Source organism: Ambystoma mexicanum, chromosome 3q (genome assembly GCF_040938575.1).
Source record: "Ambystoma mexicanum isolate Mex_15411 chromosome 3q, UKY_AmexF1_1, whole genome shotgun sequence".
Classification (NCBI taxonomy): domain Eukaryota; kingdom Metazoa; phylum Chordata; class Amphibia; order Caudata; family Ambystomatidae; genus Ambystoma; species Ambystoma mexicanum.
The window spans coordinates 121,717,764-121,861,942 of NC_090926.1; positions in this window are offsets into that span (position 1 = coordinate 121,717,764).

Below are 144,179 nucleotides of genomic sequence, written 5' to 3' on the forward strand. Positions count from 1 at the left end.
TTTTCAGAGATTGTTTGAAAAGTTTGAACATTTTGAACATTATGAAAATTGCCCCTGAAGAAGTGAACCAATTCACGAAACGCATTGGGCTCCTAAATAAATCATTGGATTTAAACTAATATACGTTTTTGTCATTGTGTATATTTGTGCATATGCAATTGAACAATTATTATTGATCATTGTACTGTTAATCTCAATCGAATATATTACCCAATCTTCTATTTAATAAAAAAAAATAATAATAGGACTCATCATTGAGCCACCCATAGAGTGCAGAGGACGTGAGTTCCCAGATTAGGGAACTTGACTTTTTGTTTTAGAGAATTGGGTTATCGCAGCTCATAGAGGTTCCTCAAAACAGTTCCTAAAATAATTAACCATTGCAATTGTTACAGCAGTTTGCTCTCCTCTATGCAGGTGTCTCCACCAGTCTCCAGCTGATATGGTTCTAATGTTTTCCAAGAAATGACCAAAGTACTGAGTTCTCATCAGGGTGAGGGCTGGACATGTGATAAATAGATGAAAAAGCGTTTCTTTTGAGTACTCTGCATTGCAAAATCTACATGATTTATCACTGACTTCATCTTTGTCTCTCGCCGATAAGATTTCTTTTGTCCTGTAAAGTTTGCATCAGATACTCATGAATGCAGTTCATATCTTTGGGCCTGGGCATTTCTTTAGATATAGTTGCATCTGACCCTGCTTTCTCATTTCGGATGCTACGTTTTGGTGCAGTTTTAGGTTATTTACTTCTTCCATGGTGACTATCGAATCCATTTCTCGCAATTTATTCTACACCTTTCCGGGGCATGTTACAACATTATCTATTGAGCTCTCAATTTCCGTGAGGAGTTTTCTGCACTCTGCCCCCCACATATTCAGAACTTTAGTATCTACATTTAGTAGTTTGAATGTGATCCCATTAATCATGGGGGTTTGGGGGAGTTTAGCGCTCATACATTTCCCAAACAGACTCAGTGTTTGCCAGTGGACTACTATTTTCATAGATCCTAGCCCTCTTCTTTTCTAACAACCTGTATTGGGATTGAGCGAGGGAGTCCAAGGGTCTTCTTACAAAAGAAGCCTTCCAAGAGTGGTCAGATCTTAATTGGTGAATCAAATAGGATGTCAGAACCATAGGTACGCGTGGGAACTACCTTGGCTTTGTAGAAATCAATTTTTGGGAGGACAGAGTATCTACAATATTCCCATATCAGAATTGACGCTTGGCTAGCAAGAGTGGTGGCTTTCTTTCTTAAAGACTCAGAAGTGTGAATCTCCGTTGTGCTCTTCGAAATCTATATCCCTAAGTGTTTAAACAATGTTAATTTAATAATTTCTGAGCTATTGAGATACCATTTAAATTTCCTTTTCCTCTTCCTTGGTCCTTGACCCTTGTTAAGGGTGAGGATCTTTGTTTTTTCTGTATTTATTTCTAAGTTGTTCTCTGCGGCATATTCATTTGATCTGTCCAATTGTCTTTGTAGTCCTACTTCTGTGTAATCAAGTAGGACTAGATCATCTGCGTATAATAGATGGGTAATCTTCATTTTGCCACGTTTTGAGGGAAAGCTTCTGATTTGTTCCATATAATTTCCCAGATCCACAATATACAGATTATAGAGGGTGGGGGCCAAGGAACAGCCTTGCTTGACCCCCTTCCTGTTTTTATTTCCTCACTTGATAGCCCGGTAGTATTCAGATGCATTCTTATTGTCGTGTTAGTATAAAGCTCTCAAAGTTCCAGCAGTTGGGCAGGGCACTCTTTATCAGCTAACTTTTGACACAGACAGTTTCGGCAGTGTGATCAGAAGAGCAGGGGATGAGAACCCCAGCCCTTTTACAAAACCTGCTTGCCACTTGTTGTTTAGTCAGTTTCTCTGTGCCCATTCCATCAGTCATTTTAGGAGAAGTATGGCATACATTTTCCCATTACATCCAGTAGGGCTATTGGCAGGTAGGTATTGGGGTCTGTTTGGGTGCCATTTTTAATACTGGGGTTACATGTGCTGTTTTCCAAGAAGGAGGGATGGATTTTGAGGCTAAAACAATTTCTAGCACCAGATCTAGCATGTTCGCCCACTGCTCCGGATTTTCCTTCAGAACTTAATTCAACATCCCATCCAGTCCAGGGGCTCTAGATGGGCTTAGGGCTTTGAGCATGATGGTTAAATCATCATGATCATAGGGAAGGAGCCAGGTGTTTGCTGTATCTAACAAGAGATCCTGCAAGGGAGGGAGTTCTTTGAATAAAGATCCTAAAAAGGCAATCCAATTTTCCTCAGTCACCCCATTCAATTGTTGGAATTGTTGGGTCTGGTTTACTGACCTGATCAGGGACCTGATCTCGGCCATCAGTTTCTTACCCAAAGCCCTTAGCATAGATTCTGCATCTTGTTGGACTAAAACACTTCTATGGTTAATGAGCCATGGTTTGTATTTAGCCTTGATTTGCTTGGTTTCATACTTTGAAGTAACATTCAGTCATTTCTTGAGATCCCAAGGTGTGTGTCTCATCTCTTTGCGTTTTTGAACCAATTGTTGGTTGAAAATGTGCTAGTGTATTTTTCTGTAGCTGGAGCTAAGATCGGGGTCCTTGATGTTTGTCCTTTTTTAATTTATGCTTAGAATGTTTTAACCATTTGTTCCATTGCCCTTGTGCTCATCCTCAGCTTACCTCCATTGTACGTCACTTCAACTTGGGCATATTCTTTCTGTGTAGGTCTTATTATCACCTTGTGTCATATTATTTTTAACCTGTTATGGTTACATCTAGTGGTGGTTATTACTTCAAAGGAGATTATGTCTTTGGGTAAAAATGTAGTCTATAACAGATGCTTGGGTTCCTCTTTTCCATGTTGCATGACAGATGGAATTCTCTTCAAAGTGGCCATTAATTATGTGTAAATCGCTGCTGTTCATCAGTTCTAGCCATAATTCTCCTTTCTCCTTGTAGTGTTAGTCTTACTTCCTTCCTTTCCCCCGAAATCCATATCTCCTTCATTGGATGTATAGAGCGCATTCAAATCACCACAAAGAATTACGGATGGGTTGTCCCAGTTGTACGCCTCATTAATTGCTTCTGCCATCAATTCCAGCATCTCGTTTGTGTCCTATTCCGTAGCACTCCAATAAATGTTAATAAGGGACAAGTGACTCTGGGTAGAATTCAAGTGTTTGGTGCAGCTTATATTTTTTTGTAGGGTGGTATGTTGAAGGAATGAGCCTTTATTGCTATATTTGTTTACTTCATAGTTAGCTTTTGTGTTGATCAATGTTAGGAGATATGATATGATATGGCATTCATAACGCGCCTATACACAAGTGTTTCAAGGTGCGATGAGGCAAGGGAGGGGGAACAGAGGGAAGACACAGACAATGATCTTACTAGGCCAGGTGACATTGAGATCGCACAAGTGCAGGGGAGGGGACGAAAGTGAAAGTGCGAGGCGAACGGGGGGCAGTGGAATACATAGGATCAACAGTAAATAAATAAAATAAATCAAAATAAAAATAATAGATGAAAAGTGTGGCCTGCGAGTGGCGAGTGCAGGGGTAAATGCAGACATCAAGTGTCATGAGCTTGCGGGGACTATAGGGATACAGAAACAGCCCCTCAAGTATAGGGGTTGCCCAGGAGGCAGTGCAGGCGTGCAGCTGGCAGGAGAGGATATCTGGGCCTGAGATCAGAGCATAGCCAGGTGACCAGTGCAGTTTCAGTCAGGAGTTCAGCAGGGGAGAGGAGGAGAGAAAGCAGAAGCAAAAGAGAAGGTCTTGAGGAGCTTCCGGAACCAGAGATGGTTCTCCTAAAGTTTCAGGGAGGCAAGGACGTTGTTCCAGAGGGAGGCCCCAGCCAGAGAAAGAGATCTACCACCATCTCCTTGCTTGGAGAAGCAAATGACCCTGAGAGGGAGTTGGAGGCAGATGTGCGAAGAGCTCGAGAAGCAAGATATTTAGGAAGGGAGAGTTAAAGGTATTGAGCCAGTGCAGAGATTGCAGTCCTTGAGAGATACGATCCCTGGGTTTGAGGTCAAGAACAAGTCTTGCAGTCCTGTTCTGGATGAGATGCAGAGGGCAGAGAGTAGAAGCAGGAAGATTTAGAAAGAGGCTGTTGAAGTAGTCCAGCCTAGAGAGAACCAGAGCTCTGGAGACAGTGAGCCTCTGGGGGAAGCGGAGGAAAGTAAGAATACCTCTGAGGAGGTGCAGCTTGAAGTGTGACTTCTTAGAGATATCAGAGATGTGAGGAGAGAAGGAGAGAGTGGAGTCAAAGATGACCCTGAGGTTTTTTGCCTCACAGGTGGGAGAAGGAAGAGGGCCAAGAGAGGCTGGCCAGAGAGTGACAGTAAAGGAGGGAACAGGTGGGCCAATGAGGAGAATCTCAGTCTTACTGGCATTAAGGCAGAGATCATTGGCAGCACACCACTCCTGGGTAGCAGACAGACAGTCAGAGATGGCAGAAGGAGAAGAGGTGGTGGAAGGGAGCATGAAAATGAGCTGGGTTTCGTCTGCGTAGCACTGAAAGTTGGGGAAGAGAGCAGCAATGCGGTGGGCAAGAAGTGCCAGGTATTGGTTGAACAGCCAGGGAAAGAGGTTGGACCCCTGGAGAACACCACAGGTAGAGATAGAGATAGAGGAGAGGAAGGACCCAAGTTGGACCTGGGACGGTCGATCGGAGAGGAAAGAGGTCAGCCAAACCAGGACCTGATTGGTGATACCCAGGTATCACAGAAACGGTTGAACAGGATGGCATGGTTGACCATGTCAAAGGCAGAAGAGAGATCAAGTAAGATGAGGATAGTGGGTGTATTGGAGTCAAGGTTCGAGAGCAGGTTTTCATGGATGTTCAGGAGAGCAGTTTCCGTGCTTCTAGCAGCTCTGAAGCCAGACTGATGGTCATGGAGACAACCAACTGATTCAGTGTGAAGATTAAGCTGGGAGATTGCCAGCATTTCCAGGAGTTTGCCCAGGAAAGGGGTGATGGGGATTGGGCGGTAGTTAGCAGGGCAGGAGGTGTCGGCTGAAGGTTTATTAAGAAGAGGGTGAAACACTTATGTATAGGCACGTTATAAATGCCATATCATATCACAAGGGAGTGCTTCAGGGGGTTGGGAAGACTACAGTGGTGAAGGAGTGGTTGCAGACATCGGCCAAGGCAGCAGCCAGGGTGTCATTGCGGTCCTTGATGGTTTTAGAGTAACAGGGGAGAACCTGTTTTGACAAGATTTTCATAGATAAGACTTGTCCAGAAACCTCGTCTGGGGAGAACAGGGGAAAGGCAGAGAAGGAGGGAGAAGAGGTGGCCACAGAAGGGCCAGAAGAAGAGCAGGGATTATAGGTAGGACAAGGAGAGGAAGATAGAGAGAGGACAGGATGTCCTGAGTTTTAGAGATGAAATGAGAAGCCAGGGGCTGTGCAGAAGGCCTGGGAGGGGACAGCAGAGGTAGAGACTGCAGCAGGACTGGCCGGCTCCTTGCAGACTTTAAAGAGTTCGACCGAGTTGTTGGATGCCACAGAGATGCAGGCTTGGATGTAGGTTCTCTTCTTGGTGCAGACAGCAAGCCGGCATTGCCTTTGGAGTAGGCAGCAGGCCAGTTTGTCAGAGGATGTACAGGAAGCACGTCATTTCCACTCAGCCACCCTGCACTCGCGTTTAAGGGTGACAAGGTCTGAGTCATACTAGGAGTTGCACTTGGCTTTGGGCTTCAAGCACATCCCCATGACAGGGGCAAGAACATCAAGAGTATCAGATATGGCAGAGTGGAGCATAGAAAGGGCTGTGTCAGGGTGTGAGTCAGCCGAAGGGGGAGGTGGGGAGAAAGTGGTGGCAAAAGTCTCAACTGACACATGCTTCATGGGTAGGATAACCGAGAAGGTAGTTGGCAGTGCTGGAGTTGGCGTGGCCTGAGGGGTGAAAAGAGTGAGCTGGGAGGAAAGGAGAAAGTGATCACTCCAGGAGAGAGGAGTGGTGAGAGGGATAGAGATCCGGCATAGGTCTACCAGCCTCCTCCCTAATAGCCGGATTGAATAGAGATGTAAATCCATACAGGGAAGGCTCCACCCTGAACCAAGTCTCTTGAAGATATATGAAGTCCAGGTCATCCCAGTATATCTCTCCCAACAGGTGAGAGAAGCCTCTCGTATTCCATGATACTAGTGTTAAGTCGTTTTGTTCTTTCTCTGGATGCTACTATTTTTGTTTTGACACCAGAGCTGTTGGGAGCCAATCCCAGAAGATTTCTCCAGGCATACCCTGGGTAGGTTGAGTATTATATATATTTTTACTGATTTGATATTTTCCTGGTTCACAATTAAAAGTCAATATTCAATTTAATTTCTGCTGTTTTAGGGATCTCTCTTCCTTTGCTACTGAATCAGAATTCTTACCCGGTAAGCCACTGTCTCTTTCTTCTTGTTGATGGATTCTAGTGTTCCTGGCATAATATGTTGGTTTCCTGGGGTCACCTAAGCTCTTTAGAACTTCTGTAGTGGGTGTTTCTCTTCAGTTCCCGGATTAGAATCTGTTAGATTAAAACCCAACATAAGAAAACGCGCCACTGCTCTCAAGAGTAGGTTTTTGACCACGATGGATTTTAGATGTAGATGGACCAGATCTTTTCGGTTCTCTCTTCTGAACCCTACTATGGCAAAATATTCATTATTAATTTGCCTTAGATGGGGAATACAGTAGCGTAATCTGACCACATTATGGGCCTCATTGCGAGGAAGGAGGTAACCATGCCGCTATTTGCGCCATGGCTACCCCCATTCCGGGTACCGGGTCCGGTTCTTGGAATGGGGAAATACCGGGCCATTCCAACCTTGGAGGGCCCGGTATGTCCCCATTCCAGGAACCCAGACCCTTTACATCCCCATTCCCATTGAGCCCCTATAGGGCTCAATGGGAATGGGGAGGATGCAAACAACGGGCCCGTTAATAACGTTTTGCATCCTGGTCTGCTCGCGGGACCCGCTAAGGATTCCTGGTTTTACCAGGCGTCCTTACCGGGTCCATGCGAGCAAATCTCGTAATGCAGCGGTAGGGGGTTAACGGGGCCGGCAGCTCTATCAGCCCCGTTAATCCCCTACCACCTTCCTCATAATGAGGCCCTATGTCTGTTTAGGATGAATTTGTCTCCCTCATCAACCACTCTTTCTAATCTGAGGCATCTTGAATAGTCTTTTTGAAGTGTGACTGTCTCCCTATTGATTTCTCTTCCTTTGCCTCATATTCGAATTTGGATGCCATACTTCTTTCTTACTTACATCTCGGATCTCAAGGGCTCGGCTTCTATATCTCATTCGATGAGAGGATGTTGGAGAGGAGTTCACTCTTGATCTTATAACCTTCCCCTCACTGATTACAATATTGCTGTGATTCTTGTATGTGGGATCAGGGTTTATTTGCATCTGTATACAATCAAAAGATTGAGGGGAAAATAATTGTTGAATTATTTGCATCTGACAGCTTCTTTCTCTGAACCAGGGTAGTTCAGTACTAGGATCAGGCCCTACATCCTGTTCTTTAAATTGATCAATTAGCTGATCTCATTTTTCAGCCATCGTGAGGAAGGGTGAGATTTCATCTGGCTCGCCGTTTGTTTCTAATGCTAAGCCTTGGGTAGGATCTACGAGCGAAGCTGTGGTTCCCCGCCAAGGGCTGGTGTGTCCTTTTCATTCTCTTCACCTCCAGGTGCTGGTATGTCCTTTGTGTCATCTTCTAACGAGTAGACAGATAAATCAAGAAGTGGGTTTGAGTCTTCTTGAATCATTAAGTCCTTGTCTTCCTTTTGGTAGATCTTCTCCTTCTTTTTAGTGCATCATTTCTTCAGTTGGAAAGCTTTACCTTTCCCATGTTGTTTATTTTCCTTAGCTGATAATGATAATGTTCTAAAGACGTTTCTTGCTTCGTTTCTTCTTGGGCGGTGGGAGGATCTTTGTTGAGTCACTGCCGTAGCCATCTCCATTCTTTTTTTTCCATTACTTCCAAAGAGAGGGTGTGTTTTTTCACCAGCATCCTTGTCACTATTATTGGGTTTTGGTGCCTGCTTTGGGGATACTGTGGTTGTTTCCTGGGCCTGAGTCTTCAACAAACGTTTTTCCTGGCTGGTCAGTCGGTCTCCATCCTTAGTCTTCACCAACCTGTCACAGCCCTCCGCCAAGGCAATATCTCTTTCTGTAGACTTCTCTCGGTTTCTGTTTCTTTCTAATTGTTCTTCATTGTCTTGGTTTCTCACAATTGAACGTTGTTCCTTTGTTGATCTTTTGTTGTTTTTTATGAATTTTCCAGGGGGGGTTACAGGTCTATCCTCCCCCTCACAATGGGTTTTTTAACCAATTTTTAGCAATGTAACCTTTAACAAATATATTTTTTGAGTGTACCATTGCTAACAGGGTGGTATGATTGGCCAAGGTATCATTAATAGCTTCATATAGCTTCATGAATGGCGCCATTGCAATGGTAATCATTGAAATTTGGGTCAGGGAGTCTTGTTTTGAAGCCCTGGAGTGTTTGAGGTCTGATAATCCTACTGATGATCGCCTTTCCTTATTATTTTCATTTACCCCCGCAGTGGAGGCATTATATAGGGAGCTTAAATGGTCTAGTTGCGAGTGAGAGGCAATGACCATATGAGCTTGATAGGGAGCTGATAGCACTATTTTTTCTCTAAGCTTCATATTGCTTTGTCCTGCTGTTTCTGTATTTAAGGTGAATTCCTTATGCAATTCAGTAGGGGGTTCTGCACTCCCTTTAATTAATCGGTCATTTTGACTCCACTTTTCTCTTTCCATATTTCCAGTCACAGATTCCAATAACTTGGAGTCTAGCGCTTCCATCATTGCTCGTAGAGCCTCGATATCTCATTGTATGGCTGACAATGAGCCACCAGAAGCATCTTATTTTCATGTCTTCAGTAACACAGTGCTTTGGATCCTTTTGTTACATTCATTATTTTCTTTTCCCCCAGAGTCTCCGTTGCTATCAATGATATCTCGGTCTTGGACTTCCACTTGTGAAGCGTTCGATGGTAGTTTGGGCCTTTTTTGAGGCGGACGGCTTCTCTCTGTTAGCCCCTGATAGTAGGAATCTGGGGTATATTGCACAGGTGGTTGGAGTAGGTCTGGTTATTGATCATCTTCTCCCACTATATCCTTCAACAGTTTGCAGTCTGTTAATTCACTCGAGATTGCTCTTAAGGCTCTTAATATACTTTGTTGGTGGATTGTAAATGCTTCTTGGATTCACATCGGGACCTTTAATTGGTAGTGGTTGTGTTCTTTTGCGTGTTTAGCTGGGCCTGCCCATTTCCATTTCAGGAGTGGGGAGACCATCTGCACATTTCCAAAATCTGACATTGAATTATCTAAGAAGTTAGGCTCTAGGTCCAAGGGAGAAGGAGGCCACTGCCATTGGTTGGCAGATCTTTCGGGTTTCTTTAGACCTGCATCGTTCCATTTCATCCTGATCGAGTTTGTTAGGCACACCATTGCTCATTTCATCTTATGTATCTTTATTGCGGGCTGTCGAGGTTTCGACTCTCGCAGATTCTTCAGGCACTATGTCTCCATTTTCGTCAGTATTATGTGGAGCATTGATGTCACTAAAGGCATTTATTGCCGTGCCAGAATGTACACTCTAAGTTAGATCAATGGTGACCGTCTCCACAAATACTGTTGAGATAGCAGTTACTTCTGAAATGAAATGTTGTCCCACAGGCCCTTTATTTTTCTTTGATCCTGCCAGACAGGGTTCTAGCATTGGAATTGTTGGCTCGTCCCTCCCCTCTTCGTTCATGCTGCGTCTCATTGGCGTGGTTCTTGTTTCCATGGTCGTGTCAGGCACAAGAGGGGATTGGGGGGTGATCTGAGGAGGAGGCGGAGGATTGTATTCCCGCTACAAGCAGGGACAGTAACTGGGGCTAACATTAACATCAGCATGAGGAATAGTACAAAGGTTATGTGACGCCCCCATCTCAGGCGGCACTGAGGTATAGACCCCGGATCTCCTAATGGCTTACCTGCCATTCTGCGCAGTGAAGTATAGACTGCGATGTTCATGGTATCCAATACAACATTTGTAGAGCCTTCTTCAGGCAAAGATTGTGTACTTCCACTCCTTAGGCTCTGCATGTTCAAAGCTTGATCCGGATGCCCTTTGGATTCTAGCTGGTCACCTCGTCCCAGTTTCCTGGTCATTGTTATATCACTGACGGTCCAACCACTCGGTTGACTGGTGAGTGTCTGGACTTGTCTCAGGACCCGACACAGGCAGTCCATGCCAGTTACAGGCAGATATACGCTCTCTTTCTCCTAAAGTGGCCACAGCAGTCCAAGCAAACACACCTTCTGACTAGAGAATACATGGGATGTCTTTCCAGCAGCCTTTTCACGAGTGACTGGACTCGCCTCAGGACTCCAATGAAGGCACTCCGTGAGAGTGCCAGGCAGATATACTTTCTCTTAAAGTGACAGCAGCAATCCAAGCAAACACACCTTTCCAGTAGAGAAACTAAGACTAATAGGAATTAGGCGTCTTTTGTGAGGTGCTGTACCAATCTCCACTATAATGTGTGAATCAAAGCCAATAGACTGTGGGGTTGCCAAACTGGGAACCTTCACTTTCAAGGACAATTTTGTAAGCAACATGGGCCCCAAGCTTCTATCAGCTGGTCTACATCCCACCCTAACACCATATGTGACAAACCAGAAGAAGGAGTCAGACTTGAGGACTTCACTTCAGTGAATTTATTTTTTTTAAATGGGAAAATGCCCATCTGTGCCTATCGTTAAGAGAACTTGTCCCTGACTGCAAACTAAATTAAAGGTGCTCATCATATGTCAAAACAAGATGGGTCCTCGGTCAAAAAACGTATTTAATATCTGGCCCTATCTCTTTAGAAAAACAACATAAAAGTAAGCCAGACAAATTGCCTCTAAGCTCAAGCTTCATCCAACCAAATGTTCCTGGGGCCTGTCTCGGGTATTGGTCACAGTTCAAAACAATGTTCTTCACAGATCAACAAAAAAAGTGTTAGCTCTCACTTTAGGAACTCAAGAAAAGTTGTAAATCTTTATACAAATTAAATGTCTCCAGTTGTTTGAGGGGAGGAATGACTCCCTTAGTCTTCTCCACCCACTACCCCATGTCATACCCACTACTTTTATGTCTTGGACAGACTGATTGAACCCTGCAGGTTCCCTTCTTTTCACAGGTTGAAACATGTCACTTAATTCTCTAGGGCTCTACAGACCTCTACAGCTCTCTGGCTTATTTAAGTTTTGTGGTTGTGTCTTTGTTCTGCCGTTCATAAGGGCTCTTGTAACTCTCCTTATCATTTCCTCTCTTCTCACTTTGTTCCACTTGCCTCCCTCCAGCCTGGGCAACCCTGGTACCTTTGCTGTCGCCCAGTATGATCCAGTGGAGTGGTATCTCAGTGGGGACAGGGCTGTTAAGCCCGCTCTGTGGTGTTGCCGTTTCGTAACGATTTACTTCCTGCATCCTGCTTGTTGCGACACTCAGCGGTCCTTACCCTGAGAGCGGAGGTTTTGTTCCTCTGTTGTTTGCCGGTCTCTCCGCCTGTTTGCAGGCTTCAGGCCTACCACGGATGCAGCGTTGTCACGCCACCAGGTAAGATGGTCTTCCTCCCTTCTCCATCTCGGCAGTATCGCCCTTTCCAATGCCGGCCTCCCATCTTCTCTCTTTCTCGTCTTTTCGTTCCTCCACACCACTGTTAGCTCTGCGGTGTAGCAGAGCTCTGCCCCTCTGGGATGTTCTCACATCAGAGGCTCACCTCTGTGTAGGCTTCTCCTCTCTGCATTCAAGGTTCCTCGTCTCTTTATTCTTGCCGCCGTGCATAAAATGGGTGTGTCGTTCTCCATCGGCTACTGAGTTTGTGAAGATCCCAGCATTACCTTCAGCCAACTTTAGGGAAGTGATGCTGGTGTGCTTTGAATTTGGATCAACAGAAACAAAATCAGTTATTTCCTTTCCCATGTAGGCAGGCAGGTTAATCTTTATAGGGAGTTCCGGATAGGAATGGGAGCCCCCACTTTCCCAAACCCTTAGGGAGGACTTTTTGCTGAGCAGGCTCACCTCCCTAGCCTCAATGGGTGGCTGCCCCTGGGAAGAAGGGAAGAACGGACACATATCCCAGATACATCCCACCACCTTATGCACCCTTCTTTCCATCCCCTGAGTTGTTACCAAAATGGATGTTTCTGGGTTGATGGCCCCGTTCGAACCAGAGACGGGACTTCAAATTACAAGGATCCAACCTTAAATGAAACAAAATCTACACGTTGTGCAAACTTCCCAGGGGAGTTTCCTTCAAACTATGTGTCTGGCACCACATGGAGTTGGTTGTGAAGAGGGAGAGCGAGGAATGGAAGACACCCACAGGGTTCAAGCCCATTCTAAAAAAAAAAGCAAAACAAGAAAATGAAACCCAAGGTTTTGGCTTACTTGCTAACCTATGAAATGCTAAATATGTAATTTTAAGAAAATTATCAGTCAACTCAATATGATGTTTAATGCTGTTTGTTTTCTTGTAGGACACAGCCACCTTTCCCTAAAGCCTGCACTACATTCAACACTCTCTTCCTAAACACTTTCCTTCTTGAGCCAAACACTCTGCTGCCTCCAACTCTCTGAGGGTCAGACGCTTCTCCAGGCGAGAGTAGGGGCTAAATCACTTTCCTGTGCAGATGCCTCCCTCTGGAACGGCCTACCTGCCCCGCTCAAACTTGAGACGGACCACATGAGGTTTCGAAAGCAGCTCAAAACCTTCCTTTTCTCCTCTGCTTTCTCTCCCTCCTTCCCCTGCTCACCTACCTGTCTGCTGCGCTGACTGGTTGCTTGGTTACTCACAGAGTCTCACTGGGTACCTGGCTCCTCTTGGAGGTCTCCCTCCACTGCCTCCTGGCCTGTCGTGTACCAGGGGCTGTAACTGTAACCTTGACAGTCCCCTGCCTCCTTGCAGTTACCCAGAGCCACGCCGTCCTAGCTGCACTCACTCAGAGCAATGCTGCCCTGATTGCACTTTCCCAATCCCCTTCCCCTTCTCTTTGCCTTATCGCACTTGCAGGATCTGAAAGACACAAGGCCTAGTAAGATTGTTGTCTTGTCCTCTATCCAAACCCTCTCTTGTCTTGTCGCGCCTAGAAACACATGTGTACAGGCGCGTTATAAATGACTCATCATATATCAGAAAGCGTTTATGGAAATGTCTCCTCTGCAATGATTTGGATTTCAAGAATTTCCAATGAGGCAATAAGAATTACAACTCAATATCATTTTTGCCAATTTCCTTAAATCACATCCATCCCCACCACCCCCTGCAGCTATTTAGCCCTGTTGCCCTTTTTTTAATTTCACACACTTGAAATAAAAAACACCACTGAGCATCATTTTTGGACCACGTCTCTTTCATTTAGAAAAATTGTTATTGAAACTATGCAATTAAAGTTAATCATTTGCAAAATTAACCAGATAGCTCATCACAGCTGGTATCCGTCACTACAGCCCCAACATCAGCATTGGACAGCGTCTCTTTGAGGTGAACACCCTCTAAGCCCATGACAAAGGTTCCACTCAATCGATAGGGTTACAAAATAAATTAATATACCAAATGAGAAAACCCATCAGCATTTCCATCATTTTTAGGGGTCATATACAGACTAAATGTTTTCCTTAATGGGCCATTGGCAGTAACGTTTGGAAACCACTCTGCTAGGGTGCTCGGTGGAGCTCCTCATTATTGCTGCACCCTTGCATCCTATATCACTGCGGCTCTCAAAATGTGATGGTAGATGTGGCCCTCTAGCCAGAGGTGGATTTAGCACTCAGATAATGGACAAAAGGCGACTGGGCCCTGCCGTTTCCTGGTCCGATACCTTCTCATCCCATCACATCAGCCACAATACACACACCCTTATCCCTCCTTGCTGGCAGTCAGGAACATTGGGATAACAAAGAGCCTCTTTAGCGCTCACTCACAGGGGACGGCTAAACATTTGCCATTGCTCCTGGGAGCCCATTTCAATATGATTTCCCCCAGCCCACCCCACTTGCCTACAGTTAGGTTGGTTGGACACAATTGGTGACACCCCGTGGTTGCTTAAATAAGAATGGATACAAAGGAATGCCCCTTAATCTCACAGGGCAGGCAGCCAGACGCGAGCTGAAATACTAAACTGCCACTGAAAAGTTAGTAATTGCTCTGTCAGAAAGGTGCTAACGCAGATGACACCAGAGTAAAAGGCAAAGAGGTGTACACACTGCTGGCTGCTATCAATGGCAATCTGTAACCTGCTGCCACGTACACATTTAAAGTCTTCAGTTAAGGCAGTGGTCTTCCAACTAGGGGGCCCAAAGGATGTCCAGGGGGGCCCATAATCTTTAAAATAAGATTAAGATGAATGTTTTTTATTTAAAAAAAGGATTAAGGTGACTCATTTTAATAGAACATATAAGTAGTTGAAAATCTGCTTATATTGTAAAGAGAATGCCCCCTTTTTGACATCATGTGGGCCCCCTAGGGGACCAACACCTAGGTAGGGAGGCTCAGAAACATTTTCTTTATTAGCCGGGGAGGCTCGGTATGAAAAAGTTTGAATGCCACTGAGTGAAGGTGACAGCAGCCAGAAAAGGGCAGCCTGAAACATGCACACAAGGCGAAGTGCACATGTAATGACATGAAACAAATAAGCTGCTGTGGTCCCCTCACCCTGAGGGTCTTCAACACATAAAAAGGACAAAAGATTTATAACACTCTGTGACTGTTAGGAATACAATGCACTGATATGTTCTAATTTGTCTTCCTGATCGTTCCTGCAAAAGATATGCAGGACCCTAATTTGCACAATAAAGATTGACCTGATCAGCAGCGACATCACAGTAAATAACATTACATGCAGTGACATCAGTCTTCAATACTCTAGGATACCTGTGGTAAATACATTACAAGAAGTTTCGACGTGTAAGCCAAGAGAATAATATGGTGTGCAATATGTAAATATTCACAATTACAAACAAACAATAGCTCAATAGTTTAGTAAACAGTGAGGGTTTTTCTTCATAGCAAACTAAATCACTTCTTTCTAGTGACACCCAATGTCAGCAGATCAAGCGCAGTGAGAGTAAATGATTTGGCCAGGATCACACATTTCATTAAAGTGGTGAAATCTATATTTGGGCCCAGGCTGTGATTTAAGCACTTGACTACATATCTTCCCAAGTGATAGGTAACATCGTTTTTTTTTAAGGTTTGGGTTTCCAAAAACACAATAATTTGTTGTTCTGTCAATGCCTTGAAAAGTAGCCAAATCACATAAGAAACCAACCAGTCATTACATATATTATTATAGAAATAGGTGAAGCAAAAAGACACGTGTTGCTTTATTTTCACCACCTTCAATGCACAATTGTAGTAGCAGCCTGCAAAGGAATGTGGACCTAAAAACAATATCATTTGGTTTTTAGAAAAGGTATTCACAGTGAAGGAGAATTCAATGTAAGGTAATCTGCTTGAGCCATTATTTTACACAGCACACAGTGTTGTACTCCTCTCCCATTTATTATCACCCACCAGTCACACCGTTTAAGGGACAACAGTCCTTACCGAGGCGCCCCTGTGTCTGGATCATCAACCTCTAATCGGTTTATTGAAATGAGGTTGACACAAAGCTGAAACTGGGGGTTCTGGTGGAGCATACATCCTTATGTAAGTGTCTGCATTTTAATTGTTTACCTGTTCATGTATTGATTGCAGCTGTGAATATCTATAGGTGGCCATATAGGACAAGCACCTGCCCACCTCGCATCTCAAATATGCTCCCCTTTTACTCCTTTCCCTCCTGTTTCCATTTTCTCCCATACAGCAGTCTTTTTGCCATCTTTTTTTCCTTTTTAGTAGCTTTTTGCCATCTTTTATTCCTTTTTGGTAGCAATTTCCTCTCTACTATCTTTCCTGCTCTTTTCAAGCACTGTATCATCTTCTGCTCTTGCCTCATTCCCTTAATCCTCCTCTCACCTTTTCTTTCTCCATTTCTGCCAAAGGTTTGTTATAAAGACACCGCTCTCATCCTTTTTTTGCTGTTATTCACATACTCACCTGCCTTCCTTCAGACAATTTTTCCCTCCCTCATTTACCCGTGTCACAGTTGCCTATACATTGCTCCCCCTGCACTGCCCATTCCTCACTCACTTGCTTCCCTTCTGACCGTTTCTCCTGCCCGCCCTCACTCTTCGTGTCCCTCTGACTCTGTAGACCTCTGTTATTTCCCATTCTCCTTACACTCCTGAACCCCCTGCTCTCTATTTACCCGCCCGTTAGTCTGCTTCACACACCATTTCGCTTACTCTTGTGCCTTGTTAACTTTTGCCCCATTCTCCTGCCCTCGTTCATTCTCTGTATCCATTCTGCCTTACCCCCACCTGGCTCTGTTCAAGCACTTCATCTCGTGCCTTCTCTCACTCTCAATCTCTCACTCACGCTTCTGCTCTCCTTCATTCGCTACTCTCCTGTCCCATCAGAGTTCATTTTACCTGCCTTTCTCTATCTTTCTCCCTCACTATCCTGCCCTTATTCCCTCTCTGTTTACATTCACTGCCCTGCAGCAGGGCCTTGTCGAGCTGGAGGAGATATGGAGGTGGTGGGCTGGAGTCATGAGTTCTTTCATATGCCACAAGCAGCACCCATAAAAAAGGTAACCCCTGGAATGTTTTGAGATTAAAAGGTGAACTCCTTTAAGTCTGTGATGTTCATTGACATTTCAAGTGTGTGGGGTAAGAACACCGGGGACATGCACAAAATGGTTCTGCACGCTGTAGGAATTATCCTGTGATATCACCTCATGTAATGTCCCCCCCACATTGCCCATTGCTTGAACCCTATAATTTCCTACACTAGCTTCAGGCTTGATCTTTCAATATTACCATCATTGACAGCAAAACTAGGTGAGGAGGCCCAGCTGTCTCTAGCTAGAGTCAGACCCCAACACAGAAAACTGTAAAGAACACATCTGTAAAAAGTAGCATTTGTCGCTAAAGTTCATCACTGTGCAAGCCTGCTCACTCTAGGCTCTGCCTCCATGACCCGCCCACCTGTGCCCGTCTGTCATTTGTGCCCACTTGGCCCTTTGCCTTAAATCTGCCACTGCCTCTAGCACCATCATGCTGCAAAATGGTTATGCACTTCTCTGATAGCGCCACTTGCTTCCAGCGACTATTTTAAGGTGCTTTGCAGCTAGCCATGATAAAAGGGCAGGTATCTCATAGCTCAGGAGAGTGGCACAAATCACAGGCGCTATATATGCGCGCAGATCAGCTCAGTGTTAAGCGCAGTTTGCGCATGTGCGAAAGGCTCACGATTCGTCAAGTTCAAACGATCAAACGGGGAAAGATGTACTCGATTGACTGACTGCACAAGCGCTCATCTGCAAATGCATGCTGATGGTGTCAAAGAGGTGGGCCGATCACAGAAAACGCCCTATTGTGTTTGCAATGTGGGAGTGGTTAAAAGAGTGGCCCTGGACAGGCGAAGCATTAGCAGGCTTTGCCCACGCTTACAATAACAGCCTACCGGAAGGGTGCTAATTCACAACACAGGAGTTAACAACGAAGGTTGCCCCTCCTTCAAGCAGATAAGTCATCAGGGTCGACTGCAGGACTGGGCATCAAAAGTTTTGTGGCGACCTTTAATTTGCATGTTTAGTGACATCAGTGACATCTCAGAAATTGACATCACCGAATGAGTCTTTGATACTCGAGTAGGTTATTGGAAAGTTACATTACAGGTTTATGGAAAGTTACATTGCATGAAGTTGCCAGGATTAAAGCCATACACTTTGAGATGCCAGTATATGAAGGTTAACTGCTATTATTAAACATGAGCAGTATCATGAGTGAGGCTTTTTTAGAGCAACAGACAGTGTGAGTTCAGTCACTTGTAGAGACTTCTAATTTTGACAGATAAAGCCTTGTGAGATAAAATGATGTGCCCTGGGTCACACATTTTGGTAAAGTGGCAGAGCCAGGATTTGAGACCAATCTGCAAACAGGGCACGTGAACACAACTTCTCAGCCATAGTTGGTAGAAATATTATTTGCAGTAGGTCCTTTTGCAACTGCAACTTTGTTTTGAACATACCACCTAACTTTGCAAAGAAATGATGATTGTATTTTGCTAATGGAAGTAGACGGATGTTTTCACAGTGGTTTCCTGATTACTTTTATTTTCCAGGTGCACATATTTAGCCATTTCGTCCACTTGAGCAAGATGCTTGGAATTCAGAAGCCAGTGATGAGGGTTATTTTGAGTGGAATGCTTTGTTCTGCCCTCCATTGTTTTTCTGGGTATTCAGTGTTGCTTGGATGGGCACAAAACAATCTGCCATTTTCTCAAGTCACTTGGGCATGAGCACAACAGCACCTGCACATTATGGTCAAAAGCATCTTTCCTGTGTGATTCACATACATTTTCAAATCACACACACAGGCACACGCATGTGAATTGGCGGGGTATCAGATGCCTCCATGTTACACTTCACACCACCCCCACATCCTGGTATTGCATATCTCCACTATTAGTATTTTGGAACTTGTAATCTTAGGTCACTTCAGTTGAATAAAGTAGGGTTCAGCGATACTACAATAAATGCAAATGGCAGAACTGGGAAAATGTGTCCCCGGTGACATGGAGTCCTCCAGTAGCCTTAGAATTCGCTCTAATGCCCTAATGTATATGTATACACACAAGAGCAAGCGCATACTGAGGCGGTGCCACTGTGGCAGTGCAATATCTGGTTTGCGAATCGGGAGGGATGCCTGCATGTGTGCAGTGCTGGAAATGGAATACATTTACTGGGGAACTCTCTCATCCTTGGAGGGGCAGAGCCACGGGGAAGAGGGGGCATGGCTGAGGGGCGTGGCCCCAGGCCAGGTCATACAATACAATATCCCTTCATATAACCCAATCTTGGCGATTTGCATAAAAACAAATAGCATTATGGAATCATAAGAATGTCTGCAATGTTAAACATGTCGTATAATGATTCCGTAAGAAACCCTTTTGAGCGAATAATGGAAGTTGTGCTCTGCAGTTTTGACTGGTCACACTGCTCACCATAAAAAACAAAGAGGTGATGGCTGGAAGGTTTAGACTGAATCTTGACCACTGGCGTTGCTCTGGGCAACCTTCCAGACCATCGTTCTTTGCCTGCCAAGCCATTACAGAAGGGGAAAAACCATATGCAAATCAGGCTTGGTCCCACCCCAAAAGGGGCAGTCCAGCCCGAACTGCTAGGGTCTGGAGGGTTGCCCCGAGCAATGCCAGTGGTTAAGATTCAGTCTAAACCTTCCAGCCATCACCTCTTTGTTTTTGCTTTGTCACCCCTAGTGGGACGGGTATGCCCAGACGTGGGTCCCGTGCCTGCTGGGCCTAGAGACCCAAGCTACTCCTCACTGATGAGCCCCAACAGGGTGAAACATGTTTGGGGATGCTTGTGGTCTCGTGCAGAAGGGATGTGACCTAGCAGTTCGGGCTGGACTTCCTATTTTGGGGTGTGGCCAAGCCTGATTTGCATATGGTCTTTCCCCTTCTGTAATGGCTTGGCAGGCAAAGAACGATGGTCTGGAGGGTTGCCCCGAGCAATGCCATTGGTTAAGATTCAGTCTAAACCTTCCAGCCATCACCTCTTTGTTTTTGCTTTGTCACCCGGAGTGGGACGGATATGCCCAGACGTGGGTCCCGTGCCTGCTGGGCCTAGAGACCCAAGCTACTCCTCACTGATGAGCCCCAACAGGGTGAAACATGTTTGGGGATGCTTGTGGTCTCGTGCAGAAGGGATGTGACCTAGCAGTTCGGGCTGGACTTCCTATTTTGGGGTGTGGCCAAGCCTGATTTGCATATGGTCTTTCCCCTTCTGTAATGGCTTGGCAGGCAAAGAACGATGGTCTGGAGGGTTGCCCCGAGCAATGCCAGTGGTTAAGATTCAGTCTAAACCTTCCAGCCATCACCTCTTTGTTTTTGCTTTGTCACCCCGAGTGGGACCGGTATGCCCAGACGTGGGTCCTGTGCCTGCTGGGCCTAGAGACCCAAGCTACTCCTCACTGATGAGCCCCAACAGGGTGAAACATGTTTGGGGAGACTTGTGGTCTCGTGCAGAAGGGATGTGACCTAGCAGTTCGGGCTGGACTTCCTATTTTGGGGTGTGGCCAAGCCTGATTTGCATATGGTCTTTCCCCTTCTGTAATGGCTTGGCAGGCAAAGAACGATGGTCTGGAGGGTTGCCCCGAGCAATGCCAGTGGTTAAGATTCAGTCTAAACCTTCCAGCCATCACCTCTTTGTTTTTGCTTTGTCACCCCGAGTGGGACGGGTATGCCCAGACGTGGGTCCCGTGCCTGCTGGGCCTAGAGACCCAAGCTACTCCTCACTGATGAGCCCCAACAGGGTGAAACATGTTTGGGGATGCTTGTGGTCTCGTGCAGAAGGGATGTGACCTAGCAGTTTGGGTTGGACTTCCTATTTTGGGGTGTGGCCAAGCCTGATTTGCATATGGTCTTTCCCTTCTGTAATGGCTTGGCAGGCAAAGAACGATGGTCTGGAGGGTTGCCCCGAGCAATGCCAGTGGTTAAGATTCAGTCTAAACCTTCCAGCCATCACCCCTTTGTTTTTGCTTTGTCACCCCAAGTGGGACGGGTATGCCCAGACGTGGGTCCCGTGCCTGCTGGGCCTAGAGACCCAAGCTACTCCTCACTGATGAGCCCCAACAGGGTGAAACATGTTTGGGGATGCTTGTGGTCTCGTGCAGAAGGGATGTGACCTAGCAGTTCGGGCTGGACTTCCTATTTTGGGGTGTGGCCAAGCCTGATTTGCATATGGTCTTTCCCCTTCTGTAATGGCTTGGCAGGCAAAGAACGATGGTCTGGAGGGTTGCCCCGAGCAATGCCAGTGGTTAAGATTCAGTCTAAACCTTCCAGCCATCACCTCTTTGTTTTTGCTTTGCACACTGCTCACCATAACAATAGCAGGGCATGTATACGAGTTTGGACAGCAGCAACAAAGTATGCGAGGCTTTGGCTGATTCTGTATACAGTTTCCCATGCTGAGTCTACTGCAAGCGTCTGCTTGTTCAAACGTGGGTTGCTCCTGCATGGGATAACTCGGCTTAAGGACAGATCTCGCTAGGGGTATCCTGTTCTGAAGCCAAGTTATCACACGCACAAGCAACCTGGGGCAGCACAGCGCTCCGGCAAGATAAGGAGCGCTGTTCAGTCCCATTGCCTGAGGTGTGCGAGTCACTTCTACTGCCTCTGCTGCTCCTATAGTGCCGTCGCCTCCAGGTGGGTGGGAATGTGTAAGTAGCTCGGAAGCAGCTGCACAGAAAGTTCCAGTTCTGCGTGGGCTGGGCTGTCCAAGCTGCTACCCCTTGTGTACTTGTCTTCGGTGAGTGAAGCCTACACGACTACTGCTGGTGCTGCCCCTTTTCTGTGTTTGAATAATGATTCCGCCTCGTGCACTCGTTGTGTGTGGGGGCGGGGAAGGGGGGACAGCTGGAACTGCTGGTGCACATGCTGAGCCAGTTCTCTGTTGGAAGGGAGCTTGCACTGTTGGTTGATATGCTCCTGCTCAGTGTGTGAGGGAAGCTGCACTGCTGCTGCTGCTGCTGCTTAGACAGCACATACTCTGTGAGAAAGGAAGTGCTGGACGACTGCTGCAGCCTGTGCTGCACGGGCTATGGTGTGGAGAGGGGAGGTGGCATGGTGCTGCCCGCCCCGCACCCGATCTTTAAGTGAAGCAGGGTTATTGTAAGCCTCTGTGTAAGGGGCGCATGGACTGCTGGTGCCCATGCTGCCCCTGTACTCTGAACCTCAGCCGCAGGCCTCTGGGTCGCAGGGGATGTGAGGGGGAGGACCCCCTCAAGGACCTGGTGCCCAGGTCTCATCCTTCCGGGACTAACGCACAACATGGGCGTACTCAGGGCCATCGGAAGCACTTTTGGGTCCCGGGGCACGGACGCCTGTGGGCCACCCCATTCACCCAACGAATTAAGGGGTCTGAATATCTGGTCACACCCTCCTAAGCACCCATCGCGATCATCACTCACAGCTTAATATGCTGCCTCGCAAAATAAGCATAGGTACTACCTTTCTGTCCCATTACCCTCTTTATTCTTGCTGTAATCAGAATGATAAAGAAGTAGCATGTCAAGGACATATTAGCAGCCCACGATAAGAGAAGAGTACTTGTGTTCTAGCATAGGTACAGGATACTTTTCATCACTAGCAGCCAGAAGGAAGGTATACTGGCCATAGTATGAGTGCAGGACACAGATCATATGAAAAGGGTGCACATAATCCAGAATAGACAACTCAGATTAGCCGCCTCACATAATGCAAAAGTGCTTAAGCACGGATACAGGAGAACAATTCAAAGCAAGACGAAAGCTACACGTATCATAGCATAGATAGTGAATGAAGATTAGAAGCTTCTAGGAAGGTATCTGAGACTGAGAATAAAAGGACAGATTTTTCAAGTAGTGTTACCATTGGAGAGCAAAGAAACAAGTGGTTGTGGTGTACAATAAATAAATGCTCACTATTATAGGGGAAGTAACACTTGAAAGCAAGTGTGAGGCTTTTTTGAAGACCATACCCTGAGAACGAAATCACTCTGAAGGGTGACATTTTTAAAAGGTTATGGGACTGGTAATTTTAACAGATTAGGCAATATGAGATTAAATGGGGTGAGGATCACACATTGGTTAGGCGGTGATGCTGGGATTCGGGCCCATTCTGTAAATTCTGCCATTTTCTTTTCCAATTCTTACCATGAACTAAGACAATGCAATTTTATAGACGTGACATGAAAGTACACAAATCGCATAACCCAACATGACCATTTTTAAATACAAAGTTTTATAGAAGCGTATTATGCAAAATGACGAGGATTCCAGCTTCATTGTCTCCATTATCAGTATAAAAGTACAAGCAGTCTAATTGATGTGATCTTAAAAGGTTTTATCTGGGTTTCTCTTTTGTATTTGAAAGCTTTAAATACGCTAAAAATACAGGCTTGTGAAATTGTTATTTATAAACGTGCAGATAAACCTTTGAATTGTACAAAAAAGCAAACAGTTTTTTGTGTCAAATGAGCAGACCTTAAAATGTGCTTGCCAGAGGTCTGCAATATCTGGTTGCTTTTTCTGTGAAGAACCTATCCCACTCAAATGGCCTATTTAAAAGGAAAGATCAGTTAATGGGATAAACAATGCCACCAGCATGTGAGAAGGCAAACCTTTTTTCACAGAAGACAGCACAGTACTGTCAGTGATATAAAATGATTTGTCCAGGATCACTATCATCTGCTAACAAAGCCAGGACACGAGAATGAATGCCTTGGTTTCACAGTCTTGAATATGGTTACCTAATCACCTCTCCAGATTAACCCTTATGCTCATCATTAGTGGTGGCTGCCTAGGTTTTACAACCACCCGTCTGAAGAAACCGATTTCTGATTTCTAGACCGTCACCATACTGATGCTTTTTGTTTTATAGCAACTGCTGTCTGGGGCAGTTACATTGCTGATAATAGCACCTGCTGTGCTACAAAACAAAGTACATATACATGCAGGTTTATTGACTTCGGACATAGAAAAGGCTGAGTCGGCATTGCTGGAATTGGTTTTGTAATCTTGCACATGAACATAGACATCTCTGCAATGAGTGCTTAACACACTAAGCTATCTTCTGGACCATTGCAGCTCTCAAATATATCAACATGCATTTCAACTTTGGCTCTTGCACATGATCAAGAGGGTCCCCACAGAAAGGTGCGAATGCTACAGGAGGTGTGCTATAGTGAATGCACAAGCTGTATATACTACAGTGAACACAGAAAGCATTAGAGGATGAATTCATCAGAGCAGAAATTCTCGTCAACAAAAGACAAGCAAAGGTTTCCTTCACCTCAGATACTTTCCGTCAAGCTCCCCATCTCTCCTAATCAAACTGCCACCTTACATCTCATTTACAGACCGCCTGGCCCAACAACCTCCTTTGGGGAAGATATCACTTCCCTTCTATTAGAGAATTTAAAAACCAAATCTCAAATTATCTTACTGGGGGACTTTAACTTGGGGTTCCAAGATCTAAACAACCTTATTGCAGCTGATCTTATGAACACGTTAACTGACCTGGGGTTCTCTCACCACATTTTTGAACCTACCCACATCAAAGGGCGGACACTCGACTGGTTAGTAGACTCCAATTGCAACATCAGCCTTCAGACCAATGCACAATGCGATTGGTCAGACCATCATACGGTTACCTTCAACATAGACGCCAATCAACGCCCCAATCAACCTATTGCTCCGGCCATGCCCACGAGAAACAAAAGGGATATACCAAGTGACAAACTTCTCCCACTCATTCTTCCCTGCCTGAGCAAAGCGGCCTCCTCATGCTCTGACCCTTCGATTCTAGCAGAAGCATATAATCATGTTATGCTTACAGCACTTAACTCAATCGCCCCAATCAAACCTAGGCAATCTAAACCCCGTGCACATCTCAACACTTGGTTCACACCACTACTGAGAGTGCTATGAAAAGAAAAACGTAATGATGAATCCCGCTGGAAAGGTCATCCTTTGGATGTCCATAAAGAGGGTCTTATCATAGCTTCCATTAACTACAAAGAGGCCATCTTCCAGGCCAAAAAAGACATCTTCAACAAACGTATAACACAAGCAGATTAAATAATTATTTAAGATTCTAAAGGAACTTTAATCGCCTGCTACTCCCCCTGATTCCTGCATTAAAGACAGCAAATTGTGCTCTAACATACAGAAAGCACTTTTGGACAAAATTGCCAACCTCCAAACTAAAATCAAAGCGAAGCAGAATTGCCTACAGACGGAAAAGCAACTCAACAGCCCTACATCTGTAACTCCACATGCCACTCCCAACATCAAACCGTTCAGCTTCTCCCCACTCTGTATCGCTAAAGTTGAATGTATCATTAATAAAATCAAACCTTCCAATTGTCAAGGCGATTCGTGCCCAGGGCCCAATTTCAAGGAGGCCTCACATGAGCTAGCCCCATTCATTGCTGCCTTTATAAATTAATCATTTAAAACAGGTATAGTACCGGACAACCATAAGGATGCTTGGGTTACCCCTTTGCTTAAAAAACCCTCCCTTGATCCTAGCCTACCCACCAACTATAAGCCTATTACCACCATCCCATTTATGCTCAAAATATTGGACTGTGCCGCTTATCTCCAGATACAGGACTACCTGGAAGTTAACAATCTTCTTGGTCTAAGGCAATCTGGCTTCCGGCCTAGGCATGGGACGGAAACCGCCCTTATCGACCTAAAAACGCAGATTTAGGTACTGAAAGACAACGGGAAAATAGCCTTGCTATTATTACTTGATCTCTCAGCGGCCTTTGATTTGGTTAATCACCACATCCTTTGCCAGCACCTCATATCAGCCACTCACTTTTGACATTGCCACCGCCTGGATAAGATCCTTATTAAGCAACAGATCTATGCAGGTTTTCTCTGTGTTAGCATCCGTTGAACCTGCCCCCATTAACTCTGGCGTTCCTCAAGGGTCCTGTGTGTCACCAACACTTTATAATGTGTTTACTAAACCTTTGTTTGATGCTCTTGACTATCTCGGTGTCTCGTACACCAAATATGCTGATGAGAGCCAGATACTCATCCCCATCATTGGTGATCTCGCAGTCAACACTTAAGCCCTGAATTACATCTACTTGGTTATTCAAGCTTGGATGGCGCCACATGAGCTTTGCCTCAATGATGACAAGAGAGAACTACTTATTCTGGGTTCACACCAACGCCTCAATAAACTTGATCCTTCCTTCAAGTCCTTCATTATTGATGGCAACGTCATCAAGGTCTCTAAGGACACCAAAACCTTAGGAATCTACCTCAATTCTACACTCTCACTCTGCAGACAAACTAACACTGTTAGTTCAGCATCTGCATATACATGTAAACTTATCGCTGCATGTAGACCATTTTTGACTACTTCAAACTGCATTACTTTGGCTAGAACACTTGTCATGTCTAAGATTGACTATTGCAGCACTCTCTACCTAGGGACTAGTCAATCCAACCTTAAGAAACTGCAAGTCATTCAGAACAATGCCATTAGAGCAGCATTACACATACCCAGAAACGACCATATCTTTAACCAGAGGTGCGATCTACACTGGCTCCCTGTTAAGCATAGAATATCCCTGAAAACACTTCCCCTGACTCACAGTGCCTCGCCAACCAGGCACCCATCTACTTAGCCAACCGACTCACACCACACACATCTACCCGGCCCTTGAGAGCTGCCCAAGCTCACAGTTTACACCTTCCCAGGTTTAAACTACAAAAAGCGGTGGCACCAGCTTCCCGGTCCTTGCCTCTAAGCTTTGGAATACCCTGCCTAATGCCATTAGAGCTGAGCCTTCCTTCCAAGTCTTCAAAAACAAAACGAAAGGATGGCTCTCATCACAAAACATCTGAGACATTTGATGCCACATCACGGCTTCGGCCACTCTTGTCTTTCACCTTAGAACGCTGCTGTATATAGATAACGTGTGTATTCCTCCTTTTGCTTCCTTTCGTTGCATGTACATAATTTAACTTCTTGCGCATAGTTCCCTGTTGGAACGTTCTGTATTCCTATGCCCTTTTGACTAGAGGAACTGTTTGCATAACCTTCCTGCCTGCACATGCTGCATACTATTCTATACTGTACATATCTGTGTCCTACCGGAGCCCTACCGGCAAGTCTATTGTAAGCCGGTAGAGTCTCCTACTCCTGTGTATGATATGATATGATATGGTATTTGTAACGCGCCTATACACATGTGTTTCAAGGCGCGACGAGGCAGGGAGGGGAGGGACAAGGGGAGACAGACAACGATCCTACTACTAGGCCAGGTGTCATTCAGATCGCGCAAGTGCAGGGGTGGGGGAGGGGGAAAAGTGCAAGGGGAAGGGGAGGGGGGGAAGTGCAGTACAAGGTAAGTGGCGTAAAGTAATAAATAAATAAATAGGGCCAGCTGGTGGCAAGTGCGAGGTAAGTGCAGAGCAAGTGCTGGGGAAGGGGGGGGGCTGTAGGGATACAGAGACAGTCCCGCAGTGCAAAGGGGTTCCAGGGCATCAGTGCAAGTGGAGAGTGGCTGGGCCCAGGACCGAGGCCGTTAAGAGTGGTCCAGTTGCAGGATCAGTGCAGTTTCAGTGAACAATTAATTAGCTGTTCAGCAGGGGAGAGGGAGAGAGAAAGCAGAAGCAAAGAGGAAGGTTTTGAGGTACTTCCGGAACCGGAGATGGTTCTCCTCAAGTTTCAGGGAGGCAGGAAGGCTGTTCCAGAGGGAGGCCCCTGCCGCGGAGAGAGATCTACCCCCAGCTTGATGCTTCGAGAAGCGGCTAACCCTGAGGGAATTGGAGGCGGATGAGCGAAGGGCTCGGGAAGGGAGATATTTGGGAAGAGAGAGTTGAAGGTATTTAGGACCCAGGCCCCAGAAGGCCTTGTGGACAATGCAGAGGGTTTTGAACTTTATCCTCGCAGCCACTGGGAGCCAGTGTAGAGATTTCAGTCCTGGAGAGATACGGTCCCTGGGCTTGAGGCCAAGGACAAGTCTCGCAGTTCTGTTCTGGATGAGTTGCAGAGGGCGGAGAGTGGAGGAAGGCAGGTTAAGATAGAGGCTGTTACAGTAGTCCAGCTTCGAGAGAACCAGGGCTCGGGAGACAGTGAGCTTCTGGGGGAAGGAGAGGAAGGGAAGAATACCTCTGAGGAGGTGCAGCTGGTAGTGTGACCTCTTGGCGACGTCAGAAATATGAGGAGAGAAGGAGAGTGTGGAGTCGGGGAACATATCATCATTGCCACCAGCTGGCCCTATTTATTTATTTATTACTTTACGCCACTTACCTTGTACTGCACTTCCCCCCCTCCCCTTCCCCTTGCACTTTTCCCCCTCCCCCACCCCTGCACTTGCGCGATCTGAATGACACCTGGCCTAGTAGGATCGTTGTCTGTCTCCCCTTGTCCCTCCCCTCCCTGCCTCGTCGCGCCTTGAAACACCTGTGTATAGGCGCGTTACAAATACCATTTCATATCATATCATATCATACACAGGAGTAGGAGACTCTACCGGCTTACAATAGACTTGCCGGTAGGGCTCCGGTAGGACACAGATATGTACAGTATAGAATAGTATGCAGCATGTGCAGGCAGGAAGGTTATGCAAACAGTTCCTCTAGTCAAAAGGGCATAGGAATACAGAACGTTCCAACAGGGAACTATGCACAAGAAGTTAAATTATGTACATGCATAATGTGTAATCAGAACTTTGCATCCTATGATATGTGCCCTGATGCCCTCGGGCCTGGCACGCTATATAAATAAACAAAATACAAAATACAAATACAATAGGTTTAACCACAGCAACATGCCATTAAATATCCCAACGTGTGACATTTGTGTTTGGTCAACAATGGTAACTGACTTCAAAAGATCATGCAGCCTTGTGAGGCCCCCTCCAAGGTGGGTGCCCGGGGCAAGTGCCCCTTTTGCCCTCCCATAAAGGCGTCTCTGGGCAGACTTATGGAATGGCATCATCATCTCCACCAGGGCTGTGGTACTAATACTTATAGGGTTGCCACCCATCGTCAAGGCACTTGTGTGCCTACGTTTCAAAAACATTAAATTACATCCCCTTGCTGGTGAATATGAGCAAACATCCAAGCTCGACCCCTTCCGAGGTGGAAATGGTGCATTTTAGAGCACATTTTACAGAAGAAATTCGAAAATACCTAAAGGATTGAAAGGTTGAACTCAACATATTATATTTCAGCAACTGTCACTTTACCTGCTGTGCTAACTTGCAGCTTTCTTGTTTCGGGACTGTCACTCAACTTTGAAGCCATGTACATGAACTGTACTGTTAAATGCAATGACTTATCATAGATCCACCTGCAATGCCCGCGAAGAGACCATCAAGAGATGGAGGGGAGTTATGGAGTGAAGTGCCTCTCAGAGGCAGGGTCGGACTGAAGCATACAATTGTCCCGGGCACTAATGAAAAAATGGCGCACAGTTACAAATGGCAATTCATTCATACCAATTGAGTGGTATCCAAGGCGGAGGTTTTTGATAAAATGTGATGCAAATTGTGCATTTTAAAGAATATTCATTCATTAACACCGGTCAAACTACTAGCCGCATGGTAAAATAACTTGTTAAACTGGAACACATGGGCCAGAAAAGTGGGCCACTTTGACCCAAAAAACTGGCCCACACTAGCATTTTCCATTTTTGGTTCGGGCATTGCCCAATTGCCCTGTCGGCCAGTCTGAGTCTTCTCAGAGGAGGAGAAAAGGATTGGGCAATTCCTGCAGAGAGTCTCACACTAGGCGAGATCTGCTTCCCCAGACTGCCTTGCTCCATGGGAAATCCATCATGGACCCCTGAAAAAAGAGGTGAGATGGGGGTGTTGTACCACCTGGTGATTTTTGGCCCAAAATAATTGTACATTCCACTGCACAGGCCCAGTAGACCATCAGGTGTGTTGGATCTGAAAGATGGTGTGGGCAATAGGATCCTCCGGACCACTAGGAAATTCATACAAGTAACAAAGAATAAACATAATCACCTGAACTTGATACAAAGAGCACTGATACCTTTCAGGGTTGTCCAATTCCAGGCCTTGAGGGCTGGATCCATGTCGGATTTTCAGGATACCCCTCATGAATGTTCATGAGATACGTTTGCATACAATGATTCGATGTCCGGTGATTATACCTAATAAAAAATAGAGAATTCCTTTAAAAAAAAGATATGTGGGGGTGGGGTAAGTGGTTAAATCTGGTGGGGATGGGGTTGGAGTGGGGTACTAAACATGGGGAAACAGGGGGTTTGGGGACTCTCCCCCCTCCCAAAAAAACGATATTTTTTTCTGTATTTTTGGTTCGTTAAAATTTATTTCTCTATTTTTGGGTTTGATAAAATCACATAGATCCAATGATTCTAAATGTGTGCAAATGTTTGCTCATCAATATTAATGAGGGACATTCTGAATCCCTGTCAGGTTTCTGGCCCTTGAGTCCTGGAGTTGGACAACCTAGATGAAGGTATAACATTTCATGGTGAAGAAGAACTTTTTGGTGCAAATATGAATTCAACCTTTTGTACAATTATAAGCAAACTTGAACCTATCCATGTGGACTCGTTTGAGCTTCAGATTAAAACTGAAGTGGTATCTAGCATACGTGTGTTTCACACATCTGTGCTTCTTCAAGTCTAAAATACGTTAAAATACAAAGCACACTTCTATTTTATGTTACGTTATGTTATCTTGCATTTGGATGGCGCCTCATGCCACAGGTTATGGCGTTGAAGCACTTTGCTTGTCAGAGAGCCAAAGGAGGAGTATGATAAAACATGTGGTAGGGAGGAGCAAAGTTAGGCAGGTAGTTGGGATGAGGGCAGAGGATAAATAAGATGCCCAGGAGGGCAGGAGAAGGAAAAGGTGGAAGAGCTATGTGTACAATTGCACCACATTTATCGTGGGACTGAACTATATTCTATGGGGCACAAGGCAAACACATGTCCAATATGACAAATAGGACAGAAAACGTACAAAACTGAAAATTTGTGTTCAGGTGGATTTCTAAACTATGTTCTGATGGGCAGATGTTTAGGAGGCCACCCGAGTTTAGTGGAACAGGGGAAACTTCTGGACAAGCGAGACCAATCAAGCTACCTTTGCGGTGGTCAAGACTAAGTATCGAGGTGTGAGAGTGATTGGAAGTCCACAATGAGCATACACAATAACAAGCCACAAATGACTCTTAGACAGGTGTATATCAAAAATACATATACATTTATTATAGGCCTTCTAATCAAACATGAATAACACAGTAATATGAAACAATTACCACACAAGCATATCACTAAGTTATTTATATTGCTTTTAGCCTAAAGCAAGATGGGAGAAACACATCCACAACCTGTATGAAAGGGGTGTTTACACAAGTATTGCAATGGGCGATCTTCAGAATCCAAACCTTAACTTAAGCAGTGCAACCCTGCGAATTGGGGAGCCTTGCGCTCAAAGGTACAGCAGTGCGTTTACAAACTGCAGTCATGATCAAGAGCGAATATGCTACCTATTCAGGGGGCTATAGCATTTCAGAAAGGGGCTTGAGCTGATGAAGAATAAGGTCCCTTTATACGAGGAGGGTCTACCCTTGCTGGTAGAGTGACTTTCAACATTCGGAAATTGCTAGGAAGCGCAGGCTAGTCCAGCCAAGTGAGGATCTTTAAAGGGATTCTCGTGCGTAAAAATGTATCGGCTGGGCCAGGGGCCACCGGTAAGTGAAGCAAGTACTCACTACTCCTTGGCACAAGTCAGACCAAACCTTTCCAGTTTAGTCAAGGGTGCTTGTAGGTTCAATCTGCAGTTTCTCTGCAATCCAGCTTTCAGCAGCTGCGGCACAGGACAATCATCTGTGACTGGACACTAGCCTTTTTTTTCAGCTCACGAAGAAGAGAGAAAGCAAATTCCAATGCAGCAAGCTTCAGGAAACAGGAGGGCAGCTAGGCAAACCACCTACAATGACCGTCACCACAACATAGTGACGTAGGATTCACAAAGGCTTGCGGCATGACGCAGTCTTTCAGGCATACCAGACATCCTGGCACCATTCGTGTGGAATGGGACCAGACAGTCCCAGTCCTCTTTCTGAGCACTAGCAAACGTGACATGCAGGAACCCACGAAAGATGCAGTTTTAACAGGAGGCTGCATGCCCAAATAAGGAAGTCCCGGGTCAGCTCGACGTGGGTGAAGGCTACGGACAAGATGGCTAAAGGACAGAACAAAAGAGATCGTGGCACAGCCATTTTCGAGACTGCCCACCGTCAGGGACCAAACATTTGCTGTGCCTTGAAACACTTGTGTATAGGCACGTTATAAATGCCATATCATATCATATCATGTTAAACGCGGTATGGTACAATAAAAAGAAATAGAAATACCAGTAAAGTAAACTGCTACGACCAGTTATTCCTAGGCATATTTGTTTCACCACCAAAAATCTTTAGGGAGTGTCTAGGGCCATAAAATGAAAAGACCCCTGTGCGTGGTACAGTCAGGTACTTGGCGCACGGATAAAAAGTTATGAAGAAATGTCAACATAGTCAAAGTCTAAGGGAAGCATAGTTTCCCTGTAGTGACAGTATGAAGGACATGTCTAATTGCCCATAACAAATGAGCAAAATCCCAGAGGAGTACAGCTGAAGGCTGTGCTCCACTGGAAAAAGTCAGGTTAGGCCAGTCAAACAAAACCAAAAGTTTGGAGGGTCCATAATATGGAGGGAAAATTACACTTCAAGAAATCTTTCCTCACAATGAGTAATACTGTTCTCTAAGCTATTTCAGTCATTGACTCCAAAAGTAATCAAGGTAACACAAAGCACAATAATGTTATCACTAACCTCTTAGTTACCATCAGACGCTTGTTAGATATTCACTAAATTAATGGATGCAGTGTGTAGTGGGTTTGTCCGCCACAAAGACACTGGACCCAGGCTTCACTAAGGTACGTTGATTGTCCATTGGTAGACTTTAGGTAGGTGAAATACAGGTAAGTTGCATAGACAAGAGACTGGCACATCCACACCTGCCAGCTCCATGGTCTAACTACCACTCTCTGAATCAGCCTAACAGTCACATACTCAGCATTCCTCTATGTCCTCCCAGCATTCGACCCCATTCCAATGAGCTTTGCAATGCAACACCAACAGAGTGTTGTGAATGTTTCATGTGAGTTGTCAATACTGACGTGTAAACAACGAAACTCCCACTCTGTCGAATTGTTCCAGTGTGATAAGGATGTCCTTTCTAGCCCATGTATAATGAGGCCTTGACCAGTTATCATTATTTCATTGCAAAGAGGTTTCCATAATATTAAAGAACGACCTGAAAATAGTTCTGACAGCGGGCCTGATTCATGGAATTGTTTGCACGGTTGAAAGTGACTTTGCACTGAATGCCTGAATGGATGGGTTCAGAGGCGGGGCTGTCTGTGCAGCTCATACCCAGTGCTGTAGCATCAGGGAGAGTATGGGGGCTAGATCTAGTTAGCTGGGATTGGGTAAGAGCAGCCTGCAGCACTGAGTGACAGCACCGCATGAACAAAAATCTCATCAGTGTTTCTCGTTGTCAGCTTTGCTCATCCAGTGAGCCACTGGGCGTGTGATGAGAGGGGTGTGCCCAAATGGCCCAGATCTGCCAGGCCTGCATCACAAGCACACTGTAGATAGATGCAAGGTGAGATAATGAATGTACATGAAGTTGCCCTGCGCCTTCGAAGTAAACCATCTGTTGCTTCCTCAAGCAAACAAAATATATGTTTGGAAGGATAGCTCAGGGGCAAGGCACTTGGTTTGGGAACAAGATGATGCCATGCAACATGGGGTCAGTTCATGTTCCAGTGATTAGAAGTTGGAGGGGTCTGTCAATACACAAGATATAAAGTACCAAAGAAAATGATAAAATTGCCCTTTTCTAGGGGTAATGTCATGGTGCTTCGTCTGCTGTTTACATTTTAACATTTTTTAAAAAAAACTGCAATTACTCTGACCTGCAACACATCCTTCCCCTCTATTTCCTATTTAACAAAAAAAACTGTGGGTCCTTACCAAATAAGCAAAACAGAAAGGTGATGGCTGGAAGGTTTCAAATCATTCATAACCAAGTGCACAGCTCTTGGCAACCCTCCAGACCATTGTTTTTCGGCCACTAAAGGAGTGGATAGACCACCCCAAATGGCCAGTCTAGCACACCCAAACTGCTAGGTCACATCCCTTCTGCAGGAGACCACAAGGATCCCCAGACATGTTTCAGTCTCATTGAGCATCATCAGTGAGGAGCAGCCTAGGTCTGTAGAAGGGGTGAAGTGAGGGGACTTATCAACAAAGGCAATGGGATGTGACGTCGGGAGAAATTAGCATATCAAAGTGAAATATGCACATTTCATTAAATTGGCTTTGCATAACCATCCAAATAGCACAGGACGAATGACATTTGCCTTTCACAAAATCAACACACACACAAAACCAAGCGAGGATATTTTCTTCTAATAGTGTATTTGAAAACGTTAAACGTTGTACATGTTTTAAATTCCAAAAACCAATACAAACGCTTTCCTTGGAACAGGCATTCCCGATTGGGATTTTTCACCTTTAGTTGTTTGTTATTTTTCATCAGGCTATATACTGCAGTGGTGAAATGTCCGGCCTGCAAACCTGATGACTGCAGTGTGATCCCCAAGGTCGGCTTTAATTCATAAATTCAAGGAAGACTTCGATGTTTCTCATTTAATCTGGGGGGACTGAGTCCACCCTCTGAAAAAAGTGGGGGAACTTCGTCCACCCATGTGTTCCCTCGACTTTTTTCCTGGTCTTTTCTAGGGGTGATGTTGTGGAGCTGCTGCTGTTGTTTACATTTTAAAATAAAAAAATCCTGCAATTACTGTGACCTGCAACACAACCTTCACCTTTATCTCCCATTTAACAAAAAAACTGTGGGTTAGTTACCAAATAGGCAAAATAAAAAACGTGTTGGCTGGAAGGTTTCAAATCATTCATAACTAATGGCACAGCTCTGGGCAACACTCCAGACCATCATTTTTGGCACTAGCGAATGGGTGTCATTGAAACAATACTGGAAGAAGTTCCTTATTTAATTTAGAGCATCATCCAGTACCCAGACCTGATTCAGAAGTGGCATGACAGGCATAGGAGGGCGGGCGGTGTTACTACAATGAGCAGTTTTGTAGGCACAAAGAAAAGGACCCCGGTATGAGGTGGGCAAAGATACGTAATGACTCTTGGCTGGAATGAGTGAGAGGGCAGCCTACCAGCGCTTTTCAGCCAACCCCATGGGCAGAGACATAACTTCACTAAAATCCTGCGGGTAGCGGAAATGGCGTCACACATCCAATGGCATCAAGGGAAGGGAAATCACATGTTCTTTGACCAGATTACATCACAGGAAGTGATGTTGCATGGCATTTGGTCCAGGTGGCATCAGAGGAAGTGACAGCGCAAACCTATTTTGATAAACTACAATAAGTGAAAGATTAATACATAAATACATGTCACTGAAGCAGACGGTGGGCTATTTCAGCTGCCAATCACATATTAGCTAGTTTGCTGCACCAGTATGCCTTGAGTGCATTCGTGATATGACAAGGTTACACCCTGCAGCGTCATCATAGTCCAAGGGGGCTGCCTTAACATGCCAGGTATAGACAGAACATGCTAAATGCAGCCTCATATGCCCAGGCGCTGCCACATACAACCTCATACATGCCCGTTTTGCCATTCTATGCCAGGTATACCCAGAATATGCAAAGTACCTCAATCGACCATATTACGCCAAGCTAACCCTGATATGTCAGCTACAGCCCTCATATGTAAGATACAGCCTCACATTCCCAGGTGCTGATATCATATTCCAAGTGTTGCCTCATTCACCCAGGCACCTCCTGATGCCAAAGGGCATGTAGTGACCCAACAGTAGTGGACGATTTATGACAAAGGGTCCCATTGGCAGGGATGTCAGAAAGTCATGGGTGTGGCCATGGGAAAGTTGATAAGGATGGGTTAGGGATAATCAGGTGTTGGGTGCTCTTGGGTGTGGCAATGGTGCATTTAGTGTGAAATGGAAGAGCTCACCTGTTTTGAGATTGTAGACTAAACAGAATCTCTTCTAGGCAGTCTCATTTTAAGCAGTTAAGAAAAAGAAGGGCCTTTCAGGTAAAGTGATTTTCCCAGGATCACACAATTAGGTAAAGCGGATAAGCTAACATTTCTGTGCAGATATCATGGTTTCAGTCCCTCCAATTTCGTTAGTAGGCCACGTTCACACTCATAATATATTTTGCTTCACAACAAACTTCAACTGCTTCTGTGTTGTCTTTTGTCAAGACCAGAAACAGGTGTCTCCATCGAATACATATCATTTTCAAAACACCAAACGATGCGTTATATGAACCTGAAAACATGACACGTCACATAGAGGTGTATATGGTGAAACACGCCTGATTCATAGTGTAGAATTCTGAAATGACAGCCCTTAGAGTGCTACCATGCAAACGCCATGAATGCGCCACTATTGGAAGGATGCAAGTCTGAGTGAGTCCCGCTGGAACTGAGCACGGTGACAAGCAGCAGGAGGAGCAGCCACTGGCAGCAAGGCCTTGCCTAGCAGAGCCATCTGCATCTCTGGCTGCAAACGCTTCACACGAGCAATTTATCAAAAGTGTCGGGGGGGGGGGAATTCTCCCGGGGTCGGCTGGGCCGTCTGCGGACCTCCGGGCAGGGAGGCCCCAACTCCTCCCGTATATCCCAAAAGAGATAGAGTATGAGACACACGCAAGAAGCAAGGTGATTCTGCTGTTTATTAAACAAAAAGGCAGGGATGGGTCAAGGATCATACGCGTCCGTCCTGACACTCTCTCAACATCGTGGGGCTCGCAGGCCCTTTTTACCTTAGTATAACGCGCTACTTGCGTCACCTGAGAAAGTTAGCAAAAAACCTATCGCCACTCTGGATTGGTTCCCTGAGTGGTAGGGTTAGTATAGCATACGTATAGAGAACGTTGTTATTGGTTAAGGGTCAGTCAGGTGGTATACTTGGGTTGTCCCTTCAGTTTGATACATAAAAATTGTTACATGAAGACCCCTGAGGATTGGTTAATGTTAATGGCGTCAGTGATAAGGGCCCCATGTTCTGATTGGTTCTCCCGCGAGCCCCCCAGTCTGGGACCATCGCTGTTCCCAGCTCGCGGTGCACCTGTCATTTGCAACAATGTTTCACTATGGGTATGTGCAGACAATGTGAGGATTTATTCATAAGCAGGAAGGCCGACTACTCCCATCACTGCAGATGTCCATTGAGTCGCTTAATTGTATCTGCCTTTGTCTTGAGACGGGGGATCCAGGCGCCTTCTTCCTCCTGGGCTTGGCATCCTATCAGGTTTGGCTTGGTCACGTGAGGTGGGACCGTGTTTGAGGCAGAATTCTGCACAATTAATATTGCATTTCTCACTGTGTGCCTGGCTTATCTTGCAGGTGCGACCTTGGCGTCGGCTTGCGCTTCGAGAGCTTGCAACGTTGTGCCCTTGACTGTCTGCTTTCGCCGGGCTCATTCTGCAGGGTCAGCAACCGAGCTCTTGCTCATTCAATGTTCATGGAAGCTTTTGCTTGCGGCCTACTTGGGCCTGGTGCATAGGTGGAACCGTTTGATACAGAGCGCTTTAGGTTATGGTATCATATTGCTCTATCCCCAGTATCGTGTCTTCGTTATATTTCTCATTATGGTACAAGGGTTTAGAAGAAGCGTGAGCAAGCCTTTTTAGATGAGTTCATTATGCGTCTTGCGTTTCTGCATTTTGAGAAGCCTATGTGGAAAATAATAAAGATGCACGTCCGTGGGTATGTCCGTCGCCTAGGTCATAGCACTGAGTATGTTCTTCGTGTAGATTGGTGTGGGAGTGTCTGGTGTGTATGTTTGCACGGGTGTGCTGACCGTTGGCTAGGTCGTCATGGCATCTCTAACGATGTGTTGATTTGGTGCTGGATGGTTTAGTCGAGTTCATCCATGCCGCAGGTGTCGGCATGTGCGGGGCAGGCTGGTGGGCAGGCGGGTGGCACGCGAGTGGGCACATCCGTATGTTCTTGTACCAGGGTATTTGGTCGTCTGGGAGATGGGCGAACTCCTCTCGTGGCGGGTGTCTGGGCCGTGATCCTCTAGGCCAGGGTTGAGAGGGGATTGGTGGGAGCCTTTTGCTCACTTTTCCCACTTCAGTCCCCCCTCTGGTCGACTTGTCGACCACAAACATATCCTTTTCCTTATCTCCTCTCACTCTCCATATTTTAGTTACTCCTCCCAGATGTCCATAGTGATTAACATGGTCTTCAAATGACCAGTACATATATACACAGGTTCCTCCAGGTGTGCAGTATACCCATTTCCCTATGTAGCTCCTTGGGTTTCTTGGGTTTTCGAGCTTCACAGATGGTGGGTCCAGGTGGTTAGTGATGATCTGGTTGCGCAACCTCTCTCTCTCTTTTATTATTGTGCCTGTGTGTTGGCCGTCATCTGCTGGCATCAAGGGGTGCATACCGACCATTTCGATCATCTCGTCTGTGGTGCGTGCCTTGCGGGCCTTCCAAAATCTTATTATGATAAGTGCAGCTCCAGCCAGAATAATGCATCCAACTATGATCTTCAGTCCATCTGACAGCCAAGATGGCATCCATGACCATAGCGTCGAAAACCAGCTCTCATCCTTTTTTACACCTTTACTTTCATCCATCATTTTGGAGTGCATCTGGGCCAATCGTGATACTGCTTCTGTCAGTGTACCATTGTCAGCATTGTTAGCAGGAATGAATGTGCAGCATGATTGTCCTATCTTTGCGCAAACTCCTCCTTCCATTGCTGTGAGGAGGTCCAGTACATATCTGTTCTGTAGTGCTACCATCCTCACTGCTCGCAGTTCCTCTTTTATTGCGTTGAATCCATTTACTGTAGAGTTAATTGTCATCATTAGTTCCCATCTAGTTATCTGGAGCCATTTTGCGTTTGCGTAGGCCTGTAGTCCAGGATGTATTATTGAGGAGAAGAACATTGCTGCTCTGCTGAATAGTCTGTGTTCTGGCGGAATTGAAGTGAGTGCTGTTTCCGACCTTCCCCACAGGTAATTTCCTGTCAGAGGTTCTCCTTGTCTTTTCTTTCTATTCAGGACAGTGTTGTTGCCGTTGTTTCGGTTCTCTGGCCCCTTCTGAAGCTGTGCAGATCTCTTCTTCCTTCATCCATTTTTGGGAAGTTCGCCTCGTTCACATGTTTCTGGGGCACCACTAGTGATGGTACATTAACGTGTACTATTGTGCATACACCATTCCACAGAGGGGGCAGTGTGTGGTATGCCTTGTCTCCACAGGCCCAGTAATGGTCCATTACTACTGCTGTTCCTGCTCCCCCCTCAGGTAGCTCTGTCACGCTTGCACAGTTGGTGTTGTATCCTACGTCCACTTCTCCTTTGTGTTGGTAGCATACCTTAGGTGCAGTCATCGGCAGTATTGTTATTGGGTCTTCATCCTTCTCTATCCACGTTAGCATGGGTACGTACTTGACCCAAGTCATCCAACATCTGTTGTTGTGTTCAGCAATAGTTGTAGTATCTTCTCTCATTACCATGTTGCTGCCAACCACTCCTGTGTCCCATTTGTCACCCAGGTACACCTTTCCTGTTATTATTATCAACGGTCTTTCCCAACATCCTTGTTTACCAGGAACTTCAGTGGCGTACCAATCACATGGTAGGTACTGTAGTGTAACTTTCTTTGTTTCTCCTTTTTCAGGGCCACTTGTTATGTATTTGAATGCTTCAGCATGTAAACTGGCCTTGTGGTAACTCAAATAACTCTTAAGGAAGTTATTTTCGTACGGGTATGTGTCTCGTGTTTTCCATACCAGGTGCACCGTGTTCCCTTGAAATCTCCCTTTCGTTTGGAACAGTGCCAGGTATATTATACACCGTGCTGTTTTTTCATCTATTTCCGTGGCAACGAAAGTTCGGGAGGCACTCATGGCGTATGGGATCAATGAGCAGACGTAGCAGCTGTCTTCTGTTGTTTGTTTACCTATTTGAGTCATGTGCTGGTACCACATGTTGTTTGAGACGTGTGCTGAATTTTGTATGTAGTTGTCAATATCTTTATTGTCTGAGTATGTGCTGCGTTTAACTCTATTTCCCTTGTGTGCAATTTTGCTAGTACCACCTGACGTAACACCTGTTGCAGCTGGGGGTGGGGGTATGTTAAGTTTGGGTACAGCAAAAATATTTATAGCATAACTGTTCCGCCATACAGAGGCAGCCACAAACCCGGTGATCATCAAAATCCCTATCATCTTTATTACAGAGGCTAGTCTCACCGGCATTTTGCTCTTACCTTGCTGCAGTCCGGCAGCTAGTTCTTGCGACGTTAAAGTTGCCCGCCTGAAAATTCTCAATATGCTTGTTATTAGTGTTAGTTGTTGTTTTCAAGCTCTCCCTATCAAGTAGTCGTTCAGTGCCCAGGCGAAGAGCTGTTCCCACGCCAATCTAAGCGATCTATCTCTTAGGACAGGCAAGTATGGGTGGAGGTGGGGCATTGATTGTTCTATGGCCAAGAGAAGTGCTGTGTAGTAGACACATACCCTCCTCCTTTTCAGGTACTTTGGCCTTTTTATGCAATAGACAAATTGGTGCGATAATTCTTCGGGGTAGTTATTGTCTGAGGGTATCATCTACTCCTGGGCAGTGAACTTTGTTAGTTATCTGTTTTCTTAGCAGTACAATAATATGCCGTACCTGCATGTGCGAGAGAAAAAAAAAGGGAACATTCAAGTGTTTACATGTGTATGTGCAAAACAATGTCCTTCAGTTGCGTTATTACTGCAGTGGGTAGGGGGTCGATGGGCAGAGGGTTGGGGCTCAACTGGTAGAGGTTTCTTTACTCTTTGATCGTGTGACCATGGGGTGGGCGGTATGGTAATTACCCCTTTCTATTTCAGTAGTTGTCTCTGGGGAATCAGGGGGGTGGCAGGGTATGGGGACACTTTGGCCGTTAGTTGCGGTAGAAGTCCCTTCCTCCGTTGGCGACGCTGTTGCTGTTCTTCCAGTGGCCCTGTCGGTGACGCTAGGGCGGGTCTGGAGTTTGCAGATCTTTACGTCGTGTAGGTGGATCCAGGCGCGTTTGTCCTGTAGCTTTACTGCTCTCATTGATACTTCCTCTACCAAGTGGGGGCCAGTGAAGCGTGGGCTGTTCCACTTTCTGTTGAAATTGCGGAGTAGTACGTGGTCACCTTTGGCAATTTTGCACAGTTTTCCCTTTTCCAATTCTTCATCCGCGTCTTCTTGTTGATCACTCTTAGACCCGCCCCGCGTGCGCTCGAGCTGTTGAGACACAAACACTACACTAGTAATCAAAGAAGACACATATTGGTACATTTCATCACCAAGGACATTTGCAGTACTCTCATGGTCGGTGAATGCTCTTGATGTTGGCGTCAGAGGAAGGCGCATTTGGCGTCCGGTCACCACCTCATGAGGGGTGAGGTGGTGGTCGGAGCCTGGTCTATTCCTTAGCTCAAATAGGGCTAGCGGAAGGCAATACAGCCAACTCTTCTTTGTTGTTTGCTGTATTTTTGTAATTGCCTCTTTTAATAGGCCATTCAGGCATTCGCATATACCGTTGGCCTGCGGGTGATATGCACATGCAAATTTATGCTTGATGTTCAGTAAGGATGTGATATGCTGGAACATTTCATTGGCGAAATGCGGCCCATTGTCTGACCGCAGTATTTCGCACACCCCCCACCTGGGGAAGACCTCCCTCACTAGGAATTTAGCTGCTCGGAATGCCTCTGGGTGTGAGCAGGGCCCTGCCTCAATCCACCTCAAGAATGGGCACACAACTACAATCATATACCTATTTCCTTGACATACGTTGATCATATCAACATAGTCAATATGGATGTGTCGGAAAGGTCCTTCTGGCCGGGGTATAGTACCTTTTATCAACTTCAGCGTGTGACCGGCCGTGAACTGCTGACATGTGAGACAATTGCTGATAAAATTTGACACATGGGAATTTAACTCGGGGCAGAACCAATCTTCCCTAATTCGTGCTGCGATGACTTCCTTGCCTGTGTGGGCTGGGTGGTGTAGCTGGCTCAGGGCGGTGTTCAATAGTGCCATTGGCATTACCATCTTTCCAGTGCTACCCTGGCGCCATAGTGCGTCAGTTGGCGACATTGTACATCCTCTTTTTACCCATATTTCTTTTTCTGCCATTGGTGCAGCCACTTATAGCTCCATTATCTGTGTGGCTGGGAGATGGGTGTACCCTTCTCTTATTAACATCTCCTTAGCTATTCCCCTCCCTCTCCCTCTCTCTGACTCTGGGGGGTTATATATCTCACCAAAATATGCAGCATACTTCGCGTGTGCGTCTGCTGCTGCATTCCCTTTTGAAATATGGTCTTCACCATTAGTGTGTGCGGTGCATTTGATCAAGGCTAATTCTTGGGGGTCATTTATTACTTCAATTAGTTCAGCCAATAGGAGGGCATGTTGTACTGGGGTGCCGTCAGCTCTCCTAAACCCTCTTCTCCTCCACTTGGACAACCCTGAGTGGACAGTAGATGTGACATATGCACTGTCGGAATAAATGGTCACTCGTTTGTCAAAGCTTTCCTTCAACGCCAAGATCAGTGCGACCAATTCCGTTGCTTGGGCAGAGTAATGCTGTGGTAATTGTACGCATTTCATCGCCACACACACCGGTACCTCCGTCATTTTTACCACTGCTGCCCCAGTTCTCCTAATCCCGTCACTTTGGTCAATTGTTGATGACCCATCAATGAACAAGAGCTCACCTCCGTCTAGTGCATTCTCTTCAACCCTTCTACTGCATGAATATATTTCAGTAATCTTTGTACAATCGTGTGCATAGTCTCCTTCCTCAATTGCTTCTGCTATAAACCTTGCAGGGTAGACCGTGCTGCATCTAACAATTGATAGTTCAGCTCTAGATAATATTATCTCATAACCTGACGCCCTCTGCGTTGTTAGCGTGGACTTAGGCTTGTTCAATATTGCAAATAGTGCATGTTCCACAAATAGTGTGGTCGGGCACCCCATGGTGATTGCTGATGCTTTCTCTACCGCAAAGGCAGCTGCGGCGAGACCTTGTTCGCAAGGGAAATGACCTAGCATCACAGGATCCAAGTGGCCGCTGTAAAATGCTACTGGTTTGTAGCCCATGCTTGTTTTTTGAACCAACACTGCTTTCATTACTGTTGAGTCGCAGTGTGAAAATATAAAAAATGGTCGTTCATAATCTGGGGTGGCCAATACCGGAGCTGTTGATATTGCATCTTTCAGTTCATCAAAAGCCTCTTTCATTTCCATTGTCCACCCCAACTTTTTCTCCCCTTTGTTAGCTTCCTTTAACCCCTCAAGTAGGGGTCCTATGTATGAGCTGTAATCAAATACCCATGCTCTGCAGTAGTTGCACAGGCCCAGGAACTGCTGTAATTCTCTCACTGTTTGTGGCAATGGCGTTTTTGAAATGGCCTGTGCTCTTTGTGGTGCAATCTGTCTTCCATATTGGGATATGAGCTGTCCAATATAAAGTACTTGTTCCTGACAGTATTGTAACTTCTCCTTGTCTACCTTGTAACCTTTTTCAGCCAATATTGTCAGCATCTTTAATGAATCCTCTCTGCATCTTTTTTCGTTTGTGCTGCAAATGATTATGTCATCAACATACTGTAACACTGTGCTTTCTACTTCAATGTTACCCAAATCCATCTGTATTACTCTGTTGAATATTGAGGGTGACTCGCAGTACCCTTGTGGCAGTCTGGTGTGTTTCCACTTTGTGTTTCTGTAAGTGAAGCTTGTTAGACCTTGTGAGTCTGGGTGCAGTGGTATTGAGAAAAAGGCATTTTTAAGGTCGATCACTGTAAACCGTGAGGCTTCTGCTGGAATGCCGCACAATATTGTAGCCGGGTTTGCTGCTATGGGGTATTCTGCTTCCACTATGTTGTTCAAAGGGGTGAGGTCCTGTATGAAGCGCCAAGATCCCCCTTTAGCCTTGCGCACTGGGTATACAGCTGTGTTGCATGGAGATTCTGATGGGACCAATATGCCATTATTTATAAGGGCCGTTATTGTTTCATATATGCCCTCGTCTGCCTCTTTTGATAGTGGGTACTGTTTCACTCTGGGGAGTATTGCACCCTTTTTCAACTTTATTCTTACTCCCCCTATGCTTTTTATGCACCCCACGTCATAGGGGCTAGTAGTCCATAATGATGTGGGTACTTTTGCCATATCCTCCTCAAAAAAGGGAACTGGGGTGGACGTGGGTGCCTCAAGTGCCATTGCAATTTTCTGTGCCACTTGTTTGTACGTCACCCTTAGCCATATTTCCACACTCATCATAAATACCATTTCACCTTCTTCCTTTTCTCCTGAGAAGAGCTCCTCATCTGACACCTGGGTGAGTCTACATCCCTCTGCCAGTGCTATTACTGCCCTCCATGCTCTTCCTTCTCTGTCTTGGGCATGCACTGCAATGTAATCAGCGGTTGCTATAATGCTCTCTATGTCCACTGAAATCACCTTTCCTTCTGGTTCGTTGGCTGGTGTTTCTGGTCTAAACAAGTAGGCTGCTGGCCTCCTCCAGATCTTGCCCTCTATCCCTGGCATCCATGCAAATGCCATGTCCGTCCCGTACTGGAACAGTTCACCATCTACTGGCTCAGCCCTAATCACTGTCTGTCCACAGTATGCCTGCATAATCTGTCGTGCAGTGAGCATGTTAATTCCTGGAGTGGAGCAAATTATGCCGTCCTCCGTAAAGGAGATCGTCATATTCAACCTGCTCATTATGTCTCTCCCCATTATATTTACTGGTGAGGCCCTAGAATATAAAAGTGGGACTGACATGTCATAATCCCCTATTGATAAGGGAATGTTATCAGTAAAGGGAACCAACCCCCTAGCCCCAGAGAATCCTTGGGTGTTCATGGCTTCACCTGACATCTTAAATTTACCTTCCCTTATGCAAGACCGGGTCGCCCCGGTGTCAACAAGGAATGATAATTTTTTGTCACCTATCGTTACCTCTATGCGTGGTTCCTCCGCACTATTAGGTGTTACGGACAGGATGGGACACACCAAGGTCGTCTGTGGGCTGTCCTATTGGGGGTATAATGATTGACCACTTCCCGTGTAGGGGTTGTGTCCCAGGACTGTCACTGTACCCAGTTGTGTTTGCTGTAGTTGGGTATTGGTTGAGGTTATGTTATGGTCTTGGACTTGTGCAAGTGGCTGTACTTGCTGTGCTTGGGGTTGTTGTGTAATCGCTACCTGTTGTTGAGGCGGTGGATATGTCCGTGGCTGTTGTGGTGTTACTATTTGTTGCTGTCCATTTCCCTGTTGCAATGTCTGCTGTTGCAGGAGGCCCTGCTGTTCCTGTGTGAGCTCTTGTTGTCCCTGTTCACTCCACAACGGTGTGCCTGGTCTCACTCTACACGTACGTGACATGTGTCCTACCAATCCACAAATCCAACACACCAGTGGTTCCCTGTTCTGCCATGGAAAGCTTCCTGTGTTGTCCTGGTATACTGGGTGCCCGGTGGGGTAGGAATTTCTAAGTCCCCCCACCTGTTGTTGTGTGTTATATCCGTATCCTCTCCCCCTCATTATTCCTCCCCTTCCCCGGTTGTAATTATAATACCCAGCTCCTGGCGTTGAGTATCCTCCTCCCATGTTAGTCGTGTATGGTTGGAGTGGCGGCATCTGTTGTGTTACAGTCTGCGATGATTGTATTTGGGAGGGGTCTTGTGCAGCCACTACTTGTGTGGGGCTTTGATTTATGGTGGCAGGTGTAGTTATTAGTGCGCCTTCCAACGTGTATTTAGTGAGTTTCTTCTGTACTAGTTTAGCCTCTTCCGTTTTCCTATCCTCTTCCTTTTTTTTCATTTTTTCTTGCCATGTCCTGCAATGATGTACTATAGTCAGTTGTATTTCTGGCCATGCTTTTGCTTCCATCCCCACTACCTTCTTTAGTTGTTTCTGGACTGCTTCTGGGAGCCCCTGTACTATTATATGATAGAATATTGCTGGTGTTTTGTCCCATTGTTCTCTAGTTTCCATACGCCACTTCTCTTGAATTTCCTGGATATAATCAACAGGATCTTCGTTCTCACGCATCTTGCGCGAGGTAATTGCTCCTATGTCTGATGTGTCTGGATACTGTACCCTCAGTGCCTGCCATAACGCATGTCTGCAGTTTGCGAATGGTGCCCCATCGTGCAATGTGTTTGTTATTGTGACCCTGGGGAAGCCCGCTCTCTTCCAGATGTCATCCGCAGCATCCCCTAATATTGATATTAGAAGGCCCTTTACATCTCCCACTGCCAACTTCTGTCCTGCGGTGTGTTTTTCCATTTCATATATCCATTTACCCGCACCTCCGCTTAATGATGGGAGTCTGCACTTTATATTTTCCTTGTCTGTATGCTTCCAAGGCACGTATTGTGGTCTAACCCCTCCCCTCTCTAGAAGAGGCATTAAGTTGTGTCCCGTTTTACCCCCTGTGTTCCACAAAATCGAGTCCTCACACCCCTCCTCTTCTTCCGTCTCTTCTACATCGTCAGTTTCGTCCATATTTCTCCTGCTCTTCACCCTTTCACCTCCACCACTTCCCCTTCTTTCATCGTTTCCTTTATTTATGGTGGGCGTGTGTATTAGTTGTCCCTGCCTGCGTCCAGGGAGGTCTCTAAGCCTTCCTGCATAGGGTGTCAGTTCGCTTGTGAAGGGCGCTAGTTTAGATGGGCATGTTGCACGTAATGAGCGTGAGGTGGTGGAGCATGTAGGACGGGACGGTGACGGCGTAGCTTCACGTGTCTGCCTTTCCGCTATTCCATGCTCCTCCTCCTCACTTCTCTGCAGTTCTTCCTTTCTCCTGCAGATCCATGGTGAGTCTCTATTTGTCCGGGTGGTGTATAGTTTATCTAGGCTTTCCCTTTCACTATTTCTTCCTTCCTTCTCCATTCCTTCTTCTTCCTCACTACAAAAGTCATTCATAAATGGTAACCCCCAAACTGTCTTTTTCCCCCCAATCGTTACTGTTCTTAAGTCTATTAGGTCCGTTCCTCCCTTTTCTTCTTTACTACTCGCTCCCCTTTGTGCCGATGTTGTTGCTACTTCTGTATCTCTATATACATGCCTCCTTACTTCACTCTCCCCCCTCCTATCTTCTCTTCCCCCTTCATTTCTCTCCGCTATTTCTCTACCAATTTCCTCTCTTTTCTTTTTTAATTCTTCCATTACTTCACAACTCATTTTTTCCAATATCTTTTCATCTTCTTTCTTCCTTTCCCATCTCTCCCTCTCCCTTCCTAATATATTCTCTATCATCCTCCCTTCTTCGTATTTCCTTGTCGTTTCTGACAGCAATCTCTTCTTCCATATTGCCATTTCTTTTTCTTTCTCCTCTTCCTCTTTTTTCCTGTCGCGCAGTACTGCTCTTGATACCCTTTCTGCTGCTGCCTTTAACCTTTCGGCTTCCCTCCTTTGCTCCTCAGTTCGTTCTCTCATTTTTTCCAACTCATTCTTACCTTCTTTCCTTTCCCGTGCTCTCTCTCTTTCCCCCTTCTCGAGCTGCTTTATCAGTGCATTCTGCTCATCCCTCAATTCTGCTAATCGTTCCTCCAAAGTCTCTTCCTTTTGTCTTAACAGCTCTTCCCCCTTTCCTTCCCCCTCTATTTCACTCCCCCTGGTATTATCCTCGTCCATTTTCCTTACCACCTCCTTCTCTTCTCCTGTTAATGAACCTCGTAATTTTAATAGTATCTGCGCAGCTACCCACTCATCATTTCCTACGTCCGTAGTCTGCTCTTCTTCAGCCCTCCCCACCCCTGCTAGCATCTTCCTATGAGCTGGTCCCGTTGTACTAGTCCGCTCCCCTCCCGTGTGGCCACCTGTAGCTGTATATGGAGGCGGGCTGTATGCCGGGTTCGAGTACCCCTCAGCCGCTCTTAATTGTTCTCTTGCTATTTCTCCTAGTTCTCTTAAAGGATACAACCCCCCTCCCTCTGTTTTCACTACCTTCGCTAGAGGTATATCGTCGCTCTGTTCCTTTTTTATTTCATTTTCGGTTGAGTTGTCACTCTTTTCTCCTCCCTTTTGTCCTTTCCCCGTGTTCCGTGTCCCTTCACTCTCCTTTTCCCCATTCTCTCCCTCCTCCTTAATCTCCTTATCTCCCGTTTTTTCTCCTACAATGAACATTCCGTTTGGTCCTGGTCGGGACCCTTGGAACATCCTCCATAAGTTGAACACCTCCACGTGGTGTGCCAACTTCTTCCCCTTGTATGTATTATGCAGATGGTTTAATAGTGAGTGTTGGGTATATGGATCAAAGCTACCATTAGGCGGCCATGGTGTCGTCATTTTGTTGTCCGTCCCCTGTGTCCATTCTATGCTGTACTTGATCAATTTCTCCCTATGGGGTGATAGTGTTTTACATATGTGTTGCAGCGGGGTAGTGAGGGTGTTCCCCCACCCCACCGATCCAGTCCCGTATGACATAGTAGCGCTCCACTTGTTACCCTTCCCCTATTTGGTAGCGGTTATCTCACCAGCAGTTTACAATATACAGCCTTATATCTTTACCTGGCCCCGTAAGTTTGGGGACTTGCGATAGTCCGATAAGGAAAAATTAGTAAAATATAGTATTTACATCTGTATATTCTTTTCTTTCGTTTCTTCCTTTATACAACACCCTTATGGCCCCCTGCGGCCGGGGCGCACGTAGCCCCCTGCGGCTGCGTGCCCCTTGTGACGTTCTTATACTGCCGTCCTACTTTCACTTGCCCCTCCTCCCTCTTCTACACTTGCCGTGGCCGGCGTTCTCCGTGCGCAGCCACGTCCCCCTTTTCGCCTTCCCCGATCAACTCATTACCGTGTACCTCCGTTTCCACGCCCTTAACACAGCTCTCCTCCCCGCCACTCAAAAATAAAGATGCCTGGTTCTCGAGATGTCCTATGAAAGCCCTACTGGTGACGTCACCGATCTCTTCGAACTACTGGTAAGTTCTTCATATATTCTTTAAGTCCAAAATACACTTGCAATCTACCCCCATTAACCCCACAGCTGTCTTCCTGTTACTCCTGGAACAAGGTAGTCAATAATATAATCGGACTGCGCATGCTGCGTCGCCTCGAGTGTGATACGCCCCTCGACAGGAGGGCTTAACCAACCAATTATCTTCCGTATTGGGCAACTAGCTAGCTACCGCCTACAGGGAAACGTCATCTATCTATCGAGTTTCCTGCTCGAACAATAGGGATCCTCATCTACTCATTGATCAATAAATGCCAAATCGTAGGAAACCACGCACACACACACCCCTACACATGGTCGCGACCTAGGCCAATCAGTGTCTACGAGCGGCCGCACGTGATGTTTTCGTGCTCCACCCCCTTCTCTCCCGTAACGTAGCGGACTGCTCTCGCACTCGTCCGGCTACCATTCATTTCATTGCCAACACTAAATTATCAAACCTTCGCTGCGCACCTGTGCAATACCTCCCGCATTCAATTCCTCCCCCCTCCTTCACAATTTCACATTGCTTGTTGGGCGTGGCACACTCACCAAGTTCTCTTGATGCGGGGTCGCTCGACTGCGTGCACCCCTCCAAGCGGCTCGCCACCTCCCCTCGTCTGGACTACGTCTGGACACTCGAAAAACCGCGGGCGCGATGCTTCTCAACCGGCTCCTGAGGGCCAATATCCGGATTGCGCTGTCCGGTCTTCTCGCAGTTCCGCGACGGTCCTGTAGTCCTCAAAAGGGGGCAGCGGCAGAGGAGGCCGCGCCGCCGGGCCTCCTCGCAACGGGAGTACTTGGAAAAATAAAAATAAAAGCGGACCTTAAACAGATCTCAGCAGTGCCTCCAACTTGTCGGGGGGAATTCTCCCGGGGTCGGCTGGGCCGTCCGCGGACCTCCGGGCAGGGAGGCCCCTACTCCTCCCGTATATCCCAAAAGAGATAGAGTATGAGACACACGCAAGAAGCAAGGTGATTCTGCTGTTTATTAAACAAAACGGCAGGGATGGGTCAAGGATCGTACGCGTCCGTCCTGACACTCTCTCAACATCGTGGGGCTCGCAGGCCCTTTTTACCTTAGTATGACGCGCTACTTGCGTCACCTGAGAAAGTTAGCAAAAAACCTATCGCCACTCTGGATTGGTTCCCTGAGTGGTAGGGTTAGTATAGCATACGTATAGAGAACGTTGTTATTGGTTAAGGGTCAGTCAGGTGCTACACTTGTGTTGTCCCTTCAGTTTGATACATAAAAATGGTTACATGAAGACCCCTGAGGATTGGTTAATGTTAATGGCGTCAGTGATAGGGGCCCCATGTTCTGATTGGTTCTCCCGCGAGCCCCCCAGTCTGGGACCATCGCTGTTCCCAGCTCGCGGTGCACCTGTCATTTGCAACAATGTTTTACTATGGGTATGTGCAGACAATGTGAGGATTTATTCATAAGCAGGAAGGCCGACTACTCCCACCGCTGCAGATGTCCATTGAGTCGCTTAATTGTATCTGCCTGTGTCTTGAGACGGGGGATCCAGGCGCCTTCTTCCTCCTGGGCTTGGCATCCTATCAGGTTTGGCTTGGTCACGTGAGGTGGGACCGTGTTTGAGGCAGAATTCTGCACAATTAATATTGCATTTCTCACTGTGTGCCTGGCTTATCTTGCAGGTGCGACCTTGGCGTCGGCTTGCGCTTAGAGAGTTTGCAACGTTGTGCCCTTGACTGTCTGCTTTCGCCGTGCTCATTCTGCAGGGTCAGCAACCGAGCTCTTGCTCATTCAATGTTCATGGAAGCTTTTGCTTGCGGCCTACTTGGGCCTGGTGCATAGGTGGAACCGTTTGATACAGAGCGCTTTAGGTTATGGTATCATATTGCTCTATCCCCAGTATCGTGTCTTCGTTATATTTCTCATTATGGTACAAGGGTTTAGAAGAAGCGTGAGCAAGCCTTTTTAGATGAGTTCATTATGCGTCTTGCGTTTCTGCATTTTGAGAAGCCTATGTGGAAAATAATGAAGATGCACGTCCGTGGGTATGTCCGTCGCCTACGTCATAGCACTGAGTATGTTCTTCGTGTGGATTGTTGTGGGAGTGTCCGGTGTGTATGTTTGCACGGGTGTGCTGACCGTTGGCTAGGTCGTCATGGCATCTCTAACGATGTGTTGATTTGGTGCTGGATGGTTTAGTCGAGTTCATCCATGCCGCAGGTGTCGGCATGTGCGGGGCAGGCTGGTGGGCAGGCGGGTGGGCACGCGAGTGGGCACATCCGTATGTTCTTGTACCAGGGTATTTGGTCGTCTGGGAGATGGGCGAACTCCTCTCGTGGCGGGTGTCTGGGCCGTGATCCTCTAGGCCAGGGTTGAGAGGGGATTGGTGGGAGCCTTTTGTTCACTTTTCCCACTTCAAAAGTATAAATGAAAAACAAGGTTCAATCTTGTGTCAGATGTAAATGAAAAGACACACTTACGCAAACTGAAAAAACATAAACTGCAAAAATACTAATACTAGGAGAGTGCAGACTGACACAGATCCCCCCTAGAATATAACATAATCTGATGAGGCAATGGCAGGTGTGTAAAATGTGATGTGTTTTTTTTATGTGGTGCCTCCCACCTTGTACAAGGAAGCCATTTTGAAAAGAAAAATTGGGAAAAAGGGATTTATGTCAGACCAATGTGCATTTTACAGAGAAGTACATGTTGTGGGCTGACAAAAAACCATGTCTGATCATAATAAATATAGTGTTTGGGCGATTAGCCACTGTCTCTGCCTGTGTGACCAGGTGTCGCACACACAGTGCCAGGGCTAGCAATGGGAGGGCCAGGGGGGACAGCTTCTACCTTTGGTGACCCCTCAATTGACGTTCATGTCCGTGGTCAGTGTGGCAAGGAGGAGAGCAGGTAACGACATTAAATGGACCGCCAGCTTAACCACTAGTCCGAGAACAAGGCGTGAGAGTACTGAGCAGGGCAGCGTTTTGCACCTGTGACACCCATGATAAAACCTGAGGACCTGCCTGGAGCACTGGGGCGCTATCCAAACAAGTCCGGGGTACACTCAAAGATTTGTGAATCTTTTTAAATTAAAGGGCCCAGGAAAGTCTCAGAACTTAACATCAGGAAGGGAGCTACTGATGGTTTTATAAGAAAAGATAAGTTGGGCAGACTGGCGAGAAATGTTTAGACCCTCCCTTTAGGAATAGGAAGGTGCCACCACTTTGCCTGGCCCCAAAAAGGAAGCTCGAGGATACAGACCTATCATTTTCCAGTGAATTTAGCGAAGAACCGTATGGAGAGGGAGAAATGTCCGGTATCTCAGACCTCTTTTGATGCAGAACTGGGCGTGGTAAGAGATAATGGAAGTGGCCGGGCCTTATTGATATGAAGTCCGCATTGAGACTGCTATCAGTTCACCCAGAGAGCCGCTGCAGTGCTTCGCGTGTGACGCAAGGAGTACCTGTGTGTCAATGCGTTGCACAACCTCGTGTGCCATGTCGGAGAGTGTTAGTGACTTATTGGAATGCTGCAGTGAACAGGGGAATGACCTCGGCGCGTTCTCACGTTATATGCATGACTTCCTGTTTGTGGGGTGATTGGGGAGGAGGGGCACAAGATCCAGGCCATTGGGTCGTTTTTGAACAATTGCCGGGAGGATTTGATTAAATACTAGAAAAGTGGGACTACACTCACTATTTCAACAATAATAATATTCAGAATAAACTCAGTTAGTTATACTTGTTTAATCCATTAAGGAGGTGCTGGTAGATAAATGTGACGGACACTAAACGCACAAGAAAAGTCTGGGGCAAAGCTGCCCAGAACACTACCTGCAAACTCTCTTCAGGTGTGGCCCAATCGACCTAGTTATATTTGATGAATATCACACAAACCACTGTAGATATGTCACACAGTCACACATATTAAAAATATTTTAATCAAAACATTCCCTTTCAACAAACCATATCAATGCATTGTTTAGTTCATAATACCTAAGAAGACTGCAGTCAATTAATTACATAATTCACCAAATTGTGTTCAGATATCAGGAGTCACAATCTATTTCATTCACTGTCAAAGAAAACACCCTCAACAGAACACAACAAAAAACCAAAGACAAAACACATCAATAACTTGTTGTCCGTGACCTAAATCTGTTATCACCTCTTTGTACTACATAATTAATTCGTATTTTGACTACGGGAAGATTTGATTGCCAAGGTTGCAATGATAAATGCGAAAGACCTGCCACCTGCCTTTCTGTCTTGGGAAAGGAGCTGGGCACAGTGGCACAGGAGTCACGTGACCGGGTGGCCAGGGTAGGTAATGAACGTTTGCCTAGAGAGCAAAACATTGACTCGAATACATTTGAAGTCCCCTCTGGGCAGCTCAGCTTTACTGCCATGGCCACACTGTCGGCCATGTTTCTGACATGTGGGCAAGGCCACTGATAGTTTAAAGCATATTAAGGAAAGGGGGAAGGGTGACCTGAGAGTTAGCAATGATCTCCTGGTCAATTTCCGTGGGGCCCCCTGTGGAAGTGTACCAGACCTGAAGGTGTGCAGCTGGAACTTTTTGCTGGTGGGCCTGGGAGTATTAGAATCGGCGCCATCCTGGGGTAACAATGGTTTGCCCTGAGATATGGGGTGGTAGTGAGCTGGCTGCTTTTCCTCACACTACTAGTGGTCACCAATTAAGGGGGCCAGATGGCCGACAAACACATAGTGCTTCGTTTTCCAGTCCCACAGAACATTAAAAAGATGCAAAAGACAGGAGTAAGGGTGTTACTCCTCCCGCCTTAACAACCTTGTTTACGCCCAGGTGGATAGTGAAGGTTTTTGACGGTGTATTTGGGGCACAGAATGGATGCTCCATTTCTACTAGTAGGCAGATGCCATAGGAATCCATTGTGAATGCCTCCTGCCGGAACAACTTGCAGAAGCCATTTACTCTTTTTGCACTATGAAGTGCAAAAGAAAGTGTAAAGGGCAATTAGCCTGTTTTTACACTTTTTTTTTTATTACTGTGTGGTACACATGCAAAAGAATGAACAAAGGGTAGCATTTTCCATGAAACGGCCAGTGTGGTGTATCCCCTCCATGCAAGTAACTCCTTTTTTCAAAATGAGGCCCACCCTGTTCTGGTCAGACCTTTGCCCTAATGTACAGGCGCTTAATAAGCAGTTGGCAAGGTGCCCACATCGACTGCAGATGCCAACATATACTGCACGTGTCAAATGCATCTTTTTTACACTGTCTAAAGGAAAACATCAACTTGGCGGCAGCATTTTTTGAGGGGTGCAAGAATGATCTTGCTGTTGGTTTTTCTTGTTTTCAATGGGAACAGATTCAGAGTTAGAGGTCAGAGGTGGAAGAGGAGATGACATATTTTCCAGCCAAACGACAGAGTTGTAGGCCCCACGACCACATGTCATGGCTTGAATTCGCTGTACAAAGCCAAAAAGCTACATAAAGGGCATGGAGTCCACGACTTCAGGCGATGGCACGAGTTTACGTATCTGGATACATTGCCCCGACTAGAGGAAGAGACAGTGGCAGATGTCTTTCTAGCCCCATGGGGCAAGGGAGATGTAGGCAATAGGCAGTAGTAAGGGTGGCAGCAATTATCGTCATAGCAAAGACTTGGGGCAATGAGTTTCTTCCTAACGATTTGCAGGTTAAGAAGGCAAAGGCTGGTTAGTCTGAGATGGGAGAGAGAAAGCAGGATGAGTGGGGTGGGGGATATATATCATATGCTACCTTGGAGGGGTCTTCCTCAGCTTGCACGAAGTGTGAATGCTTTTGAGGTAGTCTTATTCCTAGGTTTAGGTCTACTTGGTCGAAAATATTTGACATTTTCCAATTTTACCAGATTTTTTGTGTGTATTATTTTGGTCGAAAATGCGGGGGCAGACCCCCGAAACCTCCCCTCCTGCCCCACTTCCCCCATAACCTATTCCCTTACCCCTCCCCATATATTTATTTTATTTAATTTGACCGAAAAAATGATCAAAAATATTCAGTCAAATCGAAAAGGTCAAATGTTTTTCGATCAAGTATGCTAATACCTTATTCCTATACCGCTTTATATTTGCATTTCTTGGGGCTGCTAGTCAGCCACCTGGCAGTGCCCAGGAGAGATGCTGAAAGTAGCAGGATGGTACAATTGGAGGATTTTTAGTTAGGGGGGGTTGTATGGGATTCAAGATCGCAGTGTCAAAAAAAGGCCAGTGCACTCTGGGAGCCTGGGTCTGCTGAAACCCAGTGTAGAAGGTGGCACTGGCCTGTGGCAGAGACAAGAGATTATTTGCAAGTGCGGCCAACAAGCAGATGAGGATGGATGTTATGCATGGTTGCCACACAGCTTTTTGTCTATCAGTTCAGCACAATTCTTGGCCAGAAGTAATCTACAACTCAGATCGGGTCCCATTGAGGACATCGCAGGGTATGAACTTCCGCTAGGCAAACTCGCCATGAATGAGAAAACCACAATTTATATTGTTGTAATATATAGAAAACCCAGCTCGAATAGTCACCCCGAAATAGACATCCCACTACTCCTTGCATCATTCATCAAACCTAACACGAAATGCATCATCCTTGGAAACCTGAATCTAGGATTCAACGACGACCAAGATCACAAAGCTTCACTCCTACACCCAGCACTCAAAGACCTGAACTTCACCCAACTGGTGAATGCTCCCACACATATCAAGGGTAGAATCCTTGATTGGATCCTTTCATTTAATACCAGACTTACCATTGACTCAATTTCCCCCTTAGGCTGGACGGACCACTTCTGCATAAAGTTCACCCTCATGAGTGATGAACCATGTCCACCCAAGACCAAAACAATGGACACTTTCGAAGTTAGAAACCCCCGAAAGCTCACGATAGATAACTTTGCACCTATCCTCAACAAAACTCTAGAAACCAATCTAGTCATCAGCAACGACCCTAGTATCATTGCTGAGTACTACCATAAATGCCTCACCATTACTATCGATACATTAGCGCCTATCACTACCAAAACAAGGCGTACTGACAAAAAGACCCACTTTTAGTTCGATAAAGAATTAGTTTCCTTAAGAAGAACCAAACGCTCCCTCGAACATGCTTATAACAAACACCCTACCAATGAGTCCGCCCAAGCCTTCAAGGAAGCGAACAGAATCTACAAATCAGCCATCATCTCCCATAAAGCCAACGCATACAATATTTGCATCAGCAATGCCTCATCAGACTCCAAAGAACTCTTCTCTATCCTCAGAGAACTAGAGAATCCCACCCCAATCACGGCCCCCTCCAATTCCAGCAAAGAATGGTGCACCACCATACAAGATGCACTCTCTTCCAAAATTGCTCTACTACAAAACAAAATAACCTCCAAAAGACGGCTTTTAGCAGACAAAAATGCCTCAATCACTAACCTTGCTCCCATCCCCAATGTTAACCCCAATTCCCTATTCCACTTTGCTCCGGTCCCTCACGAACTAGTGTTTGACACAATTTCTAAGTTAAAAACCTCCAACTGTAAACGGGACAATATCCCTGATAAACTAGTCAAAGCTTGCGCTTCCATCCTCACCCCTACCATCACCAACTTCATCAATGCCTCCTTCAACACCAACACAGTCCCAGCCAGTATCAAAGAAGCTTGGGTCAGCCCACTTCTAAAAAAAAACACCCTGGACCCCACAGTACCTACAAATCATCGGCCCAAAACAACGGTCCCTTTTCTACTTAAACTCATAGTTAAAATAGCATGCACACAAATCCAAACTCACCTCGAACAGAAGCATCTCCTCAGAATGAGACAATCAGGCTTTAGGCCCAATCACAGCATGGAAACCGCCCTCCTGGACCACAAAATCCAGATGGACACTATCAGAGATTCAGGGAAACTTTGCATACTCCTGCCGTTAGACTTGTCTGCTGCATTTGACTTTGTGGACCATGACAAACTGTGCACCTCTCTAGCCAGCAATTTCAGCTTCTCCAATGATGCCACTACTTGGGTGAAATCCTTTCTTGCCGAATGAACTTCTAGAGTTTCCATTGGCAGGGAAGCTGCCGATCCCATCCCAGTACCCATAGGAGTACCCCAAGGCCACTCCCCAGCACTCTACAACGCCTCTGCTTTAGACGATATGGGTGTCATCTATACTAACTTTGCAGATGACACCCAGATCCTCATTCCCATCTCAGGGAACTATGACCAGGACACTAGGAACATTAATAAAATATACGGCATCATCCAAAACTGGATAGCCCTCAATAGTCTTTGCCTCAAGGATGAGAAGACAGAACTTCTCATCATGGGATCCCCAACTAAAATAGCTGCCCTCCATTCAGATTACTCCTCAATATAGACAGCACTCAGATCCCAGTGCTCAAGCAAGTTAAAACTCTAAGTGTATATTTAGACGGGAATCTTACTATGGGCCTGATCACGGCTTTGGCGGTAACACCGGCGGTATTACCGCCGGTGGTATTGGCCCTACCGCTGAACTCCCCGGTGCTAATAGTGCCGGATCATGAGTTCGGCAGTAATGTAATTCCCCATTCCCCATTGAGCCCATTCGGGAATGCCTCATTCAACATTGGGCTCAATGGGGAAAATTTGCACTCTTACCGCTGGCAGATTTCCCGCCAGCGGTAATAGCGCAAATTTTCGGCAGATTTCCCCCCAGCTAAGAGCTGGGGCGAAATCCGCCGAAGTCCTGATGTGGCGGACCCTTAAATCCGGCAGTATTAGCGTTACCGCCGGATTTAAGGGTTAGCTCCAAAGTTGTGATCAGGCCCTATGTTTAAACATATCAGCACCCTCTCATCCTCCACGGCTTATACTTCCAAACGTATCACTTTAAGTCGACAATTTCTATCCCCTTCCAACTGCCTCACTTTGGCGAGGGCATTGGTATTATCCAAATTGGATTATTGCAATGTGCTACTGCTGAGGATCTCTAATGCCAGCCTCAGTAAGTTGCAAGTTATGCAGAATAGAGTTTTAAGAACAGCACTAGGGATAGGAAGGATGCCCACTGGCTACCCATCAAAGCCAGAATTGTCTTTAAAACACTCTGCATCGCTCACAAATGTCTTGCCAAAAAAGCCCCAATCTAACTTAACAAATCACTACAGAAAAAAGAATCCACCAGAACACTAAGATCCAATGACAATCAGCTGTTAGTTTCTCCCCGCTATAACAACAATGGAGCGGGGGGGCAGCGCTTCTACGTCCTAGCCCCCAAATACTGGAACACCCTCCCCACTAACATCAAAAAAGAGAACTCCTTCCTCAACTTTAAAAAACAGCTGAAAACCTTGTTATTTAACCAATACTAGCATATCACCCCCTCAGCCATTACCAATACTCACACAATACTCACCCTTCTGCTGTATTTGTTATAAAATGAACATGATCAAACTGTAAATAATGACCATGATTGTATCGTATCTTTGCATTTACATTTTTCTAATTTTTGCACAATGTATAAATGTATTACTAATTGCCACAGATGTCTGCAACCTCGCTGTGATACCCTAGGGTCTGGGCTTGTACCAAATGTAATAAATAAAAATAAAAAATAAATAAAATGCTTAAAAAAGAGTTATGTCACATTGGCTTGGACTCCTCTAGTTAGGGAATACACTTGTTCAGGATTGGGTCAATCAGGCCGGTGGGGGTGAAGAAATGAAAAAAGTAGGACGCTGGCATTCTGACTGCTGTTGGAGCTACATTTGAACCCATCCCGCCACCCCGAACCCCGCCGCCCCGGCCAGACCACTTCAGGGAATTCCTCGATCAGCATCCAGGTAGCTCAACTGTCTTTTTAGAGAAGCTGGTCACCAACAATGTGGTCCAGGGAAATACCCGTGGCGCTGCGTGTGTGTCAGGGGGTTTTAGTTGAGGGATATTTCCCCGGCTGGTCACCAACAATGTGGTCCAGGGGAATACCCGTGGCGCTGCGTGTGTGTCAGGGGGTTTTAGTTTTTTAGTTGAGGGATATTTCCCCGGCAAGGAAAAATATGAAGGGGTGTTGATGGTAGCTGAGATGATTGGTGAGCTGTAAGGTTCAACAAAGTTTTAAAAACAAGATTTACCCCACTCCCCAAACCCTAAGGAGATTTTTGAAAAACGAACAACCTTGTGAAGAAAGGCCGGGAGTGAAGGAATGTTGTCGCACTGTGTGCCTGAGATCATCGTTCCATACGATAATTCTGCATTCAAATCCAGAATGATCACTTTTTTCCAGGGGCATTTCACACTGCTAGACCCTTAGAAATCTAGTACCCCTGCGGGCTCCAACACCCACGCTCTCCTGTGCTGGCAGGATTAATTAGAATTCAGGGTGACTCACCTGCAAACACCCCTTTGCTCATCCGCCACCCTTCCATGCCCAAACGATTCTCTCTACCCCACCAGACTAACACAAACACCTATCAAAATGCAAAGACACTCACAGACTGCTCCACCGTCCCCCAAAAACATGTCCCCTCCCACCCTAGACACACAAAAACCAACAAACAGATACACATTCGCACACAAAACACATTTGCCGTGGAGGCAGGCGACTTCCCGCTTTCAGCCCGGCCGTGCCTGTCAGCACCTTCGTGCACACATGTGCGTCCAGGGGCGTGACAGTTCGCTTTAGAAGACCACTCTGGGCTGTGCCTGTCAGCACCTGCGTGCGCTCGTGTGCGTCCACGGGCGTGACAGTTCATTTTGGAAGACCACTTTAAGCGTTTTAAGGCGATTATTTTGATGTTCGAAAATAATAAAAAGAGATTTTCACCCAATTATGCAGAAACTAAAATCCATCAAACCAACTTACAATGTTACAAATCTGACATAAAAGTTAAACAAACGAGCAAACCATAACAACATCAATACTAACCAACCATAGTCTGTAAATATTAAAATAATAATATTTCATAAAAACAAGGGCCTATCTACATACAATCTTATGGAAGCCTTTGTACACGCAGCGCCTAGGTCAGATATCAAAAGGACATAAGGTGCTCGCATTCTTACACTCAGAATGCAGTCTGCAGGCCCATAACGCAAATCTCGCCGCTCCAGGGACTACATTAAAAGATGTCATCAGTTTGCAAAGGAGTGCAAGGACCTGAACCAAAGTCTCCTTACTCTTGCACGAAGAGGACAAATAGCGAGGCAGTGTCTTCAATGTGCCGTAATAGATGCCAATGGCTGGGCACTGAGTCTCATGTTAATCTACAGTGTTCCAGTAATAGGGGGCTCTAGGTTACCCAAATACAATTCGTAATCAGCCCTCGCCTTAAACTCCAGGCGTCAACTCAAGAACCTATCCGGAAATAAGGTCCCTCAAAAACTCACCTTAAAACCTCTGCTTGAACATACCTCTATTTTATTTCCAAATGTGCTTGGCCGTGACCCAGAGTTCCTGCAAATCCAGATGCCTAACAATTTCCTTATCACATTGAAAACAGGCAAGCGAACGAACACTTGGAATCATGGGCGTAGTACATGGGGGCGATGGGGGGGACAAATCCCCCCCACATTCTTAAGTGGGGGGATACAATGGCACTTATCCCCCCCCCCAGTTTGCTTCCCACAATTTGTGTGTCCTGGACTCTGCTCTGCAGCAGCATGTGCCATGTGCACTGATGCATGCAAACTTCAGACTCTGAAGTGACTCTGAAGTTTGCACGCAGCAGGCGCAGGGATCGGCCGGGTGGATTCTATCCGAATCCGATTCCATTCACAACAACAGTTGGGGGGGGGTTGATGCAGGACCACGAGCAACAGTTGTTGACAAGAACTCTTGTTTGTGTGTTCCCCTCCTGCCCCACCCCGGGGGAATACGGCACTTGCCAGCCCTGCCTGGTTGGGCGCATAGCACTGCTGCGCACCTTGCCAGCCTCCTCCTCCTCACCTTCCAGAAGCGTGCTGCTACGCTTCTGAGAGTGTGTGAGCCTGAGGTGAGACAATTAGACTGCTGCGGACCCTTCCTCCTGCTGTGGATTACGGAAACGCATTGAGACCTGGCGCATGCCAGGTTGAGGGACCAGGCATGTGCCATGACCAAAAGAGGAAAGGAGACACATTTGGAATTGGTGGTCAGAAAGGGTATGTGCTGCAGTATTCGACAAGCATGCATAACAACCTGGAGATCACTTTGTGAGAGTGGTCAGTATGGAGGTGAAGCTGGCAATGTTGATCTACAGCATGGACTCTTTGTAGCTGGTAATCTATGTGCAGACATAGGTGCAATTCATCGCCAATGAAATGAGACCTGGCATGGATTCAAGAAGTAGAACGATCTTTGTTGTAGATAGCAGTAAGATGCAGCCACTTTACTTTGTGCTGTGCTATTACTGGCAAATGTGGAGCTCTGCCTGCTGCCCAGTGCTTCATGTTATAAATTCGACTTCGCACATGGCAGAAGGTGGAGAGCTTAATAAAGCTGTTTCAGTTGTCCCAGAGGTCAATGTTAAGTTGTGACTGCTGCTGAAATGTTTTTTAGCCAGGAATTGAGATTAGGCCTCCACGCTTTTGCTGTGTCTTACAGTGGTTACGGCGGTAAACTGATTGTTAGCACTTACACCATTTGGTTCAACATGGTTATTGGCTCTGGGAGATTAAGGCTTGAAGGTGTGCTTGTTAGATGAAGTATTTGAAGAAATTCCTTTAACAGGAGGGGCACCATTTTTAGGTAGTAGCTACAGGTGAATAAGATTACCTGGTGGCGCCCAGGGTATACGTCAATGGGTACACCTGCGCCAGTTCTGTGTGTTTTATTAATTCTTTTATTGCATTCTGGGAGTTGTCATTTTGCCTTATTTTGACTTAGAAAGACTAGTGTAAAAACCAAATCCAGGACAGGATAGTGTGCTTTGTGACATAGGCTTGTTTGTTGTGACTAGGCCACGTCACTAAGCAAGCCCAGTGTTAACCTTACTTGCCAGACAGGACAGCAACTCGCCACCATTCATGCAGCGTGTATCACACGAGTGTACGCCCGCAAGCATTTAATGTGCAAATATGATACGACATGTCACACGCCCTCCACCAGTCTATCCGGCGAGCACAGTTGACAATAATCGGGCAAATAGAACATGTTTGACAATAATTAAACAGGAAGACTAGAATGTTGTGTGTCCTTGTTAGCAAATGGGGTTGAGGCACCCACGTGCATACATATATGTAACCATTTTGACAATATTGTGTGTTTGTACGTTTTTAGTTAGGGCAATAAAATGTTGTACTCTGACTGAACAGTTTTCTTTTTTCTTTTTTCTTGTTTTATACAGTGATGATATATGTGATTTAATATGTACTGCTATTTTAATTTTGCGAAAAGTTGAGTTCTTTGACTAAAAAACAATAAATAAATGAAAAAAGAAAAGTCCCAAGGTGTCCCCTGTCCCCCTCAGATTTTATGGGTCTCCTACGCCCCTGCTCGGAATCCCTACATGGTCTTCTGGAGCCGTCCTGTGGTGACAGCCATGGTCTTCTAGAGCCGCGCTGTGGTGACAGCCATGGTCTTCTGAAGCCATCCTCTGCTGGCAGCAAGGAGCCATCCTGTGGTGGCAGCCATGGTCTTCTAGATCTTCCTGTGGTGACAGCCATGGTCTTCTGGAGCCGTCCTGTGGTGACAGCCATGGTCTTCTAGAGCCGTCTTGTGGTGACAGCCATGGTCTTCTAAGCCGCCCTGTGGTGACAGCCATGGTCTTCTAGAGCCGTTCTGTGGTGACAGACAGCCATGGTGAGCTCTGCATCTTTGTCCAATAGAGCAGAATCTTTAGTTTAGTCTGGTGGGCTACAACTCTGCATCCTGGCTGTAGGTGGATAGCACATGTCGGGACATGATTAGGTAACTGATGGTGTCTCTTAATAAATGTGCTTTTGTGACCTTCCAGTGTGCAGATGTCAGTTGTGCCGCAGATCTCAGCCCATATAGGGTCACTTAGGCAGCATTGGGCCCTGTACATTCTTTAGCCCGGCCGGTTGCCTTGCCTTCGATCCAATGTAGGCTATCGAATCCCCAGTCTTGGCCAATTTTAATGCACTCCTGTTTTTTTGTTCATGACATTTTAGGTTTTTGTCCCACACCAGATAATCATAGTTATTACCAAATTCAAACTTTTCCCGACACAGGGATGAATGTGATGCCTGAGGTACGTGTGTATATTGGTGTATATGTGTTATGATTCCTAATGTACAGGCGAGTATAGTGAGAATTACCCTGGTGGTCGGCGTTGTGCTGCCCAGCTCGGCAGGGTACATTGGCATGGCTGATGTGTTGATATCAGTTGAGGCCCCTGTTGACACCAGCTTCTCCAGAATCAGTAGGCTCTTAATTAGTCACCTATGCAGGGTCTGCCTGTTGAACAGAACAGATCCAAGATGCAACAGTACGCTAATATTGTTTCACAAATGGAAACCGTTGAGCAAACCAAACTCATTTATAAGTAACAAAAGCTGAACCTGATTTAGGCCCTGTGGGAAGGATACCAGATGCAGGAAGTAATGGTGCATGGCCCTAGAAATGTGCTAAGCTATGGCCGAAAACAACTGATGGCTGAAGGTTTAGAATTCACCTTAAACCTCTGGCAATTGCTCTGGACAACCCTCCAAACCATCGTTCTCCGCCTGCCAAGCCATTATAGAAAGGGGAAAGACCATTTGCAAATCAGGCTTTGTCCCACCCCCAAAGATGCAGTCCAGCCCAAACTACTATGTCACATCCCTTCTGCACGAGACCACAAGCATCCCCAGACATGTTTCGGTCTCATTGGGCATCATCAGTGAGGAGTAGTTTTGATCTGTAGACCCAACAGGCACGGGACCCACATCTGGGCATACCCGTCCCACTCGGAGTGACAAAGTTAAAACGTCAGTTTAGATGGCAATCATTTTGGCACAGGTGGGAGCAGGTGCATTCATCGAAGAGGGTCTTTTCCTCCTATGTATTTGATTCACTATCATTTATAATAACATGCTGGTTCCAGCCTATTTTAAACTCAGGCCAACTTGTGTCTTTCTTTGCCTAATTATTTTTCTCTCCAAATGTCTGTGTGCACACATGTTGTTTTGTGTGGTTAGGCACTAAGGGAGGAGGTACTGCCTGACCTTGTGACCTCCCTGACTTCTCCCAAATGACATGCCTCTAAGCTGGGTCTAGAATGGTGGAGAGGAGGATGCAGCAAACAATTCCCCCCGCCCCCCCTCCCGGAATGACCATCATATGACATAGGTGGCCCTACATAATGGCATCACCACAACATGCTACGGTACTAGGAGTGTTGCCGCACACCACCCATGTCTGTTGGTGGCCAGCAGCAAGGACTTTGTTTTCCTACCATTTCCCTTATAAAGGTCTTGCTGTGAGTTCACTTGTGTTAACCAGAACGGGGAGGGAGTGATATCAGTTTAAGTTCCCAGTGACACCAACTTCTCCTGAGCCGGTATGCTCTTATTTAGGTTGCCACCAGCCTAGGCACGTTGAGATACCGGAACTGAGAGGTCAAGCAATGATAGTATCTGGCCTTGTTAACTCTTACTGTGCAACCTATCATGGCCTGCTCGTCGAGCAGAACAGAACCAAGATAAGTCATTCAGCTCTCATGGTGTTACATATGGGCCCTTTGAGTGAACAAAGCCAATTCATAAGAAACGAAAACGGAAAGAAGCACCAGGGGTTCTGTGAGGAATTGCCATCTGGCAAGGGGGCAAAGCACTGGCTATTTTTTATTTTTATCAACCAATAGAGTGGTGGGGGTAATTCATCTAAAAAAGGGGTAATCTGCCAACCAGATTCCCTCTTTCCCATGTCAAAAGCCTAGTGCACTCGTGCCCTGCTGCATCAATAGCCTGATCTGCGACACTTGCTCTACCCATGGCACAGATCATTTTCGGAGGTCATGAGGTGCCCTCTTGACAGCAGCAGAGACAGCGAAGTCCCTACAGCACAGAGGTGGCATTTAGGATATGCCCAACTGTCCCCAAAACTAAGATGATCATGAGTCACCCATGCTGGTGGCAGGGTAAACTCTTAATAAAAGCTATGCCTACATTGAGGATTAGTGTTTGTTGCTACTTCTGATCACAACCGCCACATTCCAATTGATATTGCATGTGTTAGCCCCTGTGAACCATCTCCATTAAGGAAGGTGGTGTGTATTCTGGTCAGCCGGGTGTAGCCTGCCAAATGTCAGGACGAGAACCTGGAAGGGGGGCCTCACTGGACTTCCTTAGGGAGAGTTGCACTCTCCAAAACCCTCAGCCTGAGGTGAAGAAGAAATCATCCAAGATAGAAGGAATATATGCCCCCTACCACTCCCAGGGCACATTAGGTGTAACCTCAGCTGTGAATCAGGAACTTCCAATCTGTAACAGACTCTCAAAGCTGGGAGAGCAGACCATGAACAGGAATCATCCTATCCTCGAGTCCCCCTGCAAGGGCCTTACAGCATCTGAAGGACCAGACTAGCTGAAGCTCCCTGTTCACCACACTGCACTGTTTGCTCTGTGTACACTGCAGCTGAAACAAGAGGGAAGTCACCAGCACTGGTTGTTGTGCTCATCCACCAATCGAACATTTGCTAGCAACTTCTACCAGCTCGATACAGCATTGTGTCCCAGACAAATCTTGTCACCTAGTAGGCCTGAAGCGACTGCTGAACACCGGGACCCAAACCAAATCACTGGAGAGTCACTCGCTAACTGGGGGTTTACAACCAGGACTCGGCCCAGCTAGCCCTTGAACTGCCGCCTCACAGATCACATATCGACACACTCAAGATCACCACTTTGATGACCGCCACCCACCGACTGGAACTGCTAGAGCATCACCCGTCCACCCCTCCAAGCGGCTAAAACCTGACTTGGCCTGGCCAACTGCGAAGCGTTCCTGAGACTTTTCTTTAAGATAGCTTGGAGCTTTCCCGTAGAGGCATTTATGCACTATTGTCAGTGCCTTGAATAGATAGTGCCTTGAATTGGATGCGCGCTTCCACTGGGAGCCAGTGAAGATCCCTCCTGTGAGAGGAAATAGGGTGATGTCTGGGTATGCTCTTAACGATACGTACTGCATCTTTTTTTATGACCCGAAGTCGTCTGAAGCTGTTTTTGCTAGTCCCTAACATAAGGGCATTGCAATAGTCTAGCCGAGGTGTCACAAGTGCACATACCAAATTGGCACAATTTGCTTCTGACACATATGCTTTAACTAGCCTTAGAAGTCGTAAGATATACTGTGCCTTGTTTGCTATGCTTTCCGTATTTGCATTTGTATTGAGTGATGACTCAAAAATCACCCCCAGGGTCCTGACTTTGTCCACAGTTTCAATAATGTGGCCTTCAATGCAAAAAGTGGCATATGAAGGGTCCAACTTAGATCTTGCTTGTGGTGACCCAAAAAGCATCATCTCAGTTTTATTTGGTTTCAGACACATTCCATTATTAGCCATCCACTGTTGAATGGCTACGTACACTTTATTAATTCGATCAGAGTCCCCTGTGTACTTACCGCTTAGTTCAAAGACGAGCTGGGTGTCATCAGCATAATTAGTGAAATGAACAGCCAGCTCATCCAGGAGATCACAAAGCGAGTGGCAGTATACATTTATTTATTCAAATTTGTAGAGTGCGCAACAGACCGGGGGCATCGTGGTGCTTGTTACAGACAGAATACTTAGTTACAGACAAGGTGAACAGTAGCAATTTTTAATACAGGCATTAACAGGAGAAAACATACAATGGGTTAGATGAAGAGGGAAGTTTTGAGTTTTTTTGGAAGGCAAGGAGAGAGTTTTCAGCTCTGATCTCTGAGAGTAGAGCGTTCCATAGCTTGGCAGCTATGTAGGGGAAGCCTAACGCACCAGCTTTAGCCCTGTTGATGTGTGGAATGTGTAGTTGGTTAGTGTAGCGAGTCCTGGTTGGTCGTGTGGAGCTAGATTTGGTTATGGTCTCTGATAGATATGATGGTGCAGTGAGGTGAGGCATTTGTGGTTGAGGGTGAGGATTTTAATGTGATGCGCTCTTTAACCGGGAGCCCGTAAACTTCCTGCCTGGCAAGGAAGATGTGTTCCCTTTTGGGAAGGCTTAGTGGGGCTCTGAGCACATTGTTTTGCATGCCTTGGAGTCGGTTTAGGTATTTTGTAGATGTACCTGCTAGGAGGGCATTACACATTACAATAGTCAAGTTTTGCACCAATAGTGGCTCTGGCTATTGATAGACAGTTAGGTTTGGATAGATATGGTTTTATTGCATTTGAGTTTGGTGGTATGTGCTGAGGCGGAGGTGATGGTGCTGACCTGCCTAGTCATGGAATCTATGTAAACCTCTAGGGTCTTAACAGATGTGGAGACAGGAATGAACGTATTATCAATGGTGAAGTTGGAGTACAGTTTGTCAAGTTTGGCTAATGTATTTTGTGACCTAGTATGATGATTTATGTCTTTTCTGTATTGAGGCAGATGCCATTGGCTGCCATCCAGGTCTGAATGGTGGTGTATATAGTATGGAGTGCTTCAGTGTCTCTATTGTAGGAGCCGGTGCGAGGTAGGAGTACCTGAGGTTCGTCAGCGTAGTCAGTATATCCGATACCTAGGGCGTCAAACTTGTCGAAGAGGGGCTTTGAGCACAAGTTGTACAAAGTGGGTGCTGTGCAGGAGCCCTGTGGGACTCCACAATGGATGGTGGTGGGGGATGCATTGGCTATGTTGGAGAATACCTTAATTGCCCTGCCTTCCGAGAAGGCGGTGACCCAGAGCGCTGCTTCTTTGGAGACGTTTGCTGTTTGGGTGAGGTGTGAGGTGAGTGACTTATGATCCACTAGATCAAAAGCTGCCGACCGATCTAGGAGTAGCAAGAGGGCTGGCTTGCCTTTATCCATGATTTAGGTGATCTGAATGTTTAGGGGCACCAGAGCTGGGTCAGTACCGTGTCCTTTGCGGAACCCAGATTGCCTAGTCCCAAGAATAGAGTGGGTTTCAAGGAAATTTGGGATTTGGCAATGGGCAGCTTTGTCCAGGATCTTGAGGAAGAAAGGCACAGTGGTTATAGGTCGATAGTTATTATTCTATGCGGGGTCTAGAGTGGGCTTTTTTAGAAGGGGGCGTACCCATGCTTCTTTGAGGCTTTTTGGGTTAATACCAGTTCTGAAGGAGGCATTAATGAATGCTGTCCGTAGCAGGGCAAGGAGGTCAGCGCAGTCGTCCTTAATGAGCTTAGGTGGACAGATGTCCCCTTTGCACATGTAAGGTTTAAGGTTTTTGAGGAGGTTGATGACTTCTGGTTCAGTGATGTCTCTAAGAGCGAAGAGAGGTTTATTAGTGTTAGGTGGATGGGGAGCGGGGGGTTTGGTAGTTTGGGCCCAGTATTGTGAGCTGGGGCTTTATAGTGATCCTGCATTTCTTTTTTAAGGAGATCAATTTTGTTTAGCATGGCAGATTGAATACTAGCACAAGGCTTCATCTTTGATGATCTCGTCTGGGGTATTAGGAGGTGAGATGAGTTAATTAAAGATAGCGAAGATTTCCTTTGATTGTGAGTTGGCATTAGAGATTCGGACTTTGAAGGAGTTGGCTTTAGCTTTGGTGGTAGCATATTTGCACTGGCGGGAGATTAGGTTAAAACAGTTCTTAGTATTGCCGCTAGGGTTGGTTTGCCAATTTTTCAGTGCCTGCCTTTTGCGGGAGCATATTGACTGTAATTCTTTAGTAAACCATGAGTTGGTATGTAGCGACTTTTTTTCCTTTTTGCATTCAAGTGGTGCTATGGAGTTGATGGCTTTAGAGAGGGTATCTTTGCAGATGTCCGCAGGAGTGTTGGAATAGTAGAGAAAGGGGCGGCTAGTGCTGGGATATTAAGGTAGGGGCGAAGATTGTCCTGGGTGTGTTTTTTGGAGCTTCTCACTTGGGCAGCGGGGGCAGGTGTGAGGATTTTAGGGGTGGAGGTGATGGGTAAGGTGAATTCGGTACAGTTGTGATCTGTCCACGGCAGGGCTGTGTTAGATGTGATAGATGTGAAACAATTATGATCTGAAACCCAATCAAGGGTGCGGCCTTTGATGTGTGTGGGGCTTGAGACTTTTTGTTTGAATCCTAGATCATTAAACTCTTTAGTGAGGGTGGCGGCAGCTTTGTTTTCGGAGTCGTTGAACCCTAGGTTTAGGTCTCCAAGAAGTAGGGTCTTAGTAGAGCCTTTAATGTTATCGCTGAGTGGTCTCCTTGGAACTCTGATGGGAGGCCAGGGGGATGATATAGTATGTGTATGTTGATGGTGCTATAAGGGGACAGTGCAAGCTTAACAGATAGAATGTCTGAGTTGCTGGCCCATGGGTGACTGATAAGTCTGATGGAGAGGGCTTCTTTGAAGATGAGGGCTACTCCTCCTCCTATGCAAGCTGGTCTGTTTTGTCTGAAGATAGTATATTCTGGTGGGAGTGCAAGAGCGACGGGAGGGCCAGAAGCATCATGTAACCAAGTTTCTGTGATGGGCAATAGGTCAAGGTTGTGGTTTGTTAGGAGATTGTGTATTTCTAGGGCATGTGTGGGCGTGAGCGAACGTTCAGGAGGGCACATTTAATATGTGGTATGGGCATATTTTTAGTCTCAATGATGGTAGGGATACTGACTGTGTCTAGCGTAGTGTGCGGCATCAGCAGAGGCGTGGGTGTATGTTTTTGTACGAGAGTGCGTTCGATGTGTGGGGTGCACCTGTGGAAGGAGCAGGAGCCTAGGCGTAGATTTCGATGGGCTATGAGAACAGGAAGGCAGCTGAGATTAGGTGGTTGAGTTCGAGCTCTAAGTCTAGTGCATCTGCAGGATAGTAGACATGTAGTATCTGTGTGTGAGTATAGAGGCTGTTGAGTGGTGGTGTAATTGGGCATGGTGGCGTGTAAAAGGGGTGCAGGAGTGTTATGGTGCAGTGGTGTTTGAATGTAGGCGGAATTAGTGAGTGTTGTGGTATGGTGGTGTGTTGATAGAGTGAGTAGGAGGGCAAGTACTGTGGTGATAGTTGTAGGGCGACAGCTGAGGATCTTACAGAGGAACTTATTTGTGACTTTGGGCAGCATGGTGTGCATTAAAACAGTAGAAAAACAGCAAACAGTAGGCATACAGTGTTAGGGTGTGCGGGTATAAATGAGCAACAATGGTTCAGAAGTTACACAACGAGGCAGCAATTAGCACGGTAAACAATGTAAACATAGGTAACACGTACATCTATCTAGGACACAGGTACAGTGAGAGGCTATGACGTTTATCATTTAACTCAAAACATAACAGCGAATGGCTAGTCATGCAGGCAGTTATAATGTGGGTAGAAATATTTCGACTCAGCAGACTAATAGGCTAGTGCTAAGGTGTGGCTATAGCATTTAACTGTGAGCGCTAGGCAATTGCATCCGCAGGGTAGCGTACAGGTTGTGGGCTAGGGGCAGCATTAGTACATTGTATATGATTTGCAGCTAGATCTACTGGCAGGTAGGGAATAGGCATACCAAGTCTGATGGTCGGTGTGTGGTGCTGGAGTTGGGTTCCACAGATGAGGCATTCACTCGGGTTTGTAGGGATTGCAAGCGGGAGACATGCACGCACCCTGAGGGAAACCCCATTTCAGGCATTTCTCTGATAACCGTGCATTAGCCCATGCTATTTTAGATATACAGTCTGTCAGAAATGACCTGACCCAGGCCAAGGCATTGCCTGATAGCCCTCTATGTTCCTCAACCTGTCTATTAGTTTGTCGTGATCAACAAGGTCAAAGGCTGCTGATAAATTCAACAACATCAGCAGCCATGCCTTGCTTTGGTCCATGATCTGGAGCATCTCTGACTTCATGTTCAGCAACGCCCTCTCAGTGCTGTAATTGGCCCAAAAACCTGATTTCCCGCAATGGAGAGCTCCAGAGGTTTCTAAAAATTCTTGGAGTTGTAGTGTTGCCACTTTATCCAAAACCTTCAAGAACAACGGGATATTAGTAAGAGGTCTAAAATTGGAATAGTCCTTTTGGTCAAGGACAGATTTTCTTTAATAATGGGGTCACGGATACCTTATTCAAGGTTCCCGGGACACAACCACCCCCAAAGCTGGCGTCAATGAGGTGGATTATGAACGGGCGGAATAAAGATTTGTTTTTCAAAATGACTTTAGATCAGAGAATTTCTCCTGCACAGGTGGTGGGCTTCATGGTGCTCCAAATGTTAGTTAACGCTTCCTCCGTTATACTCTTAAATTCAAACCCAGGGGAATTGAGTTGCTTCAGGTTGTCAGCAGATGTGGAGTGATTAGTACCGTCCATCCCACCCAGACTGATCTTAATTTCCGTTTGTGCTGCTAATATTTTGTCTGCAAATGCTGCCTGCATATTTTCACAGTCAGCATTGGTAGGAATGATCTGTTGTAGCATGGATGCTGGCCACCATTCTACTGCACAGAGCACCCGCATTGGCCCCTACTTGAGGCCCGCTTGCTGGCGGGCCCTCCACGATCCTACATGCCCGAACTGAGCCTGATCAGCTCGCAGCAACGTTCGACCCCAGGTCTGACTGCGTCAGCCCACCAAGAACTGAATCCAGGTACTGTTGACTCTGAACTGCCCCTTGGTCCACTTGGACATTAGGGACTGGTTAGGTCATGATCGCTCCTGTTTTCGACAAGATATCCTTTTTATAGTAGTACCTTACCTACCACCATTGAATTACACTCAGAGTGCTAGTTTCTCCAGTATGTCGCACCTTCTCTGTTCCTGCTTTGGGCTTTTGTACAGTGTTGCTATTCATTCTGCGTGAAGATGGTGTGTTTTAATTAAAGTGTTTATAGTTTTATAGAACCTTGATTGGACATTCCCTTTCTTTTTGGACTGTGATACTGTTGTTTGGGTCAGTACTGGATCACCTTCACACCTCTCTTAAGAGCAAAGCCTTCCCACAGCCCATTAACTGTCCTTGTTTTACCTTTATGATTGCCTTGTCTTTTTGTTTGTAGAAGTGTGAAGGCTGAGTGGGTCATCTTACCCCGACTCATCCTTGTACTCCTGCGAGGAAGAATCCAATTTGTCACAGGTTCACCACAGAAATGTGATACTCCCCGGCTTACGTTAAGGTGATCACAATCTTGGTGTCAGGTGGAAGCAACTCCCCCCCTATTAATTTGACCCTCTAGTGTTCATAATAACAGACTGGTTGCAGTCTATTTTAAATATAAGCCAAGTTGTAGTGTCTTTCTTTGCCTATGAGTCTAATTATTTCTGTGTCCAACTTCCTGAGTATGCACGTGATATTGTGTGTGATTGGACAATGGGTTGAGGGCTAGCTTAACCTTGGGGCACCACGACTCATCGTTCAGTCAAGCTTGCACTAATGACTACCCAGTGCTGCCCCTTTTAAAAGTCTGGCTGGGCATGAGGTAGGTTATTGGAGTGTGTCAGATTATGGATTTGCACAGCTGAAGCCCTGCAAACGCTCACCAACAGAATCAAAACAATCATAGGCAATTGCAACAGTTTGGGCTTTTGAGTAGGCATGGGAAAATCAGTTGCCAGGTACAGCCGTAGTGGTATTAACTGGCCATTGATGGTAGAAGGTGCAAAATGGTGCAGGTACCTGGGCATCTGATAGCAGTTCCTGGCAAATGCCTAATACTTAGACACAAACCAAAACTGTTGGCTTTGTCAATGCTTGTTTTTAAAAAAGGACTTCAGTGAAGGACACAAATAGAGCTTATAAATGGAATGGCAAAAGGCAGACATTTTTATTACACCAGTATCAGGAGCTCCAATTAAGTCATTAACTCTCAGAAGACTGCTTTGAAAACACTGGCAGGCACTTCAAATGCAAGGTTTGATGGTAAGTCTTGAGAAATCTATCTCTGTTTTGGGCTGGGAGGGGCAGGAACTGGGTGGGATTGGCCATAGGAATGAAATGGCCAAGGGTAGTCAATGGGTGGGCAAATAACCAAACACCTACGGCTTTGTGTCCCTCCTCATATGCCATTCCTTCCTATCTGTACTCCAATGCAATAGTTTAGGCTTAGAGGTGGCGCAAGTGACAACTAATAACCAAAACTAAAAAGGAACAACAGGCTATGGTTGGGAGGATGACAGACAGGAGCCATGTCCACGACAGAAAGAAGAAAAAAAAAGCGGAAGTTGATGTAGATTTAGGAATATTGCCCATCGACGTACGAGGCAGCGCCTCTCATTCCTGCTTTTGATATTAATCCACAAGGTCAAAACCATTCCGGTGTTATTAAAAACATAAATGTTGCAAAAAAAGACAGAGGAGAGCGATGAAGGGGATGAGCGAGGTGGTAATTGTACCTTTTTTTGTCAAGCTTGGCAGAGCTTTGAATGCCGGCACTGTCAAGGCGTGCACACTACATTGCATTTTAATTTAAGACGTTAAGGTCACTGGCAGCAAATGGGGCAATGTTTAAATTAAAAAAGGGAAAAGAAGGAAGAATGCGGCGATAAAAGAGAAAAAATTAAAACAAGCGACGGGAGGCAAAAATAAATGCAGCGAAAATAGGTTTTCTCAAGGTTTTATTACTCGCGAGTCCTCTTTTTCAGAAGAAAGATTGCTGGGCTGTGCGCTCGATTAAGAAGCATCAAGGGTGCTTATGTTCATGGTGACATGGTGTGGGGGGGGGGGGGGGCTTGCTATGCTTCTGACTAGCTCTATAAATACCCAACACCCACAAATTGCCCGACCGCCATCTTAACGAACAGCAATTACCCCATTTACATGAAATGGGCAACAATAGCGAAAAAGGCAACAATAGTTTAATGAAAATGTTGCCTAATTTACTGGAGTGTGAATCCAACGCAGGAGGTGGTGTGGGGGATGGGGACTGTGAACTCGAAAACCAGGAAGTAGCGCAGGTGGTGCCGTATAAACGGTCAATAACTACATCATTACAGAACTTAGAAGCAGCAGGCAAAAAGGTTGGCAAATGCAGCTCGGTGATTTTGAACGGAAATGACAACCCTACCACTCCCAAACGATCTCAGGACACTTCCCAGGCTTTCCGTTTGACCCGAACCCCCAAACATTTGCAGCAGATCACTTCTGGGTGCTGAAGGAGATGTTGATCAGGTCTGGCACCTTTTCTATCAGTGGTGTGGCAATGGTGTCGCCGGTGCACCACTTTTTCAGCCACTTGTGTTCTTCTAGCAAACATTGGTTTGAGGTGCTTAGGGGGGTGGTCACATCAACTCTTTTAGATTTTGACTCATGGATGTTGCTTCGTGTCTACTAAGAACCAATGGTCTGGAGAATGGTAGATGGCAAATGTGTATGTTATGTTAAAGATTTGAAAAGCGCAGAACATCCACACAAAGGGCATCTTGGCACTACAATCCTACAGAAGTTATCCATAGACAAAGAACTATTTAAAACAAATTAGATTGCAACAATTTTACGGAAAAGAGAGTGGTTCACCGTAGCGGCTACGTTAAGGGCATTCCATACCGTAGCCGCTGCTACTGAGAAGGCTTGACCACCCATGCCGGAAAGCCGAGGAACCTGGATACACAGAGATTCCACAGAGCAGAGAGAGAGACCAGGGACAGGCGGGCGGAAGTTCGATTGTAAGTGTCCCCACCCCCATTCTCAATAAAAGCCATATGGACCAAACCTAGGGATTTAAACTGAGTGAGCTCTGAGTTGGGAAGACATGTCCATGATGGTGCCTCCTTTTGTATGTTCCTTGCATTGTGATTTGCTGACAGGTGGACAATGTTTGCATGCCCAGGGCATCCTAAAAGAAGCAGGGAAAGCATTTCACTCAATTGGTCTTTCCCATTTGAAGAACGTGCGCGGGGCAAATACGCATTTGCCTCTCACAAGATTAATTGGGAACTCCCGAGAAATAACCCGGGCTGCTCTCTTATAATGTGGCCGCCAAAGTATAAAAGGTGTGCACCTTTAGGTCAAAAAGCTGCCAAAATCCTAACGAGATATTTCACAGCTTTTGTGAACGGACCTCGAGCCAGTGGTCAAAGTTTACGAAAAGAAGTAGTGGAACTATGTTCCCTGCTGGCCTGCACCCACTCCCCACAACCCCCATTACCATGGCACTCCCACACAATACAAACCCCCAAACACATGCACCTGCTGTGTAAGGGAATGTTCAGCGCAGTGTGCACGGAAAGTGCAAGTTTCAACTTCTTCCTACACTTTTGTTTTTACATAAAACCATTCCGGATTTTTTTTCGCTTTCTTTTTAAAATAAAAGTATAGGAGCAGTAAACCTTAATACAAAAAAGTAGAGGAGCACTGCTCCCAACCGCTCCCGCTCACTTGAACCACTTCCTCCAGGTGGTCCTGGGAGTAAGTGTTGAGCCCCTAAGCTTGACAATCGTGTATCGAATACCGGCTTCAGCACGCGTGAAGCAGCCCGAACACACGACACGAATTGAAGAGAGGAACCTTTTCTTTTTGATACCTCACACACAGAGGGGGTGATGGCGTCAGATCTCTGAAAAAAGTGGGTGCACGCCGTCCACTAACTAGCCTGTTCCCTTCGCTTGAGCCCTATGCCTGCTGTACTTGCAATTGGCTTCTTCTTCCGTGAAGTCTAATTAGGGACACTAGATTTTCAAAATAAAAAAAAACGGGACAGGCCATAAACATAAAGGTAGGACTATGCCTGCCACTGCCAAGTCCCGCCCCCCATCCCATCATTATCCCATGTTAAATAATGTACACTTACAGCACGACTTCTGGATTTAAAAAGCTCAACTTTAGTTCTGAATAAGAAAGTTAAAAAGAACATTTGCTCTGATTTATCTTACTGTGAATCCGTTTTCGTGAAGTCTCTGTGGCACAATCCATGAACTCCTGAGGCCAGTAAGTGAAAGGTTAGAGGTTCAAGTGCACCCTCAGATGAAAGAAGTAATGATATGGAGTTAGCAAATATGACGTTAATTTGGTTTATAACTCATATAATAAATAGAAACGTGAAACTTTGCAGTGGCCACCCTCGCAACTGGGACAGGGTTTTCAAATTTAAAAATCTCTTAGGATTGGGGGACAGAGGGCCCAATTCGCCGTGACAGACCCGGCAAAACCAGGACGTCTGGGCACCCTAAGTCTAATGGAAAGAGCCCAAATGTCTACACCTGGGTGGAGGAGGGTATCGAGTGCCTGTTTTTCTGTTAAATACTTTCAGGATTGTTATCAATTGTAATGGTGTGAACTTTATTGCTGCCCTTTAGTCATGGACGGAAGTATATGGGTCTCATTACGTGTTCTGAGGTGCAGTAAAAAAGTGGCAGTAATTCCATTTTTACCACAGCGCCGAATTCCGGAATTGGAGCTAAAGTGGGGATTCACTTCCAGCAAAACGCTGCAGGTGAATTCTTCACTTTATCTCCGAAAATCGGCAGTATAATATATGTTGTGAACGGTTTTAATAGTAAGCCCTTTATTAGAAAAACAAAAGCAATCAATAAATAACAAACGCAATGATGAAGTATGCCCTATGTATGGTGATGACACCAGGCCTATGATGACTTAGTGGGATCTTTTAGAGTGAACCTGATGTGTGTTTGCAGCACCTGGAGAGGTTGTGCTATATCTGGAAAATGGGGAGTATGCCAAGCATGTGATGGCATTATCTGAACATTTGAGCCTACATTTGGCATACCTTAATATGATATGATATGATATGATATGGCATTTATAATGCGCCTATACATAATTTGTTCAAGGCGCAAAACACTCACCTTACTTATGATGACTTATCAGGCAAATTCAGATGGCATTATTGTGGCATTCAAGGATGCACTTTGTATGTGTGTGGTTATGCCATGCCTAGACCAGGCATACAATGGCTTTACTGGGGTATTTGAGGCTGCAATGTACATATGCCAATCAAAACATATTATGCTGTTCCAATGCTTGTTTTAAAAGCAATGTATTTGTGCCCCCATGAAGCCTCCCAATTACTATTTGTTTTCCACCAATGTTAAGGCAATTAGCTTTCATTGTTTGGAAAACACATGCAAAATAAGTTTGATAGCAAGGTGAGGGATATGCTCATCTCACCTAGCTCTCATATTTTATGAGGGATATGCTCATCTCACCTAGCTCTCATATTTGATGAGGGATATGCTCATCTCACCCAGCTCTCATATTTGGTGAGGGATATGCTCATCTCACCTAGCTCTCATATTTGATGAGGGATATGCTCATCTCACCTAGCTCTCATATTTCAACTAGAGGTAGGTGAGCCAGTAAAGGCTCGGGCCTGACAGGCCGGCTCATAAGCAAAACGGAAGGTGATGACTGGAATGTTTTGTTTTAATCATAACCACTGGCATTTCTGGGGGTAACTCCTCCGGACCATTACTTTTCAGCCTGCACACCATTATAGAATGGGAAAGAGCATGTGGAAATCAGAGCTGGTCTGACACCAAACGGGGCAGTCCTGTCGGAACTGTTAGGTCACATCCCTTCTGCAGGAGACCCCAAGTTACCCCTGAAATGTTTCAGCTAAGTAGCTGGCTCAAGGTTGACTCAAGTTTCAGGCAGCTGGACATAACAAACACGATATAAAATGGCTATGTCACGATAGCAATGTCTTCCTGACTTCTTGATCTTCCCAGTAGACAGCCCCACGCCTGGGGGCCTTCCCAGTATCATCAAGAAAAGGAATGCCTTCACAAAATAGGGTTCCTCCTGGCAGGCCTTCGCACATTATTTGTTAACACATCACACTGTGGCTAGCTGAACATTGGAAGCACTTTGTGGATGGTGGGTAAGGTTAGGCTGAACGTGAAAATGCTTTGAAAAACTATACCAGTGCTGGTCAATAAGCTGGCTCTTGCCGGGTCTGAGATGTCTCCCCAGATCTTGGACCCGGCCTGCTGCATCCCTGACAAGGCTTTACTGCGGCGAACCCCCAGCTTCGCCGAGGGAAGATGGGGGCTCGGTCATCTAATCTGCTCTGTGCTCCTTTGTGCAGCCGTCATTCGTATGTTTGCAGGTCATATTTGCTCGGCCTGTTTTCTTTCTTCTGGCCTGAAAGGGACACCACGGGAATCAAGGGGCCATGACTATCATTGGGGTGGGGCCATCACTGTTAAGAGCAGGCTTTCTACATGATGGGCACACTATTTATTTCCAAATGTGCATCTTGCACTTTCATTTAAAAATATAAGTAATTTCCAAACTCAAAAATGCTGCTTAAACTTGCATTCACTAGTTTTCTTTTATTGTCGGACTGCCACACAAATACCCTCTAATTTCTGTGGCTTTCTTTTTTCTTCTTTTTTTAAAAACTTTTAACACACAACACCCCTATAGGCTTCAATGTGCACAAATCACAGGTCATATTTATAAAGATGTTACATGCTTGTCAAACTGCTTAATCACAAATACATGCTTCTGTTGTGCTGACAGCAGTGATTAGGAAATTAAACTGGGTTCATGGGTGCCAGTTTTTGATTTTCTCTACAGGGGCAGAAATACCCCCACTTCCACCCTGAATATAGGCAACCGATGAGCCCAGCCCATGCCCTGGCCAAACACATTTTATAGCACTTGCTTTTTAGAAGGAATTGCAAAAAAGTCATTCGATTAACAACTGGTTTGTAATATGTAACATCTCAGCAATGGTCTGTCAGCCTGCTGAGCTACCTTGGTAGCCTTCTACTGTAGAGCGTGTCTATGGATCCCTTAATGTACTAAATATCACTGCATTACCAACAGTATTTCGGGTGCACCGCTGCTATGGAAGTGATTTAAAGTGTAATTGATGTACAGAGTCGAGTTTGGAAAGAAGCAGCATGAAAGAAATTGCATTTTAAAACTATCATTTTGAACATTCCCGTTGAGCAGAGTTCAACTGCCAGCTCCTCCCATTGAGAACTCCGCCCCCTCCTCCAAACTCTGCCGCCACAACCAGCCCTTGTGGGATCCCCCTTTTGCCATTTCCACCAATGAATTGTATGGCTAGTTTACTTCCATGATAGCTGCTGGTTTGACATACACATAAAAGGGGGCTCCTTTTTGTGGAACTTCACATTTTCTTCACATCAAACATACTAACACCCCTCATGCTTGCATCAAAAACTCGTTACAAGGAGGTGGCCTTGTCACACAGTTTTGCTTTTTGTTATTGCATCAGTTCAAGTCTGGAATTTACAGTTGCCAACCGTAGAGGATATTATTTTAGGCTGACATTACTTTGCATCCAGCTTCTTTGGTACCTGTTGTCTTTCTTTCAGGATGATGAAATCAGACTCTTAATTGCTTAACAATTTGCAGTCCTAGCTGAAATCTCAGTTTCATCTCTTAACTGTGGTGTGTGATCCAGGACAAATCATTTTTATGCTAGTGTTGTGTCTGCCAAAATTAAAACAGCAGAGTTTTGAGTTGTGGGGTGTGCGGAGGCTGGATGCCAGGAATTGATTGTTTGCTCTGCTCCTTCGCCGTCTTTGCTCCACACAACTGGACGCCCTACTCCCCTTCCCTGAAACTAGAGCTCACTCTGGTTCTAGAATGGTGACTAAGAAGCACCTTTCTTCTCTTGGAGATGCAGCTGAGATGCGCCACTGAATGAACCCCTGTGATTACTAAGCTCTTCCTATATTTGCATAATGGTAAATTGCTATGTGTGCGTGCATCTGTGTCACTGGACTGTCTGTGCTGTCCCCTTTTCAATTCCAATTCTCCTCCTCCACCCACAAGGCTCATATTGCAACCATATGTCGTTGCTCTACTGCTGGGAAGGACCCACACACAAGGACCAATTGCCACTTGGTGTGCCTCATATACAATGTTTCTTTTGAACCCGCTGTTATCGCATGTGAAGAAATACAAATAGACATTCATTTGAAGAGTCTCCATCGTAGCTGAACAGGCTAAACCCAGACTTGAGATTCACCAGAAGTTGCTGCCATTCACAGATACACTTTGGATGCCCCCTTAATCATTCAAAGGGCAAGACATTGCACACACATTTATTAAAAAATCATTGGACCTGAGCTCATTGTTGAGGTTCTAGGGTAGGCACCTAAGGGCAAGTTTCAAAATATAGAAGTAGTTGTAAAAGCATTGATGACTACGGGGAAAAAAACATGGGTGATTTCTCAGGAGAGATGAAACAGAAAACATTTAGCAAAATAAAAACCACATTTTCCCATTACTGCCTCTTACAAGCCATGACTAAAAAGAAGGACAAAACGCCCACATATGCCTCAACACTTATTTATGTGAGGGGTCAGAAATGCGAGACGGACACAAAGGTAAAGTTTCTTCAAAGTATTCCATTTATTCAAAGTAAATAAAAAAAGGTTTGAATAAACTCAGAACCTTCCTTAACCTAACAGAGAGGTTCCTACCTAACAAATTAAAACTAAAGTAAAATGATGTAGTGTCCACAATACCTCTGGCCTTTCACACTTATATATACAATCAAAGTAAACAATGAAAATATGGCTGACTTTTGGTTCAGCAAATCAGTTTTATAATTCAAACACACATGTTCTTGGAAGTATCACTTGCAGCCAGGGTTGTGTTCCCTTCCCCTGGATCACTTCAGGACTACGCAAAGTGTAGTTCTGGTTCAACAAAGTTATGTTCAAAAGAATTAGAAAAGTCTTTTTCAACCACAAAGTCTTTCTTAGAGAAACAACAAATGTTCTTTTCACCATGGATGGCTGACAGTCCAAACCACTCAATATCTTCCACAATATCTCTCTTGCAAGGGAAGATTAACTTTCTCCCCCAAAACACAGGTTCCAAAACCAAATGCAATTGTTCTGTTATTACATGAAAACTTCTTTGTGTCAAGATATCACAATACTTTTTCAATACTTCTTCATGAAATAAAACACTTGTATCCGGATAGCAAAAAGCGACTTGTCTTCGTTGTTTCAACTGCGTGTTAATAAATGATAAAGTACATAAATTCTCTTCATTTAACAAAAGTTCTTTCCACATATATTTCAGCCACAATTATAATAAACCATCATCTTCTTTTCTGGTCCACTCGCCTGCCAGGACTAACTGCTATAAACCCTTTCCTGCTATACCAGCCTGCCAGGAAGAACTCTTCTACAACTAACTTCAGTCTTCTGATACTTTCTTGGCTCCTGACTCTTTGTGTGCTTGTTTTCCCTGAACTGGAAACAACAGGTGCAAGAATTATTCTTGAAAGATTTTTCAACAGCTTTTCGAAAGCCCTGTGGATTGACAGAAGTTTGGGTCACAAGATTATTCCATTTAAATCCCAAAAAGGAAGAGTTGCTCCCGTGTCGCCTTGGTCTAATTTCACAATCGCTTCGCTGGGTGAGATATAGGTTTTTCCAAAAGTACATCTCTCATGAGAGGTCTTATGATTCAATTACTTTCTTAAGGGTTTTCACAACTTCTTTGCTGATGGAAATGCTGAACGTTTCCCAGTGTTTGTGTTAATCTGTATTTCTCATAGCCTCTTGGCTGTAGTTAGTATTGGTTTGAGGCTTCCTTCACTGGTATTCTACCCAGAGTCCTTTGACAGCCTCTTGGCTGTCAGTAATGTTGTTCACAAACTTTCACCTCTTGTTTTCCTTTAAGAGGAAACTTTCCTCTTTGCCACTTCGTTTCATCTTTTGGGTAATGCTGTTCACAAAGTTCCCCCTCTTGTATTCCCTAATGAGGAAACCTTCCTCTTTGCCACTTCGTTTCATGTAATTCAAACAAGTTCTGCTTTATTTTATTAATAGTTCAGTATTGAAAACTCTATTTCTGTGTTTCAAATAAGTTTTGCTTTGTTTTATCAAAAGTTTGGTATTCAAAACTCTGTTTCCGTAACAGTTTTAGAGCACGGAGCACCCAGTTTTAGCATTACAGCTCTATCAACTCACTGGTCCTAAGAGGCGGCTCCTGCTGGCTCTTTGGCTTTGCGCCGGTCCTCCTGCTTCAGGTCGGCTTTCTTACTGAACTGTGCCAGTCTCTGGTAGGTGATGCAGCAGTCTCCTTGATTGACGAACGCCCTGCTGATCTTCTGTCGCAACGCCTGTCTTCCACACACTGTTCGGGAAGCCAGTCTTCTCACCTGGGCTTCCTTTGAGTCAGGGACGTTATTTCACCGAAATGCCAGGGGTAGCAGAAGTGACATAACACCACCCTTGACCTCTGATGACATCACATGAAGTGATGTAATTTGACCCCACCCCGAAGCGACATCACAGGAAGCAATGGTACACAACCTTTCGCCCCTTAACAAAACAGGAAGTGGCATCACATAGCAGTATTCCTAAGTACACTATGAAAAATAGGGTTATGATATCACTGTAATTTGATTTACATTTCATACAAGAATGGATTACCATATCTATCATTAATATCAGTGTGTATAGGTCCATATTACCAAGAATGTAAGCAGACGTCCAAGGCCAAATGATAATGATGTGTTATTATATATCACCCATCCTGTGTTGGTACTCATTTATGAACCTCAGACGGATGAAAGGTTGAGTTGGCCTTGCCAGGTTTCAAACCAGCAACCTGCTGATCACACACACATCACGGCAGCGAGTGCTCAAACCACTGAGCTATCTCACCAGCTATAGCAAAATGAGCAATTACATGTCTGAATGCTCTCAAAGTCAGAAAGCAAATTACACTCTGTAGTGGATACCATTAAACTGGTAACAGATTTCACAGCAGGCCATTTCATCGGCAGGTCTGGGGCAAAGTTGGCCACATGTCAAGCTTGAATGGATCTACTTTTCAGGCTTTAGAGGTTGGTCTCACATGTCATCCCATACTCAGGGCACTCGTTACCTCATACAAGCAAACAAACATCCTAAACAGCATGCCATGCCCATAGGAAAGATAGACACACTACAACAAGGCATTCATTGTGGCACAATGACATCAAGGGCCACTCTATGTGCTGTGGTCAAACGTTTCTACACTGTACACAAGCGTTTAGGCACAAGTATTTTGTCAAGTGACCGAGGACACCGAGATGGAATGTCTTGTGATGATCATAACAGACTCAACAGCAGAAAAAAAAATGCTATAACGGCAACTTGCAAAAAGCAAAATACATAGTCAGAAATTGATGATTATTCTACTATAAATGTTTTTGTCTGCTTTGTGAATTGGAGGTGTTTAAGAACAGACTACATCAGTGACTCATCCCCTGAAGTGTGCCAGAAATAAACCTTTTTGGAGCCTAGAAATGGTTGCATAGAATTCCAGAAAGACAAATTATGCGTTATTCCTATTATTTCTTATTTAGGGTCACGGTTCAAAGTGGAATATTTGTGGAACCCCCTACTTTTTTTAAGATGCCAGAACAAGAAATCCATCCACTCCAGAAACAAAGAGCCACATGGTGCTGGCCCCAGCCCAGGAGCTTCCATTTGATTATTTTTTTAAAAGAAAAAGTTGTTTTTAATGTTTTTTTAGGGGTAGCAAGGGAGACCACAGGAATAGCAAGGGATACCCCAGGAGTTGTAGGTGTGACCACTGGCGATACCTAAATGGTGTCCCTGCTTTTAGTACGCTTTCTTCCGCTGTGCATACTCTGCAGTCTTCCTTGTTTTCCTTCATCAGGGTGGCTTCTCCTCAGCTGTCTCCACACCTTGGATAGTTGTAGCTTTCACAGCTAGGCTTCCCGCACGGCCATCAATTGCTCCACCACCTTCTTCTTCTGCTTCACCTTCACCATCATTCTCACTCTCCAGCTGGGTTTCATCTCGGGATTTAAATATCTCACTCAGGTGTTTCAATTGGCAACGACTAGACTGCACCTTTGAGTATTCATAATTCGGAGTCCTCATTCCCTCTAAGCTCCTCTTCTTAGTCCCAGTACTTTTAGCATTGTGGGAATTGAAGTTCATAGAAAAAGATGTAAGATTAAGTGGTTTTATGTTATTTCTAGTTACTTCAGATTGTTCTATATACTGAGGGTTACTAAAGTAAGGGGAGCTTGAGCTTTTCACATTAGAGGAATAGGTACATTGATAGGAAGCCACTAAATATCTGGGAATGACTTAATCTTCATCCCCAGAGGAAGATGGATCCCATGCCTCTCCTAGTGGGGTCACCCCTTCCCCATTATAGGCTTCTCCTCCCATGCGCTCCTTCCCCCTGATAGCACCCCCAGGGTTAGGAAAAGGTAGCGCCTATCTTCTCCTAGTTACATGGGAGGAGATTGTTTTTTTTGTTTTTATTTATTTTGATATAGCCGACATTGCCTGACTTTTCACAAAAGAAGAAAACAGATAGAGAAAAACTATTCATTTACAATAGATTAAAAGAGAAACAGAACAATCACAACATATAGACAATAGAGCATAACACATTAAAGCAGGCTTACAAGAACAAAAAAAACTTCTATATAATTTAAATGTAATAAAACACAAAGTTCATAGGACCTTTAAAATTTAAATAGTAAGGCGTCTCTCATGGCCCACAATTAAGCTTTCCAAAAATAATTCATCGATAGCCAGTCCAAATCGATTACAAAAGTGCCCAAAAGTTTAACACTAAGATCTTTTGTACCCCTGCATTCAATCAAGAGATAATACAAAGTTTGCACAGCGTCATCCCCACATAAAGTACATCTGGAAGTTATCTTTAAGGACATATCTCAAATTGACTAAATACCTCCCATTTTAATCAAATTAAGCCTTAATCTTAAAAATTCAGATCTAAGAATTTGATTTGGAAAACAGGTCAAGTAATATGCTAGAAAACCCCTGGGCTTATCAAAAGCTGACAGTCAACCAGTGTTCTTCAAGGCTTGCATTTGTGAAATAGTATCCAGTCTGCACGAGCCAACCGGATTATCCACCAATTCCTGAGATGAACGATCACAGTTTTCCAAAAGCAGAACACCATATCCATGCAATTTAGAAAGAACCAAGTTAGTATCACAATTGACCTCTCTCAAAAGGTCCTCATACATGAATCTCTTATACAGAGTCAATATCGATCTAAGGAAGGTTTGGATTTTCCGATCCAGGCACATCTTTAGCAATGGAAGCCCCAAGTTGTACCTCAAACCAACTATGGGGCAGATGATAGGATGGTGCAACACCTGTTTCCATATTTGACATTAAATACATGTGTTTTTGTTTGGGAATGATGAAATACTTCCAGTTCGTAAAGTAAGAATGGACTAACCTTTGATTTATAGAAATCTATCAATGGATAGATTGAGAATTTACAGTAGGTGTTATGAATGTTCTTCATTTGTGCAATTAATGGAATCATTTTGAGATTCAAATCTGTTTCCAAAGCACTATATGTTTGAGATGACTGGACCCTAATACCCAGATAGGTCATTCACTTACCAGAAGAATGACCTGGTCATAAAGCACCCATTTATAACTGGGCTTGATCTTACAAGAATTTTTGAACACTAGGATCTTATATTTCACTGGATCAACCTGAAGCTCATTCAGTTCAGCATATTGCCCAAAGGCGGCCAACAGACGTTGCAATCCTCTTGGGGTATAGTCCAGAAGGACAATGTTGTCTGCATAGGCTATCCAATAGGCAGATGTATTTCCAATTTTTGGGCTCGCCAGAGATTGGCCAGTAAGGGCCAGGCCCAGGTCTGCCAAGTATAGGTTACTGAATACACATGAGAATAACATACTCTGCCATTTGTAGGCTCTGGATTTGTCCCAGCTAACTTTAAAACAGACCACTCTTTGCTTTCACACAGGACAAAAACAACTTCATGGTGCCTACTTTCAGTGTCTGGATGCACCCCTTGTGGAGGCAGGCCCAGTCTGCCATTTCACCAAGGGAACTATTACATTGGATATGGGCTCAATCCCCTACTGCTACAAACACATCACAAATATGTAGCCCATCAGATGTCCTCTTTGTAACCACTTGCCCCTGTCAAAATGGTCAACTGGAGCCACCCAAGGAGAGTTGAAGATGTGAAATGATGAGCAATGAAGATGGCTGTCATGGCCAAAAGCCCCAGAACACAACAACCACACCATCTAGTGATGGGGGCAATGGGTCATTTGACTCACTTATGTCCCTTTGGGACCCATAAACACAGGGATCCTGGCTGGACTCAGTCCTGGCGCCTTTGGCACCAGGCTGAAATGGAGAAACTATTTGTACGGCATACTCAAGTGCGGGCTCTGGACAATGAACTGTTATCACTAAGGCAGGGTAATCAAGACTTACTAACATATATCACGTCCTTCAATCGTCTGATAGCACAAACTAACTGGCCAGAGGAGAAAAGAACTATGCTCTTTTACCGAGGCTTGCAAGGGGAATTTAAGGACGTATTAGCCCAAGTAGTAAATCCCCCGTAAAGATGTGCTGAATACATTGACCTGACAGTGCAGCTCGATCACAGATTGCAGGATCGTAAAATGGATCGGGCCAAGGCCGAGGGGCGGTTGGTCTACGTGCGACCCTGTGAGAATCAAACCAAATCACACGATCAGTCCGAGCCAATGCAAATCGGAGGCTTGCGGAGCCCACTCACCAAGGCAGAAAGGGAAAAAGGAGACAGCAGCAGCTTTTTTTGTACTGTGGTAAGGCAGGTTACTATCTCGGAGAATGCCCAGTGAAACCACCCAGGAAAGTAGTTGGAGCAGCCGACAAGGGTGAAGAAGACGAACAGGACTCGGGGATACTCCAACGCCCAGCAATCGTAGTGGTCCACTTGTCGAGCGGTGAAAAGGAACCTCTGCAGACCTCACATCTAGTCATCCCTGTGCTCCTGGTAAACCACAAGCAACCGTGGAAAATACATGCCTTGGAGGCATAAGTTGACAGTGGGGCTGTGGGAAATTACATGGACCAAGATCTGGCTCCCCGGATAGGTCTTCCTCTCCGACAGAAGCAGGTTTCAGAAAACGTCACAGCAGTTGATGGATCTCAGCTATCATCTGGCCCAGTGATGTATTACACGAGAAGGTCACGCTTCTGTGTCAGGACGGTCACCAAGAGGACATCACCTTCGATCTCATTGGCGCTCCTCAGTTCCAGATGATATTGGGGATGCCCTGGCTGAAGACCCACAATCCCAGGATTGACTGGTGTAAGCGAGTTCTGACCTTTCCCCAAGACTGTGCCGACACCTGTTATAGCAAGGGATTCTCATTAAAAGGTCTTACCAACCCAGGTTCGTTGGAGAAAGAAACCATCCTGGGCCTCACCAGTTCATACCACCTGAATACCTGGATTACGAAGATGTCTTTCAAAAAGAGCAAGCAAACACCCTACCTCTGCACAGACCGTATGACTGCCAAATTGATCTGGTACCTGGAGCTCAAGTTCCCTGCAGCCAGATTTACACCCTAACAGAACAGGAAAACCAGAATCTAAAAACCTACCTCGATCAGTATCTGGCAAATGGCTTCATTCATCCGTTCAAGCCCCTGCATCCTCGCCCCTCTTTTTTGAGCCTAAAAAGGAGGGAGACCTGAGAACTTGCATTGACTACAGAGTGCTTAACCAGATCACAGTAAAAAACTAGTACCCATTACCGCTTATCCCCGAGCTCTTGGATCAAGTCAAAAACGCTCAGATATATACAAAACTAGACTTACGAGGGGCCTACCATCTAGTAAGAGTCAAAAAAGGAGACGAGTGGAAGACGGCCTTTCGCACAAAATATGGCCTTTATGAATATTAGGTTATGCCCTTTGGACTATGTAATGCCCCGGCGGTGTTCCAATTTTTCATGAATGACGTGCTCCGCGAACTGTTGGACGTCTGTGCTATTGTCTATATTGATGACATTCTTATCTATACGACCACCAAGGAGGACCACGTCAACCATGTCCGGGCAGTTTTGGAGAAACTGCGGCAACACCGGCTATATGCCAAATTGGAGAAATGCATCTTTCATGTGACAGAGGTAGAATTCCACAGCTTTATTCTCACACCACGCAGCGTACGCATGGACACGCGCAAGGTAGACGCTATCCTTAACTGTCCCTCACCGACATCCATAAAGGGAGTACAGACTGTACTCGGGTTGCCAACTTTTATCCGGGTTCTCCCAGATAGTCCACGCAATCACCTCTTTACTATGGAAAAATAAACAATTTAATTGGTCCGCAGAGGCAGAGAAAGCCTTCCAGGAGCTAGAACAAGCATTTACCACAGCACCAATTCAATGATGCTTCCAACATAGCAATGGCAGCAGTCCTGTCACACTGAGTCCCCGAAAACAGGTCAGTTGCATCCCGTGGCATTCTGGTCTCGCAAGTTTTCAGCCCCTGAATTGAATTATGCAATCACTGATAAAGAACTGCTAGCAATTAAGGCAGCTTTCAAAGCCTGGAGACATCATCTTCTTGGACCTAGACATACAGTCACTGTCATCACGGATCATCGTAATCTACAATATCTGAAGACTGCTAAAGTGCAATCATCACGCCAACTTCGCTGGGCTCTCTCCTTTGTGGAATACGACTTCATCATCACCTATACACCCGGAGTACGCAATGGAAAATCAGACGCCCTGTCTTCCATGATCGAGGGCGAAGAGGCATTCACTACACCAGACCCCGTAGCCATCATCCCTGAAGGACGAATCCAAGGCATGATTGCCGCAATCACCACTCTAGACAACTTAAAATCTGACCTGCAACACTTGATGAGTCCCCCACCCAACAGGAATGGCTAGGTAAGGGAGACCGGTATACGATCGTGGACAACCTACCATACTACCAAGGACGATTGTACATCCCGGATAAGAAATTACAGAATCAAATCATCACAAACTATCACGATTCATTAGTAGAAGGGCATCCGGGAATAGCCAAAACCCAAGCTAAAATAAAGAAAAATTACTGGTGGCCAACTTGGTGAAAGGACATTGTCCAGTTCATCGCAACCTGTGGCACATGTGCACAACGTAAGTCCCAAAAACAAAATCCTGCAGGTCTGCTACATCCTTTAGAAGTACCCCCAGCACCTTAGCATACGCTAACAATGGATTTTATTGCAGACCTTCCCTCCTGTAATGGATAGAATACCATCTTAGTCGTCGTAGATCTGTTTTCCAAAATGGCCCACTTTATTCCCCTGAAAGGTCTCCCAGCTGCTTCTACTCAGGCTACTGTGTTTTTGGAACAGATTGTCCGGCTACACGGGTTCCCATCAATATTGATATCATTCCGAGGAACTCAGTTTGTCTTTGCATTCTGGAAAATGTGTTGTAAAATTGCCAAAATCGACCTCGGTCATCTACAAGCCATTACCCCCAAACCGACGGCCAAACCGAGCGGACTAACCAGACCCTCTAGCAATACATAAGGTGTATGCTGCAACAAACTGAGGATACCTGGAAGGACATACTTTGGTTAGCAGAATATGCATATAACAACTCCATTCACACCAGTACGGGACAAAGCCCATTCTACATAGTGTAAATTATTAATTGTATTTTGGATGTGTTTGATGTGTTCTATCTATAGATCTTATCTTTGTATTTTAATGTATTGATATAATTGTATTTGTTTTATTTTGTGTAAGGTATGATGTATACCAAAGACACAATAACATAATAAAAACAGTCATGCAAAACAGTTTTTGTATTGTAAATGTTGTTTCATACACATATAAACCGAGGGCTCCATTCCAATGAATACAGGGTCTACTCACAAGATTCAATGCATAAACTGCTGTCAGCCCAGCACCTTAGTAATCAGGGCAATTGGCTTTGCATTCCGGGTAGACAGAAATCTTCAACTGAAAAGATGCAAATCCACAGCTTGCAAGAGACAAGAGGCAAGATGGCACTGGACCTCAATGCAATAATGGGGACTTGGCAGCAGGTAAAGCCAGGATTCCCTATCGACTGGATGCCCCAGTCAGTATTACAACAGTATGCCATAAAGGCATCACAACAGGGACAGTGAACTCTGAGACAACAAAGTCACTGACCCATCACACATAACACGGTCGTGTATGGCTATATGAAGCAAAAGCATGGAGCTGGTCGAGTGGATTGAGCACAGCACCCATGTTTGATAGTAGTCCATTATATACTCTAGGTGATCACTTCTGCCCCCCTTTTTAGCTCCTCCCCGTAATGGTCACCATTGTATATCTCTGTTTTTTCTCTTTTACTATGCACACATTTCAATCATCCAGTATCTCAGTTCGTTTTGATGGCCAGTTCTAAATGAGGTTTACTATTTTTAGATGAGAAAATTAAACAAAACAAAAAACAAAACTAACAAAAAATCTACCTTGGTTGTCTACGGGCTCTGAATTACAGTATGGGGGGCATTGTAGGGGAGATTTCATCTCAGATATTCTGCTGCTGACTTTTTGGAGTCGAGTTGTGACTATAAAGGCCATGAATAAGCTGAGACACAGCCCAGGTAATGTCATTTTGTTTGAATAAACAGGACGCGCTCACAGTATCCCTTTCATTCAAACAAAATACTTACCAAAGATGTCCGCCGTGGAGATGGAAGGCGGGCCCCTCTGTCATTTCCATGGCGGACGGATGGGGACGCATGCCGCTGAAGGAATCAGGTAAGTGAGGTAAGGGTGTGGGAAGGAAGGGCCCGGAGACCGGAGGGAAGAGTAGGGTGAAGATGGCCGGGTGGGAGCGCAGCCTTCAGGTTGCTCGGAAAGCACGTTATTCAAGCAAACTGATTGACTGACTCCCCCGTCCCGGATGGTAATTAAAGTTGCAGAGAGACTGAGTGTGAAAATGATGGCTATGTGAGTTAATATTTCAGTCCCAGTTCTTTGCAAGCATTAATAGCATACAGAAAGGCTGAGCACATTAAGGCCACTATGGTGATAATGTGTGAAGTATTAAAGACTAATAACATTGCATAACATATACACAAGCCCCAAGCACAACACAATGGTGTCTGTTGTCTGCTATACACTCTAATAGTAAAATACAGCAATGGTTTATTCTATCTTGCATCTCTGCTAAAAAAAGACTGTCTGAAGATGACTTCAACCCAAGTGTGTGTGTGTATTGTGTGTATGTGTGTGCGTGTGTTGAAATATCAGTGCTTAAAAGGCACTACACAGTGTAAAGGCATGGACGTCCCTTGAAAAGACTGGAACCTGGCTTGCCTGACTCCAGGTATTGTTGGGTTGCTCAGCCCTTCGTCAGATTTCCAGGCCAGATAGTCACATGCCGGGAGGTTTCGCCTGCTTCTTGAAAAATTAGATCAAACCTAAATTCATCTAGTGCTGTTTCTTTTCAGAAAATAAATGAACACTGTGCGAGGTACACATCATATTATTTGAATCACACACATTCCCAAGCGTGTTGTAAATAAGATACACGAAACTAAAAATAGACCTGAGGAATGACTCTGATTCAGTCTGGGTCATAGGCAGAAACATATGACCCAAAAAATAGGAGTCGACATGCAGTGCTTTTCTGTCTATTTGATTTGATTATCTCCACTACAATGACATCATTACATTGATCAAGGGCACTTATTACTTCGGCTACATCATATATGGGAACATTAAGACCCTCATTGCAGGTTGCGTTTTAATAAAACCTGTAAATCACTGCACGGAGTAAATAGTTAATTGAGTCAGTTATATACGGGGTCGCCCACCGATTTAGAGGTGATCGCATGTGGTATTTATCACATGCGTAAAAGGAAACACGTGTTAATCATTTCCTGCCCTATTTGCTGTGTTAGCTGATGATCGCAGGCAATATTCATTGTGCATATTTGAATAGCTGTGGTAGCCAATTTTAAGCTCTACTGCACAATGCACTGTAATCTTGCCTCAAGACACACCACACGTGCACAGTTGCGACAGAGGATGACTGACAGGGCCCAGTGAAGGGCGGGCAACAGCGCTCATTGAACCTCACACACCAAGAACTCACTGTCCTAGCTGAGGAGTTCACATGGGTGTCATTTTAGAGGGGGGAAGAGTGTTTGACCGCGCCATCTTTTGTGGCACACCATTTTGTCCAACTGATTTGGCGTGGCTACCATTTAATTTAGATGGCATGCCTCCCACCCCCTAACATTTTCAGCAAAGTTACTCCATTAGGAGTGCATAATGAGGTAAGGCATTTTGGGAAGGTAATGGCCACCACTAAAATGAACCAAAGTGCCAATATTTGAAAATGCGTCATGCAGAAAATCAGTGCGTAGACCCTGCACTAAGGACATCCCAGAAAGTACAAGTGGCATGATCTGAAGTGACATGTGATGAAATGCATGTCTGTTCATCCCCAACTGCAGGTGTGGGCTGCAGGAGGCCGTGCATGGCGATTGGTGTTGAAGCTTTGTGCACAGCTGGCCGGCAGCATCATCAGTGCAGTGCTCGTTCACTGATGAGGGGGGGTCAAATGGCGGCCACGTAATAAGGCACACATTTGCCCTTCGTCGCAGGTGCTGCCGCAGCAGATTTGAAACAGGCAGCGCCTGAGAATTTAGGCAATGAGCGCCCATCGGCCCACACACCTGCACCCTTTCCCAGTCCAATAGAGAATATGGTCTGTGCTATTGAGCACGGGAACTGAGTTCTGGAAGTTGCCGGTACCTCAGGAACGGAGCCCTGCTAACACTTCCGGTAACTAACTGCAGGGCTGATGTTGATCAAGCTGTCAGCGTTGACAAGATGGCGGCTCCCTCTAGGAAGAAACGAGTAATGATCTGGTGGTCTGCAGGGACCTTGAGTTCCAAATCTTTTCACCGGTAGCATGCATTTCGGCGGAATTATTTTCTGTGTTTGTGACTTTTTCTCCCCTTCTGTTATTTTTTGTTGATTTAATTTTGCACATCTTTAAGAGGCATATATAAAAATGTTCAGCAAATAGGAATGCACAGTAGAATAGACATGTCACTGGGCCCATGGAGCAGGCTGTCACCTCGTTATGTTTGCCCTTGTTCTCCCATTCCCTCTGTGCTACTTGCCTTCTCTGTTGGACAAGCTGAGCCAGCTTGGCTCCTTAGAAGGCCAAATGCATTTCCAGCATACTGTGAGGAACCAGGAATGAGACACTTAATGAGAGGACTAATGGTTGCTACAAACGTTAATGTCAATAATAAAAGGGTTGGAAAAAGTGAAACCCTATCCTAGCCCCCGCATTCTAGAAACTAACTCTTGTAGTGAAGGATAATAGCCGTTTCCTGGGGCAGGCGAAGTGGGGGACTGCCTGGGGAGCACCTTTAAACAGCACTTTGGGGGCGGGAGGGTGAGGGGGTTGGTCACGGGCAGGGGCCCACCCAGAATGCTGCCTCTGAGCCGCCAGAGGAAAGGTTAAGCATTCCTTTGTTACAAACAATTCCTTTGTTACAAGCAAGTGTGCATATTGTGAATGCAGCCTCCGAGATGCTCTGGAGACACACACCCTGTGCCCCCTGCCCTTTGTGTTGACAGAGCCTTTAAAGTGTGTGTAATTTGTAAGAGATGGCTAATTTAACAAGCCATTGAACCTCATTATAAGTTTGCCGGTCCGGGAACTATGGTACTAAACTGATAACCTGAAAGCATTGGATAGAGGGTGCCCTTGTAAGAGAAGCCGCTGACACAAAATGGCGAGATGACATTTATTTACTAGTATTTGTTTGATCTTGAAAAGTGTTTCATTTGCGGCCACTTAAATTATAAACTCCTCTCCCTACACTTATTTAACTATCAGGATTATAGGAGGAACTACTCAAGAAGATTCATCTATAGGATTCTGATGGGTTCCCCAGTTTGTATCAGCTGAGTCAGTATTCCACTCCTCAAATCATATGTGAGGAACCAGGAATGAGACACGGACACAGGAGACTCATGCTTGCTACAAACATTTATTTAAATAACAAAAGGGTTGGAAAAAGCCTCACTCTCCCTATTGTAGGCGGTATGTCAATCAAAACATAAGGGTCTGCCCTGTGTCAAGATGTCCAAAGCAAACATGTCCTGTGTTCTAACCCTATCCTAGCCCTCACATTCTAGAACCTAACTCTCATAGTGAAGGATATGTCTTTGGCCTTAAAAGTATGCACATGTTCAAGTTCAACAAAAAGGTATAACTCCAATCAAAGTAGATATTGTTCACAGTTCCAGGGAATGGCTCCCTTCCCCAAGTTTCTCCACAGCAAAACAAAAGTTCAACGAAAGAACTTATTAGTAGCCCCAAAGGACAACTTCATCCTCTTGTTGTCACAATTCACTCCAGGAGGAATGACTCCCTTCCCCAAGCTTTTTTATGACATTCAGAGTTACTCAGATCCCAAAGGCATGGATCTTCTTAAGGATTCTCCTTTCAAAAAGAACAACACAACTTGATCGCGAGTGCCAGACTCGCAAGACACCTGGTATACTCTCTTGCCAAGTTCTTTACTCAAATATGCTGTTCTATTTACACACTTGAATACACCTGGTATACTCTCCTGTCAGGTTCTTTACTCACATTTAATGCAGTTCACTTTTACACACTTGACTTTGCTTGGATATTCTTTTGCCAGGGTTTTCACACAACTCTATAGGGGCGTGAATTCCAGACCCTCTCTTCACCTGGTATACACTCCTGCCAGGAATTTTAAACAACACACTATGCACAAGACCCAAGACGTAGGTGTCTTCACTTGATTTCTTCCACCTTCTTACAATCTGCTCTATTGTTATATTTACTTTACTTTGTTTCCCGGTTCAACTACTGGCACTGTGAAGCTCACTGAGGAGGCAGGAAGGGGATATCTAACTCCCCACTCTCCATAGCAAAAATCAACTTCTCTGGTTTCTTATAACAGTTCCCTGTTGTCCCAACCCTCCATGTGGGCTTGCCGTTATTGTGTTTCATGTTCTGCTTCACCTGCTCTCCTTCGGGTCTTTTTCTGGCTTGCGCAGTGCCCCGGCAGCTTTCCCCAGCAGCAGTATGGTGCTCCTGCAGCACCCCAGTTCTCCAAACCGATGCAAAGCTTGTTTGTTCGTTTCTTGTCGCTTTCGGATTTTGTTTGTTTCGCATCCCCTTGGCAGTGCTCACCAGCATCAACAAAGTGTTGTTTTGCCACCGGCTCTCCATGCCAGTGGGAAGCCCCTGCATTGGCTTCTCGTCTTCACACTACTACCCCAGAGCCCTCTGGGACACATCCCTGGTCTGGACACCGTCTTCTCCCTTCTTTCGCCTTCTTCCTTGGACTACACACCATGGACCGACCTTCCAGTCGGCGTTCGGGGGAAAACACTTCTCCAAACCTTCTCTACAGCTGACAGGGGCCACCTGCTCCCTGAAAATGTATGCTTTCTTCCAATGACTAAAGTGCGGCATTGGCTTCCATGCTCTCTTGATCCTCATTAACTCCATTCCTCTTCCTCATCCCACTATTTTCAAAGGCTTCATGTACACAGGTTTGAAAATCAGTTCTTTTCACTCTACTGATTACAAGATCTTGAAGGATGCCATTAGCAAGTCTTGTGGGTTGTTACAGGGGACTGTTACATTAGGCCATTAAGGCATGCGAGATGGATGGGACATCCCAAAAAGGAAAGGGGAGGTACAGAGTCCCACCCAATGATTTCTGTCCCCCTTCCCGAGGGTCAACTTCCCCCATGTGATCCTCCTTCGTACAGCCACCCCCAGGGTCAGGATCAGGTGGTGACCGCCATCCCCTGGCCACATGAGGAGAGGTCACCCCTGGGAAAGTAGTAATGACATCATCAGATTGACCACAATATGCATGTCCTTGATTGACATTTCCTCCATGGGGGTTTGCATGCTCCTTTGTTGTATGTTTGAAGGTTTTGTCATTGATCCCAGTTACCTGGAAAGCATTACTACTACTTGGAAGGTGGTGGTAAATGAGGGGTACTTTCACTGCATAAAACTTCCATTGGGAGGTCTAGATAATTGCCTTCAATGCTAGTAGCTAGTTGACGGAAGCACCGGACCCCAAGGGTATTACTGGATAACTGGAAGACTGCCAAGTTGCTTCTACATTACTCCATTCACAAAGATCGCTAGAAGTCAATGTTTGGCATCTATATTTTTTAGGCTACACCTAATGTGAATTCTAACTGCCCATGATGATAAAAGGAAGGGTTGGGAAACAAACTAAAAAGCCCTGGTCTTGATTGTGAGCATAACCCTTTATTTAAAGAATGCTCAGGAGATTATTATAAATTGCTATTGATGAATAATTTCTAGGAGGGGGGGGTTCACAGGTAATCCTATACTTGTTAGAGGTACCTTGTTGATTGGAACAACACAGAAGATTTTTCAAGTAAAGTTTCTGTTAATAACAATTACTTAAACACAGGCTGTACAATAGAAGGACGTGGAAGAGGACATATACGACAGCGAAGAGTCACTTTAGCCACTGAACAAGGTAAAACTCCACAGCCAAAATTTGTGCAAGTTGCACCGTCTCGCTAAATTGGAAACAATTGGTGGACAGGACAAATCATGATAGGGGAGTTTTTCTACATTCCAGCCATGAAACAGATTCTGAGAAATGTACAGATTAGGTATGGAAGGATATAGGTTGGTTGAGTGAAGCATGTGTCTCTATGCCCGATTAGCTCCGTTTTAACTCTACTTTTTTAGGTCTGTGAGGGGTCAGTAATGTTAGGCTCATGACTTTGTTTAGTTTTCTCAGGATCTGCCATTTTACTGTACACAAACACATCAAAGAAACCCTAACTAAACCTACGCTAAGAGGGGAGTCCCTATCTATGCTAAGACTCAGGGGAAAACCTCTTAGCATTCACAAAACTAACCCTCACACTAAACAACATAAACATTCAAAGCAACATGAAAACAACATAAATATTCAAAGCAACAAGAAAACAACAGAAATAAAAGGTTAACAAACACCCAGTATCTTCAACGACTTCTAGTGATCCTGGACAGATCCTGCTCCCCCAGGAATGTCTCGAAGTTACTTTCCTCCAAGGAACAGAAAGCCTTAACCAAAGTCTTGAAAAAGTTCCACAAAAAGTAAAATTCACAGAAATTAAAATCCACTTTCAAAAGTCTCTCCTTTGCTTGATGAAAAGATACTTCTTTTACAGTTCTACAAAGAAAATAATAGCACCAATTGAGTTTACTGGATGACCTCCAGGAAAGAACAGGTAACGTTGAAGACAAAAGTACCACTTCTACCTACAACTGTGAGAGCAGGCTCCCTTGCTCACAGTTTGCTTCAGCTTCTACTTCTTCGAGCAAGTACATTTCTGACAAGAATATTGACGATCACAGTTCTACTGCTGCTACTACAACTTCTGATTTAGATATGTTCGCTGTAACAACGGCAACTTCAATATTAGGAAAATGTCACAAGACCTCCTCTATCTCTACAGGTTGGCAAGACACTTTTGTGTCTTGGATGACAGGAAAGGGAAACCTCTTTGCCTGTCTTGCATCTACTATAAATCTGCTTCTAGCTCTTAGATCACTTCTTCTGGTTTCAAATAGTCTCAGCCATGCATATTTAAAAACAGCGTCTTTTAACAAGTACCCAACTCCCTTGCCCAGATTCATATATGCCTTTCCTCGAATGGTTGCCCCAAAGCAGTTGTTCCACTCTTCCAGCTTTGGATGATCTTGTCACATTTAATTTAGAGGACTCTTGGGTAACAATAACTTCAAAAACTTCAGAACACTGGTGTATAGTTCTTTATTGTGCAGGATTCACTCTATTGGCTGGGGTAGTACTTTTTCTGGCTTTAGCTTCAACCAATTTTACGGCTGTTGCTTCAGTCTTTACTATGTTGCAAAATGTGGACTTCTCACTGAAAGTGAACTCAAGCACACTCAATTTCGTTTCACTCATAAACTGCCACTACAAAGGGAGACACATTCCCAACCTTCGGCCAGCATTCAGCCTACAAGGTATGGGGAAACATTGTCTCTCACAAGGTTTCGTCAAACAGTGCCTACAAAACTTCAGAAAAGTCAATTCTACTTCAATTGAACTACCGTCAACTTTTTCCGTGTTTACCAGGAGCCACGTGACCACTCAGAAACCATGTAATTCTGAGGTTAGGGAAAGGAAAGACTTTGACTATGCGCAAGCATTTTATATAAGCGTGTGTTACATCATTTCCCTCCCCATAAAGACTCCCCACTTATACGGTTAACTTATACTAGCTTAGATGTATGCGCAAGTGCAATTAAAGCTGACTACAGTTACTGGCAAGGAAGTTCTGCTATACAGGAATAGAGAGCTTCCTTTTCCGACTCCCAATTACAATGGTTGTGGACTGCTGCTGCTTCCTAGCTTGATTTCTTCTCTTTCTACTGCTACGAGCACTCTTGGGATCCTCACCCCTCTGCTGCACAGTGTCTCCGATCTGGCCTTATCAAGGGAGAGCCTCCCACTCTCCAGTTTGCCTTGGCTTGCTTTTACATATTGGCCTTCGGAGAATGCACAACTTCAGCTGGAAAGAGTGCCTGTTGCTTCCAGTCCCTCCCAGTGCTGCCACAGCCAAACAGGGGTTGTGATCACAGGACAAACTCAGAGCCTGCAGGTGAAATCTGCCCTTCCTCTGCTCTGGCGTCCCTTTTGTGGTCACACTTCCTTGTGATCTGCAAGCTTCGTGCTCCGCTTCTTCTGCTTCTGCTACTGCCGACATTCCAGCTCCTGCCCCAGCTTCTTTCTGCAGCTACTCCTTGCTGCAGTGTTTTATGCCCCTCAGGTGGGCTAATTGGTTTCAGGCACAGGCCTTTAGGCCTAATTGCCTGACCTAGCCAAGAGCCATTAGGCTTGCCTGCCTGACTTGGACTCCCGTAAGCCTTTTCAGCCCTCTTCTTCTTCACAATACCTGGGGGATTCTGGGACTTGTGGTATATTTTGGGGCAATTCGATTTCTCTAATTCTTTAAAAGTTTTTAAGATGGATTTTCTCCCCATGATATTATGAAGAGAAGAATTATAAGATTTAGCCCATTTAGAAACAGAAAAGTTAGGAAAGGACGAATGTTCACTCTTCCTGTTGGAAAACCTTTAATATTGTGGGGGACATGGGAACTTAGGGGTATAAAAGATTGTTTCCTTGGGGTCAACACAAAGTAGAGTAACTCCTTCCGATTTTAACTTTTCACCCTCAGTAGAAGATCGAGATGTCCCAAAATGGCAATAAGACAATTCCTCCTCTAAGTCTGGATCAACTGTATTTCTCTTCAATGAACAATACTGTGTCTCACGCTGTGCAGTTTCCCCACCTCCCTGGGCCTGGTCTCCACCCAGGCAATTCTCCCAGAGTAGACCACCCCAAGGATTGGGATCAGGAAGAATCTGCCCTCTCCTGGCCACCTGGGAGGAGACTCTACGCAGGGTTTTAGTGGGGATCCGCAAGATTCTGCGCAGGTTTAACTGATTAAAAACAATAACGTAAGGTATTTCAAGGCCATGTCGTGTATTAATGATCTGAACTATGTTCAATTGATCAAGATGGTCAAAGCCCATTGATTCTTCTGAGCCTTTGGCCCCCTGCAGATGTTCTTGTATGTCCATTAGTGCTGTTTATATTACATGTAAGAGTATAAACCCACTGAGTCCTGCATAAGAACTCTTCTTCCTGTTATAGTAAACCTCCAACTCACTTTTCCCATTCAGTACCTTATCCCCAAACCTTTACATTCACAATGAGCAACCCATATCTCCATTATTGCGACATAATGAAGTACATTGATTTCATTGAGACACAGTCTCTCCAATTCCTAATGTATGAGTGCTCTGTTCATCCCAGTTGTTTCTCATACTCCGCCACCCGCCATACACCGCTAGTCTCTGTTGTCACACACATAAGTACATTTTTGTGGTGTAAATCTGTGTGCAGTATCACTAATTGCCTTTCTCTATCCCTCCTGTAGAGGAGGAGCCAAATGCATCTACCAGAAGTCCCGCCCCTATTTTACCTATATGTTGGAAGCTGGAAATTACGACATGCACAACGTAAATAATGGTACCTATCCTGCAAAGAATTCTTGAAACTAGGTATCCATTGAGAAAACCCTATATGATGTACCCACGGAGAGATGATGGTCTCTTAAAGGAGGTTCCTGAAGAAGTGTGAAGTTGTGAAGGCAAGAGACTGGTGAAGTCACATGAAGCAGAAGTGATGCACCAAAAAGAGATGTCAAGGAAGAGAGTATATATACCTTATTGAGTCTCATAAAGAAGTAAAGAATTAAGTAACATTTCATGTGCGGAATGAAGATACTACGTGTTAAAAGCACTGAAGAAAATACAAAATCACTTTCTAAGTGTACAGATGCTGAGACGCAAGTAGACTAAGAATCATGAAGGCTGACTATACGTAGTGAATAGACTGCAGGCGCTGCCACCAATATATATATATATATGTATAGAATCTGGATGTTCCACGTCGTGTTTTAGCAAACCAAGACTCCATGAACAGAAGGGCTGAAAGTATGGTGCAGTAGAAGAAAAAAGCTGACAATGAGGGAAGAATCGAGAAAGGTTGTTTGGCCCAGTGTCAATAATTGGGGCAGCCAAGAAACTAGTTATCTATTCGAGAAGATACAATGAACGTGAGAAGCAAGGCAAGCTCCTGTTGAGGTGTAATGGAAAAACACTGAGAGTGCCAGGTTTTATTCATTTAATAGTGTTAAATGAGAAAGAAAAAGTTCAAACAAGGTCTCCTGTCATATGGTCTAGATGAAAATAGACTTTGGGCAAGCTACATCGAGACTGAAGATAAGACCATGCTCACACTCCCCTCTATTTTCAGGCGCAGTGATACTTTGCAAGGCAGAGTTTAAAGACAAATTTGAATGGCAGACAGCAGGAGTGATGATGGATGATGGGCTAATTGGTGGGGGAGACATGCTCAAGTCTAACCCACAAGCACCTGGGGTACCAGCTTGCATGCTGCTAGTGAGTGATATATTCCAGAAGGGTAAAATCGTGCCAACCAATCATAGAGGGCCACATAGCAAAGAGCCATATAGTTTGAAAGCCAATGAAACGTTGTGTTTTCATGACAGTGAAGATGACTTGCACTAGGGGTGGGCATAGTTGTCCACCTAACCTTACAGATCCAATCACAATACTATCCCCATAGAAAGTATACCTAGATGTTCCCCATAGACCAACCACAATCCAACTTAGGTTTTCTTATTTTGCCACGTACTATGACGTTAATGATGAAGAGTTTTTACTATATAACTGTGTTTTTGCATGTAAATCATTGAGAGACTTGAGTGAACGTCCATTGATGTCCGTTGTAAACCCTGTTTATATCATTGTTAATAAAACAGCTAAAGATTTGCCAACTTCCTGAGTCGGTCTTATTATTGTTGTAAGAGTAAATTCTGCATCCCCATCCATCCCACATAGTGCTACCTCGCTTAAAGGGCCTACGGGTTCACGTCGTAGCAGAGGGATGATGGTTCTGAAAAGACCCATCAACCAGTAGATCTCTAGTGGTTTCGGATAATCAGACACCATCCGCCATCAAGCCGGAAGATTGCGATGTTTCCTGTGGAGAGTGGCCGATATAGATATCTTGCAAGAAGATCGATATAGGTGGGACGGGTCCCTGTTTGACTAAATCCCTCCTGGTTTCCACAGGCATTGAGAGGACTCAAGAAGGCAGGTCAAGAAGGAGTCATTTCAAAACCCCAAGTGGGTAAATAGGCGGCACATAAACAGGTTTATGATAGGGAATGACTCAAATTCCAAATGGAGTACTTTAGGGCCTAGGAGAAAAGGAGTACCATAGTTGATATGTGAAAAGTTGACTAGTCTGTCTGTTTGTGTATTTTGTAATTGAAAAGAGGTGTCAAAAAGTGACAAGAGTAAGCTGTGAGGTTAAAGAAGAGATAAAAAAGTTATCTATTTTTGAGTCATTGTCCGTCCTGACTGAAAAGGTAGACTGAGATAATTGAGAAATGAGCAGCGAAGTTTGGAGCGCGCTCATATTTTTGGTTTTTCTGAAACTTATTTGTGTAATCAACAGTAAGTATTGGCAGTCAATTGAGACTTGTCACAATGGGGGTTATTCCTCCACTGATTCACTTGTGTAAAACTCTGCCAAACATATGCCTAAGCTCAAACAGTATAGTGCGGAGAGGGTAAAGGGCACAGCAGACAAAATGTTCATGCCATGGTCACAAGGGGGATCGCTGTCAAAAGCAGTACTGCAACACATGACCCCATACTTGCACGCTGCGTACACAGGGAAGAAATTGGAGAAAAGGTTAGCTATTCTAGAGTTCTGGAAGGTGTATCAGGAGGAGCAGGAGCATCCACCGCCTGATGATTGGATGCTTAATCAGTGTAAGGAGGAAGGTGTTGAGCCTTCTGCTCCCCTTACCTCGCCCGAAGTGAATGATGGCAGTACAGAAGATGTAGGATTGTACCCGTTAAAGTAACTAAGCAGCGACAGGGTATAGTAACCCGATATATGAACCGCCTTCTTATAGCAGTAACGATAGTCCAGAAGAGACTAGAAGAAAGGAGGAGACCTTCACGGTCTTACAGGACAAGGAAGAGTAAAGTGAATGACTGAATGTAACCACAGACATAGAACGAGAGATTAAGATATGGAAAGGAGAAAAGGAGAAAGTTGACAAGTTAACGCTCGTACAGAACGAATGGATGGGTGGACAAATATTACTCAAGCTCGATGGGAAAGGTATCGAGGAAGTCAGGCAAAGGGAAGATCAAGACGAACAGAATAAAAAAGAAAGGGAATGAGAGAAAAGACTGAAAGAGGATGAGCCTAAGAGAAAGAGTAGGCAGAAATGAGAACAGTTGTATCAGGCAGAACAGCAAAAGAAAGAGGCAAGGGCGGAGGAGCAAAGGAAGTATGACAACAGACAGAGAGCAATTGAAGAACGAGATAGGCAAGAAAGGAAGAGAGAAGAGGAGGAAGCACAGAAATTAACTATAAAAGGATGCAAAGACGAAGGGAAGAAGAAGAGCGAAGGGCGAACGAAAGAAGGGAGGAGAAAAGACAAGAAGAGGGAAGGGTTAGATGGGATGTGAGAAAGCGAAGAGAATAAGATGAAGAAATGGAGTGAAAAAAGGAGGCAAAGAGAGCGCGATATTGATTGCATTCAGAAAGAGTTAATGGAACCAAGTCCAGTAATATCATGGGGCAAGTATAGAGGAGTTCCACCCATCACAAAGAGCAATGTCAGAGCCATCTAGGGTAACCCTGGAGGTGAATTCTGACATAGGGAGCATCGGAATTGGATCGGTAAGGCCTATCAGGGAAAGCAGCAAACTGAGAAGCCGAGGGAACGGAGAACAGTCCATGGTCTCCCAATCACGAAGCGAGCAAAGAGATCCGGTTAGTCTCGAACAAAGAGCCTTGTCATTAGACAGGCTGACTTTAAATAAGAGTGAAGGGGACGAAAGCCATACTAGCTGGGGACTAGATATGTCAGATGAAGAGAGAGAAACCATCTGTGGGGAGGAGGGAGGAAGTGTATGCGGTCCTGAGGGATGTTTGCAGATGGACAAGAGAGTAAGATGGTTTGATCTAGAGCAGCCTAAAGATAGGACACCAGATCCTATAGCATATCCAGATTGTCCTAAAGGATGATCGCATAGCGAGAAGGGAGAGTCCCCACCATATGTGAGAAGGCTGAGGTCATTACCAGGTAGAAGATGATCAGGAACCATTGCCCCCACTATGGATAGGCAGACAATGGGAGCCGATTGTGGATTTGGGTTCACACAGCTCCCTTTCTTGGAGAAAGGAGGGGCCCGACCACAGTAGATTCCTTGGCCAAAAATGGATAAGGATAATTTAAGGTGTAAACATCCCAGTTTAATGGCGGGTGCAGGAACATGGATTTATGAGCTAGAAAAGATGACAGGGGAAATACTCTAGCAATAGGAGACATTAAGGGTCTCCTAGCAGCCATTCTTGGGGAAAGGGCTGATGACATTTGGACGAGAGCAGGATATTCAAGTGTCATGGCACAGATCAGAGCTCACGATGGAGTGCCATTTAACAATTGTAGAGCAGATGTCTGGAGAGCACTCAATGTACAGTATCCTGACACGCTAGATATGGGTGCAATTATGGCACGTAAGATGAAAGAAGATGAAGATCCACCTGCTTACATTCAAAGTATTCAGAAACGGTGGACTCTTGAAAAATGGGAACCGTGGGGGAAGACAGTGACAGTATTCTATAATGTCAAGGATTGCCATAACAGATATAGAGACAGCTCAAGAAATTAGTGGGAATGGAAGCGAAGCCATGGACAGAAATAGAGTTGACCATAGTGCATCAATGTCAGTTGTTGCAAGAGAAAAATAAGAAGATGGAAGATGCTAGAAAACTTGAGGAAGCCAAGTTAGTTCAGAAGAAATTGTCAAAATATGCCATAGAAGGGGCAGGGTTGACAAGCGGAGAAGGATTGGGAATGCAGCATGCAGTGGGCACATTGCAGGCGAACAATCATCGCCAAATGGATCAAGGAGGGAATGGGTTTATGCCATGAAACAGAGGAATTGGCTATAGAGGAAGGGGTGGTTTTCAGAATAATCAAAGCTTTTTTCAGAATATGCAGAATGATAATCAAAATGTACAAGGAGGACTCAATCAAGGGGGCTAGTCAGAGGAGCTCCTCCTGTATGTTGGGCATGTGGGATGACAGGGCACATTGCATGCACATGTGGAAGCCAAGGGTATGTACAGAATGGGCAATTCACAAGAGTGAGGACAGCTTATCCTCCAGCATATAGCTGACAGGCTATGGACGGGTCTACCCAAGATCAGACAGTATATCAAGCACAAGCGCCACAAATGCAACAAGTATTACAGCCACAGGAAGCACCACTGAACCCGCCTCAAGGGCAGACGCAGCATGCACCCATGCAATTACAGCAGAATGCAAACACGGGACAGCTATTGACACCTAGAATAGGGGGTGTCACGGTGGTGGGAGGAAGTCCTTTAACAGGTACAGGGATATGCAAGCACCCACAATAGGACAGTTCACAGGGCGACTGAATGTGTTCAGCACTATCTGTGACACCAGACCCCCAAGAGGAACCAAGGGTTGATGTGACGATAGGAGGCAAATCTTTTTCTTTTTTAGTAGACAATGGGGCTACTCGTTCATGTATACGAGAGGGAAAATACCCAATGTCGGGAAATGCCTTGAACGCTCAAGGTTTCTCTGGAGCTTCCATTATTGTATTCGAGGCAGACACTGGTTAATGTTTTAGTTCGAGATTTAATGATGAAGCTTAAAATGATGATTTCCTTTAATGATGAAGGTATAGTGTGTTCTACTCCAGGGATACAGTATATGAATGTGGGCAAATTTGTATTTGCGTTTACAGGGAAAATGGCTCTGGGAGGAATGCCACTGTGGCCAGATGTTTTTCGTTATGGGGTACATGTTTTGCTGACATGGCTACCCAGCTTAGTAGGAAAGATTATGAGAATACCTGATGAGTTTTTGTTCAGGCCACAGATACTTATTGACAAAGAGGGGAGACAGACTATTGACCTAGAGTTAAATGCAGCTATAGTATGAGGGGAAATGGCCATGCACGAAGGAAACGATGATGAGGAGAGGCCATGGAGAACAGTGATTGCCATTCGGGGAGGGTATAGATTGACTAACGTCACTGACGAGGATATGTTTAAGGATGATCCATCAGATGGTGAAGTAATATTCAAGATGAGTATTACATATTGGGTCAGAATAGAGAAAAGAGAGATCCCACTGCAAATGCTGATAGTGCGGCAGAACCCAGCATTTTTTGATGAAGACTTGGAAAAGGTACCAAACTCTTTGTGGTCTACAGGCCCCTATGATGTAGGCCTATTGAAGGGGCTAGGGGAGGTTAAGATTAAGCTGAAGCCAGGAGCACTTTTATCTTGAGCAAGACAGTACTCCATGTCTCGAGAGGCAGTTAAGGGCATTTTTAAGACTAGTTCAGCCCTAATGGAACAAGGTATCTTAGTGACGTCAGATTCACTGTGTAATACTGTGGTGTACCCTGTGAAGAAATTGAAGGGAGGGTCATGGAGATTTATTCAAGATATGAGACCGATTAACCAGATTGTAGAGGCAGAGTTTCCTTTTGTTCTGATTCTGGCGACAATATTGTGTAGTATCCCAGCAGAAGCATAATATTTCACAGTGATTGACTTGAAAAATGAGTTTTTCTCAATCCCACTGCATAAGGACTCTCAAGACCTGACATCATTTACGTTTCGCCAAACTAAACTGAAGAGCACTCATTTGCCCCAATGGTACTGTTAGTCTCCATCGATCTTTAATATCGTTCTGCAGATGGACTTAGGCAATATTGATTTGAAAAGCGTTGTGCTACAGTACGTAGATGATATTTTGGTTTGTATTACGACAGAAGATGAGTGCAGACAAGACTCGATTCAGTTAATGACTATCTTGGCAGACAAGGCATATAAGGTAGATAAAGAGAAGTTGCAATATTGTCAAGAAGAGGTGTTGTACATAGGTCAGTTGATTTCACATAAGGGAAAGAGAGTCACACCTGAAAGAGCTGAGGCGATTCTGAAAACAGCAAAACCGCACACGATAAAGCAAATGCAGCAGTTTTTGAGATTATGCAACTATGTTAGAGCGTGGGTATTTGATTATAGTTCGTACAGAAGACCCCTTTTGCAGGCTCTGAAGAAAGCACAAGTGAATAAGGAAAAAAAGAATGGACTGAGGAAATGGAGGAATGATTTGAAGAGTTGAAGAAAGCAATTTGTATAGCTCCAATTCTAGGAATTCCCAATTATGACGAGGAGTTATTTTTATTTTCACATGCGAATAGGACAGTCATGACAGCGGTGCTTACACAGAGGACTACATTGGGGAATAAACCCCAGGCATATCACAGTGGGATTTTAGATCCAGTTATGAGAGGGCACTTTCTTTGCGAACAGTCACTGACAGCAGCCATGTTCACAATAGAGAAGTCTACTATTATTGTGATGGGTGTTCTATGATATTGTTTGTTGAGCATGCTTTGTTTGCCATTTTTGGAAAAATCTAAGGGTACATCTCAGAGACCTTCTGCATATGAGGTAGTTATATTGAATCCATCAATCAAAATAGTCAGGTGTAAAATAGTGAACCCTGCCACATTTGTGGCCGAGCCTGTGGCAGAGGGTGAGCATATGCATGATTGCGCTAACTATGAGGAATTCTATGATGACATCCCGCGCGTAAAGGAAAATGCGTTAGCAGGAGGGGCATGCTCTTTATTGAGGGTTTTTTGAAAATCGATCAAACTGATGGAGAATGGAGTTCAGGTGCTGCAGTGGTGCGGCATAGAGCAAATGGGGAATTTGAGGTTGTAGTAAGTGCAAGACTACCGTCTCACTTTTCAGCACAAGCAGCAGAATTAGTGGTGCTTATTGTCATGCTCGACAATCATGCAGAGCATGAAGTGACGGTGTACAGTGACTCCACCTATGTGATGTCAAATGTACATGCAGGGCTAGCGTGTTGGAAAAGGAGGGGCTACCTCCGAGCGGATGGCACTCTAGTGCAACACGCAGCATTATTGGACAAGCTTATTAAGGCACTACAACTCCCAGTAGCCATCACAATAGTTAATTTAGCAGCACATACTAAGCAAACTGACTTTATCTCTCGCGGGAACAAAGCCGCGGACGAGGAGGCCAAAGGGTTGCATATTCTCCAGATATTTCAAGTTTTGATACTCGAGATGTAAAAGAAAAAGTAGTCACAATTATGATTGTAAATGAGGGGTTTAAACATTTGTCAAGAACACAGTTGATGGAAGTTCAAGGTAGTGCACCGCAGGAAGAGCAAGACTTGTAGAAACGAAGGGGGTGATCTTTACCCCCCTCTGTAGCCTTGTTAGGTGTAGCGCTTGAACAGCTGCACTACCCTGCACATGTAACTAGGGAAAGCCTTGCAGCAGCTATTGCAGAGGACTGGTTCATACTGAACCTGTTAGAACATGTTGCATTTGATGTAGTAAATTGCATCGTATATATCAAAAGTTTACTGCAGGGCATACACTGCGAACAATCAGAGGAGTGATTCCTTGACCGAACAGTCCTTTCCAGCATTTACATATTGATTATGTTGATATGCTGCAAGTATGTAGTGGATACAGGTATATGATAGTGGTGGTGTGTCCCTTTTCACGGTGGATCAAAACAGGTCCTTGTGCATACCTTGATGCCACTTGTGCAGCAAAACTTTTAGTACAAGAAGTCTTTCCCAGATGGGGAGTGTGTGAGGTGTTGAGATCCGATAATGGACCCTATTTTGTTAATGAAGTATTGGAACAGATTACCCTATTATTAAATATAAAACATACATTTTCTTTGGCTTATCACCCACAAGTGAACGGAATATGTGAGAGACTCAACAGTCTCCTTAAAGAGAGAATTGCTCAACTAAGATTGACATTGAAGAAGGGATGGCTGTATTGCCTGCCCCTTGTATTATATGCATTGAGGAATCAGCCTGGGTCGGATCACCACCTTACACCCCACGAGCTGGTGACAGGTAGGCAAATGAGAACACCTCTGTCTCCTCCATCGAGCAGCAGAAGTGATGCCCAGAAGACTGCAGAAATGTTAGGAAATGAGTTACGTGCTTATTTGACATGTGTGATCGCTAGTATCTCTGTCATTTCAGATTTACTCAAACGCAAGGGGGTCGGTCCCAGGACACAGATGAATAACATTCAGCAACCAGAATTCAAAAACTACTTCCGGAACCTAGACTATTGGAGATTCAGTCCTAGTGTGTAATTTCACCAGGAAGTGGCACGAGCCATTCTTTAGTGGTCAGTTTATTGTGAAAAACGTTACTCCCTCAACAGTAAAAGTACAATAGAGACGCACATGGATACATTTGAACAACATAAAGACTTACGCTGGTGAGACCAACACACCCCCAACCTTCGATTCTGAAGCAAGACAAGAACAAGAAGTTCAGCATGTGCAGACCCGATCGATGACGAGGAAGAAGGACGCTAAAGTTGCTGATTAAATAAATGCAAATGTGCATTTGGACAGTGGCTCATCCCAGACACTCTTTATAGATATTATAGCAGGAGTGCAAACTCAGTTCTTGAGTCACAGGAATCTTTATGAATTTGACTTTAGAAAGTATTCCCGTATTAACATTCCAAACATGGAGTTTGAATTGACGACTGGAAACGTGAGCAGTTTCCAGACTCGTTCCTCACTGAGTTTCTGTTCAGATAAATCAATGGTCCTACCCAGTGTCAATGTCCATAGACTCCATCTCGCTGTTTTCATTTTTGTTCTTAGAGCTTATCCTGCTCTTGTTTGGTGCAGTATTAATAAAAACTTTTTTCCTGCACAATCCTAAAAATGGCCCTGCAATCAGGAGGCTGCTTGTGGCAATAGTTAAACAGATCCTGCAGTTACCTGACAATTTAACAGAGTTGCCTGATAAAAAACGATTTTTTCCATCCTTAAAGCAGTATACAGGCACAAGAGGACTGTCAAGAATGGTGCAGTTTTGAAAAATGAGCATAATCAACGACGTGTGGAAAATCGTCTATGGTGGGAATTGATGTATTGGTTCATAATATATGCATACTCAGCATTTATTATTGTTTTTCTGATTTTGCTAATCCACACTGTTTATTTTATTGGTCCAAGCAAGGTGGAAGTCCCTACGATTCTTCCCACTCCAGTGACTTATGTAGAATTGTCTGTTACTGAAAGACCAAAACTATTTATGATTATTTCCACACCAGTGACATGTTTAAGGTCACCCATTTCTCTGACAAGTGTTCATGTGATTCCCCCTGTAGGAAGGACCCTTATTGATATACTTCATAAGCATTATGCACGCACCCTCTTGATGAGAGGGAGACACAGGAGAAGCACAAGGGAAGACGATTATGAATTCAATAATTATCTAGACAGTACAGCACATTTGGGGAATAACATGTGGTATCAGCACATGAAAAAGTAGGAGAGAGAACCTCTAAGGAGAGTTGCTATGTTTGTGCTCTCATACCTTTTGCCATGGGGAATTCCAAGATATTCATAGCTATAGAAGTAGCAATCAAGAAAGCTCACTGCCTGACGCACCTTGCACTCTACCATACGAGAGGTCAGTTCCAGGGTCGGGCAGCATCTTTGGTATGGGTGGCCGAGAAGACAGGTCCAGAAGAAGATGATTATGTGCAAGCTCTATAGACAAGAGAGAGACCCCAAACCAGAGATCATGCGCTAAGATATGAACAGCCTGTAATGAATGGAACAGGAATCATATAGGAAATAAACAAAAAGCTCAATTGTCAAGGAATGGACCCTGAAGAAATACAAAGATGTAAGGAGAGAGTTCAGCTGCAAAACAAGGGAACAGTGCTTACTCGAAATGGATGGGCTGAAGGCCTGATTGTATGCAATGCCCCAGCACTAAACGAATGACCTGAAGCAATTGTGTGGCATGCAGAGAACTAATGCAAACATCATTGTTCGAAGATTTCAAAATTGCTGACCTGGATCAATGATAAAGTAGGACCACTGCAGATAGTACCACTAGTGAATGCGTCCCTGTGGCTCAGAAACAATGGAACAAGAAAGGTTGGAATGAATCAGCAGTGCAGTAGAATTTTCAATGTACAAGGAATGAAGGATGGAACAATAGTGATAATGGACCACTGCTGGCCCTGTGGATCCAGAGCATACATGATGCTGCCTAAGGTCTGGTGAGGGCTATGTTCTATAGTGAACGTTCATGTTCCAGCATTGGTGATTCCAAATAGTGACTTGAACATTGGAGAGTTTCCAAAAGCAGATGCTCATCTAAGAAAGAGGAGATCACTTCAATTTCTCAATCGAACAAAGAGGGCAAACTACTTTTCAGCTAAATCGATAGAAGCTTTCGATCCTATTCCATATGAACATAGGTTATTCAGTCAGACTTCGGCAGTATTTGCGACAATCTTCATAGCAGGGATCCAGACAATGGCGAATGCAAAGAGATTACAGATCACTCGCTGGGAGCTCCTGCGGACAGTCAACACTACCATAAAGGGATTCAATGCTATCAAAGAAGAATTGAGAGAGCCATAAAAATGATGACTCTTCAGAATAGATATGTTTTGGACATGATCACTGCAATGGATGGAGGTGTTTGAGCCAAAATTGAAGAATCATTTGCACATTCACACCTTCTCACTATGACGAGAATGGGACCTTGACAGAGGCCATAAGGCTACTAATGAACTTGCATATCAAGATGGAAGATGAAGTATAAGATATTGCAGATGACAGCTGGTTTGCATCTATCTTCTCATGGGTTCTGCAATAGATGGTGAATACTTTCAAGTTTCTCGGAGCATTGTTGCTGATGATCATATTTGGATTCTGTGTGATCAGAATAATGATCAAACGGTGCAAGAAGATGGCTAAGAAAGCAGTAGGAATGAAGATCATGATCAATGTTGAGTCAGGGTTTGGACCCAAAGAGTTTACACATGAAGAAATCACAAAGTATATAGAAACGGTAAAACATCCTTTCATCGCGGGACATTTTTTCGCTGGGTTTTTTACTCATTTTTTATCAAATTTTTTGGGGGCTTAGAAAATTATATATATATATGTGTTGTGGGTGTTTGGGAATAGAAACAAATAAAGGGCATGGGGGTTTGGGCAGCTTCCCCCCAAAAATAATTGTAAACAAATTTGATGGGTTTTTTCATTAAAAAATTCACAGTAAAAAAAACAGCGAAAAAACATCCAGCGATGAAATGACATGGAACCTATAGAAACAAGCCTTCTAGCACTTGATGGAACAAAGTTCCTGTATCCAAGAAACCACAAGAAGTATGTGGGAAGATGGATCTACTGCAGCCACACATGACCTGGAGTGTTGATGAACATGTAAAATCAGCAGGATCTCTGAAAGGAGTAGTAAAGACATGCAGTACAAAGAAGCACTTTTTCAGACGAGGATGTCTAGATGTGAAGAATGATGGGAGAGTAGTTGATGAATCAACCAGAGGGGGAGCTTAGAGGAGGACCCAAATCCCTCTACTACAAGTCCTGCCCCTATTTTTCATATATGTTGGAAGCTGGAAATTTCAACATGCACAATGCCAATAATGGTATGAAGAATTCTCGAAACAAGGTATCCATTGAAAAAGCCCTATATGATGTACTCACAGAGAAATGACAGTGGCCCTCATTACGACCCTTGCGGAAAGCGACTGACCGGAGCGCCACAGCGTAAATAGCGTTTCCGCCATTGCACGAAGGAGCAAAGTGCGGCCCATTCCGACCCATCGGGCACGAGCACCACGCCACGGCGGAAGTGCAAAGTCCGCGATGGCGGAAATGACCCCAAAACGGCCCACACCGCCGCCGTACGGCGCCCTAGGTGCAATACCGCCACCCCTCTTAGCGGTCACCGCAGTGTGCGCCTACCGGAAAGTACGGTGACCGGAAATATACGGAAACGGAAGTTAAAACATGGGCCCGGAACGGGAAACATCCCGGCGTACACCTATAAAACCACTAAAACCACACAACCACTAAAATCACTACCCTGAAACACACCCCAACCCGTCACCCACCCTAGCGAAACCAAGACAAATGGGAAAAGTAGCGAAGAAAGCGTGCGACCGCAAGCGGCAGGTCCACTTCTCCCGCGAGGAACTCACCGTGCTAACAGAGACCCTCCAGGAGAATGCTGCCGTCGTCTTCTCCACGCAAATGACCAGAACGGCACTTGCAAACAAGAAGACCATATGGGCTCTGGTGGCACAGCGGGTAAGTGCGGTGGGGACCGCACCCCGCACCCCACAGCAATGCCGCAAGCGATGGGACGACCTGCGGATACGCGTCCGCAGCATACTCTCTGCCAACCGCAACATTGCCACAGCCACCGGGGGAGGTCCTGAATCACCCATCAAGTTGACCCCCTGGGAAGAAATCTGTGCCTCCACCATCGGAATGGAGAGCATAGAGGGAGTCGGAGGGATGGAGAAAGGAGTGCAGACATCCGAAGATTCAGGTAGGTGTACCAGATAAAACAATGCCAAATCCACACAGTCCATCCATGTGAAGTACCATGCGTCCACATAGTGCAACAGAAACACATGTCCAGGAGAACGGCCACACACATCGGCCTGATAGCGCACGTTAAAACCCACAATAAATACATAAATAATTAAAAACCCCTAATACACGCACTACACGTGCAGCAGGCACACCCTAACTGCAGGCTGCCAAACAACTGCACCCTCACTCCACACACAAATCAAAGCACCTCCAAGGACCCGACCCAAATCACCCTCAGGTACCACCCCAGAGCATGTGATACAATGCCATTCCAATTCCCACAGACCCATCATTAACCCTCGCCCTCCTTTACTCCACCACAGGGTCCGATCCAAACGACGAGCTACAGGACACCCCTACCAGCACACCTGCAAAGAGGGCCAAGACCAACGGCCAGAGACCCTCCACCTCAGCTGCACGCATCAAGACACGGCAGCAGCACAAATCAGGTGGCAGCACAGAGGAGGGAACATCAACAGGCACCCCAGCAGCCAGCATGCCCACAACACCACCACCACAGGTCCCCCCAATGGATGCCACAGAAGGCACTGCCTCTGGTGGCAGCAGCACCATAGGTGACACCCCATTGATGGCAGCATGCTCCGACACAGAAAACGGGGATGTCGAAGTCAGATCCATCCATGACCTGTCCCAATCCCCCTGTCTGTCCCATCCCGTACAACATGAGGATACCACGCAGGGGCACCCACAAGACAACGACTGGCCATCCCCCCCAAGCCCTGTGGCAAGGCAACATGAGGACAACAGCCCCTCTGCGACACCCCCGCAAATGGGCATGGCCCAGCAGAGGCAACAGTCCCTCGACCAGTTAATCGTGCAACAGCAGCAAATGGCCACGCTCCTCAAGGACCATGCCGATGAATGTGGGGGCACTAAGGCAGACATAGAAACATCAACTGAGACACTTAGGGCAGAAATGGAGAGAGGCACAGAGACGCTGAGGGCACAAATGGAGAGTAGCACCGAGAGCCTGAGAGTCCAAATGGAGAGAAGCACCGAGAGCCTGAGGGGGGAACTGCATGCGACGTCCAAAGACGTATGTGCCGAACTTGCCGCAGTGCGCCGTGTGCTCACTGAGCTCTCGCAAACCCTTAGGGACATGCATGGACGTGAGCAGGCAGACACATCATCCGTTGCAAGTTCCGTCCAGGGCAGCCCCCAACGTAGATCTGGAAGGAACCTGCGCTCCACAGGCAGGGGTGCCCCTGATACCCGCAGAGGGGGCTTGCAATAGCGACAGCCCACTGACATTGAGCATCTTTGGACACTGGGGTTCGTGGGGGAGGTAGGAGGGTGGAGGGGGTGTGTTGGGCTCACTTGGGTGGCGGGTCGATAGGGTGTTCAACATGACATCACATATGCCATAAAAAGTGCACGATCAACCAATGAGATGTGTGGACATTGATTTCTGTGTACTAGGCCATCATAGGCGTACAGTCCATATTGTGCATGTCCCAGACACGCACAGTGCCACGAGTCCCGTGTCCATGTATCAGCCACCAGGCGTGAGTGCTAGAAGCATACATCAATGAGATGCTGACGAATGTCACGGGCCTCCGGTGCCTCGCAGACTCCATGAGGTGCTGCCACATCCCCACCCTCATCATGACCATCATCATGTGCTTGCAGTTCTGCGTCAGGGGGCATGGGCACATTTCTACGTACGCACATGTTGTGGAGCATGACACATGCCATGACCATCTTTGCAACCTTCTCATGGCGGTACAGGAGTGCCCCGCCAGACCTGCTGAGGCAGCGGAAACGAGTCTTCAGTAGGCCGAATGCCTGTTCAATGACTACACGGGTACGTGAGTGGGCATGGTTGTAGTCCTCCTCATGCTGGTCCCGTGGGTTCCGGACTGGTGTGAGGAGCCATCTCTTCAGTGGATATCCAGCATCACCTGTATGTGGACGAGAAACGTATGATGTGGAATGCCATTGCTACGTACGCACACCCCCCCCCTTCCTGCCAGGTCATTGCCAAATCACATTCCCCACATAATCATGCATGTAATGAGACTCACCGAGTAGCCAGGATCTGTTCCCTGCGTGTCGCTCCATGTAGCGTGGTATTGTAGAGTTCCTCAAGACCATAGAATCATGGGTTGATCCAGGGAATCGGGCACAACAATGTGTAATGATCCTGTTGGAGTCACACACCATTTGTACATTCAGGGAATGAAATTGTTTTCTGTTGCGGTACTGGGCCTCCATGGCATGTGGGACGACCAATTCCACATGGGTGCAGTCGATGGCACCAATGCAACCCGGTATGCCGGCAAGTGCATGGAATCCCACTTTTGTGTTGGTAATTTCCTGCTCCGAGCGTGGTAGAGAGATGTAGTCGTCTGCGTGCTGCAGGAGGGCATCGAGCACTTGCAATAGTGTCCGTGAGAACAGTGGCTGAGAAATGCCATGCAACTGTCCAACTGTGTGCTGGTAGGTGCCTGTGGCCAGGAAGTGGAGTACAGACACCACCTTCAGTAGGGGTGGGATGGCGGTTGGGCTATCTATCATGCTGACAAGGTCAGCCTGTGTCATGTCCACAATGGCGGCTATGGTGTCCCGGTCCAGACGGTAGAGGGTGTGGATCTGCTCATCAGTGAGGTTGAACGGATGTGCTCGGAGGCGTGGGATTGCGGGCTGCCTGCGTGGTGGTAGTGGCTGTGCTGGCGGCCCTTGCTGGCCCTGCCTTGGCCTCCTCCTCCTCCTGCGTCTCCTTCGTGCGGCCGGTAGCAGTTGGTGTTCGTCTTCTTCTTGGAGTTGGAGTAGTTGCAGTGCTATCAGGTCCCCCAGGGCCAACATCGCGAGTCCTGCCGGTAGCATTTCGGTGTGGTTGTGGGAGGAGACTGGCTGTGCAATTTATGTGTTTTCAGGCTGTATGGCCTCCACCTGTGGTGATTAATTCCACCTGTGCAAGCTGCTCTCCCCTTTGGCCGAGCACGTCCCGCGCACAACGCTGCAAATCTGGGAATGGCATCTTGCTATTGCAATCATGTATTTGTACCCGATGGCCGTGTAACATTGGTTGACATGTTCATTCTGCTGTGGTCCCATTGTTGCACATACTATCTGTGCAGTCGCGAACAGACTTGTGAAGGGTCAGTGGAACGTAGTACTCGAGTAACGGTGGGCCCTCATGCATCACTGTACCGAGTTGCAATGACGGGCGGGGCGTCCCATTTGTGGGTGAAGGCAGTTGCCATTTTCACACACAGCCGCACTCGATGGAATAATTAGGGATTTCAAACGGCCACAGATGCCTTTTCGGCGTGATGTTGCAAATGTGGAATTCCAAGGGCGGCGCTTTCGGTTTCCAGCTAGCGGCGAGGAGATGCCCACAGGTCTGACTGCAAATATAACGTTCTGTTGTTCAATGTCCTTGAGACAGGGCCCATGGCGAGGAAGCAATGATTGATATGAATAGTTTGGGATGCGCAATTGCTACGTGGGCGATGAGGCCGGCCGTTCCCACATACATGTTACTTCACAACACTGGAATTACGGGCTGGGGCACTGTGGATTTTGCAGGCTGCATAACGCACAGACTCAATGGATGTTTCTAATGTTATGTGAGTAATTATTCAGGCGTTTTGATTCCGGGATGAGGGAATGATGAATGGATGCATGGGCAGGTGATTTGATACAGAGTTTGCCATGTACAGGGCTTCTTGGGATCTATCCGCCTCCCCTACGCTATGTGATGCAGGGCTGCCATGGTGGGACCATCGTCTATCTGGCCTTGTTGAGCCCTCCCTGTCTCGACACGCCCTCAGACACTTGTGTCCATGCACATTAACATTCCCATCTGATGGATTCTGTTTTGACAGACGCATGCACAGGTACACTCGTTTGTGATGGTGTTTGCACCTCGATATAGATGGTTAGGAGTCGCAAGTGGTTTTGGGGTGGTGATGATCCTTTGGAGTGGGCTAGCATGCATATGGCTGTGGATTTCGTGTGATCATTGAAGTGAGTTGTTGGAATGTAGTTCTGATGGCCATTCTGTTCTTTTTCTTTTCTTTTGGTTGACAGGTATCTCCTCCCCTTTTGCCACTGCCATCTGTATGCCACTCCTGCAGATGGGTTTTACTCCCGACACCTGCTGCTTCGTGTTAATCAGTGGAGCAGCATTACGATCTTATGGGACGATCGCCAATGGCCCACATGCCCTTACGCAGTACTGGTGGCTCGGAGCAACATTTCGGCCTTTCAGCTGGACTAGTGCCTCCCCATTGGGACGGCCCTGCGGTTCTGTGCGCTTCCATGTTGCCTTTTCGTACGTGAATGTGGCTCTGTGTACCATGAGGGAACAGGACGACACACAAGTAGTGGCTGGTCATTTCTTGCGGATGCAGCCCACAATGGTGATTGGTGTTTAGGAGTTCATGGCCTGATGGCTGTATGGGCTTGGTGACTTTGATGTGCATTAAATTTCTATTCTGATTTGGCCCGTGTAGCGTTTTTCTTTGCAAGTGATGTGGCATATGCCTATTTGGGGGGCGATGTATTGTGAGGAGATCTGCATTGGGTTCCAGCTTCGGAGTTTAGTTGCGTGGTACTGTACTGGGCGCGTTTGCCTACTAAGCCCGTGAGGTCAGGGATGGGGGCTGCCAATATGACAGTTTGAATGTTGTCATGCTCAGGGGCGGGGATTGGGTTTTGTGTAACAGATGCCGGTCAGCCAGGTGGACTGGTGGAATGATGTGATTCTCGGAATATGGCTGGTCACAGGTGCCTGTGTTTGCGTGCGTTTCTTGGTGGGGGACTGTGGTCATGTCCATTGGGATGGCTTCTGTATTCGTGCCATCTGTGCCCTGCAGCTCCCATTGGCCCCTCTTGTGTTTCTTTTGTTCGTTGCCATGCATGGGTGACTTGTACATTTCAATGGTTGCATTGTGGCTTCATTGCACCTACGGGGAGTTGTACTTTGTGGGCAGGGAGCGGTGTACAGGCACTCAGTGGGGCCGTTTACGGTTGATTCGCGATGCCGTACTTCTCACCATGGCGGAATGGTACATTACGCCATGCCTGATGGCGTTAGGTACATGTCCGCTAGGGTCGGAATTGGCGTACCGTTGCGCCATGGTGGTGTTTGCGGTTTCGCATGGCGCGCGCGCGCGTGCTTGGTGCAGTTAGCGTTGGCGTTCACTACGGTGTCGCTAATGGCTTCGTACTTTGCGGTGACGGGTCATAGTCGCACCGAGCGCTATTCGATGGCGGTATTGCATTTCCGCCATCGTTTTCCGATTTCCGCAAGGGTCGTAATGAGGGCCAGTCTCTTAAAGGAGGTTCCTGAAGAAGTGTGAAGCAGTGAAGGCAAGGTGATGTCAGATGAAGCAGAGGTGACGCACCAAGAAGAGATGTCAAGGAAGAGAGTACATAACCCTTATGGAATCTGATAACGAAGTAAAGAATAAAGTAACATTTCATGTGCGGAATTGAGATTGTACGTGTGAAGAGCACTGAAGAAAATACAAAATCGCTTTATAACTGTAAAAAAAACTTTGTTAAAGGGACGTTATGGTTAAGTTGCGCTATAAAAACCTATGAAATTCAGTGAAAAAACTTTGTTAAAGGGACGTTATGGTTCCAAGTAAAACTGAAAAACCCCTGAAATTCGCCAGTTATGGTAAGCTAAGCAACCATAACTCGTGCCACCACTGTGCACTGCTAAGACTAACACCCAGGACATCAAAGATGTCATTACAAATGTCATTGATGACATCACTTGTCTGGCTTCCTCTTTTTTCCTTTCCTTTACTGACATATCTAGGCCAGTAACAGTCAGGAACTAAACATTCAAAAAGTACTATATTTATAGACGTATAGTTCAAATATGTTCTTACACTAATTCACTTGGGGTCCAGTGACCACATATGAAACATAAACACAGACTTGAAATATAGCAATGCTTTCTGTGTATGAAGATAATCAGTAAGGTTATCAACACTTTCTTATTGTTCTGCTGTTTTTTTATTACTGTACTTTCTCTGGATATACTCATATTTCTACTCACACTACTTTCCTTAGTGTTCAGTCACATCACGTGATAGTTATAGATAGGGAAGTAGTAGCTTTGAAGCTGAGCAATCATTTCTGTGCATGAAGATAATCAGTTAGGTTATGAAGATTGTCTGGTAATATTGCTGTTTTTTTGTTTACTTCACTTTCCTTGTATATGCTCATATTTGTATATGTTGTTGTCTGTATTTTGTTTGCAATAATGAAATTATGTGGTAAGTGGGTTTTATTAGGTACTTATTAAATGTTTACAGTATGCAAAACTCTAAGAAGAAAGCATTTATAATTTTAGTATTTAATATGGCAAGATTATTAATATTGCACCTCCATCCTGTCTGCTGCACACAATGCTTATGTTTCTATATGTGTATCTTAGAATACTGGAAAAAACTTCATAATATAATGCTATGTGTATCAATGCATTGCTTAATGCACTACGTACCTCATGATATTTATTCCAATGATCCTTGACACTTTTTTAATTAACATTACAATAAGAATGCCTTGTACAGACGTTTCATGAAAAGTAAATGCACATGTGATGTTATCAGTGATGCCATCAATGACATTTGTGATGTAATCTTTGATGGCCTGGGTGTTAGTCCTAGCAGTACACAGTGATGGCGCGAGTTATGGTTGCTTAGCTTACCATAACTGGCGAATTAGGGTTTTTTTGGTTTTACTTGGAACCATAACGTCCCTTTAACAAAGTTTTTTCACTGAATTTCATAGGTTTTTATAGTGCAACTTAACCATGACGTCCATTTAACAAAGTTTTTTTTACTGAATTTCATAGGTTTTGAGTAGCACAACTTAAGCATAATGTCCCTTTAAGAAAGTTATTTTCACTGAATTTCCGTTTAACAAAGGTTTTTTTATTAATGTCTTAGGTTTTTAGTAGCACAACTTAACCATAACGGTTCTGTAACAAAGTATTTTCACTGAATATAGATTTAGATAATATAAATTTGATAAATGTTTACTAGGATTCCCTTAGTTTATAAACATATAACATAGACCATACTGAACCCCTACCTGCGCTAGTGGTTCTGATGTCTGCGGACTATACACATGTCCGCGGATGGACGTGGTCAACAGCAACACTATCCAAAAACTCAGGGGGTATCTTACATTGCTGTATCATGCAATAAATAAATAATAAAAAGTGGAAACTGTATATATAAGACACCAACCGTTCAATTACATAGCATATGCAACATAATGGAATATACCAAAACAAAATAAATATACCTCGAACAGAATTACCTCACAGAAACTGCATAACAAAAATCAACAGCACACCTACGCATCAGTAACAGCAAAACGTAGCAAGAAAGTAGTGAGTACACTACATTTATTATATATATTTTTTAACTTTCTGTATTACGTACACTAAAAGTAATATTTTTTTTTTACACAGAAAAATCTAGTACTTTGGAATGGCTGGAAGACAATTTTCCTCGGGATGAAATGAGTGAAAATAGTGATACTAATGGTAGACACTACACTTCTCTATATAAACCAATTAATAACCATTACTTTATGTGTACTTAACAATTATTTTTTTCTTCACAGACCACACAGACATTAAAAATAATACAGAAACAGAGACCTTAGAAAATCATCTGCAGCAAATGGAGCAAAACATTGATCTATTAAAGGAATAGTACGCTCAAATATATTACTGTCCCAGGGATTTGGCATGTGTTTTTAAGCATACGTTGATCGATCGTACAAACATTTCCTATGCACCTTACCATACTTTTCCGCTTTTTTTACAAACGCGAAATCAGACAGCAGGGCACAGCCATCTTGTGATAATCTTATCCGTTGCCGCATCGCCCAAGGTGGACTGCCCTGGCGGCACTAATTCATATGCCCCGCCCCTGAGGCTGACATCACCAAACCTAGTGATAATCTCTGCCTATCTCCAAGACGTTACTGGACAGTGTGGCCAAACGTGCCCAGTCATCATCTACGTGTTAACGTTAGTTGACGGACAACCCGGAATGTCAACACACATCATCTCACAACACAGCGCGTCACAATTTTGATTATAAAACTATACTTTTAAAGGAAATAGCAAAACTGTACAATTTGTTGAGTACTTTTATTTCACAATAAACGCTCCGAGAACATCTGGTGATTGCCATATTCAAGCAAATGGGTAATTATTTTCTTTGTTCTCTATCCACAAATGTTTATCATGAGTTGTGCAATGTTCCTTTTGGGTGTAAGAAGCGCATTAGATGCACCGTCAATCGCAAGGCTGTCGCATCAGCTTGCCGCTAGGCCACCTTAAACGATGTCAAGTTGCTCCTTATCGCTGGTACCACATAAGTACATATCGGCCTGTGGCGATCGTCCCAAAAAAGGGTCAATGTGATCCAGCCATTTGAGTGTATCTGCACCTGTTGGTTAAAAAACCTGTCCGTTGGTATCTGGAATCAATGACAATCGCAGAAATGCAGGATGTAGCTGGTTGAAAAACATAACAGAAATGTGTCTCAGTAGCCAATCTTTATTACAATTTATCATTTCACCCATTAATTCAGCCCCATGTTAAAACTAAGGATGAACACAGATGTGAAACAATGGGAACACAGAGAAAACAACGTGGAAATCAGTTCACAATTTGCTTCAGAGGTTAATGCTATGGAGTATGTTCAGCTCGAAATGAGATGCGGAAGCTAACGCTACAATCAGGTAGCAATCTAAGTGCAAGAAGAACACATAGACGGAATTTTTATTAAATATTAGCATTGAAATAGCCGTTTGTGGAACCTGGGGGAACCCAGTGGTGCACTATATACATCTCGATGCTGGACTGGTCATATGCCCGGGACAAAGACAAGTACACACACAGATTGTATTTGCATGTCGTTGCAATATACTACAAACAACATCTGAGTACAATGTAACCCAGCAATAATGGTCGGTGAATGATAAGTTGACTCGTTGGTCTATAAAATTGTCGAAAATAAATTTTACATAATATTCAGCATTTCCATTCTCTCGGCATAATGCAGAGACTCCGTTCAAGTCAACTACTTTTCATGAAATGAAATTACTTCTTCCTTTGTCCAATTTTGGAATGGTGACCCTTATCATATTTAACGTTATTACACCCCTCCCTTCATTGCTTTTGGAATCCTTGCTTTCTTTCAAGGTCGGAAAACAATTGAACCTTATACTGTGTACAATGTGTGGTTTTGCTCAGCTCCCAAGCAGAAATTCAAAGCCGCTGACCTTCAATCACAATGGTAGCCAATACCCCTTCAGACCATAGTGGCATCGGAAATGTTTTTAAAAAACATATGACTTGTTTGCTACCATCCACCAATGATGTGCAAAATTTCTAGTGATTTACTTTATTGCTCTGGAGAACTTTGCACTCGCCCAGCGACTTCCACAATCAGCCCACCCCACCTGTCAACTGAGCCCATCTCCTGTTTACACGTCAAATCACGTAAACATTTTTGGCAAAACGCAAGTCTCGAGCCCTGACAAAATGTGCTTGTACCAGAATGTCCGAGCAAGCCCTGCTATAACCCCCTCCGGCCGTGCCGTGGTCCCCTGAACCCATCACCGCATTTATATATTAGAGGCCTATAAGTTGCACACGTGTGTTTTTACTATCCCACTTTGGGTCAGCAGCGAGGTGAAGGATGTGTGGATCTTCCCCTGAGACAACCAGTGGGGGGCGGAATTGATAGCTGCTAGGTCTGGCACATCACAGCTAGAAAGCGGGTGGAGTGGCACATGTTAGTTTAGGACAAAATATAATGTGACTGGGGTATTGTTTTATTGGGATGAACTCTGGGGTGGTCCACAAGGAACTATCACGCTTCTGGTACATGAAAAGAATAGCTTTGGAGGGGCACAAGGTTGAATAAGCAGTCATTTTCCAGCAGTGGGGAACATTTGTTGAGATGGATGAACAACTACAAGTCATGGTTTGCATTGACACACACAGGACAGTGATGTCAGAGGAAGATTTAAATAAATACATTCTTAGTTTGACAGAATGACAGAGTCAGAGACACAATCACAGAATGCAGCAAGGGCCGGAACACTGCTGAATGGACATAGTTGATTCACTGAAAAATTGAAACAACCATGAATGAAAGTTCTGTTGTGCTTTATTTTGTTGCTGATTTTGATAGCACAAATGTACTACACATTATAAAGTTCTGGTTGCAGCACAGTGAGAGAAAATCCCCTGTACTGACCGCTGTCACTGGAGAAAGTTTCTCTAATGGCACCAACAACACAGGCGGGTATTACTCGTTGAACGCAGTGTCCCAGTCTCCCATGAAGCCACCATGTAAACAAACGATAGGCCACCAGCCTGTACCACCTGTGAAAGAGAAAGATACAAACTGTTTTTAAATGAACAAAATAGGTGTATTAAACCTTAATTGACAATGACAAATCTAGTATCTAATTGCATTGTTGTCAGTACAAATGTCTGTTAGACACTGTACATTATTGAACGACTATGCATTCCATTACATTTGGGACACAAAGAAATATTGCTTCATGGCTCTACATGAAATAAACATAAGTAAACCACTATGATTTCCACAAATTGTGAGTGATGTATAGAATTGCAAGAGTACCTTTGTTTGCCATTGATAGATCAAAGTTACAACAATATAGGAGTCAACCATGAAATGGTAGTGGGCTAAGTGACATCACAACTACAACTACCCATTACTTGGATTGCAAGTGCAAACTGTTGCTCTAAGTTCGTGCATAAACACCATCATAGGCACTTCCGCATGAGTGAATCCAAGATGTACAGCCACTCCACAGTGATCTGCATGCACCTCCAACCAATTTATCCACAAATCTCCCAAAATCCAGACAATCTGCTTTCTGAAACACACAACCATAGCTATATGCTCTCCTCTCAGGAAAAAGACTTTCTGACAAAGTCTCTGCTCACACAACACACCCAGTAAACCCTAGTGACCAATCCTTTGCTCTGCTAAGTCTCATTTGCAGGCCTCTCAGCCTCAAAATCCCTGTATGTAATACGTGTGTCCACGGACAAATCGTAAAATCTGAGCTTGGGGAATTAAAAATTAAATAATGTGCCCCCTTTCCCCTTTGAGATTGGCTCTGAAAAGACCTTTTTTTTGTTTTTTCTGCAGATGCTTCAGAAACACCTTTTAGTTTATATTTGTTTGGCTTTTTTTCTTATTTTCTTCCATAAATCTTCACATTAGCTTCTCCAAAGCAACCCTTATGTTCCAAAACAGCATGGCATTTCCCATAAAAGATAAAGACATGCCATCTTCTTTAAAGTAATCAACATTACTAGAGTCAATGTTGTCATTGTTGCAAAAGAACATGCCAGCTCTAGCCATATAAGAAAACATGCCTCGGTTAATTAACCACCTAGTAACATTTTGCTAAGGACAAAAAAGAGAACTATTGTCCCATATTGCCCTAGGTATCAAACCACAAAAATTTATCGTAGCATTTACAATTACTTTCATTACTGTCTAAAACAAGTTTTGCAGATCTTCCAACAAAGTAGGGCCACTTACATAAGCCAAATGCAAGCACCACAGTGCAGGACAACCACATGTGCACTGTTAGCCCTAGCCATATCGTGACAAACATCTATCATTGCTTCCAAATTGAAACCTGGCACAGTGCTCCACACCACCTCCACTCTGTTTACATCACAATTGATTCCCACATTCCTACATTTTGCATACTGCTCCAAACCATACACAAACATATCTCCAAGCACCAACAACCTGGCTTTCTCCACCTCTGCCATCTTCACTACACACAGCCTCTCTCAATACAAACCAGAACCTCAACACCTGATTGTCTAATCCCTACAGTCCCCTTTCCATGCTGGATTTGCTGAGAAACCCCAGATGTGGCACGCCCTCTCAGCGAACCGCTGTGGTGTCCGCGTAGCGCGTCACACTGACACAGCCCTTCTATCCTTTCCACTTCACTCTCTGCACCATTTCCTCATTGGCTACTATTAAGCAGTCACACAACCATACACCAATCACATCCAATACCTCTACATTTAACTCCATCATCACAATTCAGCACTTCAGATGTACTGTTGATCACTCTAACTAAAATTGGGCTGGGACTACAAAGCACCTACAGCAACTACTAGTAAACTTTCCAAAATGTCTACTTGCAGATTCATGCACATCCACATGCATTAACACAAACTGTGCGTATTTTCCGCACAGTACATGTTCATCTCTTGTACAGATGCATATAAACAGAGTAATTGCCACTTACCCTGTATAACCTGTAAAACAAGCTTACTGTCATTTCTGCCATCTGCTATGATCAAGTGTCACTTGCAAAGTTTTCTGCTCTCCGAATTTTTATTTACCCATATTATTAACTGCAATCTACAAACTGTTATTTTCTTCATTCATGCTATCATTTGTGTAACAACTGCCACCTATTTCTCCACATTTCAACCATAATAGCATTTAAAGCATTATAGTGCATACGATGTACATACAGTTTCCTTTGCATACAGTCTGCATATTTAACATACATTCCATCATTTCCACTTCCTTTACAAATGATTATAATAGTAATCACACACAACACACACAGCTATCTAACAAAGTGTCATTTCATGTTAAAAGATGGGAGACATAACAGTATAATTGAGCAAATAGGCTTTCTAGTGTGTTCTAAAATGACACGCAGCCAGGATGAGTACATGCATCTTTATTTATGCACACAGATAGCCAATATCATTTAAAAGGCTCCCAGATTAAACAACCCCACTGCCTCTACAACTGTTCTTCCATTCTAGACAGCTCTCTCATTCCAGCTGGTTGCCCATTCCGTTCTAGCATTTACAACAGCATTCAACTATGCACAGGTGCAGTCATGTCTATCACATCATTTACAACTATGTACAGTGTTGTGAAGCAACACATACAACATTTACCCCTTCCCTTCAGTCTGCAACACAAGCACCAGATCCTTCCTTGCAACCCTTACTTTATTTCAGACCCTCCCATCTCCAAGCATGACACACCCAGTAATTTGGTAATGACCTACCGAGTAATAAGCTGCTGACTCCATCAAATCCTTCTGATTTATTTCCCACACCTTCACAAATGCATACTTTGCATACTTTTCAGTATAGTTCCTGCCATGTACCCTGTGAAAATATCAAACAAAGCATACGATTATTTCTTCTATCTCCTAACATCCAATAACACCACCTGTGCTCTGTGCGCTTACTATTGTACTCAATTCTAAAGCACATTCAATTAACACATTCTAAATGAAATATACAGAATGCACATAGGCAAAGGAAAGTGCATGTACATGCTATACACAGTTATAAGAAAGCACTATTACCGCAAAAACACAGACATCCAGGTCTACATTAACAACAGTGCTATTAACACACATATTCACTAACTTCTTTCTTTCACAATTGCAGTGAAGACCACTCCCCTGAAAAGCAGCAGCGTCTGAAGTTCAAAGGAGAACTCAGAAGGAATTTTCCATCCAAAAAAGTAAGTGCAATACTTCCATAATGTTGTAACTGTTACTCAAACCCTGTAGAATTCCAGTATTCTAAAACAAACAATTGTATTAACCCTGCAACATTAGATTCAGTATTAGTGCTTCCCCTCACCAGCTCCATACTTTGTATTGTGAACACCAGTATAGTAACACACAAATACAAGAATACTCTTCCCAACCTGATGTAGCATCTCATTGCACAATCACACACCTCTACATACATCCTTACCATCATACTCAAACACTCATGCGCAAGGCACACATACGCTGCACAAGATCCCAATCCACACTTTTTCTTTCTCCAGCAGACCCCAATGAATGCCTACCAACAACCAACTCCGTAGAAAGCAACGCAAAAGTAAACAAAATCAAACTAAAACTCTCCAAAAAAGCATCCACCTCTAGTAGAATTTGTACAAAAAATTCAAACAAAACTGCATAACACACCCATTCAAGCAAACACCTGACCATAAACCACAATTTGAAATGTTTGCTTTCATGTGTATCTTATGCTGTAGCGCTTGTTGTCAAACACTACAATCTTGACTCCATGGCCTACCCAAAACTCTTCAAAGATAAATTTGAATGGCAGACAGCAGGAGTGATGGATGATTGGCTAATTGTGTGGGGAGACATGGTCAAGTCGAACCCACAAGCACATGGGTTACCAGCTTGTGTGCTGCTAGCGATTGGAATATTCCAGAAGGGTATAAGCATGCCAACCAATCATAGAGGGCCACATAGCATAGAGCCCTATAGTTTCAAAGCCAATGAAACGTTGTGTATTTCATGACAGCGAAGATGACTTGCACTAGGGGTGGGCATAGTTGTCCACCTGACCTTACAGATCCAATCACAATCCAATCCCCATAGAAAGTACACCTAGATGTTCCCCATAAATCAACCTCAATCCAGTTTTTCTTATTTTGCCACGTAGTATTTACTACATAACTGTGTTTTTTCATGTAAATCATTAAGAGACTTGAGCGAACGTCCGTTGATGTCCCTTGTACTCCCTGTTTTAGATAATTGTTAATAAAACAGCTAAAGATTTGCCAACTTTCTGAGTCGGGTCTTATTATTGGTGTAAGAGTAAATTCTGCATCCCCATCCATACAACATAGCGCTACCTCAGTTAAAGGGCCTACAGGTTCACTCCTCTTAGAAATAGCCCCTTGAATGCTCTCCTTTATTACTCTATTGAATCTCTATACAATGTCATTAGTTTCGGATGATGTATGGAACTAGTTTGATGTTTGATTCCATTCTTTTTTAGGTAGCTTTCCATTTCTCAAGATACCAATTGAACTCCATTATCTGTCATCAGAACATTGCAATACCATTCTCTCCTAAAACCTTTTTTCTAAGTTGGGGCAGTAGCTGATAACTCCAAATTCATCTGCCCCATTACAGTCCCACTTGGGGTGACTATAGCAAAACAAAAAGAGGTAATGGCTGGAAGGATTAGAATTAATCTTAAACCTCTGTCAATTGCTCTGGACAACCCTCCAGACCATTGTTCTTCGCCTGCCAAGCCATTACAAAAGGGGAAAGACCATATGCAAATCAGGCAGGACCCACCCCAAATGGAGCAGTCCAGCCCAAACTGCTTGGTCACCTCTAAACCTTCCAGCCATCACCTCTTTTGTTTTTTTTGTTTTAATCCTTCTACTAGAGGTGACATCAATTCAGAGGACTCCACCCTGCCTATAACTCTTTGTCTTTCCATTTCTAACAGCTCTTGTTTGAGCTGATTCCACACTGCAAGTGGAATGCGATTCTCCTTGTGACTACTTTCCACCACTCTCTTCTTCACACCGCAAACACTGTCTCCTCTGCATTTGGATCAAGTTTTATGCAGTACCTTTTTTATGTGACCAGACTGGTGCTGAACGCTTAAGAGATACATTCATTTTTCCTCTAGCAAAACGGTCCTTGAATTTTATTTGAGCCGAAAACCACCCTAGTAGTTCAATCCGTTTGCCTCCATATGCTACTGGATTGATATCCGTCTCCTTGCGCAGTATTCTCCTCTAAAATACTGTATCAAATATTTTCTATATTTTGCACCAGTATCTATAACCACACGTATGGTCTTATGTTCGGTCAGCATTGATGCCGTGGTCTTCTATGTATCTGCATCCTCATCCTCTAGGTTAAGTGTTGCTCCGTCTGGTGCCACTATATTTGTTTTTTCTTTTGCATCATCTCGGATGATAAAGGTCTACTCATCCAATTCTTCAGGCAATTCATCTACGCCACCTGAAGATTCTACTGTTGTACAACAGCATTTTGCACAGTGGCCTTTCCGGTTACACTTCCTACATGTAGCTCTTAAAGCAGGACATGTTTCACTGCTAGATAGATGGAACGGACTGTCACACCAAAAACGCCTCTTCTTTCATAATTGTCTAACCCTTCTTGCCGGAAAGTTCTTCTTTTATCTCTTGTGCTGCTACTATATCTGATGGAGGAGGCATTTCTTTTTTTTGTTACCCATTGTTGATTACCTTTCTAATTCTTTGATGCACTTATTAGTATGCGCCATCTCTCTAGCTACTCGCAAGAATTGAGATGGATTCCCTTTTGTCCACAGAACTTTTTTGATTTTATTCTCTCTACACTCTAACATGTATTGGTCCCTTAACTTTCTTCCACAGTCAATCCAAATTCACATGCTGCTGCCAGCACACGCAACGCAGTAATATACTGCTGCACAGATTCATTCTCTGGCTGTACTCTCGTTCCAAAGTGGTGCCTTTCTAATACCACACTGACTTTTATGTCGTAGGGCCTCATTACAAGTTGTGCGGAATGCTTTTAACGGCGCCGGTAATGGTGCCGCAGCCACGCATTCCGCACTATTACGAGGATCCCTCGCGGGACCCGATGTGGACGTCTGGTTTATCCAGACGTCCATAGCGGGTCCCGCGAGGGAACCAGGGAGCTAACAACGGGCCCTCTTGTAATGGGCCTGTTGTTAGCTCCCTCCCCATTCCCATTGAGCCCTATGGGGGCTCGAATGGGAATGGGGAAGGTCCGGATCCGGGTTCCCTGAATGGGGAAATACCGGGCCCTCCATACTCGGAATGGTCCGGTATTTCCCCATTCAGGGAACCCGGACACGGTTTTGGAGGCAGCCATGGCGCCAATAGCGCCATGACTACCTCCAAAGTCGTAATGAGGCCCGTAGTGTTTGTCTAGCATTTGTCTGCACTTTTTTCATAATCATTGACACCTTGTGCTCCCTCAGAAGTTAGAAGTGGTACATTCTCAAATTGTTCTTGGCCATAATTTGTAGGCAACACATGATAAGGGATCCCCTGATTTCAATGGTATAGTTGTGTACTTGCCCAGCCTGAACATAGTGCTCTAATCCTTTTTTCCATCTCCTCCATGGAATGTAAGGTTCAACTTGAGTAGATAAGAAGAAATTGGGTGGTGGCACTCCTTGCATGGTCTCCTGTTCTTTTAGCAAAGTTCTCTTAGTGCTCTTGGCCTTTCCTTCTCAGTTTGTGTTGCTTTTCCTTGATTTGAATTGTCGCAGTACTTCACTCGGATAAGGCAACAGTTATCTTCAGTTGATATTTACGAACATCGTGAGGTACTTTACTCAAATGATTTCCATGATAACTTCACGCTCAGCGCATCTTTTGCAATTACCATCACATGCAAAGGCGGGTCTGGTCTTACTTCCTTTGTTTTTACTTACTTTTTTATCTTATTTTGCTGTCCGACTCTGTTCTCTGTACCTCAGGGTCACATCCAGTCCTCCTGAGACTGTACAGGATCGGGGCACTTTGAACCTTTCCCGTTGTCCACACCCATTAAAGTGGTGTATCTCTACCTCAGCTGCACTATTCAGTGGGGTGGACAGCTGAGCCACTCGTCGCCAATGTAATGTCCACGCCTTGGTAAGTTTAACATGTTTATTCTTCTAACATTGTTGTGTACATGCCCACACAAACTGGGAAATGAAAGTGCCTTGCTTGATACCAGAAGAGACAACCTAAGGAACCCCAAAGTTCTGCCTCGGAAATGTTATCACACCTTTATGGAGTGCTAGGCACATCTTTGATGTCAAAACATTGTAACTCTGTGTGTTGCATACCATCCTTTTTGCCTTTTTCACAACAGGTCTACAGTAAACGTGATTTACAGCAGAAAGAGAGCAATGAATTACAAAAGGTTCAAAACATGTAATGATTTAATTAAACATGTTTGATGTAATCATCAATACATTCAAAACACATTAATCAAAGCAGGTGGACAAATAGAAACATTATTTTCAACCATAATGTCAAAAAATCAATACAGTCAACCATACCCAGACTTTCAGCAGTCATATACAATCATAACTCAAAACACTATGTGTCAAGAACAAACAACTTATAATTTAAAAACATGGCACAGTGACAAGAGTATAGTACATGTGGCCTAAAATGGAGTCAGAATAAATTTCATGTTTTCATGTTCAGGCTGCTTGAAAGGACCGACCGGTTTCGAGGTATAGGTAATGATTTACCATGTCTTCATCAGGGAAACTCAGTTAACATATTAAGTCAACAAAGACCAGGACTCTATCCTCATGAATAAAATCTACTCTCTCATCCAAAACTGGGTGGCAACTAACAGCCTATGCCTTAATGGCGAAAAGACCAAGGTCCTCATTGTAGGCTCCCCAGCTCAACTGAAAACTTTACACCCGGACTACACTTCTATTACTATAGATGGTACCCCCAAACGTATCGTAAAACAAGTTAACATTCTAGGTGTGTACTTGGATTCAAACCTCACCATGAGCAAACACGTCAACTCGCTAGCCTCTTCCACTGCCTACACAGCCAAACTAATTTCCTCAGTCGACAATTTCTCACCCCGCAGAATTGCATTAATCCTAGCAAGAGCCCTCATTCTGACCAAGTTTAATTGTTGCAACGTACTATTGCTAGATACCACCAAGAAGAACCTAACCAAACTACAATTATTGCAAAGCAAAGCCCTAAGAGCAGCACTTGGAATCCAAAAAAGGGATCACATCTCACAGACTCGGACAGAGGTACACTGGCTACCTATACAAGCAGGAATACTCCACAAAAACTCACCATCACACATAAATGCACCTACCAAAACACACCCACTTATCTTAATCAATGCCTTACTCGAAACACCTCTGCCAGAAACCTAAGATCAAACGCTAGGACTCATTTACTTGTACCTCGTTTCAAGACTTCAAGGGTTAAGGTGGCTCCAGTTTTACCGTAGAAGCCCCCATAACTTGGAACTCTCTTCCACTAAACATAAGCAATGAGCCCTCCCACACTCACTTCAAGAGATTTTTAATAACCTGGCTTTTCAACAAATTCTAAATGGTCCACCTCGCTAACACATTCATACCTGCCCTGCTCACCACTCAGTGTAATCCTGGGTTAGCCCACTTTCTTCCTTTCACTATGTACCTGCAATGAAATGTTGTCAATGTTGTTATTATCAGCTATCTTTATTTCCCATGTAACCAGTAAGCATTATAGTAACCTTGTAAGCTATGCCGTGAAACCTATGGGTTTGGGTGTATTATCAAATGCAATAAATAAATAAATAAATCCAAGGTTGACCTTCTAGTGCGAGATTTAGTTATTACATTTTAATTCAACCAGTGATATGGAGGAGTTCTTCTTGAGACAAAGTAGACACATGGTCAGGGTCGAAAGTGGTTTAAGTTCAATGAAAAAGAGGGGTGGTAAGAATCCCACTCTTGTATGTGCAGGAGCCGCAGTGCTCCCTGCATCGGGATCTGCAGCGGATTCGGTTTAATTCCATTGTGGCACGGAGCATCCAGTTCCCTTGACTTCTGCGCCGGCAGAAACAGATCCATGATACAGCATGGCGGTCCTTCAGAAACCTTTCAGCCTGCTTCAGCCAATCAGCTGCTCAACTTGGGATTTGAATTTTGAATTTGGCTCTGGATCTGCAAATCGTAGATAATAGAAAATATATGTATACATTTATTTTCCCTGCTTCTGGAGAATTTTTTAAAATAAAATGTGAACAGATTTACATCATGAAAAAAGAATACTGTGCACTTCCAGGCAGACTCTGAATAGATGCTGAATATAGTGAGGTTCTGCTCAGCATTAGGAACACTCCACCATGGAGATCTGACATTCATTAGTTTGTGATCCCACTACAACCTTTGCCTTTTTTCCCTTGATCAATCTTCCTCATACATGGTAGTAATTAACATTGTTAGTTGCCAATTCTTTTAAAAAGAAGCTTGGTGTAGTTGTCAACATATGTCTTTACACAACGATTGCTGTACATCTATTAAGGGCAGAGGGGCAAAGTTATAGCATATCACACATAATCACTAATAATGGAAGTGAACATTGAACTTTAACTGGAAAGAAAGCCCACTATTAGGATACAAAAAATCAAGTGGTGTGTGGGCCTAATAATTATAATGTCTGAGAGGTGTACGACGACGACATAAGGGGACTTGTGATGTAGCGCAGAGCTACCCCCTCCGGGTCCTGCCATATTAGGCTATAAATGTTACAGTCCTATACGGGCTATCACGCCTCAAGGCAAGAAGGGTTTATGAGCAGTTGGATCCTGAGAACGTCTATGTGAATCTGAGAGAAAGGACACCCTTTCAGAAAGGATGGGACCGGAGACAATTGGAGGACGCAACAGGAGTGACTATTACTGTGATTAAATTGTCCCCAGACAGGAAGTATCCTGGTGTAATAGCCACTACAACAGAATAATATAAAAGGGCACGTCAGAGTAGCTTCATGCAAGGAAATGGAAAGATGTCTCTTGCTGACCATAGAGTGAGAAACGGGAGGAAAATCGGCACAGCTCACGGAGTCCAGAGGCAGGCGTTTCACTGTAAAGGCCCAGATGCAAACCCTGGGCACCATATGCGAAGCGTGTAGGTAGAAAAGCACCCTACTCCAGGTAGTACGAGAAAATCGTTCTAGCAGTGTTTGAAAACTATGGGGACACGGCCATAGAAGAACAAGAAATATTCCTGGGCAAATGAGCTTGTGTGATATAGATGTGCACCCATGCAACCAGGAGACCTTGCCCACTCAGTGAATGCATCTACTTGGTGACCCTATTTACAAGGCGGCCATCCTGACGAGTGACTTTCCATAAACCCTCTGGGTAATGGTGCTTGTTTGGTGCATGCACCTACTGAGTAACTCTGTCCAATTGGTAACACTGCCTACATTTGAGTTGACTGACAAGCCAGCTTCACAGGCACTGCGATACTGCCCACTTGGGCAACCTGTCTACTAGGTGAAACTGTTTACAGAGAGATTGTGTCTGCAGAGCGAACCTGTCAATTGACTGACCATGCCCACTAAGCATTTCTTCCTTCTGGGCACCATTGCATAGTTTGACAACCTTTTTACTGAGACGCCCTGCTATGGGGCGAGCCTGCTTACTGGGCGACACTGCCTTCTGGGAAACATATCTAGCTGATATCAATCCTGCAAATTGGACAGTCTTCCCAACTAGGTGGCAGCATGCAGAGCGAACCTATCTAACAGGGTCTTATGTGCTGAGTGAATGCATCAACTAGGCAAATGTTGTAAATTCAGGGGCCCTGCTTACTGGATTCCCCTGCCTACTGAAGGAGCTTGCCTATTGAGAAGCCCAGTTTACTGAGCGACAATACCTAGCGGTCTCACACCTACTGGGTGGACTGGTCTACTAGGTGAACCTGCTTGAGTAGTCCTGTCTACTGGGCTACATTGCCTACTATCGGAGCCTTCCTACAGCATCCCGTCAGCTTACTGAGCATCCCCACCAAGTTGCACCCCATGATAAATCTTGCTTTTTGGTGGTGTCTACTGCATGACTGTTTAGGGGAGGCCCCACACACCGAGAGAGCTTTCCCAGATAGGCACCCCATTCACTCAACACCTCTGAATAATAATCCTGTAATATTGAAAAGATACCGAGCCTGTCATATTTCCATTCATGTCCCCCAGTTAGCTGAATTATTTGACTTGAAATTGACTGCCCTGATCACAGATAAGAATAGAAGTTTGACTTAGTCTCTTGAGTGGCGTAGACACGGTGTGGCACGTGGAGCTGGGGACACAGAGACCCACTCTTATTGTCCCAGAGCCCAACCTGACTTGCAGGCCAGATTTTAGCAATGTGCAGAGCCGTACCTGGCAGGCGAGTGCACATCACATTTGCTCGTTTGATCCACAGAAAACGTACTACTTTATTTTGTGGGACTCTAAGGGCCTGATTCACGGAGCGGTTTCCAAAGGGATTGTGTTATTATGTAACGTTTCTGTGAATCAGGCCCTACATTTTATGCACATTAGGAATACAGACTAGCTACATGCCTGTGTCAAAAATTAGTAAGCATGTAACTTCATCACACAGGTTATGGGGTGGTCTAAGTCTTGAAAGTAGTTAGACTCATTGAACAGGTCCCCATGTGCCTCTTCACGCTTCCGTTAGTTTCAGCTCTTGGCCCCCCTACATTGGAACTCCTTACCTCTCTCTATCCGCTCCATCCCCACCTACACCTCCTTCTGCATCTCCTTGAAAGCCCTTCTTCTCCACTCCCTCCTGACTTTCCTTCTACCATCTCTTCTCCCCATCTCCCCCTCCTATCCCCTTCATACCTTTCCCTTCCTTCTCACACCCACTTGAATTTGAATCAGATAGCTGAATTATTGTTCCCCTTTCCCTTGACTACCTCCTCTCCCTTCTCCTCACCCTTCTCTCACCTCCTCCAGCTAAGTAAATTATTCTACATATTGTTTCACTGGTTTGTTTCATGATTGTAAATATGCTTCTTTCATTATTGTATCTTGTTGTTATATTGTAAAGTGCTTTGGATTAAAGCGCTATATAAACCTAATAAACATAAACAGGCTCTCGGGTTGTCACATGTCAGGTGTGAAATAACCAACCAGACTATCTTTTAGCCCACAAAGTAATGTGCTGGGTAAGCTGCTGAGGAGTGTAAAATGGCACGTGCTAACAATGCCAGGACGGACAGAACACAATTCGAGAGGGCACTTTCATGAAACAGGAGTTTGAGTGGAGCAGCTGGGTGAGCAAAATGGACTGTGCTCTGTTTGCATTCCTAGCTGTGGAATGTTTGCTCGGAGCAGTTGTTTGGCACCCAGATGAATGCTGTCTGGCAGAAGAGAAAACGTTGACCTACATAGGTGTAGCACTTACACAGCACACGCCTAGCTACCAAGCAGTGGCACATTGTGCAGGAAGAATGCCTTGGGAAAACCTTGGGAGAGCCTGGGGAGAGGAAGCCAGTCACCAGGATGCATCCATAGGGTCCTAGAACACATATAGAGACATTTGAGGACCGGCATGCTTATGGTTGAGTTCTGGCAGGGCCCTTTATGCATTTAATTTTTACAAAGCAAAGACAATTCAGCCTTCCATCCTTCGGAGGTTGCTTAGTACCAAGTCGGTTAAGTAACACTATTTGCATATAGAGATGCTCTATATATTGCACTTTGGTGAAAGCATTACATCCATACATAGTAGTGTTATATTGCCCTTCTGTTTGCAGAACACAGCTCTAGTACCACGTGGTGCACACCCACCCAGTAGTGAATTTCTGGCTAACCACTGAGTCTGTTGTCATTACTTGTGGTTGTTTTCTTGCACTGTGAATTTCGCACTAAACACCAGACCCATTTGCACATATTTTAAATAAAAGTGATCACCACTGCAGCAGAACTACAGTTCCCAGGATCCCCTGTGCCTGCCTTCCTACACGCACACAGGCTTCCTGCGGCCCATGTGCACCTCTGTTTTGGTATAAGTCTGCGACTGGGATTAAACGTGACGGTCCTGTCACCATCCCTGGGCTATGAAATATGAATGAGATGTTAATGTGACTCATGAATATTAATTGGAAGCAGAGGAAGATCTGCAGCATATTGTACTGCCATATGGAGCCCATCCTTTTGACGGCCATTGACAGTAGTAGCCCCATAAATAACTGACTATGACAGCGGGTGAACACAATAAAGCGCTGGAATTGGGGAAATGATAGCGTGTCGGAGCCGAACCAGTGTCAGGCTTCTCGTGTTTAGTTTTGCTGAGCAGGGCTAAAGGTGGATCGGTCACAGTGGAAAAGCCCAAATGATGGATACAGCAGAGGTACAAACAAAACGTTGTGTCTGTCTGCATGGTACCGAATAAGCATAAACAGGTCAATTTGTGCAAAACTCTAACACTTAGAATTTCCAGAAGTTCAACCGGGTATTTTCAGTTACGTGTTATTATGTCGCTGTGGAAATGTCAACAAGTAGGCAACATTTATTTCCTGACCCTTCAAATTCTTTCCCCAAATATTCTAGGAGGGGTATAACCATATATGATTACCTCCAATCCACCAATATTTGCGGACAGTGTTGGATTTGCCAGAAGGTGTATTTTTTGGGAAACATCGCCACCTGGGAGACATTTTCACGGCGACCCAATCACTGGACACCATCTTTTCCCAGAGGTTTGAGATATGAGGGTCTACTGGGTTTGACCGAACATAGACAATAAGGCCTAGGTCGGATTTAGGGAATTAGGTTTGAATTTTGTTTGATGGGGTATTAGTGGCACATGATATGTGGGTGGGTGGTGATGTGAATGGTAGGCAGTGGGGCAGTATAAGCCAAGTGCGTTTTGCAGGCGGAGAAGGCCAAAGCACTGAAAACGACTTGTGCTTACTAGGCATAGGGGAAGGCCAAAGCACTGAAAACTACTTGTGCTTACTAGGCATAGGGGAAGGCCAAAGCACTGAAAACGACTCGTGCTTACTAGGCATAGGGGAAGGCCAAAGCACTGAAAACGACTTGTGCTTACTAGGCATAGGGGAAGGCCAAAGCACTGAAAACGACTTGTGCTTACTAGGCATAGGGGAAGGCCAAAGCACTGAAAACGACTCGTGCTTACTAGGCATAGGGGAAGGCCAAAGCACTGAAAACGACTTGTGCTTACTAGGCATAGGGGAAGGCCAAAGCACTGAAAACGACTTGTGCCTACTAGGCATAGGGGAAGGCCAAAGCACTGAAAACGACTCGTGCTTACTAGGCATAGGGGAAGGCCAAAGCACTGAAAACGACTCGTGCTTACTAGGCATAGGGGAAGGCCAAAGCACTGAAAACGACTCGTGCTTACTAGGCATAGGGGAAGGCCAAAGCACTGAAAACGACTCGTGCTTACTAGGCATAGGGGAAGGCCAAAGCACTGAAAACGACTTGTGCTTACTAGGCATAGGGGAAGGCCAAAGCACTGAAAACGACTTGTGCTTACTAGGCATAGGGGAAGGCCAAAGCACTGAAAACGACTCGTGCTTACTAGGCATAGGGGAAGGCCAAAGCACTGAAAACGACTCGTGCTTACTAGGCATAGGGGAAGGCCAAAGCACTGAAAACGACTCGTGCTTACTAGGCATAGGGGAAGGCCAAAGCACTGAAAACGACTCGTGCTTACTAGGCATAGGGGAAGGCCAAAGCACTGAAAACGACTCGTGCTTACTAGGCATAGGGGAAGGCCAAAGCACTGAAAACGACTCGTGCTTACTAGGCATAGGGGAAGGCCAAAGCACTGAAAACGACTCGTGCTTACTAGGCATAGGGGAAGGCCAAAGCACTGAAAACGACTCGTGCCTACTAGGCATAGGGGAAGGCCAAAGCACTGAAAACGACTCGTGCTTACTAGGCATAGGGGAAGGCCAAAGCACTGAAAATGACTTGTGCTTACTAGGCATAGGGGAAGGCCAAAGCACTGAAAACGACTTGTGCCTACTAGGCATAGGGGAAGGCCAAAGCACTGAAAACGACTTGTGCTTACTAGGCATAGGGGAAGGCCAAAGCACTGAAAACGACTTGTGCCTACTAGGCATAGGGGAAGGCCAAAGCACTGAAAACGACTTGTGCTCACTAGGCATAGGGGAAGGCCAAAGCACTGAAAACGACTTGTGCCTACTAGGCATAGGGGAAGGCCAAAGCACTGAAAACGACTTGTGCCTACTAGGCATAGGGGAAGGCCAAAGCACTGAAAACGACTTGTGCTTACTAGGCATAGGGGAAGGCCAAAGCACTGAAAACGACTTGTGCTTACTAGGCATAGGGGAAGGCCAAAGCACTGAGAAACCCACGTACATTTAGTGGCCATAGGAGAAGGACAAACTGCTGAGAACAACCGATGCATTTACTAGATGAAGGAGAAGGTCAAATCACCGAGAACCCCATGATATGATTTGATATGATCGTTCATTTATATAGCGCCTATACACAATGGGCCTCATTATGAGGTGGGCCCGTAAGGGATTACCGGCACCGGTAGGGGCACCGGTGGCGGTAATCCCTTACCGCCCCACTGCAAGGTCCCTTAGCGGGTCCCTTCCATAACGCCTGGTTTTACCAGCTTACGCCTGGTTTTAACAGGCGTTATGGAAGGGACCCGTTAAGGGACATCAGAGCTAATAACGGTACTGCAATTTGCGGTACCGTTATTAGCACCTTCCCCCTTCCCATTGAGCCCTATGGGGGCTGAAATGGGAATGGGGAATGGCTTTTTCAATGGGGACTTACCGGTCCCGCAAAGGTCGGAATAGACTGGTAAATCCCCATTGAACGGGACCGGACACGGTACCGGTATTGGAGGTAGTCATGGCGCTAATTGCGCCATGACTACCTCCAACCTCGTAATGAGGCCCAATGTGTTTCAAAGCCCTTCACGACAAGGGAGGGGACAAAAGAAAATACAAAAACATTCTTACAGGCCATGAATTACAAGAATATGAAATTAACTATCATACTCGTCCTGGCGACATTTCAGATAGTACAAGTGGTAAGACACAGATAGGAAGGAAACTGGAACAGACCGGTGACTACCATACTAGGCCTGATGACATTTCTGGTAGAGCCGAAGAATTACAAGAGGTGAGGGAGAGGGAAGGAGAAAGGAGGGAGAGGAACAGAACAAGTGACTATCTTTCTGGGCCTGACAACATTTCACATAGTGCTGGAGGGGGATGGGAGGAAAAACAGGTAAGGGAGGGGGAGGAGACAGACCTTTGTTACTATCATACTAGGTCCAGGGACAGTTCTGGGGACATACTAGGAACAGGGACATGTTAATTTACTAGTCATAGGAGAAGAACAAAACACTGAGACATGTATCTGCATTTACTAAGCGTAGGAGAAGGTACAGCGCTGAGAATGCCACATGCATTTACTAGGTGTAGGGGAAGGCCAAAGTACTGAGAACCTCTCTTGGCATTTAGTTGGTGGGAGAGAAGGGCAAAGCACTGCAAATCCCACTTGAATATAATTACTAAGCAGAGGGGAAGGCAAATTAATTAAGATTTCCATGTGCAAGTCGTTGGAGGACAAGAAGCTCAAAGCACTGAAAAACCTATGTTCATTTTCAAGCCATAGGAGAACACCAAAGTACTGAGAACACCACATGCATTTACTATGTGTAGATGAAGGCCAATGAACTGAGAACCCCTCTTGGCATTTAGTTGGCAGAGGAGAAGGGCAAAGTACTGAAAATGTCCTGTGAATTTTGCAAGCATAAGAGATGGCTCAAGAACTTAGAACCACATGTAGTTGGGGGAGAAGACAATCCAAGCACTGAGAACCCCATGTTCTTTTAGTAGACGGATGAAAAGGCCCCAGCACTCAGAGGCCCATGTGCATTTAGTAGGCAAAGGAGAAGGCCAATGCACTGAGAACCCCACTTTCATTCGATAGGCCTAGGTGAGGGCCACAACACTCAGAACCCCACATGGATTTACTAGGTGGAAGGGAAGGCAAAGCGCTGAGAACACTAAATGTATTTACTAGGTGTAAGGGAAGACCAAAGTACTGAAAACCTCCCTTGGCATTTAATTGGTGGTGGAGAAGGGCAAAGCACTGAAAATCACATGTGATTTTAGTAATCAGAGGAGAAAGCTTAAGAACTAAGAACCCTCATGTTCATTTACTTGGGAGAGAAGATGATCACAGCACTGAGAATCCCATTCACATTTAGTAGACAGATGAGAAGACCAAAGCACTTACAACCACATGTGCATTTAGTAGGCATAGGATTAGGCCAAAGCACTGAGAATCTCAAATTAATTTACTGGGCAGAGGAGTAGGCCAAAGCACTGAGACCCCACATTCATTTTATAGGCATATGAGAGGGCCACAACAATGAGAAGCCCATATGGATGTACTGGGTGGAGAGGAAGGCCAAAGCACTAAGACACCAATGCAAATTTTACAAGGCATAAGAGGAGGACAATGTACTGAGAACCCCAAAGAGGTTAGTGGGTGGAGGAGAAAGGCAAAATATTGAGATCCCCATGGGTATTTAGTAGGTGGATAAGGAAAACCACTGAAAATGCCACTTGCGAATAGGAGGTGTAGGAGAAGGGCAAAGTACATCTATTTTGTAGGTACAGATGTCCAATTCTCTGGGAACTCCACATACATTTTGTAGGCGGATGAGAAGGCCAAAGCACATTGAACTCCACATGCATTTAGCAGACATAGGAGAATGCCGGAGCATTGCAAACACCACATGAATGCACTACTCATAGGAGAAGGCCAAAATACTGAAGACCCGATGTGTATACAATAGATGTAGCTGAATGTCAAAACACTGATAAAGACACATGCATTTCGTAGACAGAGGAGAAGGACAAAATACAGAGAGCCCCGTGTGCAATAGGCATAGGAGAACGCCAAAGCACTGACACCCCAAGATGCATTTAGTAGGTGTAGGAGAATTACGAGCAACTGAGAACTTGGTACACATAGCAGGTGCAAAAGAAAGCCTTTACTAGGTGTAGAAGAAGGCCAAAGTGCTGTGAAACCCACACATGTGTATTTTGAAGGTTTAGGAGAAGGACAAAGCATCTAGAACCCCATGTGAATTTGGTAGACTGAGGAGAAGGTTAAATAACTGAGAACTCCACATACATTTACTTGGCATTGGAGAAAGCCAAAGCACTAATACCCCACTATTAGACATAGGATAAGGGCAACGATCTGAGAACTCCACATACATTTAATGGCAATAGAAGCCGAAAGGACTGAAAGTCCCACATGTATTCAGTAGGTGTAGGATAAGGATGAAGCACAGAGAACTCCATGAGCTCATTACTAGGTGAAAGCAAAGCAGGGGCGTACATTCCCCAAAATGCCATTGGTATCGGAAGGGACATTGCATGCTGGATGACCTCACCACATGGGTCCTCGTATAACCTTTCAACTCCATTGTCACCAGAAGTGGTGTAACAATCTTTTGAACAAAGTGAAATTCCTAATGTAGAAACAGCCAACAATATGTGAAACACTAATAAAATACTAAATTAGAGAAATAAAACACCAAGATGAGCCATCTTAGGCTAGGGATACTGCCTTCATGAGCCAGTTCATCCCAAAATAGCTAGTTACTGCCATTTTATAACAGATATAGTCTCAGATGAGAGCACCCTCAAATGTTCAACTACTGCCATTTTATGCCAGGTAACTCTGATATGTCAGACACAACCCTCATATGCAAGGCACAGCCTACAATATCCACATGCTGGCCTCATATGCCATGTTCAACCTCACATGCCCAGACCTTGCAATGTCATACAGGGTGACGCCTCATATGTCAGATTTGGTCATTATATGCAAGGTACACTGTAGAACTCCTTGTTCCCCACAGATGACCATGACCTCAGGTGAAGTTCAGTAACTTCTTTATTTAGTTCCAGTACATTATGATGGTCATATAATGTCAGGTACATCTGGGTTCAGGGCAACATACACCTGCATCCTCCCAGGTAGGCTTACATCTCCCAACTGACTCACATAGAACCCCAGTCACACATAAACATTCTAACCCTTAACATTCCATTGTCAATCAAGACACTGACCAAAGGTTCCATTAGGCTGCAGGATAATACCAAATCCCTACATATCTCCCTTCCTTAGGGACATAAAAACACAAGTAGATAACTTAACCATAATGGCTAATAACAACACGCACACAAACAACCCCACGTTCAATGCACTTGCCTCATCACTCCTAACTGAGAACATTCTGCTAGTCTCATTACATATTCCAAAATAGTCCACACAGCCGTGGGACACAATTACAATCAATGCCCCTTCCTCTTTCTACCAAGTGAGGAAAAGGCACCCAACTGCTCAAACATCCTTACTAAAACTTTTACAAATAGAGGCACCCATACCTCTCTTCCTAAACTTGACTTCATCATCCCACAAAAGAACACACACACATCTCCCTCACACCCAACAATGCAAACCGGTATGTACATAAACACACACCACCTCCAACTAGACTGAGTATCCCAGATACCCGGGTAACTACTTCACTTCTTGTGACACCCTTACCCCTAAATTGCCCATGTTGAAAGTATTCTTCAATACAATACAGCTCCTATTAGGGAAAACCACAATTCATTCACACCCGCATCATACAAACATCAATGACTCTACTATAGTCTTTGCTGTATCATCATGAAACTCTGAATGGTTTCTAAACCAAACAACCAAACAAAAAACTTTGTTTGACACTTAGCACTCTAAACTTTAGCATTAAATAAGGTCTTAATACATCTGCATTACAAAAGTCCCACCTGTGGAAATAAAACATTAGTGCACATAACTATACTTCAGATTCCACATACCAAACTCTAGCAATGTTGTCAATGCAACCTATATTTCATTAAATGTCCAACTGTGGAAGGAAAAGCGTGTTAGTTAAACATGACCGTACCACAAGTTTTTGCCTTTGCATCATAACATTACCAAGTATTTGTTGACAGAGGTAACAGAGGCCACGACTATTAAACACCCCCCGTGCACACCTATCAAACATGCTTACTACCACTTGCAAGATACCTCTCATACCAATGTACCTACAACATAAATACCAAATAGCATTTCAGAAAACACTATTACTACGCATATCTCAATCTCTTTCTACTAATATGCAATTTTAACCTACTTAATAAAACCTCACATTTGGATCACTTAATCCCTTGGTTGACTAATTACAAACACCCTTGAGACCTAAATCCAATCTAAAAACTATAAACTTTGTTCTCTGCTCTTACGCTTCAACAACTTCCATGAAGTACCCCTATTACAGGACAACCTATCCCACAAGAAACTACACCTGACAACATACAGGTTCACGCTCTCATGCACTCACGCTGTCGAAATGCCATTCAGGCCTCACATGACAACAGATTCTGAATCAATAACTAATTATAACTACTTAACCAATTCAATGAAGGCAAGACCAAATTGCTTCCTTTACTTATGCTCGTGAAAGCATCATCTCTTAACTTAAAAGTACCTCTGTTATTCATTCCGGCAATTAAGATTATTCACCAATCCACCTGCCACACTTCCTTTTGTAAATATCACCTCCCGAAGCGTTCCTTTCCTGGTATGTTCATAATGCTGCCAGCTGCCTGCTGCCTGCTATAAAAATTGTACTCCCTTTGCCTCCTACCGCATCTCTCAGTTCTTAAGTAGGCTCCTAGCCCCTCAGGAACTACTGACAACATGCCCTCAAAGATCCTCATCACCTCATATAAGTGATAGCTCCTACATGCACCTCCTTAGCGCTGCTGCAAATGGGCCCTTGCCCCTGCAGGCACTACACATGTTGTCTTGGGCAATATTCTTTCATCTCTGCACATGGGCTCTAAGCCCCTAAGGTGCAGCCACGGGCTACAAGTCTCTTAGGTGCAGGTATGGGCTCCAAGCCCCCTCAAACGCTGGAATGGCCCCCCAGGACCCTCCTCTGCTCCAGGCGCTTTTCACATTCGCCGCCAATCTTCTATTTAA